Source organism: Ovis aries, chromosome 4 (assembly GCF_016772045.2).
Source record: "Ovis aries strain OAR_USU_Benz2616 breed Rambouillet chromosome 4, ARS-UI_Ramb_v3.0, whole genome shotgun sequence".
In the NCBI taxonomy this organism is placed as follows: domain Eukaryota; kingdom Metazoa; phylum Chordata; class Mammalia; order Artiodactyla; family Bovidae; genus Ovis; species Ovis aries.
This window is the reverse complement of record NC_056057.1, coordinates 52,905,770-53,037,541: the sequence shown is the minus strand read 5'-3', so window position 1 is coordinate 53,037,541 and position 131,772 is coordinate 52,905,770. Positions and strand designations below refer to the sequence as shown.

The 131,772-nt window shown below is 38.8% G+C and overlaps 2 protein-coding genes across 8 annotated transcripts in view; both read left to right on the top strand.

Annotated features, from left to right (window-relative positions):
- The first annotated feature begins 12,867 nt into the window (after positions 1-12,867).
- Positions 12,868-70,552, top strand: CAPZA2 (capping actin protein of muscle Z-line subunit alpha 2). Its single transcript, XM_004007870.5, has 10 exons — positions 12,868-12,915; positions 41,766-41,829; positions 46,924-46,975; positions 52,350-52,413; positions 56,639-56,845; positions 58,288-58,367; positions 63,129-63,207; positions 65,736-65,807; positions 68,507-68,569; positions 69,164-70,552. Exons 1-10 carry the CDS (start codon positions 12,877-12,879, stop codon positions 69,302-69,304), a joined length of 861 nt encoding a protein of 286 aa, XP_004007919.2. The 5' UTR covers positions 12,868-12,876; the 3' UTR covers positions 69,305-70,552.
- Positions 70,553-100,152: 29,600 nt separating this feature from the next.
- ST7 (suppression of tumorigenicity 7) overlaps positions 100,153-131,772 on the top strand; it is a 273,040-nt gene continuing 241,420 nt past the window's right edge. For 6 of the 7 annotated variants that reach the window (XM_027968340.3, XM_027968338.3, XM_060414354.1 and 3 more), the window contains exon 1: positions 100,153-100,343. In XM_027968340.3, the coding sequence (XP_027824141.1) occupies positions 100,193-100,343 (151 nt within the window). In that variant the 5' untranslated portion in view covers positions 100,153-100,192. 7 annotated transcript variants of the gene reach the window in all.

The following is a 131,772-nucleotide window of genomic DNA, read 5'->3' as shown; positions in this document are numbered from 1 at the left end:
AAATTATTGGATATAGAAAATAAGCAAGCTGACACACATGTCTAACAGATTCAACACACAGTATTAAAGGAGTTTCAGGAGAAGGAAAAAGGGAAACACCAAAAAGCACTTGAAAAAGAGGGGCATATGTCCAGATTGGAGCACAGTGCGCCTCAAGAAATGGGACATGTTGAGAGAGCCATCAAGGTAAAAATGCCTACTGTAACCTGAGGGTTGAGTGTGGAGGTGATCCTCTCTAGTTCTATCAAGTCAGGGACCATTTCTGTTTTGATCATCGTTCCATCTCCAGTAACTAGTAAGTGTTGATATATAATAGAAGTATAGTGAAAAAAGTTTTTAAGAATTTATGCATTATTAGACTTGAATACAATAAAGACAAGACCAGAATATTAATAACAGTTTACTCATGTCACAAGGTATAATATACTTTAATGATAATTCTTTATATTCATCCATCACTTTTTATCTTTCAAAGTACCTTTTACACATTATTTCACTGTTTCACAATAAATCTTTGAATTAGATGAAGATATTAAGAGATTCATACAAGATCACTGGAATTTTAACTGGAAAACAAAAAACCAAAACCAAAAAACAGGGCTGAAACATGGGTATTCTAAACCAAAACTCTTTCTTACAGTTCATAAGGCCTTTTTGTCCACAATAATTACAGGGTAGGACAATGTCAAAGCAAACTGAAGAAAATATCTTTTTTTTTTTTCCTTTTCTTTTCTTAAAGATGTTTTTTATGTAGGCCATTTTTAAAGTTTTTATTAATTTGTTACAATATTGCTTCTGTATTATGTTTTGGTTTTTTGGCCGTGAGGCATGTTGGATTTTAGCTCCCCAACCAGTGATCAAACCAGCAGCCCCTTCATTAGAAAGAAAAGTCTTAACCACTGGACTGCCAGGGAAGTCCAGAGAGAAATATCTTTTTAATATTTTGTTTAAAAGAAAAGCTAAACATCCATGGCAATATTTTAGATATTTATTATGCTTATCACAGTGACTATGAATGAATGCAATTCAATTTCCATCAGACTATGAATTACAAATAGCAATGATTTATATGTTTATGAAGTACACAATGGGCTTCCCAGGTGGCTCAGTGGTAAAGAATCTGCCTGGCAGTGCAGAAGACACAGGAGATGCGGGGTCAGCCCCTGGGTTGGGAAGATCCCCTGGAGGAGGAAATGGCAATCCACCCCAATATCCTTGTCTGAAAAATCCCATGGACAGAGGAGCCTGGTAGGCTATAGTCCTTGGAGTCACAAAGAGTCGGACACGACTGAGCAACTGAACATGCACAGAGTGTGCAGCACATACATATTTTTATCACAAAACACAATGAGGTAGGTATCACTTTTGTTTCCCTTTCAAAAGGTGATAAAATAAATAAATAAATAAAAGGTGATAAAATTGAGTCTTAGAATTATTTCACTAATTGGCAGAAATCACAGAAGTATTTGTCCTAAAAATTAAATACAGAAATATTAGACTGAAAATATGAAGCTTGCTCATAAAAAGAAATTACTCTCCCAAGATGTAGACATCCCTTTCTTCAATACTACTCAAAGCAGTATTGAGTAGTTTACTTATTCTAATATACTCTGCTATACATTAACCTCTTACTTTGGCTACTCTGTCAAATATTGTGAAATTAGGAAACTTTTCTAAGATAAGTCAACACATCTAAGAAGTGGTTAGTATAAACTCATAGAACCAATCACATGTATACATCTTTAGAGTATAGATTTTCTCTGGAAGCATTAAGATTTAGATTAAAAATAAATATTAATAGCTTAACATTGTAATATGCCTTATATTCACACTTTAGCCATGAGATAGGCAGTGTCGCAGATTAAGAAATACAAAGAGTAGAGTAGTATTCTCTATTTCCTCCTTTCATCCATTGCTTTAATATGTTTTACATCCAATCTTATAGGAAAACATTTCTCATTCATGCCAGTTATTTTGCACTCATCATATTGCATTGTAGGTCCATATTTTTATAAGTCTAGCTTTCAAAACCAGAATGTAAGTTACTTTAGGATACGGATTATGTTCTATAATATAAAATTCTCTCTTGACTCCAGCCCTTTGTTTTGCACAGTGTCTGACCCAAGTCAGGTGAGTTCCTGGCTTTGCTCTATTTCCCTCCATATTTAAAGTCACCTGCAAAATTAGCTCTACTCTATTGCCAAGGCCAATCTTACTGAGGCAAGAATCAATTAAAGTCTTTCCAAATCAATATTTTGGGGTTCATATTCAAGCATTTCCAACCTTGGTGAGGTACTCTAAGTTTGATAACTGGCCTCCCACCCCTCAGTCTTGAGCTCCAAAGTGCTCTTGTATGCAAAACCTACCTTCTATTCTATTGCTGTTCTCCAACAGTGGAAGCAGTGTCAGACTTTATTTTTCTGGGCTCCAAAATCACTGCAGATGGTGACTGCAGCCATGACATTAAAAGACGCTTACTCCTTGGAAGAAAAGTTATGACCAACCTAGACAGCATATTCAAAAGCAGAGACATTACTTTGCTGACTAAGGTCCGTCTAGTCAAAGCTATGGTTTTTCCAGTGGTCATGTATGGATGTGAGAATTGGACTACGAAGAAGGCTGAGCACTGAAGAATTGATGCTTTTGAACTGTGGTGTTGGAGAAGACTCTTGAGAGTCCCTTGGACTACAAGGAGATCCAACCAGTCCATTCTAAAGGAGATCAGCCCTGGGATTTCTTTGGGAGGAATGATGCTGAAGCTGAAGCTCCAGTACTTTGGCCACCTCATGTGAAGAGTTGACTCATTGGAAAAGACTCTGATGCTGGGAGGGATTGGGGACAGGAGGAGAAGGGGGCGACAGAGGATGAGATGGCTGGATGGCATCACGGACTTGATGGACGTGAGTCTGAGTGAACTCCGGGAGTTGGTGATGGACAGGGAGGCCTGGCGTGCTGCAATTCATGGGGTCGCGAAGAGTCGGACACGACTGAGCAACTGAACTGAACCGAACTGAACTATTCCTAATCAGAAAGCTTTCCATAATACCTCAGTCACTCCCAGGAAAGGCAGGAAAGGCAAGTTGAGATGGGTTTTCTCCCTCAGGAGGAATCTGGATTGTAAATTATACCTCAGAGAAGTTCTGACCTGAGGCTTGGGAGCTGGGTTTTCCTACGCCATCACCTGACAGCCATTGGTTGAGAACTGCTTCAAGGCAGCCATGGTAGCCTCCAGAGAAAGTTAGGTTCTGTGAAGTAGAGGTGAAAAAACACTGGAGCATAGAGATAGTCAAAGTGATCCGAGGGGTACTTCCAATGTCTGCCACAACTCTAGCCATCAGAAGTAGCTCACCAGAGGGAAGTGCAGAAAGCTGACTGCCCCACAGCCTGTGGCAGTGGCTGGGATCATCATAACACCCACCTGCAATGGATGCAGCTTAAGTCACAGGAGAGGAAAGCCAGGTGACATGAACACTGAGCCATCTGTCCCATGCGGGAACATCAGGAAAGATGCCCGAGCTGCAGCAACTGGAGAGTTCTGATGAGATAGAGAGCAGCAGAGATGATAACGGCCATTGTCAAACGACAGAGGAAGACCTCACTGTAAATATTTCTGAATAGGCATGAACCACTGTGGCACCTCCGAAGAACCAGGACTTTGTGCTAGTACTCCTGCAGTTCTTTGGAGGCTTCCCTGGTGGCTCAGTTCATAAACAACCTACTGCAATGCAGGAGACACGAGTTCGTCCCTGGGTTGGAAAGATCCCCTAGAGAAGGAAATGGAAAACTACTCCAGTAATCATGCCTGGGAAATCCCATGGACAGAGGAGCTTGCTGGGCTACAGTCCTTGGGGTCACAAGACTTGGACATGACTAAACCACCACTACCACAGAGTACAATATTATTGTAGGTTGGTGTGACTTGAGGAAACACAAATGACAAGCTTTTTTCTGTGCTATACTGTTATTCTGCTATTACTGAGTCCAAATAAGGGTTAAAAATATTACCAGACATTAAGGGAAAAAAAATCAAACATGTTGGACCCATGCTTTTACTTGCTAATAGCAAATCTATTCATTGTGTTGCTTCATTCTCCAGGTCAAGAGTCTGACTTAATTTTTTCTCATGCCCCGTAATTTAAACTTGCCAAATCGGAGAAATTTTTTAAGTGAGAAATTAGTCTAATATTCTTTATTCATGTTGTTTTCAAAATCATGCAAGAAATCAGACTTATTAATTTGATCCATAAATACTGTTTGAATTATCTACCATATTAAGTGGATTAAAAAGATAAAAAAGAAACAGTCCTGTGTTGGGAAAAAAAAAAAAAAAAAAGCATGGGAATGATGAACACTAGATTCAGGTTAGTGCTTACCCATGGGAAGAAGAAATAGAATGGGATCTAGAAGGGGTAAAATCTGTTTGTTTGTGGTTTTTTTTTTCATATATCTGACATCTTAATAATAATTAAGTAAATGTAAATAAATAAAAGCTTTAGTACTTTCTAAATACTAAAGTGGACTTCCCTGATGCTAGTACTTTCTAAATACTAAAGTGGACTTCCCTGATGCCTCAGACTGGAAAGAATCTGCCTGCAAAGCAGGAGACATGGGTTCAATACCTGGGTTGAGAAGATCCCTTGGAGTAGAAAATGCCAACCCACTCCAGTATTCTTGCCTGGAGAGTCCCATGGACAGAGGAGCCTGGGGGGCTTGAGTCCATGAGGTCACAAACAGTCAGACAACACTGACACTTCCCCTTTCAAATATTAAAGTAACCAACAGTTTAGACAACTAAACTACAAGTAACCAATAGTTTAGACAACTGTTTGACTTAGAAAGTAATTACTTTGAAAATATACATGATTTCTAACATTTTTCTACTGCCATAAAGGATATTATTTAAGACTAGTTGTGTTGATCATGAGAGACTAAGAACCAAATAACACTAACACTGGCAGGTTTTCTTAGAAGTGAGGTAAGCCGTATTTTTAAACTATGGATATTAGTTTTTCAGTGCAGAGATTAACTAAGAATACTGGTGAGTAGCCATTCCCTTTTCCAGGGGAAATTCCTGATCCAGGGATCTAACTCAGGTCTCTTGCATTGCTGGCAGATTCTTTACCATCTGAGCCACCAGGGAAGCCCCATTGTGGTGTTACATGAGTCTGTATCTGGTGCAAATATTTAGCAGTTCAAAATGAATACTTTCTTCCACGGCTTAACTGCATATCGATAACCTCAGATATGCAGATGACACCACCCTTATGGCAGAAAGTGAAGAGGAACTAAAAGCCTCTTGATGAAAGTGAAAGAGGAGACTGAAAAAGTTGGCTTAAAGCTCAACATTCAGAAAACGAAGATCATGGCATCTGGTCCCATCACTTCATGGGAAATAGATGGGGAAACAGTGGAAACAGTGTCAGACTTTGTTTGGGGGAGCTCCAAAATCACTGCAGATGGTGATTGCAGCCATGAAATTAAAAGATGCTTACTCCTTGAAAGGAAAGTTATGACCAACCTAGATAGCATATTCAAAAGCAGAGACATTACTTTGCCAACAAAGGTCCGTCTAGTCAAGGCTATGGGTTTTCCTGTGGTCATGTATGGATGTGAGAGCTGGACTGTGAAGAAAGCTGAGAGCCAAAGAATTGATGCTTTTGAACTGTGGTGTTGGAGAAGACTCTTGAGAGTCCCTTGGAGACTCTCAAGGAGAGTCCAACCAGTCCATTCTAAAGGAGATCAGTCCTGGTTGTTCTTTGGAAGGAATGATGCAAAAGCTGAAGCTCCAGTACTTTGGCCACCTGATGCAAAGAGTTGACTCATTGGAAAAGACTCTGATGTGGGAGAGATTGGGGGCAAGAAGAGAAGGGGATGACAGAGGATGAGATGGCTGGATGGCATCACCAACTCGATGGACATGAGTTTAAGTGAACTCTGGGAGTTGGTGATGGACAGGGAGGCCTGGTGTGCTGCGATTCATGGGGTCGCAAAGAGTCGGACACGACTGAACTGAACTGAACTGATAAATTTTATAATTACTTTTAATTGTATCAAGTGGGTGATAATAGGAGGTTTTGGAAAGGATTATCAGAAACTATACATAATTGCTGGTTGTGTCACTATAGGGAACTGCATTTAAAGTATCACTGAGGTTACAATTATCAACATGTGTGTGTGTGTGCTAAGTCACTTCAGTCATGTCTGACTCTTTGTGACCCTGTGGACTATAGCCCACCAGGCTCCTCTGTCCATAGGATTCTCCAGCCAAGAACACTGGAGTGGATTGCCATGCCCTCCTCCAGGGTGATTATAAACATAGTCTGACTCAAATTATTACAAAACAGTACCAGATTTGGGAGAGGTTTCCAGAAGAAAAGAGCAGCCAATTAGTCAAGCAACACACTTACTGAGTACCTGACAGATTATTGATATTAGGTGTTGCTGAATGAACAGAAACCAAAAAAAAAGGAAGAAGAATAAGACAGAAATACTGTTGATGAAGCAGCTTGTGGTGAATACCGGGGTGGTAGAGTAATCAACCTTCAGTAAGTTTTATTTGATGGAGAGTGCCTCAGCTTTAGAGAGGGAGAAGGACCTCAAGGTGGAAAGAACGTGGGAGACATACTATGATGTTAGAATCTAATCTCAATTTAGTCACTTAGGTGCAACCTTGGGCAAGTATTTTTTCTGTTTTTTTCTCCTGTAAAATGGAGTATAATGCTGATACATGCCTTCCTTCAGGGGGCTGCAGTGAGAAATCGTGAAGAAATTATTTGTAAATTGTAAGAAGTAAACATATTCTTTATTTACATCCAGTAAGTCCTTGATCAAACTGTGTGGTATATCCTTTACCATGTCTTCTCTTCACCATTTACCCTCAACAGGGCACCTGCTCTTCCCTGCATGTGTCAGCAAGGTTTCCCTTCCTGTTCTCTCCCCAAATGAACTATGAGCTTTTTAGTAGCATACCTTCTGTTTGCTTTCCATCCGCAAGAAACGATGATTGGCACACCATGACCATTCAGTAAATTGTGTGTGCATGCATGCTCAGTTGCTTCGGTCATGTCTGACTGTTTGCGACCCTATGGACTGTAGCCCACCAGGCTCCTCAGTCCATGGGATTCTCCAGGCAAGATTACTGGAGTGGGTTGTCACGCCCTCCTCCAGGGAATCTTCCCCACCCAGGGGTCGGACTGACATCTTCTATGACTCCTGCATTGCAGGCAGATTCTTTACCTGCTGAGCCACCAGGGAAGCCCCCAGTAAATTACTTAACGATTAAGTTTTACATAGGAAAAATTATTTTAGCTCTTTAAGGTATTCTCACGTGTCATTTACATGCAGCTGTCAAATTCATCTTGCTAGACGTATTTCTGATGATGTCACTTCAAAAGTTGCCAAGTGTCTCATTTTCTACTCAATAATGTCTTTTTTAAAATATGCTTTTAAAAATTGAAGTATAGTTGATTTTACTATGTTGCGTTAGTTTCTGGTGTATTGTGAAGTGATTCAGTTACACACACAGACACACACACACATATATGTGGAAAAGAATATATATATATATATATATACACATATATATATATACATATTCTTTTCCATTATGGTTTATTATAGGATATTGAATATAGTTCCTGTGCTATTTAGTAAGACCTTTTTGCTTATTTATTTTAGATCAAGTGGTTTGCATCTATCTACTAATCCCAAACTCCTAATTTATTCCTCCCCCACCACTTTCCCTTTGGTAACCATAAGTTTGTTGTTGTTGTTGTTGAAGCATAGTTGATTTACAATACTGCATTAGTTTCAGGTATACTACTACTACTACTACTAAGTCGCTTCAGTTGTGTCCGACTCTGTGCGACCCCATAGACGGCAGCCGCAGCAAGGTTAATCAATCATGTATATATCCACTCTGTTGTGTTTTTTTTAGATTCTTTTCTCATAGAGGCCATTACAGAGTACTGAGTAGAGTTCCCTGTGCTATACAGCAGCTATTATTAGTTATCTATTTTATATATGAAGTGAAGTGAAGTGAAGTCACTCAGTCGTGTCCGACTCTTTGCGACCCCGTGAGCTGTAGCCTGCCAGGCTCCTCTGTCCATGGGATTCTCCAGGCAAGAATACTGGAGTGCGTTGCCATTTCCTTCTCCAGTTTTATATATAGTAGTGTGTACATGTCAATCCCAATTGCCCAGTTTATCCCTTCCCCCCTCTTCCCCTGGTAACCATGTTTGTTCTCTGTCTATTTGTTTCTGTTTTGTTAGTAAGTTCATTTGTGTCATAGTTTAGATTCCACATATTGCTGTTGTTCAGTCATTCAGTCATGTGCAGCTTTTTGTGACCCCATGGATTGTGGCACACCACACTTCCAAGTCCTTCACTATCTACCAGAGTTTGCCGAAACTCATATCCATTAAGTCAATGATGCCATCCAACCATTAGATCCTCTAACACCCTCTTCTGCCCTCAGTCTTCCTCAGCACCAGAGTCTTTCCCATTGAGTCCAGCCTTCACATCAGGTGGCCAGAGTAATGGAGCTTCCACTTCAGTCAGTCCTTCCAAAGAATATTCGAGGATGATTTCCTTTAGGATTGACTGGTTTGATCTCCTTGCTGTCCAAGGGACTCTTAAGAGTCTTCTCCAGCACTACAGTTCGAAAGAATCAATTCCAGCCTTCTTTATGGTCCAACTCTTACATCCATACGTGACGAACAGAAAAACCATAGCTTTGACTCTACAGATCTTTGTTGACAAAGTGATGTCTCTGCTTTTTAATATGCTGTCTTAGGTTTGTCATAGCTTTTCTTTCATGGAGCAGGCGTCTTTTAACTTCATGACTGCAGTCACCATCCACAGCGATTTTGGAGCCCAAGAAAATAAAGGCTGTCACTGTTTCCATTTTTCTCCCCGTCTATTTGCCATGTAATGATGGGACCAGATGCCATGATCTTAGTTTTTTGAATGTTGAGTTTTAAGCCAGCTTTCCACTTTCCTCTCTCACTTTTATCAAGAGGCTCTTTAGTTCCTCTTCGCTTTTTGCCATTAGGGTGTATCATCAGCACATCTGAGATTATTGATATTTCTCCTAGAAATCTTGATTCCAGCTTATAAATCATCCAGCCCAGCATTTCTCATGATATACTCTGCACATTAGTTAAATAAGCAGGGTGACAGTATACAGCTTTGACATACTCCTTTCCCAATTTTGAACCAGTGTGTTGTTCCATGTCCAGTTCTAACTGCTGCTACTTGATCTGCATACAGGTTTCTCAGGAGGCAGGTCAGGTGGTCTGGTATTCCCATCTCTTTGAGAATTTTCCAGTTTGTTGTGATCCATACAGTCAAAGGCTTTAGCGTAGTAAACAAAGCAAAAGTAAATGGTTTTCTGGAATTCTTTTGCTTTTTCTGTGATCAAATGGATGTTGGCAATTTGATCTCTGTTCTTCTCCTTTTCTAAATCCAGCTTGTACATCTGGAATTTCTCTGTTCACATACTGTTGAAGCCTAGCTTGAAGGATTTTGAGCATTACCTTGCTAGCATATGAAATGAGCTCAATTGTGCAATAGTTTGATCATTCTTTGGCATTGCCTTTCTTTGGGATTGGAGTGAAAACTGACCTTTTCCAGTCCTGTGGCTACTGCTGAGTTTCCCAAATTTGCTGGCATGTTGAATGCAATACTTTAACAGCATCATCTTTTAGGATTTGAAATAGCACAGCTGGAATTCCATTAGCTCCACTACCTTTGTTCATAGTAATACTTCCTGAGGCCCACTTGACTTCACACTCCAGAACGTCTGGCTCTAGGTGAGTCACCACACCACTGGGTTTATCTGGGTTATTAAGACCTTTTTTGAACAGTTCTTCTGTGTATTCTTGCCATCTCTTGTTAACATCTTTTGCTTCTGTTAGGTCCATACCGTTTCTGTCCTTTATTGTGCCCATCTTTGCATGAAATGTTCCCTTGGCATCTCTAATTTCTTGAAGAGATCGCTAGTCTTTCCCATTCTATTTTTTCCCTCTATTTCTTTGCATTGTTCACTTAGGAAAGCTTTCTTATCTCTCCTTGCTATTACTGGGAATTCTGCATTCAGATGAATATATCTTTCCTTTCTCCTTTTTCTTTTTCTTCTCTTTTCTCAGCTATTTGTAAGGCCTCCTCAGACAACTATTTTGCCTTGTTCCATTTCTTTTCCTTGGGGATGGTTTTGGTCACCACCTCCTGTACAATGTTATGAACCTCCATCCAGAGTTCTTCAGACACTCTATCAGATCTGTACGATCATAAGGGATTTGATTTAGGTCATACCTGAATGGCCTACTGGTCTTCTGTACTTTCATCAATGTAAGTCTGAATTTTGCAATAAGGAGCTCATGATCTGAGCCACAGTTAGCTCCAGGTCTTGTTTTTTCTGACTGTATAGAGCTTCTCCATCCTCAGCTACAAAGAATATAATCCATCTGATTTCAGTACTGACTGTCTGGTGATGTCCATGTGTAGAGTTGTCTCTCGTGTTGTTGGAAATGGGTTTTTGCTATGACCAGTGAGTTCTTTTGGCAAAACTCCGTTAGTCTTTGCCCTGCTTCCTTTTGTACTCCAAGGCCAAACTTGCCTGTTACTCCAGGTATCTCTTGACTTCTTACTTTTTGCTTTCCAGATTCCACATATGATTGAAATTATATGGTATTTGTCTTTCTCTTTCTGACTTCCTTTACTTGGTATGATAATCTCTGCTGCTGCTGCTGCTGCTGCTAAGTCGCTTCAGTCGTGTCCGACTCTGTGTGACCCCATAGACGGCAGCCCACCAGGCTCCCCCGTCCCTGGGACTTTCCAGGCAAGAACACTGGAGTGGGTTGCCATTTCCTTCTCCAGTGCACGAAAGTGAAAAGTGAAAGTGAAGTCGTTCAGTGGTGTCCGACTCTTCGTGACCCCATGGACTGCAGCCCACCAGGCTCCTCCATCCATGGGAGTTTCCATGCAAGAGTGGGGTGCCATTGCTTTCTCCGATGATAATCTCTAGGTCCATCTATGTTGCCACAGATGGCACTATTTCATTCTCTTTTATGTTTGCATAATATTCCATTGTATGCATGTACCACATCTGGTTTATCCATTTATATGTCAATGGACATATAGTTTGCTTCCATATCTTGGCTATTGTAAATAATTATGCTATGAACATTGGAGTACATGCATCTTTTTGAATTAGAGGTTTCTCTGAATATATGCCCACAAGTGGTATTGCTGGGTCATATGGCAACTCTATTTTTAATTTTTTGAGGGACCTCCATACTGTTTTCCATAGTTGCTGCACCAATTTCCATTCCCTTTAACAGTGTAGGGAGTTCCCTGCTCCCCACATCCTGTCTAGCATTTGTTATTTGTAGACTTTCAAGTGATGGCCATTCTGACCAGTGTGAGTTATACCTCACTGTAGATTTGATTTGCATTTCTCTAATAATTAGTGATGTTGAGCATCTTTTTATGTACCTATTGGCCATGTGCATGTCTTCATTGCAGAAATGACATACATTTCATTTTTTGATTGGATTGTTTGGTTTCTTGTTATTGAGTTGTATGCCCTGTTTGTATATTTTGGAAATTAAGCCCTTGTCAGTTGCATAATTTGCAAATATTTTCTCCCAGTCTGTATCGAATATACTTTTTTATTGAGATATAATTGACTTGTAACATTGTGTTAGTTTTAGGTGTACAACAGAATGATTAAAGTATTAATTCCTATCTAAACTCTAAGGTATTGCTACTCAATCTGTGGTCTCCAGATGGGTAGCATTGACATTACCTGGGAGCTTGTTAGGAATACAGAGCCTGCAGCCCTATGCCAGACCTACTGAATCAGCAACTGCACTTTATAAAATTCCTAGCCAGTTTAAATACACAGCTTTGACTATATCTTCATCGCTTTCCAAACTTGAAGATTCAGAAGTAGATAATATATTGACAGACATCCAATAAAATTTGAAAACATAAGTAATTTTTTGATGTTGCTCAAATGTTTCATGGGAGAATACTTAAATTATATGTAATATTATAAATTATATTCATCGTTTATCCGAAATTCAATTTTTTACTGGGCTTTCCCATATTTAATCAGGCATTCCCTATTCAGAAGGGTAGGATCTATGTTTAACATAACTGTGTATTACGTTCGTTTAACGAAGAAGCAACAAATTTCTTCAGAACTGAGGTTTCTTTGGATTTTGCTAAACATTGTACATCTCCAGAGACCACAGTACCCGCCATCCACCCCGCACCCCCGCCCGAATGAGCGCGCGTGCGCTCACACACACACACACACACACACACACACACACACACACAATAAAGGACCAACAGTTATTTCTTTAATGAATATATCTGAACATCTTCCAATTATATACTGGGTTGTAAGTGCATATTTTAACTAACGTCGAATATTTTTCTCGTCACTAAAAAAAAAAATGTTTAAAAGCTATTTGTGCACTTGTTCACATTTTAGCTGGCAGAGTTCAGGACTTGATGGGAACATAATCAAGGGCTCAAAATGTACTCGTCGCAGACTGGGTCCATATGGTCCAACAGCGGGGAAAGAATTCTAAGCTCAGGATGCTGACAAGCCCGTAGCAGACGGCGGTAGGCAACGCCCCCCCATTCCCCGGCCGCGGAGACACCCGCGCACGCGCACAGCCGTCCTTCGGGCCCGTGGGCCGGGTGGAGGGAGGCGGGGCTCCCAGGGCGCGTGCGCGGGCGGCCTGGGCTGCGAGCCCCTCCCTTGGCGGGGGCGCGCAGCGAGGAGGACCGCACGGAAAGGGGGAAGTCAGGTGCCCGCTACCGCCGCCGCCGCTACCGCGGTTTGTCGCCAGAAGAAAAATGGCGGATCTGGAGGAGCAGTTGTCTGATGAAGAGAAGGTAAGAGCCTCGGAGGCGGCGGAGCTAGTCGTTCGGGGAGCCAGTAGAGCCCCGCTGTATCGGCCCGAAGTCTGGTCGCCGGAGAAGGGCATTGGCCGGTGCCCTCGGCTGCCCTTCCTTCCCTTCTCCTCGCGGCGCCCGAGTGCCTGCCCCTGTCAGTCACCCGAGGCCGCGCGGGGGCAGGTCTCCGCCGGGCCTGCTCGCTCCGCTCCTTGTAGGGTGTGTGCTCCGAAAATAGGAAGCGCGAGCTGGGCGGCGGCGCTTGGCGCGACGGGCGGGGGCGGGGGCGGGGGGCGCGGAGGGCGGAGGCCGCCGGGGACCCTCTCCTGGCGCCTCGGCCGCGGGGCCCTGTGTCCGGGTCGGGAACTGCAGAAGGGTCTGGGTCCCGGCCTGGAAGCGGCCCAAGGACAGTACGCAGCCCGAAGGCCTGGCCGGGGTGAGGACTAAGGGGGAAAAATCGCTTAGGAAGCAGACCTTGACTTCTCTCTTCTACTCCCTCCTCCTGCTAGCAAAATGCTTCCTTTTCTAGGTTCTCTGGTTCTTTTTTTTCTCCTTTACCCGTGGAAGTCTTTTTTTTTTTTCTTTCTTTTCTTTTTCGTCTTTAGGTGTAGGCTCTGCAGTTCCCATGTTCCCCTGGAGGCAATGAAGTTGCTCCCAGAAAGACACCCCCCTCCCCCAGTTGTTTGCTACCCCTGTTGGCAGCAGCCCTCCTGGGGGCCGATTTGGTGGCGCCCCATTGTACTGCTAGACTTCTTCGGAAAACGGGAGATTGTGCAACTCCTTTTACTGTATCTTAGATGCTGTGACAGCATTGGAACCAGATGAACTACTTTAAGTTCTCAGGCATTTGAGGAAATCTGATCATTGAACTGGTTCTCTCGCGGTTTCATTTGGCCCCTGTGAGGTCCCACTCCCCAGTCTGTGTTTTGAGGGACAGGAGTACCCTACTAATTTTGAGTATTTCCTGGGAAGATCCTTAATCTTTCCCAAACTCAGAAGTAACTGACATAACTTTGAATAAGATAGTTACAGTTTTCGAAGTGTCCACTCTTAATTTAGTAAGGCTCATTTTCTTAAGCTTCAAAGCAGTACTGTCATATATGAAACAGACACATACTGGTGTTTAAGAAATCTTGTTGTAAGCCTAAGGATATTTTCGGTTGGAACGTTCTGCTCCAAGTGTTTTTATATCCTGTGTTCTTGTACCGAAATGTCATGTTATGTCTTCCCGTTGCAAACGTGCAGCAGTCAGCCTCATCATTAGTTTCGGAAAAAAAGTTGTTTTTTTCAATAACCTCTGTGCTCTTTGGTGAAAGTGATAATAAAACTACAAAGTGGGGCAACAAGGTTCTCCATAATTCACAGGCCTGTTAGGCAGATCCTTATGTATATAAAAGTTGCTGCGCACTATTCACATGTATGATATTGGTAAATAACCATAAATTGGTAACTGAAAATGTAAAGCAGGTGTGCATACACATTTAATATTAAGTAGTGGTAAAAAGTTTTTTGCAAAGGGATTGTCATGTTTTTCGTTCTGCTGTTGGTAAGTGGTGATTAGTAGCTCAGTTGACTAGAAATCTAGCTGAGGAGAGGAGTACTCAGTGTGGGAGTTAATATAGACCTGCCATGTGTTGTAAACGCCTAAAATAGCGAAGTTTTTTTCAAAATGAGATGTCACGATTTCTTATCTGGCGCTAAACTCCATAAAGTTGCGGGAATGAGGTGGGGGGGGGGTCTTATTTATGCATGCCCAACACCATGTTTTAAGAGTAGATGAATGAAAACTCATTTGAAGGAATTTCATGGGTTTGTTTTTACTTAGAGTTTTGTAAGACTATTCTGAAAATATTTTACCTATAAATTTCTGATTACTTTTTTTCGTGATTTAAGAAAAATATTAATTGTGGGATTAAATTCAAGTAACTGGTTAAGTGAAATTCTAACAGTCTTGTTACTTTATTTGTTTAAATGTTCTTTTTAATCTGTTGGAGAAGGACCCATCACATAGAATCGGAAATAGATTTAAGGTGATTTTTTAAAACTAATATTTGAATCATTTTACTTTTTTGCCACCTTGTTTGTAATTTTCAAGAATAAGTTTTTAATACTTCAGTGCTCTTGGAATTTCCGTTACTGATTGCAGATATAAGGAGGGAAACTGTTAAGACATGCAGTACTATGCTTTGTATATGCCTAACTCAGAAAATACTTTTAAATTGTAGTAAGTTTGAACTAGGTTTTATTACTGCTGCTGCTGCTGCTGCTAAGTCACTTCAGTCGTGTCCGACTCTGTGCGACCCCATAGACGGCAGCCCACCAGGCTCCCGTCCCTGGGATTCTCCAGGCAAGAACACAGGAGTGGGTTGCCATTTCCTTCTCCAATGCATGAAAGTGAAAAGTGAAAGTGAAGTCTAGGTTTTATTACTACTATTTCACAAAATAATTAAAATAAGTTTTGAAAAGCTTTAAGTTATTCACAGAAGGACACTTAAGTAGGCAGTACAAATGTACTATTTAAACCTTAGTTTGTCTGAATCAAAAGTTGATACTCTTGTAACATTAGGCTTCCTTAACAATTGAGGGTGGATAAGTTTGTTTTTAGTTTGACAGCTTAATTTGAAAAAGGAGAAACAATAGTTCTGTTTGGTTTTAATAGAAATTGTAAATAACTAAATGTTAAATAGTGTTGGGTTTGAATTTTTTGATCATTTTAAAACAAAGTTTATTTTTCTTTGACACATTTAAAAGTTTCATGCTGCTGGTATAGTTTCATATATACCTTGTGGTAGGAAGCATTTTAGAAATTAGTCTAGAATAATATCTTTGCTTTTTCAATCATGTACAGTTGTTTCTTGAGGATGCTGTGAAATTAATAACTTTTTCTCCTTTGGCTACTAGGTTAATAGGGAAGAAAATTATTTGAAGAAGCACAGTGAAGTTCTTTAAAGTTAATTGCTGTGGTGTGTCCTATAGACCTTTTTACATAGTTACAGAAGCCCTAGGCCAGAACAGTTCCATGTTTCCATTCCTTAGTCAGCTACATTGTACGGAAAAGCATTCTGTGTGATTGAAATTATGTGAAATTGTGGTTGGTATAAGGGCTCAAATGAAAAGAACTACTTCCAAATTGCTCTCTCAATGAGAAATCCTGAAAGTCACTCCAGGCTTTGGAAAACGCCTTAGTTACTGACTCGGAAGGATCCACGGCCCCTAATTCACCCACCCCAGTGAGTAGAGTGATCCACTCTCATAACTTCAACTTTTGTAACTTTGTAGATGTGTCTCAAGTACATAGCTCAGCCCTGCTTCTCTCCTTAGCATTGGTCACACATTTTTATCTGCTGGTCCTACTCACAGTAGAGATGCTCACAGTTAAGGAGATGCTCAGATGGAACCTGTCTAAATAAACTCCCCTCTCTCTCCCCTTACCCAAAGCAGGGCAGATAAATACCCATCTCCTCCTGCTCATTTTTCTCTTTATGACGGTTCTCATTATTCAAGTCCCAGGTTTTTAATTTCAGGTTTATTTTAACTTTTTTCCTCCTTGTGCTCTCTGAACCTAACACTCGGTTTCCAAACCTTGTTTTTTCCATCAGAATATGTTTTATTCTAATTATTTTTTGCTTGAAAAATTAACTCACTTATATTAATATTTTATTTATAACCTCAGTTGACCAGACCATTAACAATTTATGAACTACTGTTGTTTAGTAACAAATTTTTATTGTATGAACAAAATGCAAATTGATTGTTCTGTGATTACACAGTTGAAGAAATAAATCTAAGGGAAGAAAAAGAGAAGAATGTCTCATGTCTGTTTTATTTGCCACTGCTGAACTTTTATTATAAACCGTCTAGACAGATCCCTCTATCTTCCTGCCATTTTTCTACTCCCCAGCTTTTAGTTGCTGGATTCCTCCATTGCTTTTATGAGGAGGCCCAACTCTTGAAAATGGTGTTCGTGCCCTTGTATTCCATTCTAACCTAAATAGTTCTGACATTTCCAATATATACTGTTATTTAATCATGCTGTGACTTCAAAGAGACCTGCATGCTAATCCGCATGTAGCACCTTGAGTTCATTGCTCAGTAGCCTCTGTTTACTCTAAAATGTGGGAATATATAATAGAAGGTTCATTCTCCATTAACTTCCTGTAAGTGTGACCGTTGCCTGGCATGTAGACACAATACATTTCAGTTCTTTTTCTCTGCTCCTGACTTACCTGCTTTGAGAATTGGTACTGCTCCCCAATTTCTCCCCTTTTTTGAAAAAATGAAAATATTACTCATCCTTCAAGATTTAGCTCAGCTCACTTGACTAGTTTTCTTTCTCCTGAAAGCTGTTTTCTCTTTCTTCTGAACCCTGTAACACGTCATTAGTGTTAAATAGAGTTTGGCATATTATTTGTTTACTTGGTTTTTTTCCCTTATATTCTATTGGAATTCCTTAGTGCAGAAATAATGCCATCTTTAGCATCTGTACAATATATGTGATGAGTACAGGAGTTCAATGAGTGAATGAAGAAAGGAGTCATGAATTCATAGAATTAAGGAAAAAAACATTATGAAAAGTAGCAGCATATAAAGTCAGGTTTCAGAGGGAAAATCTAGTATGCCCACATTTTTCACTTCTAAATAATGTTATAGATTTTGAAGAGTCAAATAGTTAAATGAAATTCCTGGTGCTCTTTGAGGTGCAGGTGGTGATATTGGCTACAGTTCAAATCACTTACACATGCTAAATATGAATATGCAGTTTATATACTTCTCCCTCATGCACAATCCTAATTGACCATAATTTGGCTTCAGAAGTGTTGTTTGTATGTAAAAACAAGGTAAGCTGCCAGTATATCTCATCATGCTGGGCTCAGTCTCTCAGTCGTCTCTGACGCTTTGTGACCCCATACACTGTAGCCCTCCAGGCTGCTCTGTCCGTGGGATTCTCCAGGCAAGAGTATTGGAGAGGGTTGCCATGCCTTCTCCAGGGGATCTTCCCACCCAGGGGTCCAACCTGCATCTCCTGTATTGCAAGTGAATTCTTTACTGCTGATCCACTGGGGAAGCCCCATATTTCGTCATAATTCATATAAAGTCAATATTGTTGTTATTAACTAAAACAGTAAATCAACCAATAAGCTATTAATGTAGAAATTATACATTCTTAATTCCATTCTGTAGGTGAATGAATCCTGTTTTTGCACCAATAAAATGTAAACATTCCTACAGCAAGCAGAAACTTGATAGTTGCTATAACATTCGTGGAGTTTTTCAGACTTTGCACACTAAAGCAAATTTGTAGTACTTTTCTGTACATTGAGGAATCATTCCTACATAAATGTTGAGGTAGGAGAGTCATATACATAGAGGGTAGTCATATAAGAGTAGTCATATACATAGAGCATTGCATTTTATAAGGATTTTTTAAAAAAATTTAATGTTACTTATTTACTTTTTGGCTGCACTGTGTGGCATACAGAATCTTAGATCCTCAACCGAGGATCGAATCCAAGCCCCTTGCAGTGGAAGCATGGGGTTTTAACAGCTGGACCACCGGGGAAGTCCTGCGCGTCGAGTTTTAGTGTCAGAACACAGTACATAAAAACACTCGGAGACTACGGAGTAGATTTTAAGGTTGAAAAGTATGATGGGGAAATTTGACTTGTGCTTCCGTGTTCTGACCTAAAAGCTTAATTGCCTGAAGCAGTAATTTATTGCAGGAGAGTCATATATATCAAAGAAAATAGGGGTTTCATAGAACCACTTGTAGTTGTCAAAAAAAGAATTTCATAAATTTTATTTTGAAGGATCTACTTTCTTTTAAGACACATGTTCTACTGTGAACCTATGGATGAGAACTTTTCTTGCTCGTTTTAGTTCACAGGTGTTGTACAATGTTCCTACTGAGAGTGAATGGAAATAATTTTTGTAAACTACCTGGAGGTAGTTTCATTCATTTATCAAATATAGTAATACCATTTTCATTGGTTTCACAACTCATCATTTTCCATATTTTAAAATCTCTGAAATCAAGCTGCATTGTACAATGCATGGCTTGTGAAACTGGTAGCATTTTTCCTTTTTCAGTGATCCATGAAATTATGCATCTTACATTGATTCTGAATCAGTGAAGCAAGGATATAATGCTATAAGAAACACACTGAAATCTAAACATGAAGGCGTTGGTCTCACTCATTCTTTGTATATCTAGTGTGGGTCAGCGGCAGAAGAGCCGTGATCAGTGAAGTCGTATAGTTTCAGGCTCTTGGAGAATTTCAGTCTAAATGTGGGTTTTCTGATATGATTCTTACACACAATGGAATATTATTTAGCCATGAGAAAGGAGGATAGCCTACCATCTGTGACAACAGGGATGGACCTTGAGCACCTTGTGCTAAGTGAAATAAGTGTAGATAAAGACAAGTACTGTACATTATCGCTTATATGTGGAATCTAAAAAAAGTCAAACCTGTTAAAACAGTAAAAGGTGGTTATCAGGGAATGTAGAGTAGGGGAGTAAGATAAGGGTACAAACTTACGAGTAGTAAATAAACCATAGTGAGTTGATCCTCAATATAATGAATATAGACAGTATTGTACTAAAATTATGTGACTGAATATTGCTTCAGTGGAAATCAAGGTACAGTATATAAATATATCCAAGTAACAGGCTGTACACCTTAAATCCACAAAACAGAGCATGTTAAATTTACCCTTCCCCTCAAAAAAAAGTCTTAGACTTTTTTTTTACCACTGTCCCCATAGCAGTGGGAAAGAAATGCAGTGAATACCATACTGGCTTTTAAAGGTCTCTTCCCTGACTCTTATCCCCCCTTCTCCTAAGAGACTCACTGCACTTCTGCTTAGATTTCCATTTTCTGAAGCAAGTTATATCTATAAACCTAATTTCAGAGGGAGCAGGGAAGAAGAGGAGAAATGCAGTATTTGTGAATAAATGAAACCATAGATTAAGTCTTATATTCATTGAAGACTGGTGATTTGGTTACCTGTTTGGTAGACACAATGTAAGACAATAGATAGATTCAGAGGTGAACTGGACATAGATAACATACATATTGCACAGAGTCAGAAAGCAGTACATTCTTGGAAATTCAGAAGATGGAAAGGTTATCTCTGCCTTGGAGGATGGTAGGCATCAGTTAGTGTACAAGCTCATGCTAGAGAGCACAACATAGGAAGAAAAATGGAAAAGTAGGAATGAGCAGGAAGTGTGACTTAAGTACATTTTTAAGTAAGAGATGAAAAGACAAACTGTGCTGTTAAACAGCACAGTTTCTCAGCCTCAGCACTATTCACTTTGGGGCCAGGTAACTCTTTGTTATGGGACTGTCCTGTGCATTTTAGGATGTTTGGGCATCCTTGGCCCATGTGGTCACAAATGTTTCCTTTAGTATGAAATCGCCCCTGGTTGAGAACCATGGGTCTAGAGAGATTGGAACTAGCTATTGAGACCAGTTGGGAAACTGACTTAAGTGTTAGGATGTGATTTAAAGTTGTTTTCACAAGTCACAGAGGGAAGAAAAGAAAATAATTGCTAACATTTCAGGGTTGGGATCAACAAGACATGGTGAGTGTAGAGAAAGGGAAAAATCAATGATAACTGTGAACATTAAAATCTGGTTGACTGAGAAGTGGAACCACCACTAACAGCTAAAGAAAACAGGAGAGAAGATGCACAGATTGGGGGAATAATAGTGAATTTTGTGTGGGTTCTGCTGAGTTTGAGGTGCTAGCAGAATGTCTCTGTAAACACCTAGCAGATATGGAAATATAGAAGGAGTTTGGACAGGAGATCAAGCCCAGAGATTTTATGTAGATTTGGAGATCCTCACTGTGGGTTCAAGAGAGGTGAGAGTAATCCTTTTAGGAGAACAAGTTCAGACATAGCAGAGGAGAGGACAGAAAGCATGTACTTTTGGATACTTTCATGTTAAGTCATAAAGAGGAGAGAAACTAGAAGGTGAGGAGTGACCTTTGAAGTAGCACAGGGTAGGTGCTCATCTCACAGAACCTGAGGGGAATTTCTAGGAGCAGTGCAGTATTGCAAAGGGATTAAAAAGGAATACAGGATTGAGAAGAGCCTTTGGCTTTAAGAGAAAGGGATGAGACACAAACAATATCTATTATGTCCCAGTATCTACTGTATTAATTACTCAATTAATTGTCAGAGCAACCTTATTATCCCTATCTTGCATATGCTAAAGCTGGTGCAGATGAGGTGGACTGTTTTAAGTGGTAGGTGTGAGATCATTAGTGACCTTTAAGAAAGCAGTTGAATAGCGTTATTGTCTACATTGTACTTCAATAATCTGACTCAAAGACATCCCTCCTCTTTGCATACCCTGGCCTATCTCTGTTCCCTTAGCACTTTGTACATACCTTTGTTGTAACATTTACCAATTTTAATAAGTGTCCTGATATTCTTATTTGCTGTGTTCTTCAGGTGCAGGCTTTGTGTCTTATGCTTCTTGGTAGTGGCAGTAAAGTGTATGGCATATAGTAGATCAGTGATGTCAACTCTGGCTGCACATTAGAATCATCTGGAGAATTTATAAACAAAGATGCATGCACAGACTTCACTCATAGGTGAGACCTGAGCATCTGTATTTTTTCAAAAAGAGCTTCCCAGATGATTTGAAGATGTCACCAGGATTGAATTTTACTGTATTAGGTACTCAGCAAATGTTGACTAAAGGATGAGAAGTGGAGACAGTAAGTATAAATTACTCTTTTTTCCTCCTGTGTTTGTCTTTTGATTAATTTTTAAGCTTTAAAAATTGACATATAATTTATAATATTTTATTAATTTGGGGTATACCATGTAGTGATACAGTATTTTTGTCACCATGATAAGTCTTGTCACCACAGACAGTTATTACAATATTATTCTCAATATTTCCTATGCTGCATATTCTATCCCTGTAGCTCACTTACTTTACAACTGGAAGTTTGTACATCTTTAATCTCCTTCTCCATTTAATTATATGTCATTTTTGAAAAAAATTCAGTAGAGAAACCCAAAAGAAAGAAGGAATGGATAGTACTTCATTTTTTCTATTTCATTTTAGGGATACTTTTTTTTTTTTTTAAGATAGAAAAGATTTAGGAGTGTTTGTGGGCTGGCAGGAATGATTCAGAAGAGAGAAAGAAATTGAAGGTTTAAGATAAATAATAGTTTGTATAACTTTCTCAGTTCATGATAATACCTACTTTGGATTCACAGGTTTCTTAATATTTTAAATAAGTGGTAAAAACATATTAAAAGAACTAGATGTTGAATTCAGTGGATGACCTAGTTGTAGATTAAGTGATATGGGCCCTCTTTTTAATTACCATTCAAAATGATTAATTATAAACGAAAAGGACTCGAAAATTTATCAAAACAAATTACCTCTTACGTATACTCAGTAAATGAGTCTATAACACAGACGTGCAATTGATGATCACTTGATCATAAACTATTTAAATAAATAACAATAGAGTTTTTTAAAAGCTACATTTTTTTACTTTTATTTTACTTTGAATTCTCAAAAAGGCATAGGAAGTTTTTAGAGAGTTATGGGATATAATGTCAAGTAACTCTTGTAGTTGAAGTAGGAAAATTCATAATAGCTTTTTAAAATTTTACTGCTGGTCTCTAAGGCGGTGACCCTTTTAGGGATCACATTCCTTGAGAATCAGGTGAAACCTATGATTCTTTTCTTCAGAAGACTGAATGCCTCAAATTTTGTATATATAGTCCCTTACAGGTCAGTAGGTACAATATCTGGCAGCCAGTCGTAGTCACTTGGGGAGATTTTCAGAAATAAGATTTGTAGGTCTCAGTCCTCTGGAAATTGATTCAGTAAGTCTGGAATGCAGTGTTAGAGCTCTCTCGCTCAGTTATGTCCAACTATTTGCCATCCCATGGACTTTGGCCCACCAGGCTCCTCTGTCTGTGGAATTTTCCAGGCAAGAATACTGGAGCTCGTTGCCATTTCCTTCTCCAGGGGATCTTCCCAACCCAGGGATTCAACCCTCGTCTCTTACCATCTCCTGCATTGGTAGGCGGATTCTTTACCACTGTGCTACCTGGGAATGGAACATGGAAATCTGTATTTTTTCAAAAACTGTGCCAGCAGCTCTACTAGGCATCTAGATTTGGGAAATCTCCACTCTAGCGTCTCTTGCCTTGATCAAGGAGGAGATGAGTATGTGGGGTAACGTCCGACATACAGAACTTAGAGGGGTTGTAGGTAGGGTTCTCAGACAGAATACAGGATGCCTAGTTAAGTTGACTTTAAGGTAATTTTTCATATAAGTGTTTCCTGTGCAGTTTACTTTGGAGCTCGTGTAGAGGGCAGGGCTGTCTGCCTCTAAATTTAACGGTTCTAGATAGCTATTTTTTGTGGTGTGCGTATGCTTTCATGCACGTGCACTGTCTGCTTTCTATACTTTTTATCTCCTTTTTCTCAATTGCTTAAATCTTTAAAACAATTTTTTTCAGCTTAATATATTTATATCTGCTTTGGAAACAGATTTAAATGGAAGAAGACTCCATTTCTTACTTAATAATTAATGTTTTCTTCAGGCAGTCAAAAGTCTCCTGGATTTTGCCTTAGTGTTTGTAAATATTTTGCCAATTCACAGTGCCCAGCAGAAGCATCAGAAAAATCTGGAGAACTCAGACACAGTCAGTTCAGTCGCTCAGTCGTGTCCGACTCTTTGCGACCCCATGAATCGTAGCACGCCAGACCTCCCTGTCCATCCCCAACTCCCGGAGTTCACTCAGACTCACGTCCATCGAGTCCGTGATGCCATCCAGCCATCTCATCCTCTGTCATCCCCTTCTCCTCCTGCCCCCAATCCCTCCCAGCATCAGAGTCTTTTCCAATGAGTCAACTTTTCACATGAGGTGGCCAAAGTACTGGAGCTTCAGCTTTAGCATCATTCCTTCCAAAGAAATCCCAGGGTTGATCTCCTTCAGAATGGACTGGTTGGATCTTCTTGCAGTCCCAGGGACCCTCAAGAGTCTTCTCCAACACCACAGTTCAAAACAATCAATTCTTTGGTGCTCAGCTTTCTTCACAGTCCGACTCTCACATCCATACATGACCACTGGAAAAACCATAGCCTTGACTAGATGGACCTTTGTTGGCAAAGTCATGTCTCTGCTTTTGAATATGCTCTCTAGGTTGGTCATAACTTTCCTTCCAAGGAGTAAGCGTCTTTTAATTTCATGGCTGCAGTCACCATCTGCAGTGATTTTGGAGCCCAAAATAATAAAGTCTGACACTGTTTCCAGTGTTTCCCCATCTATTTCCCATGAAGTGATGGGACCAGATGCCATGATCTTCGTTTTCTGACTGTTGAGCTTTAAGCCAGCTTTCATAGACACAAGTTACCATTAATTTTGCCAACAGCTTTTATAAATTGTACCAATAGTTGATTGACAACGCATGGTAAATTCCCCACTCTATTGTACTTTCCTGTTCTAGCTGGTAATCACAGAGTTGCAGTAGCACTGCCAGATGCTCACCTCTTCCAGTAACAGATGTATTTTCAAGAGGCAGTGTAGGCCTAGGGAATCAAATCACTTCTATCCATGGCTGCTGCTGCTGCTCAGTCGCTTCAGTTATGTCCGACTCTGTGCAACCCCATAGACAGCAGCCCACCAGGTTCCACTGTCCTTGGGATCTTCCAGGCAAGAACACTGGAGTGGGTTGCCATTTCCTTCTCCAATGCATGAAAGTGAAAAGTGAAAGTAAAGTCGCTCAGTCCTGTCAGTCGTGTCCGACTCTTCGAAACCCCATGGACTGCAGCCCACCGGGCTCCTCTGTCCATGGGGTTTTCCAGGCAAGAGTACTGGAATGGAGTGCCATTGCCTTCTCTTCTATCCATGGCATTTCACCACGAAGCTTGGCTTCACCCGAGTAGGGTGCTTTCTATACACTAATAGACTGACAGAGTCAAGGACTGCAAAGCAGAAAGCTACGTATGGAATTTATCAGCCCATTTACCCTTTCTTCTCCTTCCCTGAGAATTTCTTCAGGTTTATTCAGTAGTGTAGATAAGATGGTAGGTTTTAAGAGTATAGTCCTAAAACTGTAGTCCAGGTAACACTTAATGTGTTGTACTGTACTCATTGTACTCAATGTGTTCTTAGAGGTCACCCAAGACAGCAATTCAGTATTCTGTTGATATTTGTTTAGATCATTAATCTATGCCCTACTGTTGCCAAGGGTTTTGATCACAGCTTCCTATACCAAATGTGCTTATCTTCCATTTGTATCTGTTGCAGCATTGAAAGTACCAAGGAATTAGGAATTCCTTTAGAAAAGTGAGCCATCCTTGCTCCATGGGTTTAACCAGAAGTAGTCCTTTTTCTAGGTGTTGTGACTGATCTCTTTCCATCACTGTGGCAGTTTTGGCTTCTACACATACTGGTCCAACATAATGTGCAGGTGCCACATAATTCATCAGTATTATTTGTTTTGCTCATAACATAGTCTCTTAGTCAAATTGAAAAATGTTCAGAGAAACTGATTTCTGTCTAGGCTCAAGCTGTGGAAGGCACTGCACAATTTGAGGGGCTTCCGCTTCTCTCTCTTGCCTGCAGCGCGTGAGGAACGATTTGTGCAGGCAGCTTCCCAGCATTAACACAGCGCTTCTTTCACTGGGAGGCCCCTCTGGTCCGGGTGACTATCTACTGACGTTCACAAAGAGAAGGTGATGGGTGGTGGAGAGTAGCAGAGAATTTCCTGTAAGATTTATCAGAATGAATAGTATTTTTACTCAGTGGAAAAGATAGCATTCCCTCCTTTCTAGGAAAAGGCTTTGGTAAATTCTAAGAATAGTGGAATCAACTTAATTTGATATGATTTTGAAAGATGAATATCCTTACTTTTCCCTTGTCTGAACGATTTAATGCTTTACAACCAAACTCCGTCCATTTTCTTCAGATATTTGTGAGGATTATGGTCCGAAGAAGTTTGAGCAGATGGTACAGTGTTCTTTTTGAGGAAGTCCTTCTAATTTGCTCTGTGGAAGACAGCTTCTCACTGCTTGTCCGTCTTGGGCTGTGCTGGGTCTGCACTGCTGCGTGGGCTCTTCTCCGGTTGTGGCGAGTGGCGGCTGCTCTCCAGTTGCAGTGTGCAGGCTCCTCTTGCTGCGGAGCATGGACTCGCGGGTGCCCTGGCTTCAGGAGTTGTGGAGCACAGGCTTAGTTGCCCCATGGCACGTGTGATCTTCCCAGACCAGGGATAGAACCCATGTCACCTCCATTGGCAGGAGGATTCTTTACCACTGAGCCATCAGGGAAGCCCCATTTCTCATTATTTAATAAACTAACTTTATCTTCTTATTTCTGAACTAGCAAATAGTTTTCTGTAGGTCAAGGAATAGAGAAGACTGAACGAGGTTGCCTAAAATTGTGAAAGAGCCTGTAATTCATCTTGCACTCCACTGGCCACATACACAAGACTTTCTCCAGTTACTCAGTCACCCAGTAGGGTTACAGTAATTCTGGAGATTTTGAAATGTTTAATCTACATCATCCAGTAATGGAAAATTCTGATCTTTGTTTTTATCTGAGAAGCCATGCAGCCATGAAATTGAAAGATGCTTGCTCCTTGGGAGAAAAGCTATGACCAACCTAGACAGCATATTAAAAAGCAGAGCCATTACTTTGCCAACAAAGGTCCATCTAGTCAAAGATGCTTTTTCCAGTAATCATGTATGAATGTGAGAGTTGGACTGTAAAGAAAGCTGAGGGCCAAAGAATTGATGCTTTTGAACTGTGATGTTGTAGAAGACTTTTGAGAGTCCTTGGACTGCAAGGAGATCCAACCAGTCCATCCTAAAGGAAATCAGTCCTGAATGTTCATTGGAAGGACTGATGCTGAAGCTGAAACTCCAGTATTTTGGCCACCTGATGCAGAGAACTGACTCATTGGAAAAGACCCTGATGCTGGGAAAGAATGAAGGCGGAAGGTGAAGGAGACAACAGAGGATGATGGTTGGATGGCATTACCGACTCAATGGATATGAGTTTGAGCAAAGTCCGGGAGTTGGTGATGGCCAGGGAGGCCTGGCGTGCTGCAGTCCATGGGGTCGCAAGAGTTGGACACAACTGAGCAACTGAACTAAACTGAGAAGTTTATTGATGTAAGCTTGTAGTTATTCTTAAATAAAAATTCATGTCCTAGGAATTTCAGAGCTCTTTTTTCACGAGATTTGATTTGTATTTTTTTTTATTCCTATAAAAGAACTTTGTTTTCTGCAGCCGTTGTCAGCCTGTTTTTAATGTTGTAAGTATAACTGTCAAACTTACCCTTACTTCAGATCCGTGGAGCATGGAAAACATGCTTGTGAATTTATGTCTCAAATAAAAATAGAGAAGCTATATGAAGAATCTCATGCCCTTCTAATGTTGGAACTGTATGTCAGCTTATTTGCTTGTTTAAAATATTGTTTTGGCCAAAAAGTTCATTTGGGTTTTTCCTTATGCTGTTACAGAAAAACCTGAATAAACTTTTGGGCTAGTCAAATATATTTTAAATAACTGAATTCCTTGCTTCTCAATCCCCAATTAACATCTGACATTCAGGCTTCCTAGAGAAGCGAGATCCTGTTTATCAGCCTCATCTTCACTGTGTTGATGAGGGAGGGGTTCATGCTATAGGCCTATAGGGATGGCTGAACACACAACCCCTGACACTGAAGAGATGAGATGGATAGCAGTCTATTAATACATATACTCAACATCCCAGGAGATGGGGACATACTTGAGGGAACAGAGTGAATGAGCAGAGGCCATGGAGGCAAACTGCAGTATCAAGAGGCTAGAGTGATCCCTGGCTTCAGCAGGAGGGTGTGATTGACTAGTTTGAATAATTCCGCAGGCTGGCAGGGAACTGAAGCCCACTACTCAGGGATAAGCAGGAACTGTGTCTGTTCCCTATGGTAGAGGGTCTTCTGGCTAGAAACCTTATCTGCAGGAGCAGACTGAGCATGGGAACTTGGGGTCAGGCTATTCCGGGTCCTCCTGTTTTTCCCCTAATCACGGCGCACATAAAACGGGCTTTAATTTTAGCCTTTATACTGCAGTTCTCAGTAGTAGTACTAATGCTTTATCAAAAGCATATGCTAATGATTGCTGTACTAAATACGTCAGGGTGTTTTAAAAGCATAATCTGATCTTTGAGATTTTCTTTCTATGTGACCTTTTCTTCTGATAATATGCAAGGTTTAAGATATTCTGCTGCAGGCGAATGGATAAGAAACCTGTGGTACATATACTCAATGGATTATTACTCAGCCATTAAAAAGAATACATTTGAATCCATTCTAATGAGGTGGATAAAACTGGAGCCTATTATGCAGAGTGAAGTAAGCCAGAAAGAAAAACACCAATACAATATACTAACATATATATGTGGAATTTAGAAAGATGGTAATGATAACCCTGTATGCGAGACAGCAAAAGAGACATAGATGTATAGAATACACTTTTGGACTCTGTGGAAGAGGGAGATGGTAGGATGATTTGAGAGAATGGCATTGAAACATGTATAATATCATATAAGAAACGAATCGCCAGTCTAGGTTCAATGCAGGATACAGGATGCTTGGGGTTGGTGCACTGAGATGACCCAGAGGGATGGTATGGGGAGGGAGGAGGGCGGGGGATTCAGGCTGGGGAACACGTGTATACCTATGGCAGATTCATGTGGATGTATGGCAAAACCAATACAGTATTGTAAAAGTAAAATAAAGTAAAATTTTAATAATAATAATAATAAAGGCTTCTAGCTAAAAAAAAAAAAAAAAGATATTCTGCTGCTGTGTACAATTTAATCATAGTAGATAAAAGGTGACCAAAACATATATGCAGTGATGTGGAGGCATGAGAGATGAGAGTTCTCATCTGAAAGAGAGAATGGAGTAGTGAGACTTCAGTGCTGTGTATATGTGGGATGTTGTAGGAGCTAGGAAGTAGCATAAAAAGGTAATAGCTGTTAATTGAGTGCATACTCTGTGCCAAGTGCTTTTCTAAATGCATTATCTCACTGCAAGTGAGGAAACTGACTTTAATATGTTTTTGGTCGTGTAAGTAAGAGTCAGTGGAGCTGTAGTCTGCGTATATACAGTCTTATTTAGGGTTTATGCTGTTAACAGTACATTTTACAGCCTTCAGATTTAGAAAGCCTTATATGTCATGCTAAAGACTTTAGACTTTACCTTGTTGGCAATGGGCAACTATTAGATGATTTAAACAGAAAAAAAAACGATAGGAATTTTCATTGAAAAATACCTATCTGGTGGCAGAGTGGAAAATGACTTTTGGAGGTAAGACTGGAGGCAGGGCAGTTGTAACAATCCAGAAAGTGACTGAGTCTGAAAGAAATGGAATCAAAGAAAAGAAGATTAGATTTGAGAGAGAGAGACACTCAATCATGTGGCTGACTGTGGGAGAAAAGGAAAAGTGTGGCATGTATCTGGGTGGTGCCAATAATTTTTATGACAAACAGAGGGAGTAGCTTTGGGTGAGACAAGTCTGAGATATCTTTGAGGCACTTGGTGGAGATTTCCAATAACTGAGTTATATTTAGAAAAGTGGATCTTGATCTTGAAAGAGGTTGTAATAGGTATATAGGTTTTACAGCTGTTGTTATGTATGATAATCGAAGTAGTGGAAGTAGAAGAGATTGTCCAAATATTTGGGATGTTTCTTCCGAACCATCATAGGAAGATTATGCTGTTTTGGGAGGCAGCTCCTAAAAGCCTTAGACTTCCTCTGAAGAATTCATTCAGATCCCAGTTCTGAATCTCTCATTTTTTTTCTTTTTTTTCATGAATTAAAAGTAGTAGCAGTTTTCTCAGAAGGTAGTTGTAGATAATATTTAATTTTATCTTACAGACACAAGCGTTTTAAAAGGTTAAGAAATAATGATGTATGTTATCTCCCTTAATTTGCTTATGAGAAATGGAGATTTACAGAAGTTAAAACCTGGGTGCAGACAAAAATCATTTGTCTTAGCTTAAATGAAAACCCACAGGTTAACTGTACATTGCTGTCACAGAACTCAGTTCAGTTCACTCAGTCGTGTCTGACTCTTTGCAACCCCATGAATCGCAGCACGCCAGGCCTCCCTGTCCATCACCAACTCCCGGAGTTCACTCAGATTCACGTCCATTGAGTCAGTGATGCCATCCAGCCATCTCATCCTCTGTCGTCCCCTTCTCCTCCTGCCCCCAATCTCTCCCAGCATCAAAGTCTTTTCCAATGAGTCAACTCTTCACATGAGGTGGCCAGAGTACTGGAGTTTCAGCTTTAGCATCATCCCTTCCAAAGAAATCCCAGGGTTGATCTCCTTCAGAATGGACTGGTTGGATCTCCTTGCAGTCCAAGGGACTCTCAAGAGTCTTCTCCAACACCACAGTTCAAAAGCATCAATTCTTCGGCGCTCAGCCTTCTTCACAGTCCAACTCTCACATCCATACATGACCACTGGAAAAACCATAGCCTTGGCTAACTAGGAACTAGCTTTTTCTTCCTATTGCACTGCTTTTTGAGGTGAGCAGAGTAGAAAGGGGAGGGATGAATTCCAGGGGAAGAGAAAGAATGTTGGTGTGCAGAAGTGAATGTACTGCAGGAAACACAGAAATGCATGGGCATAAGCCACCGTTGTGCCACTTTGGGCACAGAGAAGCATTTCACATGTAACTATGCTAATGCAAATGTATTTACTCTCTGCACTGCTGAAACTAATATTATTATTTATTCACCCAAGTTTACGTAGCTAATGAGTAGCAGAAATGAAAATCCAACTCATTCAATCTGACTCCAAAGATCATATACTCTACCACTTCTTGTATTAGTGTAAGTTTTTATGGTTTTGCATGTATGTTATTTGAAAATTAACTGTCCACATTACAGAACTGCATTAGCAATAACTCATAGAATGCTCATTTGACTGAAATACTACATTCCGTGACCATCCTAACTAAACAAATGAGAGTTTATTCTTGATTATAAATTTATTCATCATGTAGTACCTACCAAGTTTAGAATATAGGGTTGCTTGCTGATATTTTTAAATATTGAGACATTCTCGAGGAAGTTACATTTTTGCAGTTACTACCTGAATGCTGACTACTAAATGTATTAGACACTTTCAGAAGGATCTTTGAAATTTATTAAAAATTATGATGTGTTTTTCATATCCCAGATTGGAGGGGGAAAAAAAAAAAGAAAGTAACTCACATTGAAAAAAATAGTACTGAAAAGAGTTACTTTTCTTCTTTCTTTTATTTATTTGGTCCAGTGGGGAAGAGAATCCATTAAAAAAAAATAGCAGTAGGACGGTTTACTTATCCTTACGACAGTGTAATAAAAAATGAATCTCTATTCCATATCATACACAAAAGTCAATCTCAGGTGAGTTAATGGCCTAAATGTAAAGAGCAAAACTTTGAAGCTACAAAAAATATTAGAGAAAATTCCTGCAATTTTAGAGAAGGAATTTTTCCCCCCACTCTCTAAATACCTCACTGTGTTTAGGGCTGTGCAATGATCAAAATCAAGAAATTTCATATTGATACAGTATTAAACTCTCTCAATGAAGACCCTGTTCAGATTTCACCAATCCGTGGTGCAGGATCTAATCCAGGATCATATTGAACTTCGTTGTAGTGGCTCCCTGGTCTTTAATCTGTAACAGTTTCTCAGCACTTTTTTGTCCTTCATGAACTTACCACTTCAGAAGAGTGCAGGATAGTTACTTTGTGGACTCTACCTCGATTTCAGTCTATTTGACGTTTCCTCATGATTAGATCTGCCATGAATTTTTGGCAGGAACATAACAGAAGTGATCATGTCCTCAGTACATCTTACTGGGGGTCACATAATGTCGGTCTTTACTCTTAGGATAACTTAGATCATTTGGTAAAGGTGATGTGTAGCAAGTTTCTTCAGTGCAGAGTTACTGTTTATCCCTTCTTAGTTAAGTATTGTGTAGAAAGATTCCCTCACATTTTATAAATTATCCTTTTAGACTGTTACCAACTAATTTTAGCATCTGTGGATGATAGTTGCCTGCAACAATTACTGTTGTTGCTCACCCTGGGTGATTTTCTAATTCAGTCATTACTTCTGCATTTGTTAATTTAAATTCTGCTATAACGAAGAGCTTCCCTCCATTTGTTTATCCATTTCTTAATGTCAGTATGGACACAAGAATTCTTATTTTATTCTGTGGGTTTCTGTCATTATTTAATTGGTTGCTTGAATTGTAGCCCATAAGAAAAGCAAAGTACAAAAAAGTTTCATAGTACTTTTGTGTTTAACAGTCGATGGGCAGAAATTATTTTTTTTCTCAAGTAATGTGTATTAACATTTTGGGTGCTGTTTTCAATGTACTACTCTGTCTTCTGCTTACCTGGTGGCTCACTGGTAAAAAATCTGCCTGCCAATGCACGAGACACTGTTTTGATCCCTCTGTCAGGAAGATTCCCTGGAGAAGGAAATGGCAGCTCACTCCAGTATTCTTGCCTGGGAAGTCTCATGGACAGAGGAGCCTGGGTGCTACAGTCCCTGGCGTCTCAGAGTCAGACATGACTTAGCAACTAATCAACGATAAGTAGCATTATAGTATCTGCTTTTTTTCCAAGAAGCACAAGAGTGGAATATACCATTTATGTTAGGTTTATCTTTTTGTATATTTTATACAAAATAATGTTTGGATCCTAGAGAAAGCAAAGAAAAATATAGTTCTTCTAGCTTTTAGCTCTGTATTAACTTTTTAAAACTGTTTTCGATGTGATTGTTATGAAGTATTCTGTCACCTACCAGTCACTAACATAGATAAGAGAGAGTCTCCCATCCAGCCAAACCTTCCCAACAAAACCAAGGCATTGTCCCTTCCCCAACCTAGAGTTACAGTTTAAAAATATAGTAAAAATACTAACTCTTTCCTGAATCCTACGCCAGTTTAGAAGAACTTGAAACAGAGATCAAATTGCCAACATCTGTTGGATCATCAAAAAAGCAAGAGAGTTCCAGAAAAACATCTACTTCTGCTTTATTGACTACACCAAAGCCTTTGACTGTGTGGATCACAACAAACTGTGGAAAATTCTGAAAGAGATGGGAATACCAGACCATCTGACGTGCCTCTTGAGAAATCTGTATGCAGGGCAAGAAGCAACAGTTAGAACTGGACATGGAACAGCAGTCTGGTTCCAAATCAGGAAAGAAGTATGTCGAGGCTGTATAATGTCACCCTGTTTATTTAACTTATATGCAGAGTACATCGTGCAAAATGCTGGGCTGGGTGAAGCACAAGCTGGAATCAAGTTTGCCAAGAGAAATGTCAATAACCTCAGATTTGCAGATGACACCACCCTTATGGCAGAAAGTGAAGAAGTACTAAACAGCCTCTTGATGAAAGTGAAAGAGGAGAGTGAAAAAGTTGGCTTAAACTCAGTTTTCAGAAAACTAAGATCATGGCATCCGGTCCCATCACTTTATGGCAAATAGATGGGGAACCATGGAAACAGTGTCAGACTTTATTTTTGGGGGCGCCCAAATCACTGCAGATGGTGACTGCAGCCATGAAATTAAAAGACGCTTGTTCCATGGAAGAAAAACTGTGGCCAACCTAGACAGCATATTAAAAAACAGAGGCATTACTTTGCCAACAAAAGTTTGTCTAGTCAAAGCTGTGGTTTTCCCAGTAGTCATGTATGTGAGAGTTGGATCATAAAGAATGCTAAGCGCTGAAGAATTGATGCTTTTGAACTGTGGTGTTGGAGGAGACTCTTAAGAGTCCTTTGGATTGCAAGGAGATCCAACCAGTCCATTCTAAAGGAAACCAGTCCTGAATGTTCATTGGAAGGACTGATGCTGAAGCTGAAGCTCCAATACTTTGGTCACCTGATGCAAAGTACTGACTCATTGGAAAAGACCCTGATCCTGGGAAAGATTGAGGGCAGGAAGAGAAGGGGACAACAGAGGATGAGATGGTTGGATGGCATATCACACTCGATGGACATGAATTTGAGCAAGGTCTGGGAGTTGATGATGGTCAGGGAAGCCTCGTGCTGCAGTCCATGGGGTCGCAAAGAGCTGGACACAACTGAATGACTGAACTGAACTGGCTTTGAATAATATCATGTGGAAGAAGATGATGGTTAATGTAGGAGATTTTGCTGTGGGCCTAGGAGTATACTAGGGCTTGTCCAGAAAAACTCTAATATTCGCATGTGTAGATTGAGTATAGCTCCATGTGTGTTAGAGTTTGAGGAAGTTTGTGTTTGATTATTTTCAGACTTTAATTCTGCTCTTGAGACCTCTTCTTGTTAACTTGTATGACTTTTTTTTCTTTCTTGGATTTGGAAGTGGGCTAGAATAAATAATTTTTTTTTAAAAAAGTTAGCTAGGAAGGATGGGTGTAGGGGAATGTTTAGTCTGTAGCAGTGTTTAAAAAATACCCTGATGATAGAACAGTTTCTCAGGAAGATAAGTAATCCTTTACTGTGGTGGACACACTTTATTTTCTTTAGCAGCTGAGAAATCCAAAAATCTTATCTTTTGAAATTCACAAAGACCAGATGAAGATACTTTAGTTATAGCTGGTAAAGTCCAAGTTGTGTTTTGGATTTTCAGTCAGCTCCCATCACTTCTAAATACTCAGTGGCACTTCTTTTGACCCACCGTTCACTTTGGTAATTGTGACCCATCTGTTAACTCTTTTGGGTTTACTGTATGCATTTTGTGCAATAACATGGGCAAATAAGTCTAAGATGAGAAAGTATAGAGCAGTTTTGCTTTCTCGGTAAAAAAAAAAAATAAAACTGAATAAAAGTCTAAATGATATGTATTTTTTATTAAAATAACTAAAAAAAACTCAACAATCATTTCACTAAATATGCTATGTGTATTATATATGTGTGTGTATATATATATGTATATAATATACTGCTTGCTATCAGTACTTTAATTTGTCAGCTTACTGGTAGTGTGTAAGTCTTCAGGGCTAGTAAAAACAATTTCTCCAAAATTCTAAAAGTTTCCCAAAGAAATATTTGATAAATTCATGAGCAGGATACCACAATTTTTATTTGTTGCCTGTGGTAGTGATTAAGGCTTTCTTACATTTACCCCAACAGAAGAAAGAGAGGAATAAGGGAGCAAAGGAAGTTAAGACATTTATATAGACATAGGAGATTCCAGAGTATGTTTAGCATATGCTGTCTTCCATTCTCTGCACCACCTTTGCCTATTAAAAATCACTTATTTTCTATATTTTGCCTTTTGGTTTTAATAATACTTTTAAACAGTTTAGAAGAAAATAATTTGAAAACACATGAAATATCTGTTTTTAATTAGCATATAGTAGAAGCGTGCCCTTCTCTTTTATGACTTTCAGCATGTGTATAGATGCATGTACCTGTTACCAAAATCAGGATAAAAAGTGACTCCATCCCCCCCAAAGCTGCCTCATTCTCTCCTCCTTCACTTCTCCCATTGTGTTGACACCCGCTTCTCCCAGCCCCTCGCAGCCGTTAATCTGTTCTCCCTTGCTGTGGAATATTGTTTATTTGAAAATATCATATGAATGGAAACGTGTCATTGCCCTGTAACCCTCTGAGACTGGTTTGTTTCATCTAGCACAAGGCTTTTGAGAGTCTTCCAAGTTGTTGCATGCATTGATAATTTGTTCCTCTTCATTCCTGGGTAGTATTCCGTTGCATAGATGCATTATCACTTACCCATTCACCCATGTGTGGACATTTTAGTTGTGGATTGTTCCTGGTTTTGAGCAATTTTGAATAGATTTTTGTGGAAACACAGAGTTAGGTACCTGGAAGTGGAATTGTTGTGTCATATGATGTGTGTTTATAAGAAATTGCTAACCCGTTTTCTCTGCCAGTTGCACCATTTTGCATTGCCAAAGCAATGTTTTGGAGCTCTAGTCGTTTTGTATCCTCACCAGTACTTGGTATTATCAGTCTTCTTTACTTTAGCCATTCTATTAGGTATATAATGGTGTTTCATGATTTTAATATTCATTTCTGTAATAATGATATCTTCTTTGCTGAAGTGTGTTCACGTCTTTTGTTTACTGTTTTCTTACTGTTGTATGTTGATAGTATATGTTCCAGATACAAATTGTTTATTGGATATGTGATTTGCTGATATTTTCTCCAGTTTATGGTGACTCAGATGGTAAAGAATCCATCTGCAATGAAGGAGACCAGGGTTTGATCCCTAGGAGAAGGGAATGGCAACCCACTCCAGTATTCTTGCATGGGGCATTCCATGAACAGAGGAGCCTGGGCAGGTACAGTCCGTGGGGTGGCAAAGAGTCAGATATGACTGAGCTACTAACACACACTCTCCAATTTGTAGCTTGTCTTTTCATTCTTTTGTTGTTGTTGTTATTGTTCAGTAGCTCAGTTGTGTCCAACTCTTTGCAACCCCATCTACTGCAGCACGCTAGGCTTCTCTGTTGTTCACCATCTCCCAGAGTTAGCTCAAACTCATGTCCCTTGAGTCGGTCATGCCATCCAGTCATCTTGTCCTCTCTTATCCCCTTCTCCTCCTGCCTTCAGTCTTTCCCACCATCAGGGTGTTTTCCAATGAGTCTGCTCTTTGCATCAGGCGGCCAAAGTATTGGAGCTTCAGCTTCAACATCAGTTGCCTCAGTGAATATTCAGGATTGTTTTCCTTTAGGATTGACTGCTTTGATCTCCTTGCAGTCCAAGGGACTCTCAAGAGTCTTCTCCAAAACCACAGTTTGAAAGCATCAATTCTTGTTTTGTTTTGTTTTGTTTTAAATTAATTTAAATTTTATTTTATTTTTTAAATTTATTTAGTTTTTTTATTTTTTTAATTTTAAAATCTTTAATTCTTACATGCGTTCCCAAACATGAACCCCCCTCCAACCTCCCTCCCCATAACATCTCTCTGGGTCATCCCCATACACCAGCCCCAAGCATGCTGCATCCTGCGTCAGACATAGACTGGCGATTCAATTCTTACATGATAGTACACATGTTAGAATGTCATTAGCCTCGATAACAGAGCATAAGTTTTTAATTTCAGTAAAGTCCAGCTTGTCAGCTTTTTTAATGGATCGTGGTTTTAGTGTCACGTCTAGAAACTTTTTTGCCAAAGCCCAGGTCATGAAGGTTTTTCTTCTGTTTCCTTTTAATTTTTGTTAATTTCTATATTTTTCATTTAGAGCTATGATCCATTTTGAGGTAATTTTTTTTAGTAAGGAGTGAGGTTTGCATAGTGTATTTTTTGCTCATGCATATCTAATTGTTTGGATATCATTTGTTGAAAAGATATTTTTCAACATTGAATTGCCTTTGTACCTTTGTCAAAAATCATTTGGCTATATACATGTGGGATATATTTTTTGGCTGTCAACTCTGTTCCATTCATTGTCTGTCCCTTTGCCAATACCATGCTATCTTAATGACTGTAACTAACACTTTTTATTATTGTATTTTTCTTTTCCATTGTGGTTTATTACAGGATATTGTACATAGTTCCTTGTGTTCTGCAGTAGGACCTTGCTGTTTGTGCATCTTATATATAGTAGTTTGCAACTCCTAATGTCAAACTCCCAATCCGTCCTTGCCTGGTGCCCCCAAAACCACAAGTCTGTTCTCTGTATTTGGAGTCTGTTTTTGTTCAAAGGTGTGCTCACTGGTGTCATATTTTAGATTCTCTATATAAGTGGTATTCTATGGTATTTGTCTTTCTGACTTCCTTTCCTTGGTATGGTAGTCTCTAGGTCTGTTTGTGTTGCTGCTGCTGCTAAGTCGCTTCCGTCGTGCCCGACTCTGTGCGACCCCATAGACAGCAGCCCACCAGGCTCCCGCGTCCCTGGGATCCTCCAGGCAAGAACACTGGAGTGGGTCGCTACAAATGACGTTATTTCATTCTTTTTTTATGGCTGAATAGTACTTGTGTGTGTGTCTGTGTGTGTACCACATCTTCTTTATCCATTCAGCTGTTGATGGACATTTAGGCTGCTTCCATGTATTGGCTATTGTGAGTAGTGCTGCTACGAACTCTGGGGTGTATGTATATTTTCAGTTATAGTTTTGTTCAGATACATACCCAGGAGTGGGATTGTGGTTCTTTGACAGCTCTGTTTTAAGTTTTTTTAAGGAACTTCTGTGCTGTTTTCCATAGTGGGTGCATCAATTTACAGTCCCACCGAGAGTGTAGGAGGGTTCCCTTTTCTGCACACCCTCTTCTCAGCATTTATTATTTGTAGATTTTTTAACAGTTGGCCATTCTGACCTGTGAGGTGGTACCTCATTGTAATTTTGATTTGCATTTCTCTAATAATTAGCGATGTTAAGAATCTTTTCATGTGTCTTTTGGTCATCTGTATGTCTTGGAGAAATGTCTGTTTAGGTTTTCTGCCCATTTTTTGATTCAGTTGTGGTGTTGAGTTGTATGAGATGTTTCTATTATGTTTTGGAAACGAAGCCCTTATTGGTCGCATCATTTGCAAATATTTTCTCCCAAATAGGATGTTTTTTCATTTTATTTATGGTTTCCTTTGCTGTGCCAAAAGCATAAAATTTTGATTGGGTCCCATTTTTTATTTTTGCTTTTATTTCTTTTGTCTTGGGAGACTGATCCAGAAAAACATTGGTAAGATTTAGGTTAGAGAATGTTTTGCCTTTGTTCTCTTCTAGGAGTTTTATGATATCATGCCATATATTTAAATCCTTAAGCCATTTTGAGTTTATATGTGTTTTAAGCCATTTTGAGTTTATATGTGTTTTAAGCCATTTTGTGTTTTGATGTGAGCCAGTGTTCTAACTTAATTGATTCACATGTGGCTTTCTTAACACCACTTGCTGAAGAGACTGTCTTTTCTCCATTGTATATTCTTGCCTCCTTTGTCAAAGATTAATTGACTGAGGCATATGGGTTTATTTTGGGGCTTTGTATTCTATTCCATTATGATCCGTATATGACTGTAGCTTAGGTGATGTGAACTCTTCAACTTTGTTCTTTTTCAAAATTGTTTTGGCTATTCTATTTCATTTGTCATTACTACTTTGCATTTACTACTGAAAGTGAAAGTTGCTCAGGGGTGTCCAACTCTTTGCAACCCCATGGACTATACAGTCCATGGAATTCTCCAGGCCAGAATACTGGAGTGGGTAGCCTTTCCCTTCTCCAGGGGATCTTCCCAACCCAGGGATGAAACCCAGGTCTCCCACATTGCAGGCAGATTCTTTACCAGCTGAGCCACAAGGGAATCCTGTTTACTACTGAGGATGTGAATAATATTTATTTCCTCTAATTTTCTAGCCAAAATCTTTTTTTTTTAATACTTTGGTGATGTTTATGGCTGTTCTGGGCATTAGAGTGATTTCTTGATCTTGCTTGCATTTAAGGGAGGGCGTATTAATACATACGCAAAATAATCTGCATTCATTGGATTCTTCAAACGTAGAAAAATAATAGTATAGGAAGCATTGGTGTTAGAATAAGCTTGTTACTACGTATCAAAGAAATTCTTCTTGGATCTTGATTGGACATTCATTGAATTTGTAGAATAGTTTGGGGAAAATTGTTATTTTACAATAGGGAGACTTACAGTCCATGAACCCAGCATATCTGTTTATTTAGAGCTTCTTTGATTTCTTTCATCAGCTTTGTGTAGTTCTCAGAATATTAGTCTTGCACATATTTTGTTAGATTTTTACCTAGGTTATAGGTTCTTGCTCGCTCCTCTTGCTTAGTCTTGTCCAACTCTTTGCAACCCCATGGACTGTACCCTGACAGGCTCCTCTGTCTGTGGAATTTTCCGGGCAAGAATACTGAAGTGGGTTGCCATTTCCTACTCCAATTTTAGGTTTTTGAGTAGTTTTCTTTATTTGTTTAAGACTCCTTGGGATTTTTCATTGGAAAGTATCATGTTTGCAAGTAGAAAGTTTTATTTATGAAATTGCCTTTCATTCCATTTTCTTACCTTATTGTGCTCTCAGTGTGATGTTAGATAGGAGGGATGAGAACAGACATTCTTGTCTTGTTCCTGATTTTAGGGGGGAGCTTTCTGTCTTTGACCACTAAGGATGATGTTAGCTATAGGTTTTTTTGAAATATCTTTTATCAGATTAAAGACGCTGTCTTTTTAGTTTGCTAAGAATTTTTATCATTATTGGTTGTTGAATGTTATTAAATAATTTTCTGCTTCTATTGAGGTAGTTGTGGCTTTTCATCTTAATCAGTTGATTAATCATGAATTACTATCATTTATTTTCAAATATTGAAACAGCCCTACATTTCCAGGATAAACTCCACTTGGTTGTGATGTGTTATCCTTTCTATATATAATTGGAGTAAATTTGCTCGTTTTATTGAGAGGATTTTTGCATCTACCTTCCGGAGGATTTTGGTCTTTGAGTTGTGTTTCTTATAGTATTTTAGTCTTTTGTATAAGACAGTGCTGTTCTTTTTAAAAAAGTTGGAAGTTGTTTTCACTTCTGTTTTTTGAAATAATTAGTATAGAATTGGTATTTCTTCCTTAAATACCTGTTAGAAGAAAGCTGGAAGTTTTTATTTGTTGAAATGCTTTTAACAATAAATTTGATTCCTTTCTAGATCTAGGACTGTTTCCTTTTTCATTATTTCTAGTTTCCACATCAGAGCAGTGACAAGTGGACAAGATGAAATAAGGCTTTTGTTTTTGCCAAGTGTGGTCCCTTAATTCAGTGACTGCTTGAGTGTGTATTTTAAAAGTCACCTGGAAAGCTTCTCTCAATCGTGTGTTCTGGGCCTCACTTCCAGAATCTAATTCAGTTGGTTGGGTAGGGCTCATGAGTGTACATATCTGACAAGATCACGATCAGCTTAGTTTTATTGTATAGTGATTGGGAAATTATTATAATTACTCATAATTTCTTCACTAAATGATAATACTGGGCTTGTCATCTAACCTTTCTATATATATATATATATATATATATATATATATATATATGTATGTATTCATTAGTGTTAATCTCTGTAATATAGCCCTTATTCTCTTGAAATATGTCTGTCAGTATACCTGTTGATGGTGCTTCCTTGGTGGCTGAGACGGCGAAGAATCTGCCTGCAATGCGGGAGACCCGGGTTCAGTCCCCTGGAGAGGGGAATGGCAACCCACTCCAGTATTCTTGCGTGGAGAATTCCATAGACAGAGGAGCCCGGCAGGCTATAGTCCATGGGGTCACAAAGAGTCCGACACAACTGAGTGACTAACAGTTTCAAATTTCAGTTTCATACCTGTTGATATTTGTCTCTCACTTATTTTTGAGCTAAAATTTCCTAAGATTCAGTCAGGTGTCATGTTCAGAGCATTTTGAATTTATGCTTTCTTCCTCGCTACATTTTTCTTTTTACTAATTGGTGACTTTATAGATAAGCACATCTGTGACTGTATAGACACATGCATATATTTTTGTTGTTGTACCTAAATGTTTCTTAATTCTTCATACATATAAATTTTCTTGATGGGTCATTTTTTTCCATTTTAGTTTAAAAGAAAAATTTGCTTATAAGAAAATCTTCCTATGTAGACAGCTTTGAATCCTTAAATGCATTAGTTATATGTATATTTTATCTGCATTCAGCTTATGCATTGTGATTATATTAAATAATTAAAAGAGTAAGGGTGTTTGAGTGAAAAAAAAGTCAGTCTTTAAAATCTTAAGCCATTTTCAATAGAATTTTGAAGCAGTATAATTCCTCATGGTTCTTTTGTTGCTTTAGCAGAGGCCTATGCTATGGAACATTTATATCTTCCTTTCTGTTTCAGGTGCGCATAGCAGCCAAGTTCATCATTCATGCTCCTCCTGGAGAATTTAATGAAGTGTTTAATGGTGAGTGTTTAATTCATAAACAGTAAGGCTTGAGGTATCCAGTACTCATTCTTTAAAGAATAAATTACATAATCAGTAACTAAGCTAAAGAGAATGGGTAGAAAAATCTGTATTTTCTGAATTGCAATGAAATTTTTGTCAGTCTGCATTATGTAAGGTCTACAATATATTTATGACATAGATTATTGTACCTGATAAATTTTAATCCTCTAAAAAGAATAACATTAAATCATTTTAAAAGACAAGAAAATTTTAACTATTCTTTGGAATTGTGATGTGCATTTTTTAAAAATTTCTTTTAAAGAAAAGATTAGTGGATTAATAAGAACAGCCAAGAAAGGGAGAAACACTGTTTCACCATGCCTGTTTCACCTGCTTAGAAAATGACATCACATGTAAAAAAATTTGTTGTTTAAATTATAGCTCATAAATCAGTTACCAGTATGCCTTTCTTTAAACCTCATACTATATGGTAAACAGTTTTATAATTGTTCACCCATAGATGAGAAATTTAAATATAACATAGTCTCCTGGTTGCTGTAAGAACTCTAAAATACTTCGTTTTAACAGTAAGAACAATGTGGTTGAAACATTGAAACAGTCATGCAGAAAATGGCTTGTAGTGATCTTTATACAAGACTTTTTTTAAACAGTTTTGAGAATAAGCTACCATCAGTTCAGTTCAGTTCAGTCGCTCAGTCGTGTCCGACTCTTTGCGACCCCATGAATTGCAGCTCTCCAGGCCTCCCTTTCCATCACCAACTCCCGGAGTTCACTCAGACTCACGTCCATCGAGTCCGTGATGCCATTCGGCCATCTCATCCTCTGTCGTCCCCTTCTCCTCCTGCCCTCAATCCCTCCCAGCATCAGAGTCTTTTCCAGTGAGTCAACTCTTCGCATGAGGTGGCCAAAGTACTGGAGCTTCAGCTTCAGCATCATTCCTTCCAAAGAACACCCAGGGCTGATCTCCTTCAGAATGGACTGGTTGGATCTCCTTGCAGTCCAAGGGACTCTCAAGAGTCTTCTCCAACACCACAGTTCAAAAGCATCAATTCTTCAGCACTCAGCCTTCTTCACAGTCCAACTCTCACATCCATACATCTACTTCAAATATTTGGCCTTTACTATGTCTTCAATGGGTATTCAGTTTCATTTTTTAAATATTCTACTCCAGAGTAAGCTATTTAAACCTGTTTTTAAGAGGTTTAATCATTCATTTTCATTCATAGTATAAGATATAATGTAATCTCACCTCAGAAAAGATTAGTTTTGAAAGTCAAAAAATGAGGCAGAAATGGTTGCTGTGTGCAGTCAATCAGTTGTGTTCGACTCTTTGCCGCCCCATGGACTACAGCACGCCAGGCTTCCATTTTCCTTCACCATCTCCCGGAGACTGCTCAAACTCGTGTCCTTTGAGTTGGTGATGCCATCCAATCATCTCATCCTGTGTCATCCCCTTCCCCTGCCTTCAATCTTTCCTAGCATCAGGGTCTTTTCCGGTGAGTCAGGTCTTCACATCCGTGGCCAAAGTATTGGAGCTTCAACTTCAGCATCAGTCCCTCCAATGAATATTCAGGATTGATTTCCTTTAGGATTGACTGCTTTGATCTTCTTGCAGTCCAAGGGACTCTCAAGAGTCTTCTCAAACACCACAATTCGGAAGCATCAACACCACCTTCTTTATGGTCTAACTCTCACATCCATACATGTCTGCTGGAAAAACCATAGTTTTGACTATATAGACCTTTGTCACCAAAATGATGTCTCTGCTTTTTAATATGCTGTCTTGGGTTTTTCATAGGTTTTCTTCCATGAAGCCAGGCGTCTTTTAATTTCATGGCTGCAGTCACCATCTGTGGTGATTTTGGAGCTCAAGAAAATAAAGTCTGTCACTGTTTCCACTGTTTGCCCATCTATTTGCCATGAGTAATGGGACCAGATACCATGATCTTCATTTTTTGAATGTTGAGTTTTAAGTCAGCTTTTTTCACTCTTCTCTTTCACCTTCATCAAGAGGCTCTTTAGTTCCTCTTTGCTTTGTGCCGTAAGGGTGGTGTTTTTGCATATCTGAGGTTATTGATGCTTCTTTTGGCAATCTTGATTCCAGCTTGTGCTTCATCCAGCCCGGCCTTTCACATGATGTTCTCTGCAAACAGGGTGACAGTATACAGCCATTATGTACTCCTTTCCCAATTTTGAATCAGTGCATTATTCATGTCCAATTCTAACTATTGCCTCTTGTGCTGCATAAGGCTTCTCAGGAGACAGGTATGATGATCTGGTACTCCCATGTCTTTAAGAATTTTTCACAGTTTGTTGTGATCCACACAGCCAAAGGCATTAGCTTAGTGAAACAAAAGTAGATGGATGTTTCTCTGGAATTGCCTTGCTTTTTCTGGGATCCAGCAGATGTTGAAAATTTGTTCTCTGGTTCCTCTGCTTTTTCTAAATCCAGCTCTTATATCTGAAAGTTCTCAGTTCACGTACTTGGAGAATTTTGAGCATAACCTTGCTGGCATGTGAAGTGAGTGCAGTTGTGTGGTAGTTAGAACATTTTTGGCATTGTCCTTCTTTGAGATTAGAATGTAAACTGACCTTTTCCAGTCTTGTGGCCACTGCCGAGTTTTCCAAATTTGCTGGCATATTGAATGCAGCCCTTGAACAACATCATCTTTTAGAATTTGAAATAGCTCAGCCATTTCAAATCCTAAAATACCCTAGAAAAATCCCCTAAATTATCTACAAACTGTATTAATGTATGATTTAGTACATAGAGTTACATATGGTAGTTGTTACACATTTAAAAATTTAACCACTGAGCTACACTCAGGAAGAATGGTAGTCTATATTGTGAAAAATCTGAAAGTTAAAATATTCTCCCTTTCAAGATAACTGTAAAATCTGGAGCCAAGAATAAATTATAATTCTGAGAGAAGTTTTTCACTTACTGTTTTGAGTTAAATGCCTTACAAATGTACTCATCAGAAAGACCCTTGAAGAATATATGAGTCCTAGAAATTGCTTTTGTAAGTCTCATTGGAAATTAATGTTGAGTTGATACATTCTGTGTTGAGGTCTGGTAGATTTGGGCATTCAGTAGGCCTGGGCTGGGGCTGTGGAATGGAAGTGGGAGATACAAGATATGTAGGTTTTAACTACATATAGGAGTATATTAGTGTTAAAAAGGAATGAAATATTTGAAGGGAAAAAAATCTCATATGTATTCGATTATTTTTATGCTATTTTTGTTGATAACATTAACATCAATAATTTCATGGACGCCACAAAGGTTAGAAATGCAGAGTCATGATCTTGTCAAACTAGTGCTTCCCAAATGCTGTTTCCCAGATTGACTGTTAGAATCGTTACAACATAGATTTTTGGTCTTAGTTTTCGGGGAACTGATGTGTTATCTGGGCAGGAGTTCTGACGTGTATACTGTTCTTTGTTTTTTTTAGACTCCCACTCATCACCCATTGTTCTAATGTGTGGTCTGACTTGAAACCACATCCCTTAAGAGTAGTTTTTATTTTATTCAAATTCTTCTCTTTCTTTCATAGTATTCTACATATGATAAAAGTTTGAACTTTTTTCCAGAGTGAAGATAACAGGATCAATAGATTCTGCTTTTAAATTATTTTCCCATTTAAATGCAAGAAGAGACACTACTGTGCAAAACCACTGTTAATGCTTGTGCTTTAAATACTGAAGATACAGGAATCATATGTGTCAAGTAGAATTGCCAGTTTACTTTGTGAGAAAGAAATACCTATAATTGTAAATATCTTTGTTTTAGTTTTTCAGGCAGAAGCTTCCATTGTTTAAAATCAGTTAATTTAGAAATTAAATTGGAATTGTATTAGTGGTTAGTCAAAGAGATTTTTTTTTTTTTATTGTGACCTACTGCTGAAAAGAGGTATGTGAATAGGCAATATTTTTTTCTTTGGAATAACTTTATATTTTTATTGATTCGTAGTCATTTTAAAATTTCTAAAGTGCAGAAGAGAATCTAGAATCACACAGAATTCTACCCTCTCTTCTCCACTGTTTGAATAAAATACTTAAAACATATCTCAATTTATACTCATGTATATAACATTACATAAGTTAGTACTTACTATGTATGATGAATTTCCTCCTTCCTGTTTATTGTATATTTATTTCCGTGTTGATAAATGCATATCTACATTATATCTACTAGAAGCCCAATTTTACACTATAAGAACTATTGTCTGTTGTATTTAACCAATTTCTTAAGTTATTTGTGTTATTTTCATTTAATGAAAAAATTAGGATACTTTGTTATATGTATATTTTATGATAGCAATTATGTACAATAGCCAAGTGTGTAGGGAAAATAATGAAAGAAAAAACACCAAGACTAGAGTAGAATTTTGTTTGGTTTCTGGTGAAATTTTGTAATTTTTTTTTCCCAACTAAAAATAGTAGTTCTGTTTTAATGATTAATAGATACATGTCTGCATAGTTGAGTCTAAAATTAGGACAAAGTTAAGAATCAACAAACAAAATGAGATTACTCAGTCAAGTAAAGTAGTTATCCATATCCAACTAAACACATTCGTCTGTCATTGAACATGAGATGTCTGAGAAACAAAATGCCTACATCTGTACTGCGTTCACAAGCCGTTTCTTGTTTTAATCACTTTTTCCATAAAGCAAATACATTTGAGACTCATGATAGTATTGTCACACTAAGAGGCATAGTCCTCAGTCTTTGGCAGATCTGTTCACATCATCTTTTTGGTGTAGGTTATCTTCACTTTATTCTTTGGAGACACAAAGAAGAAAGTTACAGGTACAGGTGGTTACAGTCTCAGTCTGCCTGCATTTGGAATAACATATTTTTATTTCATTCCATCTCCTATTTCCTTTCCAAAATCTTTTCTTTTCTTACTAATACCATGATGTGTTTCTGTGGTTATTTTGGTCATCAAGGTAATATTTTGATCTTCTGTACATATTTTGGAGGGTGGGTAGGAGGCTAATACATGACTGAAATAACCTAAATTCAGTCCATAGAAATTTCAAATATAGGAAAATAGTAATACTGAAAACATAATGTTTGTTTTGCAGATGTTCGGTTACTACTTAATAATGATAATCTTCTCAGGGAAGGAGCAGCCCAGTAAGTATTATGTATTATATTAACATAATTAAAGTGACATGGGAAAAACTTTTAAAGGGGTTTTTAGGTACTAATCCATGAAACAGATACATGTACTTCAAGTTCATATATATGTACTAGATTAGGAGAGAAATGTTTGGACCACAGAGGGATATAGAGATATAACTATAACATGAAACTCGGTATTCATTGTGTGTGGCTTAAATACTTAATACTACATTTTGACATTTGCACAGTTGGATAAAACTATTTTAGAAACTTTGATTTTTAAAATTGTGATACTTTCAATTTTATGCAAGCTTAACTTTCTATTAAATGCTTGATCCTAATAGATATTTGAGAAGGACCGACTACTATATAGCACAGGGATCTATAGTCAATATCTTGTCATAACCTGTAGTGGAAAAGAATCTGAAAAAGAATGTATATGTTTGTATTACTGAATCACTTTGCTGTACACCTGAAATATTACAGATCAGCTGTACTTCAATTTAGAAACTAGATTTTTGAGGGTTAGGAACTTATTTGTCTATGAATACCTAACATAGTATCTGACAGATGCTTACTTAATAAGTATTTACTAGATTTGTGAGTAAATCAAAGAATCACTAAGCAGTTCTAAATCTTAGTATATCATCTTTGGACCAATGACCACAATCATGACTTGCCACAACTATCTTAAGATTTCAGAGAAATAATTTGTTTTCTTTTCTTCTCTCACCTCCTTGAATAAGGCTTGTGGACCCATATTTAACTAATTTCTTTACTCATTTGAAAATGATGAAATTAAACTTTAAGGTGCCTTACAAAGAGTGTTCAGTATCCATACAGCCACTTACTTTCATCTTAGAATACTACCAGAATGTGAAATCTTGACTAATGGGGAAAATTTGCTCTAATCCTTTTTTTGTAATGTTTGAAGGCTTTATCAAATAAATTTGTTTTTTAGAGTTAATTCTAGTGAAGGTGGAGGTTCAGCAGACTTCTGGACATTTCTGATTTAAATTCCTGTTATCTTTTCCCCACTTTTTAAATTGAAATGGTTGATATACAATATTACATGTTATAGGTGTACAGCATAGTGATTCACAGCTTTTTAAAACTATATTCCATGAGTGATTACTACAAAATGCTGACTATATTCCTTGTACAATATATCCTTGTAGCTTATTTATTTTATACATAATAGTTTGTGCTTCTTAATCCCCTGCCCTTTTCTTGCCCTACCCCCTTTCCCTCTCCCCACTGATAACCACTAGTTTGTGCTCCATATCTGTAAGTCTGTTTCTTTTTTGTTATATTCACTAGTTTGTCCTATTTTTAGATTATACGTATAAGTGATATCATACAATAGTTGTCTTCCTCTGACTTATTTCACTTAGCATAAATGCTCTCCGTGTCCACCAGTGTTGTTGCAGGTGGCAAAAATTCAGTATTTTTTATGGCTGAGTAGTATCCCATAGTACATATTTACTGCTGCTTCTTTATCCATTCAGCTGTTGGTGGACACTTAGGTTGCTTCCATATCTTGGCAATTGTAAATAATTCTGCTATGAACATTGAGGTGCAGGTATCCTTTTGAAGTAGTTTTTTTGTTTTCTTCCAATAGAAGCCAAGGAGTGAAATTGCTGGGTCATAAAGCGGTTCTGTTTTTAGTTTTTTTGAGAGAGCTCCATATTGTTTTTCACATGGTTACACCAATTTACATTCCCACCATCAGTGTAGCGGGGTTCCCTTTTCTCCACATACTTTCCAGCATTTGTTATTTATGTTCTTTTGGATACTAGCCATTCTGACAGGTGTGAAGTGATATCTCACTGTGGTTTTGATTCACATTTCCCTAATGATTAGTAATGTTGAACATTTTTTCATATGCCTGTTGATCATCTGTATGTCCTCTTTGGAAGGTCTGTTCAATTCTTCTGCCTATTTTTTAATCAGGTGGTTTTTTTTTTTAAAACTGTGATTTGTATCAACTTTTTATATATTCTGGATATTAATTCCTTATCAGTTATATATCATTTGCAAATATTTTTTCCTGTTCATTATTTTGTCTTTTTGTTTTGTTGATGGTTTCCTGTACTGTGCAAAAGGTTTTAGGTTTAATTACGTTCCTTTTATTTATTTTGCTCTAGGAGATGGATCTAAAACTAGTTGCGATTTATATCAAAGAGTGTTGTCTATGTTTTCCTCTAGGCATTTTATGATTTCCAGTCTTATAGTTGGGGCTTTAGAGTTTATTTTCATACATGGTATTAGAGAATGTTCAGATTTTATTGTTTTCCATGTCACTGTCCAGTTTTCCCACACCGCTTACTGAAGAGACTGTCTTTTCTCCATTTAATGTCTTGCCTTCTTTGTCATAGATTAATTGAATATAAGTATGTGAATTTATTTCTGGGTTCTCTATTCTGTTCCATTGGTCTATATGTCTGTTTTTGTGTTAGCACCATACTGTTTTGATTACAATAGCTCTGAATTAGATTGGCCCAAAGGTTCATTTGTGTTTTTCCTTAACATCTTATGGAAAAAAACAAACAAACCTTTTGACCAACCCGGTAGTATAACTCTGAAATACGAAAGCATGATTCTTCCAGCTCTGTTCTTCATTCTCAAGATTGTACAAGCTGTTAGCGGTCTTTTATGCCCTGTTATCTTTTAATAGCAATGTTTATATATTATTTTTTATTGTGGGAAAAATATACCTAATATAAAGTTTAACTTTTTAATATTTTTTTAAGCACACAGTTCTTTGGCATTAAGTACATACACATTTTGTATAGCCATCACCACTATCCATTTCCCAGAACTTTTTTTTTTAATTTTCCCAAACTGAAACTCTACAATTTCCCATTCTCCCCTCCTCTTAGCCCCTGGGAATTATATTCTATTTTCTGTATGAATTTGACTTCCCCAGATACCTCTTATAACTGGAATCATACCGTATTTGTCCTTTTGTAACTGGTTTATTCTAGTTAACAGAATGTCTTCAAAGTTCTCCTGTGTTGAAGCATGTTAAAACTTCCTTCCTTTTTAACACTTGCTGTGTGTGTGTTTTGTGGATTAAAAAAATGGATAAACATTTTGTTTTTTCATTCACCTGTCAGTGGACATTTGGGTTGCTTCCACCCCTGTTAATGATTGACATGCTTAATAGAAATCAGTTTACTTGATATCTTTGACTTCAGTCATTAGTTTCTGAGTGAATAGCCTCTTATTCCTAAGTTCTTTAAACCTTTTAGATGATATATCCAAGTAAAATTTATTTTCTTTCTTATAGCATATAGCATGTTGACAGAAGTCTTAAAAAAGTAAAGGAAATGTACACTGTTCATGACCTTTTAACAACAGTACTTTTCAGAGTAATTGTTTCCTCTTGAGTTCTCTGTGGTAAATAAATGTGGGTTGTTTAATGTAGCTGCAAAAATCAGTGAATTTTTTTAAGTTAAGGAAATAAGAAACTTGATTTGTTGAAAGAAGTTTTTCCTGTGCAGAATAAAGTTTAATAAAGGTCACAAAAATATTCATAATTATATAAGTGGTATGAAATAGCCATACATTTGAATAAAGTATGAAAGCATTGAAATTTTATTTATCCAAAGGAATGTTTATCTGATGTTTGTTACTTTTAAATAAATTGAATTTCCTTGGAATGTGAGCTATATTTCTCTTCTGTTATAAACCAAATTTCAGGGACAGGACGTCCTGGTCCATGTTTTAAGAGGTATATACATTAAATGCCTGATATTCTAATTTTTTAAGATTAGTCTTTGAGGAAATCAGTACCTAGTGATAAAAACAAGATGTTTATAAGTATGACTTCAAAAAACATCAAAACCTTGAGTAGAAACATCAGTTTTTCTTGCATGTGGTTATAGTTGCAGTAAATGATTGCTAACTAGATGAATAAGGAGAGAAAGTATTGATTCTTTTTGTTGACTTCAGTTGTAATCTTTGTACAGAATTTCTCTTTATTCAAATTCATTTTGCAGATTTTTGAGGTTATCTGTAAAGTACAGAAATACATCTTAAATCATTGATTGACTTTAGAACTGTATTACTCTGATTTATACTGTCCTATGAAATAATTTTCAAACAAATATTGTGTTACCACGCCTCATTGTTCCCTTTATTCTAAATTACTTTTGAAGTATCTCCAAACCTGGTTTCATCCTCAAAAGTTAATGTATTACCTGTCCTTAAGACTGTCCAGAGCTATATAACATAAGTTTGGAAAGCATTATAAAAACATTTAGAATGTAGCCTAGCGGCAGTTTCATCAGAGTAAGTGCATAGCCATAGTCCTGTTGCTGCTTCAATTTCATTTTTTGATATTGAATTTCTTTACTATAAGCAGTCTCTTTCTCTGTACTTCTTTTCTACCTTCTGCCTTTTTCCTATTGCTTTAACTCTTTTAATTTTTTTATAACTTAGTTTTGAGAAATTTCTGTCTTTTTGTAAGGGGAAAAAAACGTGGGTTTTCTTAAAAAGTGGCTTTAATTGGACATCTTTGCTAAAAGGCATAAATTCAGTATATTTCATAGTAAAATTAGGCATACTGAAGACTTGGTACTCCTAAATCTAGAAAACTTTGAAATATCCAGAAATTGCCTTTTATCTAACAGATGTATGAATACCAGACTTTACTGTGATGATGAGACAAATAAACCTCTTAGGGATTTCCCAGTGGGGAGTCAGACATGTTCAGTTTCTAGCCAACTGAAGAAAGTATAGAGGCATATTGGAGCCCAATATCAAAGGCCTTTGGAGCCCAAAGGAAGAAATTTAAAATTTCTATTTAGAGATGATTTTTGAGCTGAGTTTAAATAATGAACAGAATTTGAATAATAGATAAAAGAAATTAGTGGAAATACATGGTGAAAAGTAAAAGATGTGAGTGACTCATAGTAAAGGGCATAAAAATATCTTAACTACAGGAACAGGTGACTTAGAAATGGGTGATTGGGCTGTAGGGGCAGAGAAATTATTGGTTTCAGTGTGTTTAACAGAGTGCTTAACACCTAAATATTTGCATGGATGGAGAGGTAGGTAAATGGATGATGAATGGGTAAGTGGAGTGTTTTCTGAACTAGAAGGAACTTTGGAAGTCATCTAGTTCAAACCCCTCTTTTTGTGGATGTGATAAGTGAGGCCTGTACTAGCTAAATATCGAAAGCTGGATGTCATTCATCAGTTTTTATAAAGCCATATCTATATAATATATACCTAATATAAGATCAGTAGTGGAGAATTACAGTTTTATTTAACTTGTCATGTGCAGTGCGGGAGACTTTTATTGACAAGTGAATTGTTTGTGATTTTTTTAAGAGCATTAAATACATAATTTTAAATAACCGACTTTTTTCTTTTTTAGTGCATTTGCACAATATAACTTGGACCAATTTACCCCAGTAAAAATTGAAGGTTATGAAGATCAGGTATGTACATTTCATATAAACACAAGATCTGCTATTCTTTATTGCACTTATAATGGTTAATGTATTCTGCAAAAATTGTGAAGTGGTATGTTTAAAAAAATTTTTTTAAGTGTTTATTTTAACCATAGCCAATTAGGGGCAAAATAATTGAAAATGTAGTTTCTTTTATTGAGACCAATAATGCTATTAGCAAAAAGTCCCTTTTAGAAATACTCAAATATAATTATTTTAAGCTTTTTTAAGATAATTGCTTTATTACCTTATTTTTTATAGGGAAAAAAATCAATCCTATGTTAATCCAAAATCTAGAATATATATTAGTAAGATTTATGTCATAATTTGGTTACTCTGGAATTCTACAGTTGTTCATGTGAATAACTTAGCATTTAGTAATTATTAAATCTTTTCTTTCCAAAGTGCAAGTTGGAATTGCTAAGCAAAGAAAAGCCACAAAAAGTCACTAGCATTCTTATTTTTCATTTTTTGGTTTAAAGTTACTAATAATTGAACAGTAGTTGTATTCATATTATGCTTACATGAGGCACAATTTATAGAAAAGATATGAAGAAGGAGCTTGTAGATAAAACACAACAGAAAGTAGTAAAAGTCTCAGTGGCTAATTAAAGCTTGCATTTGGCATTATGTAATATGTGGTCCCCTAGTTATGTAGTTACAGGGGAAACAGAGAGACTAAACAGAAGATGACTTACAACTGAAGGGAAAAGGTAAATCTGGATAGGTAGATAGGAAGACAGATTTATGCATGTATGTAAATACACACATGTATATATAGAGGCTTATAGTGGGTTTCATTTTGTAAAGCTGTTAGTTTTTCTTTCCCCTTGGGAGATTTTGGGTTTGCTTTTTTAACTGTTACAAATAGTACTGTGCTGAACCTCATTATACCTCTGAGCACACAGACCATTGTTATGTTGAGGTAAATCCCTAAAAGATTGGCTAGATCCAGGGAGTGCATATTTTTAAAATGTTGGGTAGCTCTCAAATTTGTTTTATGAACCTATCATAATTTTAATACTTAAACCTAACAAATATAAAACAAAAAAGCACACTACACTAATCTCTCATATGACATATGACTGTAGATTTCAGAACTTTTTAAATATTGACAAATAGAACCCAGAAGTATATCAGAAGAATGATATGCCGAGATGAAATGGAATTTATTATGGAAAGTAGGAGTGGTTCCAAGACAATATATGGCTCTATCAATTAGCCAACAAGTCTTATGATATATCAAAGGACAGTGAAAAGGTGTTTGAAAAATCCAGCAGCTAATCCTCATTACAAAAACCCTATGTAAAACAGAGGTAGAAGAGAACCTCTTAAATATAATAGACTGTTTAATAAAAAACAGTAGTATTGACTTCCCTGGTGGCTCAGACGGTAAAGCGTCTGTCTATAATGTGGGAGACCTGGGTTCGATCCCTGGGTCAGGAAGATCCTCTGGAGAAGGAAATGGCAATCCACTCCAGTACTATTGCCTGGAAAATCCCATGGACAGAGGAGCCTGGAAGGTTACAGTCCTTGGGGTCGCAAAGAGTCGGACACGACTGAGCGACTTCACTTAATGTGAAATAGAAAACTATCTAGATATGCCAGCTTGTCACCATCATTATGTATCATAAATGGGAGGGTCGCAAATAAGTCAAGAGAATGAGAACTCTTAAAGCTTTTGAAGCAGAGAGAACTCTTAGGTGACATGATTTTTATATTAAGAAGTAGTGAGAAACTCCCATAAATTAACCTCCCAATCAAAAGAACCTATTAGACTTAAAAGAATTTTGTGAGATGGCTGAATTTAAGGTAAGTATACAAAATGCATTAACTTTCCTCTATTGTGGCAAGTAGGGACTTTACACTAGAAATAATTGGAGGGGGAGAGGTTTCATTTTAAATAGTGTTAATACTGAACATGGGGCTTCACTGGTGGCTCAGCAGTAAAGAATCTGCCTACCAATTCAGGAGACATGGGTTTGTTCCCTGGGTTGGGAAGATCCCCTGGAGAAGGAAATAACCCACTCCAGTATTCTTAACTGGGGAGTCCCATGGATAGAGAGGCCTTGTGGGTTGCAAAGAGTCAGACATGGCTTAGTGACCAAACAACAAATACTAACATAAACCTTAACAGGAAGTGCATGGGATTGTGAAGAAAGTGATGGGTATCTTCTTGAAAAACATAAAATAGTTTCTGAGCAAATAGAAAAGCATAGCGAATTCCATTTTAAAGTAGAAAGTTAAATTATATGAAAACTAAAATATGAATTTAATGCAATTTGATTTGAATCCTGATAGTTTTTTTAATTGGTCAAAATTTTCATAAACTTTATATGAAAACCATGCTTGAAAAAATACTTAGAAAAATGTTTTTTAAAGTGGTGAGAGACAGTTGTATCGCTTGATAGCAGAAAATGCTTTACAGCCAGTGTAAAGTCATATCAGAGTGATATTGTGCAGACAAGCAGATCAGGAGAGCAGCGCATCAAGTTCAGAATTAAATGAATATTTTTATACATAACAAGGTTATAATTTGGACAGGTATAAAGGGTATTGGTACAACTGATTTCTATCAACTATGTATACAAATGAACATCAAGTGGATTAAAGATTTGTAAAATGACTAGAATTTTCGGAGGAAAGCATCTACATGTGTAGTTTAAGGGCAAGGGAAACCATCTTAAGACTGGAAACCTAGAAACTGTAAAAGAAAAGACGAGCATTTTGCTACTTATTAATTATTTTAACTGTAGAATAAAACAAATCACTGTAAATAAAGGAAACTTGCAAGTTAATAAGAAAAAACCACTCAGATGAAAAATATTAAAAGGTACTTAACTCACGGAAGAAAAATTGGTCCACAGACTAGGAGATATTTGGACTTAGCCAGAGAAATATAATTAAACTAATGAGATATATTTTATGCTCATCAGACTGAAGACAAGAACTCTGTGTTTGTTGATGGTGATAATATGAAGGGAAACATCTCATTTATTGTTCTTAGAAATATAGATTATCACAGCCATTTTCAGAAAGCAATCGAATTATGTGTTAAAAATTAAAAATATAGACTTTACCTACTGTTCTCACTGCTGAGAATCTAAGAGAAATAGAAGCATCCAGTGTAAATAGAAACATTAGCATGTTATATATACAATAATACTTAAACATTTTTAATGTGCTTGATCCTCCCCCCCCAAAAGAAAACAACCTGGAAATAAAGAGATGGTCCAACATAGTGGAATGGCCCAATAAATTACGTTGTATCTGTATCAAGGGATAGTATGCAACCATTTAAAAGAATGGTGAACAGTTTACCAGTTGACTTTGAAGGATTTCTGTAAGGCATTGATGTTGAAAAGAACCACGTGCAAAAAAGTATGTGTGCATTTTCATTCCTTTTTCATAGAACAGTGACCAAATAAAACCCCTCAATGTGTGTATGTGTGTGTGTTTATCTGTATCTGTAGAATAACATGACTGGAAAAATTTAAAACGTTTGTATAATTTATTTCAGAGGGCTGGGGGAGTCCTGATATAGGTATGGAGTCAAATATTGGGAGAGTTGCATGGGAAAGAAAGAGTGAAAGTTTTAAAAACAAAGCATAAAGTATCAAATTTATGCATATATGAAGGAATATATACATAAATGAAGAAATTACTTTTTTAAATTCAAAAGTCAATTGAAAACAGCTGTCAGTGATTAGCTTACTAAAAACAAGCAGCAGGCACTCAAGAGTAGGTGAAATTGTAGCCCCAGGAGTAATGTAGGACATACTGAAGAGGATTCTAACTGGATTAAAATCATTCCTTTGTAGCCTCATTAAAGGTTATTACCAGTTCCTTAGTTTTGAGGAACTGGAGACTGATCATAAAAATAGTAACCTGTTCATAGGTCTCCAAAACCAAACCAAACCTGACTCCAGCAGGATATTAGAAGATGAATTTTTTCCCCCAGCTGGGTAGCTGGATGTTATACTGGGAGAAAATGAGATCCACTGATGTAAACTGAATAAGACCACCCTCACTATCTTTATAGTCTAATAATTTGAAGTATTTTAGTTATGCCATATGGTTAGATCAATTGATTGGAGTCGAATTATTGTATAGTTTTAAAGAAAAAGCTTAAGGAATGTATATTCGTATGACAGTATTTAAGTAATATTTAAAAAGAATTTTTTTTTTTTCAAAATTCTTTGCATCATCGAAGGTACTGATAACAGAACATGGTGACTTGGGAAATGGAAAGTTTTTGGATCCAAAAAACAGAATCTCTTTCAAATTTGATCACTTAAGAAAGGAAGCAACTGATCCAAGACCATATGAAGCAGAAAATGCAATTGAATCATGGAGAACTTCAGTAGAAACTGCTCTACGAGCTTATGTAAAAGAACATTATCCGAATGGAGTCTGCACTGTGAGTCATCCAGTGTGCACTTTTATCTTTTGTCCTTTGTAAATATGACAAGTGTTTTTGTAATATCTTGAAATTTATAGTAACTTACAGAATAGACATTTAGTAACAATATTTTTTTAAGTAAATACTTCTGAGAATGTTTACTAGTTTTTTCAAGAAACTTTAAATAGTAAATCTGTTGTAATCATTAAAAATGGAAAAATGGTTGTACCTTGAATTAAATCCAAGTAGTAATTCTCATATATTGGTTAGAGGAACATGATATGATGAGATTCTTTAATCTCATGTTCATGACTCATCTCTATCAGTTTACAGCAAACTTCTTTTCATTAAATTACAAGATCTTAAACAAAATTATTGGAAGTTAAATCTTCTCCTCATGTGTTTTATAACCAAATTTCTTATATTTTTAATGTGTTTTTTTTCATAGATTTAACCTACTTTTTATTTTCAGGATAAAATATGATAGCAAGTAGGAGTACTTTTTTTTCTTTCATAAAATTGTACCTGGTATGCTTTTTAGTCCCCTACATTTGTGCTTCTGTGATCTTCTCCATAACCAGTGATCTTCTGAAATGCAAATCAAATTATGAAAATCTCCTCCTTAAAATTCTTCAAAGATTTTGCATTGCACTTCAGAAAGAGTCCAGACTTCTGGACATGGCTTTCAAGGCTCTGTGAACCTGGCCTCTGCCTACCAATCTAAGAAGACTGTACATCTTGGTTTATACCTTCTGTCCCAACTTTGTTATTATAACAATAGCCACCCCATTTCACTCTTAGAAGATGCCTGGTTAGGACAGAAATTCATATGGTTCCCTTAAGTATCTAACTCTCAGTAATTATTTGAAAAGTATAGCACCATGACCTGAAATACCATACAGGTTCTTTCAGTTATAAGCGTGTTGACTAGGATTCTTTTGGAAGAATAACTCAAGGATAAGGTGGTATGGTTGAGTTAGAGTCCTCACTTGTCCCCAGAGGATTGAAAGACACAAATTATTCATTACTTTTAAAACAGTTGGCAAGAGATGAAATATTAAAACATCAACCCATTACAGGCATTCTCTTAGTGAACTTTCTCAGTTATAAGTAAATTAACTTTCTCACTTCAGTCTCAGTACTTTTTTATTTTAAATGTCTAGAGAAATGACAACCCCTGAGATTGTGAAATATTTTTGAACATATGAGAGTACAGTTAGTTTTTTCCCAATAAGTTGTACTTCATCAATTATGAGCTATTTTATGATTCACTAAGAATCTGTGATTCAATGTATAAGTACTTGTTTTCCTAGCTGCTATATTGGAGTGATGACCTACTTTGTATTCTTTTATATGTTCTTGCCACAGTTCTATACAGTTTTCAATATTTTATAGATGTTTAAAGTTGGACATTCTGTGGCCCTAAATTCACTCTTGTGTTTATTTTCTTTACCAATAAGGTATATGGTAAGAAAATAGATGGACAGCAAACCATTATTGCATGCATAGAAAGCCATCAGTTTCAAGCAAAAAACTTTTGGTAAGTTAAATTTTGTTTTGGGGAATTATGACATTGCTTATAATCTTTGTAGTTCTTGCTTTATTGATTGGGTCTATACCTTGTTTGTGTATGACTGACCAAGAAGAGTACAGTATAAAACTTCAGCCTTTTGATATGAGAGAAATACCTGCTCTATAATCCACCCAGTCATTTAAAGGTAGCGGTAAAGCTGTTGACACTCAGTGAAAAAAAGGTGGGAGAGGGAGGAGTATTTTTTAGAGTAGCAAGCAGCATTCTAAGGGAACATGTGTGCCTAAGAGCAGACCAGTTGGCAGGCCCATATGTTCATTCTGAGAAGGGGTTGTTCCTGAACGAGACTTAACATGGGGGAGGAAGACAGAGATACTTAATAAAGTGAAGGATGATCATTTTTGTGTGTGAACTTTAATGACTCTGAAGTAGATTTTTCATATGGATTGCTTTATGTCTGGTTGGCCAATATGAGGAAATAATGACACGTTTTGTACAGTGAGGCAAATTACAATCATACCTTATAATTTTTGTACAAATCATTTGATTATGCCTTGTACAAGTCCAGCTATCCAAAATACTGGTTTTCCCTACTCATCTTGAAAGTGGAAATGAAGTTACTCAGTCATGTCCGATTGAGTGACTCCATGGGCTGCAGCCTACCAGGCACCTCCATCCATGGAATTTCCCAAGCAAGAATACTGGAGTGGGTTGCCATTTCCTTCTTCAGAAGATCTTCCTGACCCAGGGATCAAACCCTGATCTCCTGTATTATAGGCAGACACTTAACCGTCTGAGCCACCAGGACGTCCTATTCATATTAGACCTTTATTAATCAAGTTGTTGGGCCTTTTTATTCTTAGACAATCCTATTTCTTAGATCTCTCCTATTATAAAATTCTGTGGCCCTCCAAGACTTTGTAAGTTCGAAATTGAATGAAATCTTTACTTTTATCCCCATTTTTTGATACTACATGCTAAGCCCTCAGAGTAAGTATGCTTATAGTATTTACCTGAAGTATTTTAGTCTTTGACTTGTTAGCCAAGTTGGTTGGTGGTGTGTTTAAGGTCCAATAGCATGTATCAGTAACCCCTGTGGATCAGTTTTATCTATGGTCCAAGGTTGCTCTACTGCTTAACCATCACAGAAATAAATGTAAGGTTACAGGAACATTTGGAGGAAAGCAGATCCATTATCACTGAAGGAAAATCAATTCAATTTGTAGATATATGCCTTCTTGTTGTATTAACTTACTTGTATGGCCTTGATATAAATGTATTTTGTCCATTTTAGGCCTAAAAACTTGTCGCATTGATTTACTGGTATCTTAAGAAATAAATCTTCACAAAATCACTATTAATTTATGCTCTTTGTGCCAGGATACTTATAATGAAAGCAGTCTTGTTGAGATTTGGACTCATTACTCAGTTTTAGTTTAAAATATATTGAGAGTTACTAGTTTATAAATATAGTAAATTTGCTAGTTTTCAGAAATACAGTTTGTGTCAACATATATAAAATGAAAATGATGTTCTTGAATTGTCTAGTCTGTTTCACTTCACATATCTATCTAAATTTTTTTCTAAACCACTGTGAACATTATATTATTGAAGCTAAAATAAAATGACTTCCACTTTTTGGAAAAGATAATTTTATATTACATTCTAAAGTACTAGACATCACATATCGCAATATCCTCACTAAAATCTAAATATTTTGGTACAATGAAATTACTTCAGTTCACCTCAGATACAGATAGAATAAAAATCAGAAGATTCTAGTCATGGACATTTCTTAGATTTCACTAGAGATATTCTTTTCTTGGTCTCTACTGTTTTGCTAACATCCAGCAGTATTGGGGGCTTAATAAATGGTTGTTGAATAAATTCACATTTGTAATTAAAACATTAATAGAAGAGAAGGGAAGAATATAAGCAAAGGCTAAGAAATCTTGGCTGTTTACTCCATTGATGAAAGGGCACTGTCTACACAGTGCAATATACTGTTCAGTTCAGTTCAGTTCAGTCACCCAGTCGTGTCCGACTCTTTGCGACCCCATGAATCGTAGCACGCCAGGCCTCCCTGTCCATCACCATCTCCCAGAGTTCACTCATACTCCAGCCATCTCATCCTCTGTCGTCCCCTTCTTCTCCTGCCCCCAATCCCTCCCAGCGTCAGAGTCTTTTCCAGTGAGTCAACTCTTCACATGAGGTGGCCAAAGTACTGGAGTTTCAGCTTTAGCATCATTCCTTCCAAAGAACACCCAGAACTGATATCCTTTAGAATGGACTGGTGGATCTCCTTGCAGTCCAAGGGACTCTCAAGAGTCTTCTCCAATACCACAGTTCAAAAGCATCAATTCTTCAGTGCTCAGCTTTCTTCACAGTCCGATTCTCACATCCCTACATGACCACTGGAAAAACCATAGCCTTGACTAAACAGACCTTTGTTGGCAAAGAAATGTCTCTGCGTTTCAATATGCTATCTAGGTTGGTCATAACTTCTCTTCCAAGGAGTAAGCGTCTTTTAATTTCATGGCTGTAATCACCATCTGCAGTGATTTTGGAGCCCAAAAAGATAAAGTCTGACACTGTTTACACTGTTTCCCCATCTATTTCCCATGAAGTGATGGGACTGGATGCCATGCTCTTAGTTTTCTGAGTGTTGAACTTTAGGCCAGCTTTGTCACTCTCCTCTTTCACTTTCATCAAGAGGCTTTTAGTTCCTCTTCATTTTCTGCCATAAGGGTGGTGTCATCTGCATATCTGAGGTTATTGATATTTCTTCCGGCACTCTTGATTCCAGCTGTGTTTCCTCCAGTCCAGCATTTCTCATGATGTACTCTGCATATAAATTAAATAAGCAGGGTGACAATATACATCCTTAACGTACTCCTTTTCCTATTTGGAACCAGTCTGTTGTTCCATGTCCAGTTCTAACTGTTGCTTCCTGACCTGCATATAGGTTTCTCAAGAGACAGGTCAGATGGTCTGGTATTCCCATCTCTTTCAGAATTTCCCACAGTTTATTGTGATCCACACAGTCAAAGGCTTTGGCATAGTCAATAAGGCAGAAGTAAATGTTTTTCTGGAACTCTCTTGCTTTTTCCATGATCGAGCGGATGTTGGCAATTTGATCTCTGGTTCCTGTGCCTTTTCTAAAACCAGCGTGAACATCTGGAAGTTCACGGTTCACATACTGCTGAAGCCTGGTTTGGAGAATTTTGAGCATTACTTTACTAGCATGTGAGATGAGTGCAGTTGTGCGGTAGTTTGAGCATTCTTTGGCATTGCCTTTCTTTGGGATTGGAATGAAAACTGACCTTTTCCAGTCCTGTGGCCATTGCTGAGTTTCCCAAATGTGTTGGCATATTGAGTGCAGCACTTTCACAGCATCATCTTTCAGGATTTGAAATAACTCAACTGGAACTCCATCACCTCCACTAGCTTTGTTGGTAGTGATGCTTTCTAAGGCGCACTTGACTTCACATTCCAGGATGTCTGGCTCTAGGTGAGTGATCACACCATTGTGATTATCTTGGTCATGAAGATCTTAATGGCTTTGGAAGGATCTTTTGAAACAGCTCTCAAAGTGGTACCATTGCTTGATTTGGAATTTTTTTTTTTCCTTTTCATAATCAGTGGTGATTTGTGCATATTGCCATTATAAATCAGAATTGTGTATGCTTAGACCTCACTAGTTGTTGATACAAATACCTAGATAAAAGGAATAACCTCTTTTGGAATCATGAAATAAAAATGAATAGATCTAAATTCTTTTTCCAAAATGACTGAATTGAGTCACTCAAAATCAGAACATGTTATAAAGTTGTCTTTTATTTTTATTAGAACATATGCTTTGTTCTAATTATAGTACTTCTCAAATAAGTGTTGATCTTAGGTTTGAGAGTACTATCATACTGTAGGTTTTTGTGATTGGTCAGATTGCAAGACTACTGAAGGGAACCCAGAAATAATTCTGTAGCAAAGCCAGTATAGTGAACCATTAGCTCTGCGAGTATTTACATATTGTTTAAAAAAAGAACTGTTAAGTTTACATATGGATACGTCTTTAGTATGCAAAGAGAAAATAGAAGTTGAAAGCAAAGAAGTTGCTACAAAAAAGCTGTCAGGAAAAAATAACACCCGTTATCTGAGAGACAAAAATAAATAACATGCTTGTTGCTTGTTTGTAATGTCGCAGTTTCCTACCATTAATCTGTACCAATTTTTATACCAAAAATCATTTTGAAATCTAGGAGGAGGATGTTGTACCTGTTATTTGGAAACTAAATCTAAAATAGGAAAGAAAAAAAATCTGATGCTTATAACCCTTCTCTTTCCAAATATCAAAATCTCCCTAAGAATGTTGAACTGCCATCCATTCTTTTAAAACTATGGTACTTAGTATCATTCAGTGGATGGTAAACTTGTGAAAGCCCTTGATAATCTGAATATTTATTCAGTTTTTTCTTAATTAAGGCATAATTGAGAAAATTGATGTAGTTTTGAACTGTATTTTAAGCCTTAAATTTTGAAATTGCATCCATTATGTAGATCCTTATCAGTCAGGTGAAGATTAAATTAAATGTAGCTTATAACTAAACTTAACCTCTTGATTCTTTTGAATATTTCAGTGATTAAAAAAATCATCCATCCCCCACACTCTGTCATTATGTAGCGTAAATTTAAGTCTGGAATTTAAATAATTTAAAATTTATTCAAATTATTTTCCCTACCTTATTTACAGCTGCTGTTTTTATTTTTAAGGAATGGTCGTTGGAGGTCAGAGTGGAAGTTTACAATCACTCCTTCAACCACTCAAGTGGTTGGCATCTTGAAAATTCAGGTATGAAATAAATTAGTTTGCTGATGTCTAGATGATTCTGAGCAGAGAAGCAACTAATGCATATGTTTATATTTTCATAGTACTCAGTAGCTATTTCTTTCCCAGATCTTTGTTCAGAGGTAATGGGGGAAAAAAAGTAGTGCTGATTTTATCTTTTAAATAACCTTACAGTTCATTCCCTAGTCATCAGAACTCTACAGGGGTGGTGGGCAGACTCTGAAAACATAGCTAAAACTAGATGCTGCCATTTGGTCTGCTCTTCATACAATTTGGTCATCCAAGCATCTTCTGAGTTGAGTTGTTCTGTTCTTTAAAATTGGGGTGGAGTTGAATGAAGTATAATATTAATATATGTGTGTGTGTAGATGTATAAGTATGTATATTAATACATGTACCTGTGACCTATATCTTAAGTATCTTCTGTACTCATATTTCACTTATGTGAAACCCACTAGAACTGACTCAATGTAAGCTCAAATATTTATGTAGAAGAAATCTAATAACTAAGAGGATTTGAATATAAATATTATTAAATAAGTTACGGAGAAATACTGACTGGTCTCTTCTTGGTTCACTTATTTATACAGTAACATTTATTATATCATGAAACTATCATGAAAGATATTACGCTAAGAGCCATAAAGGAATAAAGTTGGATGAAACACACTGCTCTATCATTTGACTCCAGAATATATTATTTCTAGTCTTATGTCCTATTACGTTTATGTCTTGATGTAACTGTCCCTTAAGGGCTAAAGAATAGAAGTTATGAACATGGATTCTGAAACCAGATTGCCTGAGTTTGAATCCCCAGCTCTGTCAGTTGAGTAACATCAGGAAGTCATTTAAACTTTTATTTCCTCATCAGCTAAGAGAAAAAAAAAGGAAGAAAAATAGCAATAATGGAATAGCTCATACAGTTTGAAAATGAGTTAATATGGGCAAAGTGGTTAGAACAGAGCCAGACATAAAGTGTTAATGAATGTTACCTGTTATTGTTGACATTATTCTTTCCTTCAGTCAGACCTCAGTAGCTCTCACCTGCATAATTTCTGAGATGGTGCTCCTGTTGGGCTAAAGCTTGTTAAGAATAAGGATTGTCTGGTGCTATCTTCAGCACTTAACATGATGCCTAGCATATAATGTTTACATTGTTTTGTTGATTTGCTGGAGCCTTTGTCATCGCCTAATCCATTTTAGAGCTTCCCTGGTGGCTCAGATGGTAAAGAATCTGCCTGCAATGCAAGAGACCTGGGTTTAGTCCCTGGATTGGAAAGATTGCTTGGAGAGGGGAATGGCAACCCACTCCAATAGTCTTGCCTGGAGAATGCCGTGGACAGAGGAGCTTGGCAGGCTGCAGTCCATGGGGTCGCAGAGTCAGACACGACTGAGCAATTAATGCACACAGTCTGTTTTTTTACATTGCCATCAGAAAGGTGATTTTTTAAAAAATTAAATCTGGATATGTTACTTGTCACTTGAAACCATTTTATTGGTACATTCCCCTATTAGATATTCCAGACAATACTGCATAGCATACAAGGCCTGCTGTTGTCTTGTCCCCTAACTGTGTATTCTATCAGCCACTCCTCTTCCTCCTCAAACTCACGCATGCCGGTCCTAGGTACCTGTAGGCCTTTCTAAAGTATACTCTTCTCTAAGCTTAGTTGGTTCATCTCCCTAGTCCGTTATACTCATTTTACTAAACCCAAGAACAATGTCACCTCTTTTCCGAAGTCCTTTTAAGTTTCAGAGAGAGTCTGGAGTATTGCTAATGTATTTTGTACGTACCTGTTACTATGTTGTATTGAAATATGAGGTCAGGAATTGTCTTTTAAAAAGCTTTATGTTTCTGTAACCTCCTGTAGTAGCAGTCGTCTATATTAATGTTAATGAGTAAATTCATGTCTTTGGATTTGAGGAGTTAAATGCTGCTGCTGCTGCTAAGTCGCTTCAGTCGTGTCCGACTCTGTGCGACCCCATAGATGGCAGCCCACCAGGCTTCCCCGTCCTGGGATTCTCCAGGCAAGAACACTGGAGTGGGTTGCCATCGCCTTCTCCAGTGCATGAAAATGAAAGTGAAGTCGCTCAGTCATGTCTGACTCTTAGCAACCCCGTGGACTGCAGCCTACCAGGCTCCTCTGTCCATGGGATTTTCCAGGCAAGAGTACTGGAGTGGGATGCCATTGCCTTAGTGGAAATATACAGATGACTGGTGTTGGGAGAGAACATTGTGAGTTCAATTTTGGAAATCTTGTGTTTAGATACTGGTAGAGGACCTGTGAGGTAAAATGTCCCACAATCCAGTCAGTGGAGGGCTTGCGTGAGTAACTGCAGGAATTGCTGCCTAGTTCCTCACTAGCTTGAAGGCAGTAAGATGCTCACTGAAGTTTAAAAGGTCACGAGCTCAACAGAGAAGCCTGGGTTAGAGCCGAAATCGGTAGTCATCTGCATTGGTGGGATTGTTGAACCCGTGAGGATCTTGATAACTCCTGAAGTGTGGTCTCTGTAATTTCTTTTTCTAATAGGTTCATTATTATGAAGATGGTAATGTTCAACTAGTGAGTCATAAAGATATACAAGATTCCCTAACTGTGTCTGTAAGTAATTAATTCCCAAATAAAAGTTAAACAACCTAATACTACTATCAAACCATAACAGTTTTGGAATTAACATTTAAAGTAGTATTTCTGCTTCAGATTTAAGTGTTTTCAGATAGAGGAAAGATGGTAAGTACTTAGAAATTGGTACCTAACTTTTTTTTTAAGCAGCTTTGTTCAAAGAGATATATTTCATCATTTGGTTCACCCATTTAAAGTATAAAATTTATTTATTTGTAGTATATTAACAGGGTTATACAACAGTCACCACAATCTTTTTTACAACATTTTCATCCTCCAAAAACCCAGTGTACCTGTTAGCAGTCATTCCTATTCCCTACTACCAGCCCTTCCCCCAGGCCCCTCTCAACCCTAATCCACAATGAATCTACTTTCTAACTCTATGGATTTTCCTGTTCTGGACATTTTATATAAATGGAATCCTACAATATGTGTTTTTTTGTGATAGGCTTTTTTTTACCTAGCACGATATTTTCAAGGTTCACCCTGTGAGAGAGATGTCAGTGTTTCTGTCCTTTTTATTGCCAAATAATAACCCATATACCATTATGTATTTATAAGTTGATGGACATGTGTCTTCCTTTTCACTTTTTGTGCTGTGAACCTTCATGCACCATTTTTTGTGTAGAAATTGTTTTAATTTCTCTTCAGTATATACAGGGTGGTGGCTTTAGGTTGGTCAAGCCTTTTGAGAAACTGCCAGACTGCTTCCAAAGTGGCTGAACTATTTTACTTCCTATCAATTGTAGTTTTTCCACATCCTCACCAAAACTTGTCTACCTGTTTTGTTATAGCTATCCTAGTTAGTATTGATCGTACCTTATTGTGATTTTTACTTATATTTTCCTGATGGATAATGATATTGGGCCTATTTTTGTGTATTTATTGGTCATTTGAATAGCTTCTTTGGAAAAATGGCTTTTCAGATCTTTTGTCTATTTTTTGATTAGTTATTTGTATTTTTTTTTGTTGTAATTGTTGCTTATGTATCCTGATACAAGTCATGTGTCAAATACATGATTTACAAGATACAAATTCTGTCTGTCTTTTGACTTTCTTGGTAGTATCATTTGCAAAACAGAAGTAACTGGTTTTGATGTGGTTGAGTTTGTTTTTCTTTTATAACTTGTGATTTTGGAATATTAATAGAAACCATCACCTAACCCAGGATCATGAAGATTTACTCCAGTGTTTTCTTCTAAGAGTTTTATGATTTTAGCTCTCAAACTAAGGTCTGTGATCCTGTACTTTAACTTTTAAGCCCTGTTGTATTTTTTTCCCCTCTATTTGGATTATGATTTAATGAAGTTTTTTAAAGTTCAGCTTTCAAATTCTAGAAATTTTTAACTTTTTTTTTGTTGCAAAGTTCTTTCACACATTCTTTTCATTGCAGATACAACTGTGTCTTTGTGGAATTTTTTTCTCCCAAGGGTATTACTAGTACATTAATAATAACATTTCTCATAAACATTTGTGTTGTATACCTAAAACCATTAGTATATTATAAACATCAACTACTAATACTCAAAAATTTACAAATTTGTTTGTTTAATTCTAAGAAAGCATTTAATATTAAGAAACATGTGAGACTGTATTAGGCCAGATTCTACCGGAAAAGAAATGAAAACTGTGGCATTTGGGGGTTTTCTTTCTTTTTTCTTTGCTTTTGTTTTTGTTTCTTTCAGTTTTTCGTTAGCACTAAGGTGATTTCTGATTTCTTGCTCAATAGTATTCTTGCAAGATTTGCCAGGAAAAGTAATTACTGATGTCTGATTTTCTATAAGGCAGTCTCAATATAGTTCTGGGTCATGAGTATACATGTAAAGTTACTTTTGTAACAGGGTACTTGGTACTGTCTTGAGTAATTTGACATTGAGTAACAATTCTTCCTAAGAGAGATTTGCCTGCAAAATTATAGACTGGAGTTGTGCAAGATCTGGTTGTAGTAATTAAACTTGACTAGTATGCCAGTTTGTGCTGCTTATTTTAGGAATTACCTTTTCACTTCATCTCAGAGAATTTTTGTTTGTTGTTTTATTATTTTTGGATAGAAAAAAAATGTGCCCATTGTATAAATATAAATATATATAAAGAAGATATTAGATAATTTTGTTAACATTTATTTATTTAAAAAGTCTCACTTACCATTAGCATTTATTATTAGGAAAAATGCAAGGACACACTATATTGAAATGTTTACAAAATTTTCCAGAAAATATTTAAACACTAAAAATTCACCTTAAACTTTAAAATATGCTCTTTTCTAATTGGCAATATTTTTTAAATGTATCGTTATGGTGGTGAATATTGTTCAGTAAGTATTTGGCATATAGTCATTAATTAGAAATCTGTGACTAACTTATCTGTAATGATCATTGACATGTTTGTAAGTATTATAATTGAATTTTTCATCAGCACATATTACTAAGATTTCACTTTCTTTAACCAGGGAACGCTAAACACACTCATTCTATAGACTTAAAACATTTTTGCCTAGTTCCCCTGGAATTTAGAACAGTTGATCTTGCAGTATTTTCCCTTTGTCATAATTTCCACCTGTGTTATTTAAATTGTAACAAATCATTAACTGGACATCTATTGACATACCTATTTAAAAGTAATAGTGATGTAGTTTTAAGTTACTATTTTATTTTCTTTTGATTTTGTTTTTCATTCAGAATGAGGTGCAAACAGCAAAAGAATTTATAAAGATTGTAGAGGCTGCAGAAAATGAATACCAGGTATGAGTTTCAAAAATATTATATAATCTATGTTTGCTTATAAATATTGGCACTGAAATTTTAATTTCAGTCATAAGCTTGAACTTTTTCATCATTTCACCGTAATAAGATAGTCTTTTTTCACTATAATTCAAGGGCGGACTTGTTAAAATATAGTGAAAACTTAGTTTTAGCCAACTGTAATTTCTGAGTACTGGTCAAAGTAGACCAAAATTTTATATGGCTATTTTGTTTCTGACTAGAAATTCTAATATAGGAGGTGTTTCCCAGAACAGTTAGATTATATGTGATCTGCTTAGATCATAGTTCATTTTATACCTGCTTTTTATAATATCTTCTTTATCAGCTTCTAAACTGCATTCTTGGGTTTAAGCACTTATGTATTGGACATGTTTTCTACTCCTCACAAATAGTAATTTGTGAAATTGTTCTGAGAGAAATAATAAAATAGATCCAAAACAAGAACATACAGAAAATAAATCTATAATTTCATTTTATTAAATTTAGTTATTCAGAATGATTATAAGCTTTTTCTTTTAGCTGCTTTTAAATAGCTTTTAAAACCATTTTGGGATTTTTACTTGTTTTTTCTAGACTGCCATCAGTGAGAATTACCAGACGATGTCAGACACTACTTTCAAAGCCTTACGTCGGCAGTTGCCAGTTACACGCACTAAGATTGACTGGAACAAGATCCTTAGTTACAAGATTGGAAAAGAGATGCAGAATGCATAAGATGAACATTGCATGACCGGATCATTTTAGTGTCTTTGAGTTAAAAAAAAAAAAAATCATTGCAAAAGTATTCAAAACTGTCAAGCTACCCAGTCAGAGGGCTGTTGCCATTTAAAATCACTGTAATTTAATTAGTTTGGTTAGAGCACAAAGCTTAGCTAATCAACCATTTTTTTAAAAATTTCTTTTATTCAGAGAAGATTGAAAATCAGTTTAGTTTAAATGTCTTTTACTTTCTGTTGTGTCTTTCTTTCTTACAATGAAGACATGATTCCTCTAGTTTAATGTCAAAAGTTTTTGAACTGTTTCAAAAATGTTTTACTTACCATAACCCTAAAGTTGTTGTCTTTTGGTCTATGAAGTGGGTAACTGTTGGGGTCAATAATGGACATTCTAGTTTAAGGTGGTTGATGGATTTAGCCATATATGCTGCTAAAGAAATTGTCTACCTTCCCCCCCTCACCTCTTTCATTTATGTAAGATTGAGATTAGAGGGAAAGCATTTTCTATATCAATTATGTTTAAACCTTTCAAGAAGGTTATTTAGCTAGCTTAGTGTTTAACTGAACTTTTTTTAAACAAGGCCAAGGTCTAATGCTGTTTTGAGATTCTGAATTAAATGAAAATTCTTATTTCAGAAATGCATTTAAATGCTTTTTTTTTCTTGTGACAGTTATGCAAATTAGCTTGGATTCCATATGTCCCTGAGTTATTTTTATCATAAAGCCACAAATGTATTATAAGGCAAATTGTAATATATATAATCCTAAACTCATGACCACGTCTCAGTTTATTTTTTTCTTGGAGTGAAAAGTACTGAAATTCAATGTGACGTTAAAATGAAAATTTTCCTATTTATTTGAGTATAAAAGTCACTTACCAGTGAATCATATACTATTTTAAAATACTTTCTTTGGATGTTTGTGATTCTTTACTGGTTGTGAATTAGAGAAGCTGGGAACATATGGTGTACAGTGAAGTCTGAATTTTCCCATCCTCCTGTGCATCGTAAGCATGTTTGTAATATTTTAAAAAATACATTTACTGATGCTACAGGAATTTCAAGCCTGTGGTAAATGTTAGTATTTACTGTAGGGAGGGTGGATTTGTGGTTTCATTGAATTCAGTTATTGCTTATTATACTCCAGTGGAATCCTTTCCTCACATACTCCTGCGGATGTCTGGGCCTGGAAATGTTTTTTTAAAAACACTTTTATTATGTATAATAAAATATTTCATTAGCTTGAATTGTATAGATTTTAAAAATTCTCTCAATGAAAGCATGTTGTTTAATTTCTTTTAAAAACATCACAATTGGGCTTTGAAAGCATTGAGAATATAAACATACATAAAATTATGACACTTTTGGTTAGATCGTTTTTTCTAGCTTTAAAATACAGGTTTTCTCATATTGAGGTTCCAGAAGAAAGTGAATTAATAGTGTTAATTATCTATTCCCTTTTTAAAAACACATTTTCAAAAGTCTAATAATGATTCTGAACTAAGCATTAGGTAAATCTTTAATTGATTAGCTTGATTATGTCAACTGGTCTGTCATGGGTTTGTCATGCACTGAAGGTTAATTATTTTGACTCTATTTTATGGCCTAGAATGCTATGTTAAAAATATATATGTAATTGTTTCTGAGGTGATGTGCATGTTAAAGGTAATATTTATCAAAATAGAGCGCAGTCTGAAGTAATAGTTGTATAATAGACTTAGTCTTTCATAGTCTAAAATGTGCATTTTATTAAAATAGAAAAAGACTAGAAACACACAGTGTCCTAAAACTCAGGGTTGTCTTTTTAGTAGGAGTCATAACTGAGTGACTGAACTGAACTGAATGTCTGCTTTGTTGAATAGGCCCGAGTGTGGAGGTAAAGGCAAAACGAGAACAATTATGCAGTAGTTTGGTGAATAGAGAAAGCTGGCTTGGCCTAAGGTGGTAGCTGTAGGCTGTAGAGGTAGTGATTTCTGGATATATGTTAAAGATAAAAGCATTTGGATTTGCCAGGATTGGTTGTACAATGTGCGATAAAGGGAGATGGCAAGGACATTCGGGGTTTGAGAAACTACATAAGATTCAGGGCTGGGGAGGGCTGGGAGCTTAGTTTTCAAGGGGGAAGTACCTTGTAGCAGTTAGATACTGGAGATGGGAGGTAGGCAAATGCCCTAGACCAGAAGAATAGGAGAGCTGACAGACCTGGGAAACGTAGTTGATAGCTAGGCAAAATGGAAGACTACTCAAGGTTAGTGATAGTGAATTTATTCACTTTCACTTTTCACTTTCATGCATTGGAGAAGGAAATGGCAACCCACTCCAGTGTTCTTGCCTGGAGAATCCTAGGGATGGGGGAGCCTGATGGGCTGCCGTCTCTGGCGTTGCACAGAGTCGGACACGACTGAAGCTACTTAGCAGCACAAGTAAGGCAGTGTGTTATCTTCGGCCATGTAAAGCAGCATGAGTGCAGGCCTAGAGTAGGTGAATTGGATTTAACAGAGGTTGCCACAGGAGTCTTACTGACCCGATGAAGAAGGTAGGTGTTGCAGTGATAGCCTGGGAACTTCAGCTAGGTAAACAGGGAAGTACAGATGTGAGAGGAGGAGAAAGAAAGTGAAAATGTGGTGCCATCAATGGACTATAAGTCTGTCTAGAAAGGACAGTCTGGAAATGCAGGAAGTGGAAGTTAGCATGATGTGCTTAAAGTTGAGAATTTGAGGAGTTACACTTAATCTGTTATGACAGGTATTATCAAGTATGACAAGTATGATCAAGTATGATCAATCAGTCACTGACTGAGGTGAGACAAGAGAGGAATTCAGGAGCCATGAAGTCTGTGCTTGCTGTGGATATTACAGCCAAGAATTACAGTAGATTAGGTGTTCTGACGTGAGTGCTGTTTTTCTCAGACTATCTGAATGTACATTTATAATACATTTGATAGATAACTATGAGCTGTTTCCTCATTTGGGATTTTGGAAACTAAAATGGGGACACGAGCATTCAAAAGGTATCCTGGAAGTTTTGGTTCATTATAAATGTTATTGGAAAGTGAAATTTTTAGGATAATAATTGTGGACAATTATAGATATTTAGAGGCTTCCCAGGTGGCTCAGCGGGTAAAGAAACTGCCTGTAATGCAAGAGTCAACAGGAGAGGTAGTTTCAATCCCAGAGTGAGGAAGATCCCCTGGAGAAGGGCATGGCAACCCAATCCTGTATTCTTGCATGAAGAATCCCATGGACAGAGGAGCCTGGTGGGCTACAGTCCGTAGCATCGCAAAGAGCTGGACACAACTGAAGCGACTGGGCACTCATGCACATAGATAACTGTATAGCATTTGGGTGGCCCTTCCTGTGATTAAAATCATTTTTTACTTTTAATCACACCAGAAGGCTTGGGGATAATGCAAGATCCTTTGAAAAGAACTTCCATACTGATCATCAGTTTATATCTTTGCCAGGTATTGGTTATAAAATATAAAGACATACCTTGCCAAACACAGGAGTTTGGTAATGCATATGTGCTCCTAAATTTCCTAAGAAGGTGTATTTCTGTTCACTTCTCTACAGATTATTTAAAAGCAGAATCACAATGTCCATGCTGTTCGTCAATTGTGTTTTGGAACAGCTTAACAATTAAAAAAAAATTTTTTTTTAAGGCAGGGCTCTTTGTATAAGCATCTTTTTTTGACTTTCTGCATGTTTTGCAAAAGCTTTATTTTAGGATTGGCTAGTAGTGCTAGCTGTTAGAGAATATGCAAAATATTCACCAATTAAAATAACCAGTTAAACTTCTAAAAGGCCTTACTGGTGTTAGAAATTGATATCAGTTCACTCGTTACCCACTCCAGTATTCTTGGGCTTCCCTTGTGGCTCAGCTGGTAAAGAATCCACCTGCAGTGCAGGAGATCTGAGTTCAATCCCTGGGTAGGGAAGATGCCCTGGAGACGGGAACGGCTGCCCACTCCAGTATTCTGGCCTGGAGAATTCCATGGACTGTGTAGTCCATGGGGTCGCAGAGAGTTGGACATGACTGAGCGATTTTCACTTTCACTTTCAAGATTAATCACGCTGTGTTCAGAGAACTGTTCCAGGCAGTGCAGAGTCAGGAGAATACGGAACTATTCCTTAAAGGAGTCTACAAAGTAGTCATGGGACTATAGCCATGTTTTCTAATTTTTTCACATCATAACCTGAATGGAAAATGGTGGTATTTTTAAGGCATTCTGGGAGAAATGGATGAGACTGCTTGCCAACTGTCCTAAGGGTTGTGGGGATCAGAATCTTTGTACACCTTGAGCCTATTTGGGGATATGTGTAAAATACTTGATAGTTTACCAGATAAACTTCAAGCCTAACTTAACCAAAGGTAGCTTTTAAAGGAATGTCAGGCCAAGGAAGTTGTCCTGAGAAGGATGAGTTGATACTACTTCAGCACAGTATTTTGGTTAACTGTGCATGTGACTGGTAGGCAGGAAATCCTCTTGTATCTCATCGAAGTATCAAAATACAGATAACAGCATATCAGTCTCACTGGGTATAAATATCATGGGTCAAATAGAGTTACCCACTTGAAAATGAAATCTGACTTTTTATAGAAAATATATTTCACAATACAGAATGAAGACAGCACAAAGGGTAAAATTTTAAATGTGTTCTTACAAAATTGGAGTATGACTAGTAAGATACTAAAGCATTTTTATCTCTAGTTTTGGTATAAGAAAATTGTACTAGTTAGTTTAATGTTAATATTCAGCGTTAAAAACTTATCAGTTTTCTTTTTTTTCTTTTTGTAGTGTGACTCTATTGGAGAACTTTTTTTTTTTTTTTTTGGTCTCAAACTGACTAGAGAGCACACCAGCCATGTCAAACCAGCCATTCATTCTAATAACAGATATTCACTACATGAACTTAAAACTGTCTAATTAACAGAAGCCTGTTAAGGAAACAAAGTTGGTTGCTATGTTTCAGGAGATGATTTCTTGAGGAAATTTATAAAATGCTCAGCTCTTAAACCAAACAAACATTCAAGGAGTTCTCTTACTAGAAGATACCCTAGAAGCCTTACTGACTCAACAGTGAAAATCACTGCCTTCCTCAGTGGCTTCAAGTTTTATGCTGCTAACTTAGCCAAATCTGAACCCGGATGTAAGTCTCTTCCACATTTCTACCTGAAAATGAGTCCTTGCCCCTTGTTTTCCCAAAGAATGTTGAAGAGAAATACGAAGGAACTACAGATCTCTTAGAGATAGTTGACACTGGTACTTTAGTTCTTTTGGAATGTGCAAGAAAATAATAGATCAGTGTTCAGGACACAAAGTATCTCAAATGAGGAAAATGCAAAATTAAGGGGAAAAGAAAAAATCGGGCTTTTGTGCACCAATTTCCCCTTTGAGGGCCCTTTATGAAGGAGAAAGAAAAGATGAAATGACAGAGACTTGCTTTGGCAAAATCTTAGGCCAGTCTAAATATCCAGTAACAGAGAATGATTATAGATAGTGTGGATTGTTAACACCGAGATAGCAGACAGCTTTTAAAAACTTACTAGCCAGAAATTCATATGCAACAAAATTATAAATACTGAGAGAAAAAAACAAGTTCCAAAAGGTAAGTACAGATTTGAGTGTAAATTGAAAACCTCTAAAACATATGTCTGTATGTGTTATTTTATGTTTACAGTAAAAAGCTAAATCAGGATAGTATATGTGTGGAGAGGAACATAGGAGAATGGAGCTGGGAAACAGTATAGAGAGGTTGAGTTATCTGTAAGATTTGTTTCCCAAAATGGAGTGATAGGTATACAGGTCCTCATTACAACATTACTTGGGTTTGTTGTTGTTTTTTGTCTGATATATTTTCTAATTTAAAATACTATACAACTTACATTGACACATTTGAAACTTTAGGAAATGACTCAGTTTGAAGGTAATGAAATGGCAAAGGTCATAACCATAGAATCAACTGTATAGGAAGTTTACTAATATCTCTTTTAAAAGTCACTGAATCCATATTGTTTTATAGTGAATTTTTCAAGGTTTCCATATTCAGATTATTTCTGCATTTTAGAAGTAGATGGACCTCTATTTTATGAGCCTGGCATACCCTTAAATAAAAAAGCACCAAAAACATTGATGAAAATTCCTTGTTTCCCTGTAAAGTTAAAAGCAAAATTCTTTAACACAATAATAAAAGCATACTACATTATGACCAAGTAGGACTTACCACTGCAATGCAGTGTTTCTTGATAGCAAATTTAGTAATGTAGCTCACTACATTAGCATATTAAAGGAGATGACACACATAATTCTTTCAGTAAAACAAAAATCTTTAAACCCAGTCCTGATTTTAAAGACAGCATTTCAAATCATTGAGGTAAAGATGAATTGTATTGAACAATGGGATGGAAAGCTGGAAAAAAAAAAAAGTTGAATTAAATCCACACTCCAACAAGTTATACCAAGTTAAACTGGGTCAAAGATTTATTGGTATAAATTGTCATTAAAGTTCTTGAGTAAATCATGGTAACCAATTTCTAACTAAGAATAATAGAGTATTAGAAGACATAAAACCTTCAGAATCCACATAATAAAATCAATGTACTTGATTTTATTAAAAGATATTTTTCTGTAAACTTGAAATGTTCTAAGCAAAGTCAAAAGAAAAACTACCCAGAGGAGAAACAATATCTGCAATTTATTTGACAAATGGTTACTTTTCCTAATGTCTAATGAGTATCTGCAACACAATAATTAAAAGAGTCCAGTAGAATTGAAACCATTTACCTCACATTGGGACTCAACCCACATGGCTGGGACTTGAACCCAGCCAAAACCCAGTTTCAGACTTAGACCCATGTGGCTGGGATTCAAACCCAGCTAAAACCCTGCTTGGGTCTTGAACCCACGTGGTTCGGTTCGGTTGTCTCAGTCGTGTCCGACTCTTTGCGACCCCATGAATTGCAGCACGCCAGGCCTCCCTGTCCATCCCCATCTGTGGAGTTCACTCAGACACATCCATCGAGTCTGTGATGCCATCCAGCCATCTCATCCTCGGTCGTCCCCTTCTCCTCCTGCCCCCAATCCCTCCAAGCATCAGGGTTTTATTTCCAATGAGTCAACTCTTCGCATGAGGTGGCCAAAGTACTGAAGCTTCAGTTTTAGCATCATTCCTTCCAAAGAAATCCCAGGGCTGATCTCCTTCAGAATGGATCTCCTTGCAATCCAAGGGACTCTCAAGAGTCTTCTCCAACACCACAGTTCAAAAGCATCAATTCTTCAGCGCTCAGCCTTCTTCACAGCCCAACTCTCACATCCATACGTGACCACTGGAAAAACCATAGCCTTGACTAGACGGACCTTAGTTGGCAAAGTAATGTCTCTGCTTTTGAACATGCTCTCTAGGTTGGTCATAACTTTTCTTCCAAGGAGTAAGCGTCTTTTAATTTCATGGCTGCAGTCACCATCTGCAGTGATTTTGGAGCCCCCCAAAATAAAGTCTGACACTGTTTCTACTGTTTCCCCATCTATTTCCCATGAAGTGATGGGACCGGATGCCATGATCTTCATTTTCTGAATGTTGAGCTTTAAGCCAACTTTTTCACTCTCCTCTTTCACTTTCATCAAGAGGCTCTTTAGCTCCTCTTCACTTTCTGCCATAAGGGTGGTGTCATCTGCATATCTGAGGTTATTGATATTTCTTCTGGCAATCTTGATTCCAGCTTGTGTTTCCTCCAGTCCAGCATTTCTCATGATGTACTCTGCATATAAGTTAAATAAAGGTGACAATATACAGCCTTGACGTACTCCTTTTCCTATTTGGAACCAGTCTGTTGTTCCATGTCCAGTTCTAACTGTTGCTTCCTGACCTGACCTGCATACAGATTTCTCAAGAGGCAGGTTAGGTGGTCTGGTATTCCCATCTCTTTCAGAATTTTCCACAATTTATTGTGATCCACACAGTCAAAGGCTTTGGCATAGTCAATAAAGCAGAAATAGATGTTTTTCTGGAACTCTTGGTTTTTCCATGATCCGGATGTTGGCAAATTGATCTCTGGCTCCTCTGCCTTTTCTAAAACCAGCTTGAACATCAGGGAGTTCACGGTTCAAGTATTGCTGAAGCCTGGCTTGGAGAATTTTGAGCATTACTTTACTAGCATGTGAGATGAGTGCAATTGTGCGGTAGTTTGAGCATTCTTTGGCATTGCCTTTCTTTGGGATTGGAATGAAAACTGAACTTTTCCAGTCCTGTGGCCACTGCTGAGTTTTCCAAATGTGCTGGCATATTGAGTGTAGCACTTTCACAGCATCATCTTTCAGGATTTGAAACAGCTCAACTGGAATTCCATCACCTCCATTAGCTTTGTTCGTAGTGATGCTTCTAAGGCCCACTAGATTTCACATTCCAAGATGTCTGGCTCTAGATTAGTGATCACATCATCATGATTATCTGGGTCGTGAAGATCTTTTTTGTACAGTTCTTCCGTGTATTCTTGCCACCTCTTCTTAATATCTTCTGCTTCTGTTAGGTCCATACCATTTCTGTCCTTTACCGACCCCATCTTTGCATGAAATGTTCCCTTGGTATCTCTAATTTTCTTGAAGAGATCTCTAGTCTTTCCCATTCTGTTGTTTTCCTCTATTTCTTTGCATTGATCGCTGAAGAAGGCTTTCTTATCTCTTCTTGCTATTCTTTGGAACTCTGCATTCAGATGCTTATATCTTTCCTTTTCTCCTTTGCTTTTCGCCTCTCTTCTTTTCACAGCTATTTGTAAGGCCTCCCCAGACAGCCATTTTGCTTTTTTGCATTTCTTTTCCATGGGGATGGTCTTGATCCCTGTCTCCTGTACAATGTCACGAACCTCATTCCATAGTTCATCAGGCACTCTATCTATCAGATCTAGACCCTTAAATCTATTTCTCACTTCCACTGAACCCACGTGGCTAGGACTCAAACCCAGCCAAAACCCACAGTACCTGGTTTCAGGACCTAATGAAGCGCATGTTCTTGATGTCTCATCACAGAAAGAATTCAGTGAGAGACGAAGTGATAGGTAAAAAGTGGGTATATTCAGATACAGGGAGAAGCACTCCACAGAGCGTGGGCCCTTGCAGAGGGTGAATGTGGTGGTGGTGAAATGCGGCATAGTTTCATAGGCTGGGTAATTTCATATGCTCATGAGTTGGAGGACTTTTCCAGCTTTTTTGGGAACGGAGCGGAGATTTCCTGGTCTTAACAGTGCCTTGGAACTGTCATGGCCCCTCTGGGTGTGTCATTTCACTTGCTAATTCAGGATCAAAACCTGCCACCCTGGTCCCATTTGATTCTAATCGGTTTATGTTGTGTCCTTGGGCTATATCATTCTTTCAAAAGTTGTGCCTTGTCCCTTTCCCTCCTGTTGCAGAATGTTGAAAAGCAGATCCTCTGAAGTCTGAGTCCGTGACAGAGAGCCTTAGCAGTCTTGGTCAGCTTAATTGGAATTTACTGAGAAAGATAGTAGCTTCTTTAAGCCATTGCTGTTTGAGACATTTTTAAAAGCCACTTCTGCTCTGATTGTACACAGAATTTGTTACCAGAAGTGGGATCCTAAGGCATGGCATTGGTTAGAGGCAGCGTACATCAACAGGGTTCTACTGAAGTTTGAATACAGTGTGGTGTGCACACTGTACTCTGTCCTGCATTTATCACCTCTGCCTGCAGGCACCGAGTGCCAGTGACGTCATCTAATCCTAGACAAAAACGCTCCCTAGAAGAAGGAGTATTGTTCCACTGGCTAGGGGGATTCCATAGGGCACAGATACTGGAAACTAGAAAGCTGATGACCCTTGTTCAGTTCAGTTCAGTCACTCAGTCGTGTCCAACTCTTTGCGACCCCATGAATCGCAGCACGCCAGGCCTCCCTGTCCATCACCAACTCCCAGAGTTCACTCAGACTCATGTCCATCGAGTCCGTGATGCCATCCAGCCATCTCATCCTCTGTCATCCCCTTCTCTTCCTGCCCCCAATCCCTCCCAGCATCAGAGTCTTTTCCAATGAGTCAGCTCTTCGCAAGAGGTGGCCAAAGTACAGGAGCTTCAGCTTTAGCGTCATTCCTTCCAAAGAAATCCCAGGGTTGATCTTCAGAATGGACTGGTTGGATCTCCTTGCAGTCCAAGGGACTCAAGAGTCTTTTCCAACACCACAGTTCAAAAGCATCAATTCTTCAGTGCTCAGCCTTCTTCACAGTCCAACTCTCACATCCACACATGACTACTGGAAAAACCATAGCCTTGACTAGATGGACCTTAGTCGGCAAAGTAATGTCTCTGCTTTTGAATATGCTATCTAGATTGGTCATAACTTTCCTTCCAAGGAGTAAGTGTCTTTTAATTTCATGGCTGCAGTCACCATTGACAGTGATTTTGGAGCCCCCCCAAAAATAAAGTACTCAAGTTTCAGCTTTAGCTGGAACACTGCAAGTGGTGACTGCAGCCATGAAATTAAAAGACGCTTACTCCTTGGAAGAAAAGTTATGACCAACCTAGAGATGGCTGGATGTGATGACCCTTGTTAGACCATGGCAAAATATTGAAATTCTTGCCTGTGAATACCTTGGAATGTAGAATGACATGGCTTTTATAATAGGCAGGGTGACAAGATTGCGAATGGTGACCTGCCCTCAGGCTGAAGATAGCTCCTCTATAAGCTGGGTTGAAAGATAGAAGGAAGAGGTTAAGAACTGTACTTACTTAATCTCCTTCAACTTCTGAGATGCTTGTAGAGCCAAGCCCAGTTGAATTTCTTGCAACATCAAATCTTGTGAGAATTGCCATGTACTAATTACTGACCCAAAAATGTTGCCAAGTCCACTGAATCTGATTGTCAGGATTATTCATTCTCTCACTTGTAATTTACAGATTGCAGTCCAAAGTGATGACATCAACCAGATAAGGTTGAAGGCAGATAAAATATAAGGTTATCTGAGCTGGACTCTGAAGAAGGCTGAGCGCCAAAGAATTGATGCTTTTGAACTGTGGTGTTGGAGAAGACTCTTGAGAGCCCCTTGGACTGCAAGGAGATCCAACCAGTCCATTCTGAAGGAGATCAGCCCTGGGATTTCTTTGGAAGGAATGATGCTAAAGCTGAAGCTCCAGTACTTCGGCCACCTCGTGCGAAGAGTTGACTCATTGGAAAAGACTCTGATGCTTGGAGGGATTGGGGGCAGGAGGAGAAGGGGATGACAGAGGATGAGATGGCTGGACGTAAGTCTGAGTGAACTCCAGGAGTTGGTGATGGACAGGGAGGCCTGGCGTGCTGCGATTCATGGGGTCGCAAAGAGTTGGACACGACTGAGTGACTGAACTGAACTGATTGCCTTCTGCCCAAGCTTATTGTTTGAGAAGGTGTTTGGTTTTCTATTGCTGTATAACGGATTATCACAAAGTTAGCATCTAAAATAACAATACAAGTTCATTATCTCAGTTTCCATGGGTCAGGAGTCCAGGTACCTGTTAGCTGGCTCATCTCTTCAAGGGTTCCCCCTGGCTAAACTCAAGATGATGTCTGGGGCAGCACTCTCACCCAAAACTTAAGGTCCTCTTCCAAGCTCATGTGGTTGGCAGGATTCAGTTCCTTGTGAACTGAACTGAGGAATGAAAAAATTTATTATCCAAGCCAGAGTACTTTGAGCGGCTTTGAGGAGATAACACATGTCCAAGGGCAAAGGAGCAGCCCTAGAAAGACAGTAGGAGTGGCAAAATCGCATTTAGAATCAAACCCCAAACCCACTAGAGATGCTCAGAGGGCTCAAACAAACCTTGTGTGCACCAGGACCCAGAGACCCCACAGAGACTGAGACAACCGTGTTTGAGCATCTCCTGTGGCGGTGCAGGTCAGCAGTGGACTGCTCCAGGGGCAGGGGCTCTGGGGCAGCAGACCTGGGTATGGCATAAGCCCTCTTAGAGGAGGTCGCCATTAATCCCACCATAGAGCCGCCAGAACTTACACAGGACTGGGAAATAGACTCTTGAAGGTCACAACAAAACCTTGTGCACACCAGGACCCATGAGAAAGGAGCCGTGACCGCACAAGAGACTGAGCCAGGCTTGCCCGTGAGTGTCCAGAGTCTCCAGTGGAGGCGTGGGTTGGCGGTGGCCTGCTGCAGGGCTGGGGGCACTGAGTGTAGCAGTGCATGCATGGGACCTTTTGAAGAAGGTCACCATTAACTTCATTCCCTCACCATAGATTGGCCCCTGGGTAAATAATAGAACATCGACTTCTGCTTTATTGACTATACCAAAGCCTTTGTGTGGATCACAACAAACTGTGGAAAATTCTGAGAGAGATGGGAATACCAGACCACCTGACCTGCCTCCTGAGAAACCTATATGCAGGTCAGGAAGCAACAGGTAGAACTGGACATGGAACAAGAGACTGGTTCCAAATAGGAAAAGGAGTAAGTCCAGGCTGTATATTGTCACCCTGCTTATTTAACTTCTATGCAGAGTACATCATGAGAAACGCTGGGGTGGAAGAAGCACAAGCTGGAATCAAGATTGCCGGGAGAAATATCAATAACCTCAGATATGCAGATGATACCACCCTTATGGCAGACAGTGAAGAAAAACTAAAGAGCCTCTTGATGAAAATGAAAGAGGAGAGTGAAAAAGTTGGCTTAAAGCTCAACATTCAGAAAACGAAGATCTTGACACCTGGTCCCATCACTTCATGGCAAACAGATAGGGAGCAATGGAAACAGTGACAGACTTGAGTTTTTTGGGCTCCAAAATCACTGCAGATGGTGAGTGCTGCTGTGAAATTAAAAGACGCTTGCTCCTTGGAAGAAAAGCTATGACCAACCTAGACAGCATATTAAAAAGCAGGGACATTACTTTGCCAACAAATGTCAGTTTAGTGAAAGCTATGGTTTTTCCAGTAGTCATGTATGGATGTGAAAGTTGGACTATAAAAAAAGCTGAGCACTGAGGAATTGATGCTTTTGAACTGTGGTGTTGGAGAAGACTCTTGAGAGCCCCTTTGACTGCAAGGAGATCCAGCCAGTCCATCCTAAAGGAGATCAGTCCTGAATGTTCATTGGAAGGACTGATGCTAAAGCTGAAACTCCAATACTTTGGCCACCTGATGTTAGAACTGACTCATTGGAAAAGACCCTGACACTGGGAAAGATTGAAGGCAGAAGGAGCATGGGACAACAGAGGATGAGATTGTTGGATAGCATCGCCAACTCACTGGACATGAGTTTGAATGAAACTCTGGGAGTTGGTTAATGACAGGGAGGCCTGGCGTGCTGCAGTCCATGGGATCACAAAGAGTTGGACACAACTGAGCAGCTGAACTGAACAGAGTACTTTGAGAAAGGGAAGCTTCAATAATTATATTGATAACAGATGTAAACAGGTACTATTCTAGGCAAACTGCTATATTTGAGCTTTGAAAGCGATGCAGCCTTAAGTTGTAGCCAGGAAGGACAATGAAGAACATTCTTGGGAAGAATGGGCAAGGACATCTTCCCAAAGAGCAAAATCAGGGCCTTCCCACTGACTAACCTAGGAACAAATTCTACAGCCAGCATAGGGTTGAAATTCCCACAGAGTGGTATCTGATACACAGTGACAATAAGTGATTGCCATTTTGTTCCATATTTGAATTGTGATTATTCAGTTCTGGTACATCCATTTTTACAGTGGGAGTGTTTGGGCAGATAACATCTTTATGGTTTGCTGGACAGTGAGGAGATACATTTGTTTCTGATAAGGAGAACTGTAGACCCAGATGTCTTGGACTTTTACCTCACTGCAGTAATGGGATGGTTATTTGGGGAGTCTCCCTTGGGGAGTGATGAATATACTACTCTGTGGTAAAAAGTGTGTGTTTGCATAGGTGGAAGGGATAATCTGTGGCAGAAAAAGCTAGTTGTTCCCTAATCATTTTAGTGGCTCAGCTGCTCTTGCAAGAGAAAGACTACTTTTCTCAGCTTTTCTAGAGCTGTATGCCTAAATGCTGGCTACCTGGAAAAACAACTGTTAATTTTTGTAGGGTAACTTTGGGGAACTTCCCTAGTGGTCTGAACCTATGTGCTCCCTACTTGTTTCCCTCTTCCTGTTGCCTGAAACTTCACTGCTTCCATTTTGGGCCATCAGGTTCAAAATGGATCCAGGCATACATGGACCCGATTTGCTTGAAAGGGAAAACACTTTGGATTTTGTGAGCTTAACGTTTGAGTGGGATGTTAGGGAAATTTTCACCAGGAGTGGTTATGCTCATAGTTCCACAGGGAAACCGGTAGGTGTCACTGTTCTCATTTCAGGCAAAGGAAAGCTACTGACAGAGAAATTAGGCCACCATGTGCTTTGACCACGTGGAGCCAGGGACTTGTCATGAATTGGCTGTTACTCAGCGGAAGGACACTGCTTGTTCGAGGAAAGAAATATTTCAGTTAGCATCTGAGGCAAGGGCACTTATGATGTGGAAATGTTTAGCAATAAATTAGAGTTTTGCCCACTAATTCTTCAAGGCAGAGTGCAGCCTTTCCTACTGTTCTTAAAGTCAAGGAGTGCTCTGAAAATGAAGGAAACTCAGATACTTTTCTCAGAAACGTGCATGTGTGTCTGCACACGCATACTTCTCTCTCGGCTCACTTTCAGCGTGCGTTTACACTTCATACAATACGATTTGAGGGAGTTCATAGTCCTGGTAATCTAGTCCTGATCTGAGTACTATTCCAGCATATTTTACAGGAAAAATATTTTGTAAAACTCCACTGTTGGAGTGAAATTATTATTGGAGGGGATTCAATTATTTTTAATGTATTTAAATTAAAATTATTTATTTTATTTTATTTTTTTAAATTAAAATTATTTTAAATCATCACTCATTCATTTAACAAAATTTTCTTCAACTCCTCCTAGTGCCCAACACTGTTTAGGTTTTTGTCAGTGTGGCAGTCAGTTAAACAGCGAAGTCCTTGCTAGCGGAGAGATGGGCACTAAGCAAGGAAATAAGAAAATACCAGTTAGTGATAAGTATGTAAAGAAAACAAAACGTATCTTAGTAAGTTCACTTCTGCTCCCAGTATCATCACCCTCATACAAACCATCTGGACTGTGGAAGCCGTCTATGGGGTTTTGCTTCTCTTATTGATCTTCTTCACTATTGTGGCAAATACTTCTGGGTACTTACTCAGTTGCCTTTCTCTTTCCCCTTTTTCCTTCTCCTGTCCCTCTATACCCTCTTTTCTTTCTTCCTTCCTCTGTTCTTTCCTTATTTTTTCCCTCTCCCTCCCCCGCCCCCGGCCTCTTTTTTTTTTAATTAATAGACCTCAGAGTATGTTGAGGGTGGCAATATGCCTTGTTAACATATGTATTTGCCTAGCTTCCTTTGCAGTCAGGGATGGACAAGTGATGAGAGGTGAACAGAAGTAGCTGGATAGGGCTTCAAAAACGTTCTTTAAAGGAAATAGCTCTTCTGATTCCCTCTCTTTGGCCTTTTGCCCTCTGCCCTTCTCTGTTTCCTGGAGATGCTGCCGCTGTCTTGCAGTGATGGGAATAAAAGCTACGCTCTGTACTGGAAACACAGCAGACCTGCAGAAGGACCAGGACTTTGATGACTTCCTGGAGCAGCTTCACGAGCCCTAGACTCTGAACTTCGTGCTGTGTGAGAAAAAGAACCCCCCTGTTTGGCTAAACCACTTTGCTAGATTGTCTGTTCTATCAGCTGAACAGTCTTAATGGGAAAAGCCTAAATCCCCAGCTCCTAGAATGGGACCACTATAGAAGGTTCTCAGTAGTCATTTGTAGAATGAATGAGTCAAATGCACTTAGAGCACTAAAACCTCATGCAGTGGAGAGCTGTAAGGTAGGAATGGGATGATGCCAGTCTGCAGGCCCCTTCATATCCTTGTGTACAGCTTTCCTGAGGCCACCATCAGCACAGTGTGGACACTGCCCCAGGACACGCAGTAGGGGGCACTGTCCAGATCACCCCACATGAACATAAATCAGCTTTTCATGATTATCATATAAATGAACAGACTTCATTTAAAAGCTCTTGCAAAGTTCTTTAAAACCTCACAGATCTCCAAGAATATTCCAGTCTGAGAGCAAAAGTCCAGAAGGACACTGTGGCCCTGAGATTCAGTCACAAAGAAGAGGTCACATAACCCATGAAAGGTGGGTGCCCCTTATAGCATATTTTATTGGTAGCCATGATCAGTGATCAATGCAAAGAAATAGATGAAACAATAGAATGGAAAAGACTAGAGATCTCTTCAAGAAAAGTAGAGATACCAAGGGAACATTTCATGCAAAGATAGGCACAGTAAAGGACAGAAATGGTATGGACCTAACAGAAGCAGAAGATATTAAGAAGAGATGGCAAGAATACACAGAAGAACTATACAAAATATACAGATCTTCATGACCCAGATAATCACGAAGGTGTGATCACTCCCCTAGAGCCAGACATCCTGGAATGCGAAGTCAAGTGGGCCTTAGGAATCATCACTACGAACAAAGCTAGTGGAGGTGATGGAATTCCAGTTGAGCTAGTTCAAATCCTAAAAGATGATGCTGTGAAGGTGCTGCACTCAATATGCCAGCACATTTGGAAAACTCAGCAGTGGCCACAGGACTGGAAAAGGTCAGTTTTCATTCCAATCCCAAAGAAAGGCAATGCAAAAGAATGCTCAAACTACTGCACAATTGCACTCATCTCACACGCTAGCAAAGTAATGCTCAAAATTCTCCAAGGTAGGCTTCAACAGTACGTGAACTGTGAGCTTCCAGATGTTCAAGCTGGATTTAGAAAAGACAGAGGAACCAGAGATCAAATTGCCGACATCCACTGGATCATAGAAAAAGAAAGAGAGTTCCAGAAAAAACATTTGCTTTATTGACTATGCCAAAGCCTTTGACTGTGTGGATCACAACAAACTGTGGAAAATTCTGAAAGAGACGGGAATACCAGACCACCTGACCTGCTTCCTGAAAGACCTGTATGCAGGTCAAAAAGCAACAGTTAGAACTGGACATGGAACAGACAGTTTCCAAATTGGGAAAGGAGTGTGTCAAGGCTGTATATTGTCACCCTGCTTATCTAACTTATATGCAGAGTACATCATGAGAAATGCTGGGCTGGATGAAGCACAAGCTGGAATCAAGATTGCCGGGAGAAATATCAATAACCTTAGAAATGCAGATGACATCACCTTATAGCAGAAAGTGAAGAACTAAAGAGCCTCTTGATGAAAGTGAAAGAGGAGAGTGAAAAAGCTGGCTTAAAGCTCAACATTCAGACAAATAAGATCAATGCTTCTGTTCCCATCACTTCATGGCAGATAGATAGGGAACAATGAAAACAGTGACAGACTTGAGTTTTTTGGGCTCCAAAATCACTGCAGATGGTGAGTGCAGCCATGAAATTAAAAGATGCTTGCTCCTTGGAAGAGAAGCTATGACCAACCTAGATAGTATATTAAAAAGCATTACTTTCCTGACAAAGGTCAGTCTAGTCAAAGCTATGGTTTTTCCAGTAGTCATGTATGGATGTGAAAGTTGGACTATAAAGAAAGCTGAGCACCAAAGAATTGATGCTTTTGAACTGTGGTGTTGGAGAAGACTCTTGAGAGTCCCTTGGACTGCAAGGAGATCCAACCAGTCCATCCTAAAGGAAATCAGTCCTGAATATTCATTGGAAGGACTGATGCTGAAGCTGAACTCCAATACTTTGGCCACCTGATGCAGAGAACTGACTCATTGGAAAAGACCTTGATGCTGGGAAAGATTGAAGGCGGGAGGAAAAGGGGACAACAGAGGATGAGATGGTTGGATTAACCCACTCAATGGACATGAGTTTGAGCAAGTTCCAGGAGTTGGTGATGGACAGAGAAGGCTGGCATGCTGCTGTCCATGGGATCACAAAGAGTTGGACACGACTGAGCGACTGAACTGAACTGATTGGTAGCCATGAGCATGATTTGCTATCTTCTAGTTTTGTAATTTCAAGAGACAAAAGAAAGAAAAAAAGCATGCCCGTGTGTGCCTACGCTTACTGAATGTCTTCAGTTCAATTCAGTTCAGTCACTCAGTTGTGTCTGACTCTTTGCAACCCCGTGAACCGCAGCACACCAGGCCTCCCTGTCCATGACCAACTTCCGGAGTTCACCCAAACCATTGAGTCGATGATGTCATCCAACTGTTTCATCCTCTTATCCTCCTGCCCTCAATCTCTCCCAGCATCAGGGTCTTTTCAAATGAGTCACCTCTTGGCATCAGTGGCCAAAGTATTGGAGTTTCAGCTTCAGCATCAGTCCTTCCAATGAACACCCAGGACTGATCTCCTTTAGGATGCACTGGTTGGATCTCCTTGCAGTCCAAGGGACTCTCAAGAGTCTTCTCCAACACCACAGTTCAAAAGCATCAATTCTTCAGTGCTCAGCTTTCTTTATAGTCCAACTCTCACATCCATATTTGACCACTGGAAAAACCACAGTCTTGACTAGACAGACTTTTGTTGGCAAAGTAATATCTCTACTTTTTAATATACTATCTAGGTTGGTCATAACTTTCCTTCTAAGGAGTAAGCGTTTAAATGTCTTAGCAACTTGTAATTTCGAAGTCAGCACAGTTTAGTGCACAGGATAGAACTATATTCTTCTTTCAGTCATAGATACCTGACAATTAGCACAGTCTATTTATTCACTCATAAAGCCCTATTCATCTGTAGTAAAACATAAAGCTATTTTTGAATTCTAAATGTAGGCCTACAAGTGTACAATTTATTTTTATTTGATACTCTTTAAAAGCAATTCTTTCCACCCCCTCAGGGTACCTACGAATATTTGCAAGAAACAGTACTTAAGTCACTCAGCAAGGTAAATCATTACCTTATGGAATTAAGCAAAAGAAAATTATTAAGGTATATTGAAAGAGATTATTGTCTCTTTCCTCCCACTCCTACAGGATGTAAGTTCCAGGATGCAAGCTCCAGAAGGACAGAGATCTTTGTTTTGTTCACCAATGTAGCCCACGCACCTACAACATTGCCCAGCATTCAGTGATCCCTTCACGATGAATGAACGAGCAAACTGGACCGAAGGCAGCATAACTGCATACTGTGGAGACAATAGTCTATAGGGGACTGTTGTTTGAAATGCAATAGACTATTTCATCCACAGAACTGAATATATCCTATGATAACTTACAAAATATGCAGAATCATTCCTGGAAACATTTTCACAAAACTGCACTTATTGTATAGCTCAGTTTCACGCCATACTTATCCCTTTGCTGAATTGCACCTGTATTTCTACCTATATGCCCTTTCTACAAGTCCACCCAAACCTTCAGGCCTGATCCAAAGGCTATTCCCTCCTAAAAAGCCTGCAAACTAATCTCTCTCCTTTTTTGAATTCTTATAGCATTTGATTTGTACTTGTCTTAAATGATTCATCCTATTATAGTTATTTTGGGAAGATTTTAATGAACTATGACTCTATTTACCATCAGACCTGAAGCGACAACGACAAAGGGACTAAACTAGTGAAACAACAATTTTCAAGATCTAAGAACTCAAGGCAATAACGGACAGTGATCCCTCAATGGTTGAGAAACAAATGACCAGTCTGTGGCCTTCAGAAATTTCCGAGGTCTCAGTGCACGGAAAGGAGACCGGTACAGAGCCTAGCAGAACTCCTGAATTGAGGTGACACTGCTGAGAGTTTGGGGAGAGCAGGATAGCTAAATGTCACAGGGAAGAGTACTAGCTAGGAAAGAACTACACAAAAAGAAAACCCTGGAGATCTGCAGAGGGGTCCCTGCAAAATATTTCATCGAGTACTGTTCAATGCACGTGTGGGGAGCAGAGCACCCTAAACTAAGCATTAGAGAAACCAGTTCCCAGTGCTGACATGAGGCTAGGATACTGCCTATTCCCCTCAGCCAAACTGGAGGACCTCATAATTTACAGAACATTGGCTAGACTACTCTCCAGTGTCCTTCTTCAGTACTGGGAAATAACTAGCTCTCAACTAAGCACAGCCCTGGTCCCATTGAACAAATGTTAGAATCAAGACCCTAAAGGGTCAGGTTGTTTTTAAATAGCTTAACTGTATCCCAGAACAAACCTTAAGAACACAGAAAAAATAAGTCCACAATGTCTGGCATCCAGTGAAAACTTATGAAGCATGCAAAGAAGCAGGAAAGATGACCCATAATGAGGATTAAAATAAAAACATAAGATATTTAGAAATGTTTAGAAATTCTTGAATTTTATACATACACACTTTTTTTAGCAACTTAATAATATCACAAAGAGAGTTACCATATTCAAGAAAGGCAAAATATTTTTTGAAGGCAGAAGTTCTCTTAAAAGGAAAACTGAAAGGAAATATCAGGATTAATGGAATGAAAATGATTAAACAGTAAATAGTATTACATCATATTTCTCTGTTACTTTGAAATGCTTTATGATTACTAATGACTTGAGCTTTTTAAAGGACCAATGTGAAAAAAAATCTAAATTGGCAGTTTGTTCAGTTCAGTTCAGTTCACTTCATTTCAGTCACTCAGTCGTGTCCAACTCTTTGCGACCCTGTGAATCGCAGCACGCCAGGCCTCCCTGTTCATCACCATCTCCCGGAGTTCACTCAAACTCATGTCCATCGAGTCGGTGATGCCATCCAGCCATCTCATCCTCTGTCGGCCCCTTCTCCTCCTGCCCCCAATCCCTCCCAGCATCAAAGTCTTTTCCAATGAGTCAACTCTTCGCATGAGGTGGCCAAAGTACTGGAGTTTCAGCTTTAGCATCAGTCCTTCCAAAGAACACCCAGGACTGATCTCCTTCAGAATGGACTGGTTGGATCTCCTTGCAGTCCAAGGGACTCTCAAGAGTCTTCTCCAACACCACAGTTCAAAAGCATCAATTCTTCGGTGCTCAGCTGGTTAGAATAACCTAATTTCTTTTGTAGCCATAACATGAAACCAAGGATAATAGCTCTTTTTATTCATCTTTTTTTTAAACTGAAGTATAGTTGTTTTACAATGTTGTATTAATTTCTGCTATATAGCAGAGTGATCAGTTTTTTATACATATATATATATACACACACACATGTGTGTATAAACATTATTTTTAATATTCTTTTCTATTATGGTTTATTGTAGGATATTGAATATACTTTCCTGTGCTATACAGTAGCATCTTGTTGTTTAAATAGTTCTTTATTGTAAACAGATTTCACATCTCCAGACTGTTGTTCACCACTCAAAAAGGGAGAACAAGAGTCTGCAGGGTGAATGTAATGGAGGTTGGATGGTGGCTGCCCCCACCTCCCGCCAAAAGATATGTCCACATTAAATTCCTAGAACCTGTGGGCATTAATTTATTTGGAAAAATAGTCTTTGCAGATATAATTAAGATAAAGATCTCGAACTACGGAGATCACCTTGGGTTAACTGAGTAACACATAAGCTTATAGGACAAAGGCAAAGGGGATTTAGCACAGACAAAACAAGACGAGAAGAAGATAATGAAAAGATGGAGACAAGATGGAGTTATGCTGCCACAATCCAACGAGAGCTAACGGGAGCTGGAAAAGGCAAGAAAGGATTCTCCACTAGAGCCTTTGGAAAGAGCAGAGCCCTACTGATGCCTGATTTCAGGCTTCTGGCCACGAGAACTGTGAGAGGGCAATTCTGTGTTGGTTTAAACTCACAAAGTTTGTGGTCATTTGTTGCAGCAGCCTTAGAAAATTAATACATGTAGGGTGTAGTTTAACCAGTAAAACTTGTTTCTTTGGAAGGTTGCTTCTCAGAGGGAGTTTTAGTGACTCTTTCCTAGACAGTGAATAAATGCAAACTCTTGAGAGTAAAATGTGATTTCCAAGGGATGAGGTGTCATTTTGATGACACAGAGTTAAGAACTGCCTGCAGTGCACAGTGACTTAAGTTTGCAAATTTTGGAATTTATCTAATGGACTGATGGAAAGTGTTGTTCTCTGAGCATTAAATTATTTTCTATTACAGTTTATGAGAAATTTAGGATGCAAACATGTTCATCTTAACAAGTCCACAGTCATATTTCCCCAATTTTCCCTGACAATGTCTATTACATAACTTTGAGTAGATAAATGGAAATGAAAATCTAGTTACGATGAAATTTAGGGAACTATCTGACCGGTAATACTCCTTATGCCACAGATAAGACTTATTGGAATCACAGGGCAGAACTCATAATGTATGTTGTACAATCATTTTAAACCATGCTATAAAGTTAAAGCTATGGTCATTTAGGATTTCATACAGTCAGGATGAGTGGAGTTTTTATGAACTGCTTTTGAAGAGAAACTGGGCAGCACATATCAAGGAACATGTTCTTAACTTTGACAACTGAGTCCACCTCTGCATATCTATCCCAATAAAATAACCCTAAATTAAAAAATTAAAAGTTATAAATGCAGTGATATTCATTCTGGAATTACTCAAAATAGCAAAATATGAGTAAGTTTAGTCATGGAATGGTTTAAAGAATTTTTGTCATATGGAATATTATGCAATCATTAAAAATTTGCTTTTGAAGACTAATAACATGGAGAAATCTTTTAATAATAATATGTAAGAGTAGTCTGCAACAATAAACTTAGAAGCTCATTAGAATAATGTAAGCAGTATGCATGGAAAAACTAACTGGAGGAAGGATGCTAAAAAGTTTACTAACAGAAGGCGTATAGGGTCATGATTCTTCATTATTTTTGTCTAATTTTCTTAATTTCTGAATGTTACTGTGATTGTTCTGGCTCAAGTTGACCAAAGCCAGTTTGAGCATGTGCACTGGGTGTTTTTGTTGTTGATATCAATTGCTATGAATAGTCATATGTAAGCCATAGGTCTTCCCCCCTCATTTCCTTATAGCTTCAACATCCTAGCTACCAGGTAGTACCTTAAGATGAAAAGAGGAAGTTAATTTTTCTTTTTTTTAACTGTTGGCCCAGGTGTGAAACCATTTCTCTAAACCTGCATATTCATGTACTAACTTTCATGTTGCTTCTACTTTATCATGATTCAGATCCCACTATAGCTGCTGAATATCTGGATTTGGAGTTTCATTTAGGAATTCAGGTGTCTTGAGAACTAGACTAAAATGACAGTTTTAATTTGCAGAGGAGAGAAGAGACAGTTTCTCAAATTTAAGTGTCTTTCCAGTGTATTTTTATTAAACCTTTGCCTATTGCTGTTATTTGTTTTCCAGTCCTAGTAAATGATAAAGCAGATGAATAAAAAATTAACCAAGAGAAACAGTAAGATAAAGATGTTTTGGGGGTTGACTGCTTGTTTTTTTTTAAATATATACATGCTCTTAGCTATGACTTTTTTCATTGCAAATGTATAATATACACATATATTTATTTATTCTTACTTTGTATGCTGGAATTAAACTTATCAGCATATAATAAGGTTCCTTAAGGCACTAGACTCCCAAGATATGCTGATGCCTGTGAAGACATTGGGAAGCATCATTTTATTTTACAGCTTTGATGTCTGGTGTTTTTTAATAGCACTTGGAAGGAAGAGTAACTTTTTCAGTTGACATAAATTTTGTTTACATGTAAATGAATCAGTAGGAGAGCAGATTTTGAGAAAAGGAAAGAGAAGAGAATGAAGGTACTAGGCAGCTGAGGAAGAGAGAAGGGCTGCTAGGAGGTGTGGAAAATAAACATCCTTTTACCTCCCAGTTTGCCTGGGGTAGGCCCTGCATCTTAGAATCTTATGACTAGAAAGAAAACTCAGAGGTCATTTCGCCCAACTGTGACTGAGGGGGTTCCCAGGACATAGGACTTTCAGTTTTAAAACTGGGAAAGTCCCAGCAAACCTTGGGCAACCTCCCACCTTCTGCAAGGATCCCTTCCTACATGACAAACAAAAGCTATCATTGTTCTCACTTTACAGATGAGGCTGCTGTCAGCCAAACATGTGGTGATCTCAGTGATGGGAAGCCAGCTAACTGGTCTATTGGAGGCTTCCTCCTCAAACAGAAGTATTTTCCCAACATTTACATGTCTTGGTGTTTCCTTATAGGAAAATCACACAGCACTTACATTTTTAAAGTCTAGAAAACCAACTTGAGAAGTCAAAAATCAAATAACCCCTCACTCTTCAGCTCAATATATATAATCATTTCAATTCAATTTAGCATTCAAGGTCTGTGTTAGACTCTGGAGGGTATCTGATTAAAGAAGAAAGACTGATGAATAAGTCTATTAAGAATACTTGGTTAAATGTATGTAAACATGGTAGCCCAAGATAAGGGCCTCTGTTGGAATAAAAGTGTAATATGAGTATATGAGAAATCCAAATGCAGATAATTAAATCTAGGTCATATCAAGTTATTTCCTACAGTGTGTCCAATCAGTCACACTTGACAAGTTAATTCAGATTGGTTTAATTATTTGTACATCTTTACCTCAAAGGGTGAATGACAAACTTTGATCAAAGAGAAAAAAATTATACTATAAAAATAATATTATAAAGATAATTTTGAAGGGGAGGAAAAACTCAAGGGAAGCCACAGTTTCAATTATAACCCATATTCATTAACTGTCATTATTAATGAGGAGATAAATCCTGTTATAATTAAATGTGTATAAGGTGCTAAATTTAGCAACTGTGCAATAGCATTGCAACTCAGAATAAAAGGGAAGCCTGGAATAATTTTTCCAAGACAAAGAAGACAGCTTAGAATTAATATTAGAAATACAATAATTCCTCTGGAGCAGACAAGTATATTACTTAATACCAGCCTGAAATGTGCTTTTAGATAAAAATAGTCTGAATTTTCTTTTCCCTCTTTTTAGATTAGGTTTCTACACAGGCCAAATACACCAGATGATTGTGAAATTTTCACTTTAATTTGCATGCCTTAGTTTCACATTAGAAATGAGAACAAAATGCAATGTAACTGACTAAGTATAAGGGAATACCTCTTGGTTAAAGAATAAAATTAATTATCAAAAATTAAAGAAAAAATGCTCTGTGTCAGTAAAAATAAATTTAAGCTAATTCCATGACTATCACATTTTTCTTAATTCTACTAGTAATTCTATAACATTAGTTTAGCTCAATTTCTAGATTTTTCTGAATGCAACAGATTGTTTAACTGAAGAGTCAGTTGCTTTGGAGGTTTATGCATGAGCTTGAAATTTGAAGTCAAAATCACAAAATAACATGCCATGCACTTAGCCAGTAAATAGCATATTATTTTTGTACTTCTCTAGAAATTATTTTATATGATGACTGTCACTAGTTCTGGGTATTTTTGAAAACCTGTAACTTTTAGCAAAGAGATGTGTAGACGTGACTCTGGTTCCTTAACTTGGTTTCTTGGTTTCCTTTCCTCAGTTTCTTACTCAATTCAGGTAGTTTAACAAAACATATAAACCAATTTAAAGGAATTTAGTAATATGTTACAGCATAATTACCATAAATGGTCATTTAAATCCTATTATATAATCCACAGGTGGTTACACCTTCAGAAACAAACTTTCAAGGAAGCTCTCCATATGGTGGAAGACCAAATATTAACTCTCATCCCTGAAGTAAATCCAAGTATAGTATTCTTTGTAAGATTTGGAATTTCTTTTGATGTAATTCATTTTTTATTCCTTCATACAATATTCTCTAAATATGAATATTTATTGAGCAGGTACTGTATGCCAGATACAGCACTATTTGTACTAAGAGGTAAAGAGGTCTAAAATAAAACAACAAATTACCTAACTCTAAAGGCCTCAGCCATGAAATTAAAAGACGCTTACTCCTTGGAAGAAAAGTTATGACCAACATAGATAGTATATTCAAAAGCAGAGACATTACTTTGCCGACTAAGGTCCTAGTCTAGTCAAGGCTATGGTTTTTCCTGTGGTCAGGTATGGATGTGAGAGTTGGACTGTGAAGAAGGCTGAGCGCCGAAGAATTGATGCTTTTGAACTGTGGTGTTGGAGAAGACTCTTGAGAGTCCCTTGGACTGCAAGGAGATCCAACCAGTCCATTCTGAAGGAGATCAACCCTGGGATTTCTTTGGAAGGACTGATGCTGAAGCTGAAACTCCAGTACTTTGGCCACCTCATGCGAAGAGTTGACTCATTGGAAAAGACTCTGATGCTGGGAGGGATTGGGGGCAGGAGGAGAAGGGGACAACAGAGGATGAGATGGCTGGATGGCATCACGGACTTGATGGACGTGAGTCTGAGTGATCTCCGGGAGATGGTGATGGACGGGGAGGCCTGGTGTGCTGCGATTCATGGGGTCGCAAAGAGTCAGACACGACTGAGCAACTGAACTGAACTGAAAGGCCTCAGTTTGCAAACAGAGAGGAAAGACATCAACTAGTCTTTGTGCTAAGCATTTCTGGGGCACTAAGCATTTGTGCTCGGAGAAGGCAATGGCACCCCACTCCAACACTCTTGCCTGGAAAATCCCATGGACGGAGAAGCCTGGTGGGCAGCAGTCCATGGGGTCGCTAAGAGTCAGACATAACTGAGTGACTTCCCTTTCACTTTTCACTTCCATGCATTGGAGAAGGAAATGGCAACCCACTCCAGAGTTCTTGCCTGGAGAATCCCAGGGACGGGGGAGCCTGGTGGGCTGCCGTCTATGGGGTCACACAGAGTCAGACACGACTGAAGCAACTTAGCAGCAGCAGCAGCAAGCATTTATGCTAGGCATCTCATGGGGACATATGTAACAGGGGGCTTTGCAGGTGGCTCAGTGGTAAAGAATCCTCTTGCCAAGCAGGAGGTGTGGGTTCGATCCCTGTGTGAGGAAGATCCCTTGGAGAAGGAAATGGCAACCCATTCCAGTACTCTTGCCTGAGAAATCCCATGGACAGAGGAGAGGAACCTGGTAGGCTACAGTCCATGGGGTTGCAAAGAGTTGGACACAACTTAGCAACTACAGGACAACAAATGTAACAGATACAAGTATAACCCTTTGTGCAGGTGAACAAAGTGACTCAGGGAAAGTTACTAACTTGTAAAACACACCCTATTATTCGCAGGGCTAGGAGTAAAGCCTGTCATTGCAGGGCTTTACGCCTGTGATTTTAGAGCCCACCATAAGCTTTGTGGTACTGCAAACTCAGGGAAGAGAGAACTCTAGGGTGGGGAGGGAGCTGGTGTCACACAGGAGGTAATATTCTAAGTGCATCTCTAAATAAGTTGTGGCAAAGAGAGAAGGTTGAGGTGGGAAGGATAGCACAAGTAAGTATGCTCACAAATAAGTATGCTACAGGCAGGTCCTGTGGAGCAGCTCCAAAGAGAATAGCATGTTTTCCAAAATGCTGGTGGTAAGGTGTTTAGGGTGGGATATGAGGCTAAACAAGTTGATAAGAGTGCCCTAGAAAAGGCCTTGTGTACTATCTACAGTTTATCCTTTAGCACTGGAGTGGAAGGAGCCTCAGGTTTGTGCTTCAGAGGTAGCTCTGTTAAAGAAATGTGGAAGAAGGTGGATTCAGGGGGTGATGGGGGCAGGTGGTGGTGGTGGTTCTGGTGGTGGGGAAACTGGAGTCAAGGAGCCCAACCGACTTGTTCTCTCTGAGAGATGATCAGACTGGAGAAACTAAAAGCTATTGAAGGGGAAGAGAGAAAGCGACATATCTGACACACACCTTGAAGTACCGATGCCCCCAGCTGAATGTGAAGAGGAAAGGAGGTAAGGGAGGGGGAGGAGTCTAGATGATGGGACTCTCAGAGTCCCGAATTAGCGAGCTGGGAGGGTGACATCCATCCCCTCATGGAACTTTAGAGGAGTAAGTTGATGGTGAGGAAGTAATTAGTTCACTTTCGGATATGATGAGCTTGGGGTGACTGTGTGCCAGCCCACTGAGAGATGATCAACCAATTAAGGGACATATCTGGGGTGTCACTATTTCATGAACAATCCCACTCAATAGCCACCCTTCACTCTTTATTCCTTCCCTGCCTATCCTATCAGTAACCAAGTTATGTCAACTCTACCTCCTTGGTATGTAATTGCCACTTACATAAATCTTGGTCATTTGGATTAGTGTGTGCAATGCCAAATAACTGAACACCTTAGTATTTCTACAAGGCCCTTCACATTCATACACTCTCCAGCTTTATCCATTTTGACACTGCTCTGTGAAGAGCCTGCATTCCAGCCATACTGAAGCAGTTGCTGTTCCCAACAGGTCTTGTTCTCAGTCAGTTCTGCATCTAACCATAAAGACACGTCTCCAACTCCAATCCCCAGCTCTGGCTGCACACCAGGGAGAGGCAATGATGAGTAAGACAGACTGACCCTCCAGGAGCGCCTAGCAGTCAGAAAACTGGTTCACTTGAGTCATATTTATGTCCATTCCTTGAGGTTCACTGACAGAAGAAAGCCAGACTCCAGGATATTCACTTAAATTAAATAATCCTATTGCAGGGAATCTGGTGGGTTACTTAATCATCACAAAAAATAGATGTTTCATGCTCTCATGTTGTTTTATTCTACTGAGAATCCAGGCACCATTGTTAGATAAAAATTTGTTTTGTAAATGCGGCAATGCTGCTGCTGCTAAGTCGCTTTAGTCGTGTTCAACTCTGTGTGACCCCACAGACGGCAGCCCACCAGGCTCCCCCGTCCCTGGGATTCTCCAGGCAAGAACACTGGAGTGGGTTGCCATTTCCTTCTCCAAAGCATGAAAGTGAAAAGTGAAAGTGAAGTCACTCAGTCGTGTCTGACTCTTAGCGACCCCATGGACTGTAGCCCACCAGGCTCCTCCATCCATGGGATTTTCCAGGCAAGAGTACTGGAGTGGGGTGCCATTGCCTTCTCCAAAATGCTGCAATAAATATCTATAAAAAGGTACAGATGTATCATTTTCTCTTATCCTTGCCAGTATCTCACTGCTTTAGTAGATCAAATGTATCAGAAATACCAGTAGCTGGAATTGAGGCTTGGAATTAGTGAAAATGTAAAAGTAGTTCTATTATGTAAGCCATAATATGTAAAATACATGCAAAAAGTTAAAGGAGCTTGTTTTATTATGGAGGAAATGACAAGTAAGCAAAACAAAATTTATAATAAAATATTCTGCTGAATGCTCAGAATTCCAAAAATGTCTTGGCTGTGGATTACCTGCCACTGCATCATTACCATCCAATACATAGAAAGTGAAATTATTTATGGACAGAAAAAGAAGAAAATTTTATTTGGTGAAGACAGCATTGTACTCACTACAGATAAAAGAAAGTTTATAATTATTGTTTAAAGTAGCCAATTCACTGCTATCCAAAAGTCTACAAGCAATAAATGCTGGAGAGGGTATGGAGAAAAGGGAACCCTCTTACGCTGTTGGTGGGAATGCAAACTAGTACAGCCACTATGGAGAACAGTGTGGAGATTCCTTCAAAAACTGCAAATAGAACTGCCATATGACCCAGCAATCCCACTTCTGGGCATATACACTGAGGAAACCAGAATTGAAAGAGACATGTGTACCCCAATGTTCATCGCAGCACTGTTTATAATAGCCAGGACATGGAAGCAACCTAGATGTCCATCAGCAGATGAATGTATAAGAAAGCAGTGGCACGTATACACAATGACATATTACTCAGCCGTTAAAAGGAACACATTTGAAATCAGTTCTAATGAGGTGGATGAAACTGGAGCCTATTCTACAGAGTGAAGAAGGCCGGAAAGCAAAACACCAATACAGTATACTAACGCATATATATGGAATTTAGAAAAAAGGTAACGTTAAAGAGACAGCAAAAGAGACACAGATGTATTGAACAGTCTTTGGGACTCTGTGGGAGCGGGTGAGGGCAGGATGATTTGGGAGAATGGCATTGAAACATGTAAAATATCATATGTGAAACGAATGGCCAGTCCAGGTTTGATGCATGACACAGGGTGCTCGGGGCTGGTGCACTGGGATGACCCAGAGGGATGGGATGCGGAGGGAGGTGGGAGGGCGGTTCAGGATGGGGAACACATGTACATTCATGGCGGATTCAAGTCAATGTATGGCAAAACCAATACAATATTGTAAAGTAAAGTAAACAAATTCATTAATTTACAAAAAAGTAGCCAATTCAGAGTAAGCCAAAATTTCCCAGAGAACTGTTTATATTAAAAACAGGTTGAGAGTTTTTGAACTATCATTGCCCTCCAAACTGGAAGATAAACACTCTTCTTGTGAAGATTTCTTTCAAACCCCCCGGTATGGCTTTAGGGAAGGCAAAACAAAGGTAAATAGCGTGCAACCCAAATCTCGTTTAACAGAATGATTTATTCTCAGGCCTATTAATCGGTGACAGGACTACATCTGTTTTTTTCTGAGTGCTGCGGGTTTATTCATCCCTCTGAATCTAAATTCTGAGAGAAAGGAGCTAGCATTCATCATGCTGCAAATGAATTTTGGCTCCAGCTGAAGGAAATTGCTCAACCACTTTGTGCCTCAGTTTCCCTTATCCATATAATGGGGATTGTTGAAGGATTAGGTGAGATTGTACAAACATAATAGGAAGCCCTCAACATAAGTCAGTTACCATGAACATGTCATGGGTTTCCCTCAGTACGCCACTTGGCTTTTCTAAGTATCCGCATAATATAAATGGCATCAGAACGTGAGGGGCAGGAGCCACGTGATCCTTCCACGAAAGCCACTTGTAGGGGCCTTCAGAGAGTTAGTAATAAGGCTGGGAAAGAAAGGCCAGCGCGCCCGCGGCCCGCGCGCGATTTCCCGCCGCGCCCGAGTCCCGGGCGGCCTCCGGGGGCGCCCGGGCCTCGGCGGCGGCGGCGGCGGCGGCGCGAGCGGCGCCTCCGGGCCGGTGAATCATCCCGGCAGACACCGAGAGCCGCGGCAGCAGAGAGCAGCGCCGAAAAATGGCTGAAGCGGGCACGGGCTTTCTGGAGCAGCTCAAGTCCTGCATAGTTTGGTCTTGGACTTATCTCTGGACCGTATGGTTCTTCATCGTCCTCTTCCTGGTCTACATCCTGCGGGTGCCCTTGAAAATCAACGACAACTTGAGCACAGGTAAGGCCCGGGCGGCCGGGCCCGCGGCGCTCGCCCTTCCCCCGCCCGGGAAAGTTAGTGCAACTCGCGCGGGGCCGCGACTGGCGGGGGTGGCGGGGCGCGCGCTCGGGGACGCGCCGGCGCCCGCGCACCGGACGCCCGCGGCCAGCAGGCGAGGGCTCGGCGCCTCAGGCTGGGGGGCCGGGCGGCGGGGTCGACGGGACGTGCGAGGGCGGCCGGCGGCCTTCCCGGCCCCGCGGCCCAGTGACCCTGCGGAGGAGGCGCCGCGCCGCGCCGTGAGGCGGCCCGGGCCAGGAGGTTGCCGCTCCTCCGCCTGAGGTGCTTGTCGGCGGGCGACTGAGGGGACGGAGGTCGGGAGCGAGGGCGTGCCCGCGGACGCCCCCTCGGCTGTCTGCGCGTGAACGCCGAGCGCTCCTCAGAGGTGGACCGTGTCCGTCCTCACACGCTGTCTGCCGCCAGTGCCGAACACCCGAAGTGTAGTCGGACGAGGCGTCCCTCCCGACACCCGCGCGACTCCGCCGGTCGCGGGCGCCCCCGTGAGGGTGCTACCCATCGGCGAAGCCCCCCGGAGGCGCCGACCCCGCACCTGGGGCCAGGACTGCCGAGATTTGAGCCCCCCGCCCACCCCGAGTTGCGGGGATAGCGGCGTCACTGTCTTATAGACGGGAGAGAGATTCTCGAAGGTACCATCAGGGCTATAGATGACGTGTCAGGTTACCAGAGGGAATGTCACAGGGACAAAAGGAGAGACAGGAAATCTGGAATTTATGATGATTTTTAATGATCTCAGCCCTTCTCTCTCTCCTTGTCCCCGTTTGCATAAGGCTTTGGTAACTAGTCATGTTCAGGATCTTAGATAAAGCTCCACATGCTAAGAAGGGAGCCCCGCAGGTCTTGTATCCCCGGTCGTAAGTGCCAGATAGAACAGGATCTTAAACTTGCAACCAGCCAACTGAATCATTAAAAAACAACCACAAAGAAAACACACACCAGCAGTAACACCCCAGAGACAAAAATCAAGAACACAAAGTATATTTTGCAGGAAGGGCTATAGTTCTTGAAGTCTGGAAATAGTTGTGGGAATCGTCAGAAAACTTTTCTTTTTTTAAAGTTGACAGTAATTTGGGAAATCCTTTCAGTCTTAACTGAATATATATGCATTCTGCTTAGTATGTGATTTACATAATCAGAGAGTCAGAGTCTGGAAATGCATTTTCCTGTGTGTTGTTAACTACACTAAAATAATTTTTAGAACACGATGTAATGTACACATTTTGTTAGGTACTTGTGCTTTTAAATGGAAATCTTGATTACTTGAACTCATGTTCATATTTATGTTTGTTTTGTAGTATCCCTTGGGATGTTATTCCTGGGATGCACCATAGAATCTGCCCCGTAGAATTCTACACCGTAGAATCATCTTGCCAAATTTATAGGAGCTGTTCAGCCCTTGGATTCAGTTTTCCTAGTGATAATGGCTTTCTGGCTTTTCATCTATTATGAGTGGCTGCTTATCACAATACTGTCTCCTTGCTTGTGGCAAATATATCTCTAAGATAAGTTCTAGTCCCAAAGTTTTGTTATTTTAAGAAGTTGCTTGAATATATATGGCAATGGAATCTTATATTTGTTGGTAAGTGGTTTGATTTTTTTCCTCCCAAATAATTCATTTTGAGGCTTAAAAAATGTGAACCTCATTTAATGCACAGGTAAATTTTTTATTTCAGAACACACATTTGTTCAGTTCAGTTACTCAGTCTGTCCAGCTCTTTGCGACCCCGTGGACTGCAGCACGCCAGGCTTCCCTGTACATCTCCAACTCCTGGAGCCTGATTAAACTCATGTCTATCAAGTCGGTGATGCCATCCAACCATCTCATCCTCTGTCCTCCCCTTCTCCTCCTGCCTTCAGTCTTTCCAAGCATCAGGAATACTTTGTAATACACATGTGTAATACTACATTTTCTTTGTTGTTTTTCAGTCACTGAGTTGAGACCCCATAGACTTTAGCACACCAGGCTCCTTTGTCCTCCACTGTCTCCCAGAGTTTGCTCAAATTCATGTCCATCGAGTTGGTGATGCTATCTAATCATCTCATCTTCTACTGCCCCTTCTTCCTTTGCCTTTTTCTTAAAGTAGTTTAAATAATCGTCTGTGAGCGTATTTGTGTGCATGTGCACGTAAGTGCCACAAACCAATGTTTTATACACAACAGGCAAGGAGCAAAATTGGGAAAATGCAAAAATATTAAGGAATAAAATTGTTAGGTCCTCTCCCAACAACTTTAAATCTTTTTCTCAAACTCCTTTGTTAATTTGTATTAGCATCGTTAACTCACTTAGGCTTATAAGAGATAGAGAAAATATGAAGATGAAAAGGCCATCTGCACTGAATCTCATTAGACACATGATGGAACCTGAGACCATTTAGCCCAGTGATGATGGACTTCTGTTTTCATTTGTAGTTTTATGTAGTTTTAGTTATAAAGGAAGGTAAAAGAGAAGCACACAGAGACTCATCTCTCTCTGCTGCTTCTGTGAGAAGGTGAAGGGAGAAGTCCCCTCCTATGTGGAATTTGTCCTCCAGCGAGATTTAAATGGGTTCTAAAGGGACTCATTTTGCTGTTCCTAGGCCCTGTGGTGTTTGTTTTTCTTGTGATGATGAAGGTACAAGTCCCTGAAGAGGCAGCAGAAGCTAGAGCTGCTTTTAGGAAGCTGTGGGTGGCCCAGGCCTCTTTCCTTAGGCAAGCTGACACCATTGGTTGATTTGTAGATATTGAAAAATCTTTGTATCTGTGGGATAAATTCCACTTGATCATGGTGTGTGATCCTTTTAATGTATTGTTGGATTCAGTTTGTTAGTATTTTGTTGAGGATTTTTGTGTCTATATTCATCTGTGATATTGGCCTGTAATTTCCTTTTTATGTGATATTTTTGTATGGTTTTGGTGTCAGGGTGATGTTGGCCTCATAGAATGAGTTTGGAAGGGTTCCTTACTCTGCAGTTATTTTGGAAGAGTTTGAGGAGAACAGGTGTTAACTCTTCTCTAAAAGTTTGATTGAATTCACCTGTGAAGTCATGTGGTCCTGACGTTTGTTTGCTTGGAGTTTTAAAATTTAAACCATATAATGAAAAATGAATTGTAGGAAAGACAAAGGAGAAAACAAACATATCAGGAACACAGTGGTTAGCTTTGAAATTCATTTGTGACGTTCTACCTTGAGCTGGATAGAAGAATGTTAAAGTAGTTCTATGATTTATTGAAAGTATAATGAACTTTTAATAAGATTTTTGAAAACCCCAAGTTATATTGTTACTTGTCAGTTTTCAAGTGAATTAATTATCCTAAAGCAATGCTTTTCCAAAAGGGCAGAACATTAATTGTAGTTAGGAGCAATCATGCAGTCTGGTATTTGAGAAAAAGCAGTAGCATAGATTAATGTTTAAAAAATAGCACTGTAACTTGCTATATATTGTGGTGTTGACAGCACATTCTCATCTTCCCTGAGTTCTGAGATTTTTAGATGCTGAATTTGAAACACTTTGGACCTTTGTTAAATGTATATCTTTTGACATTTTTGTACCAAGAAGCTTAAGTGATTTTCCAGTTCTTTTTCTGTTTCCTGGAAAACAAGTTTTCCAAGATCTTTTAAATCCTATTATATTCCTTTTGGAAAGCAAATATAATAGTCTAACCTAAGTTTGATTGTTTTTGTTATATAATTCTTTTTTGGTGTTAAGATGATAAATACAGATGCAAAACTCTTACATTACTGAATGGAAATATACATAACTTTAGGCACAGTTCAGATTTACATATTTTCATATTGGAAATAATTGCTCTAAACTTAATTAACACTCTGGATTTCTTATCATGAGGGCCTTGTTGTAGTTAACTTAGGTATTTTTTGCCCTAGATGTACCTATTGTCTAAAATGTTTTTTCCCACCTGTAAAGCCCATCCATGTTTCAAGGACTAGCTTGAATGCTGCCTTCTGATTCTCTCAACTGGATGTGATATTTCCTCCAGTTTTCAGTGTACATTATCTGAGAGGCATGTTGAAAGATTTTACCTTGCATTAGTTATGGTTGTGTATGTTTCATATATTTTGTTGGCCAAATATTTCTTTCAGCTTTTTCCATAAGGTATTAAAATAATACCCAAACAAACTTTTTGGCCAATCCAGTATGTTTCAGTGTTTGTATATATGTGTCTCTCTTTCTGTATACATACTAGACTACTAGACTCTGGTTCTTCATTTTCCACTATACTTCGTTGCACATAGTGGTTCCTTACCATTCATCGCGTGAATCAGTCTCCAACTTGCGGTGTACTCAGTGAGTTGGAACAATGAAATTGATCAAACACATTACTGGCTGTGTGCCTTATTTAAATTTTCAGCTTTAGATAGAAGTCAGAAACTGTCACAAAAATTTAAGAAATTCCATGGTGAGTCATAAGTATCTAATCCATGGTGGTTCAATTTATGAACACATAAAAGGACAATTTTATGGTTGTCAGCTTTGAGTTGAGGATAGATCCCAGACATCTTAGTTGCCTTTACTTTACTTTTGGAGACATTTCTCTCAGCCGTAATGAAGCAATCTGAATGATGCTTTTCTTTTCTTTCTTTTTTTTTTTTAAGACCCTTAGTTTCTGTACATGTTTAATGATAGCTTTAAATTCCTTAAGATCCTTTCTAGCTCCAGAATTCTGCTTCAGTGCCTTGGGATAAATTTCATTGAGTACAGAGTCTATAACCAAGCAAATACATGGACTTGAAAGAAAGAGTTAGTCACTCAGTCATGTCCAACTCTTTTTGATCCATGGACTGTAGCCTGCCAGGCCCTTCTGTCCATGGGATTCTCCAGGCAAGAATACTGGAGTGCATAGCCATTCCCTTCTGCAGGGGATCTTCCCGACCCAGGGATTGAATCTGGGTCTCCCGTATTGCTGGAGAAGGCAATGGCAACCCACTCCAGTACTCTTGCCCGGAAAATCCCTTGGGTGGAGGAGCCTGGTGGGCTGAAGTCCATGGGATTTCTAAGAGTCGGACATGACTAAGCGACTTCACTTTCTCTTTTCACTTTGAGGCATTGGAGAAGGAAATGGCAACCCACTCCAGTGTCCTTGCCTGGAGAATCCCAGGGACGGGGGAGCCTGGTGGGCTGCCGTCTATGTGGTCGCACAGGATCGGACACGACGAAGCAGCTTAGCAGCAGCAGCAGCTCCTGTATTGCAGGCAGATTCTTTACCATTTGAGCCAGCTGGGAATTCTAATTCTTAGTAGACACAAGTCCAGATTTTGTGTGGCTTCCTTCAGTGGCTTTCCATTTCACTTAAAATAAAATAAAAATATGTTATCCTGGCTTACAAAATCTGATGACATGACCCCTTCCTACCTCTCCTGTCTGAACTTTGCCACTTTCCTGAGGTCACTGTCTTCCAGGTGGTTGTGATATTTTCTCATTCTTAAACTTGCTTTTCTTGTCCTTGCCTTGTGGCCTTTGCACTAGCTGTGTCCTCAACCTGTAATGTTTTCCTACTTGATTTTTATGCGGTCATGTTTATACTATTCACAACTCTGCTTAAATTCACTTCTTTTGAGAGGTTTTCCCTGATGATCCAATCCACAATGACCAGTCACTATAAATGTCACCGTATTTGGATTCTCTGTGTATCACTTAGCCCTGTTTGAAATAGTTCTTATTTGTTTATTGCATTCTCATAGTTTTCCTCCATGTGATTGTAAACTCCATGAGAATAGGGACCTCATTTGTTGTTGTGATTTGTCTGCCTTTTAGTGGGTCCTCAGGATCTTGAACAGTGAGTGTTTGGACCTAACATATGCTTAGTATGTATTTGCTGAATGGATGAAAATCAATGTCAGTTGGTTGTGGTGACTCAGAAGTAACACTGTCCTTTAGGAAATGATTTTGGAATATATGTGGTAATTTCTTATAAGATTTAGAATTGTGTTTACTGACTCTAAGTTATAGAGATTACCTTGAAATATTTACTGAAGTTCCAAAATTTTAATTCATTTTGATCCATTTTCTTAGGGGCAGAGTTTAAAGAAGGTTATTAAGAGATGGGACTACCAGACCACCTGACCTGCCTCTTGAGAAACCTATATGCAGGTCAGGAAGCAACAGTTAGAACTGAACATGGAACAACAGACTGGTTCCAAATAGGAAAAGGAGTATGTCAAGGCTGTGTATTGTCACCCTGCTTATTTAACTTATATGCAGAGTACATCATGAGAAACACTGGGCTGGAAGAAGCACAAGCTGAAATCAAGATTGCCAGGAGAAATATCAATAACCTCAGATATGCAGATGACACCACCTTTATGGCAGAAAGTGAAGAGGAGCTAAAAAGCCTCTTGATGAAAGTGAAAGAGGAGAGTGAAAAAGTTGGCTTAAAGCTCAACATTCAGAAAACGAAGATCATGGCATCTGGTCCCATCACTTCATGGGAAATAGATGGGGAAACAGTGGAAACAGTGTCAGATTTTATTTTTTTGTGCTCCAGAATCACTGCAGATGGTGACTGCAGCCATGAAATTAAAAGACACTCCTTGGAAGGAAAGTTATGACCAACCTAGATCGCATATTAAAAAGCAGAGACATTACTTTGCCAACAAAGGTCTGTCTAGTCAAGGCTATGGGTTTTCCAATGGTCATGTATGGATGTGAGTGTTGGACCGTGAAGAAAGCTGAGTGCCGAAGAATTGATGCTTTTGAACTGTGGTGTTGGAGAAGACTCTTGAGAATCCCTTGGACTGCAAGAAGATCCAACCAGTCCATTCTGAAGGAGATCAGTCCTGGGTATTCTTTGGAAGGAATGATGCTGAAGCTGAAACTCCAGTACTTTGGCCACCTCATGTGAAGAGTTGACTCATTGGAAAAGACCCTGATGCTGGGAGGGATTGGGGGCAGGAGGAGAAGGGGACGACCGAGGATGAGATGGCTGGATGGCATCACCAACTCTATGGATGTGAGTTTGAGTGAACTCCGGGAGTTGGTGATGGACAGGGAGGCCTGGCATGCTGCAATTCATGCAGCAAAGAGGGGTCACAAAGAGTCAGATGTGACTGAGTGACTGAACTGAACTGAACTGATTCTGGTCCATATTGTAAAGTATGGCTGTGATGCGCAGCATACAGAACTTCCTTAACCACGCATCAAACCTGTGCCCACTGCAATGGGAGCACAGAGTCTTACCCGCTGGACCACCAGTGAAGTCGTATTGTAAAGTAAATTTATACAAAGAATGTTAGGAGTCCAAAAATTGACTGCTTTGGAAGCCAATTTATGTAACATAACTTGAAACTTCAAACAAAGGAATTTGTTGAACTAAGTGCCTCATATTATCTATAAGGATGGAACTTGGGTTCTACCTACATGGAAAAAATACTTGTCTGTATGAAAGGATAGAGTAATAGAAGAAATAGTTGATTGAGACACTCTTAAGAACAATATTGTCAGGCATTATGAAACTTCATAGAAACATAAGTTGAAGTGATTCAAAATAATTAAGCATAATTAATTTAGTTCATATATTTGCATATTTCCCTTCTCTAACCATAGAAACCATTTCTAAGTTTATATGAGAAGCCAGAGTGAACATAGTGTTAGCATTACAGAAGTTTGCCTTATTGCCAATTTTACTGAAATACTTTTTTCTCCATGAAGTATTGTATATCTGAAAGAGAGATAGCAGCTCTGATAAGATGAAAGGAACTTTGGATTTAGAAGATTTGAGTTCAAATTCCAGGTTGCCAATTGTTGGGAAACTTGCATAAATTACTTTGTAAGATTCTTTCCTCATTTGTAATATGAGAACAGAATAGAGAATAATCTGTATTTCATAGTTGTATTTTGAACTCTAAATGAGATCTTTAGCATTGAGCCTTGAGCATAGCACATAAGAATATTAGCAGCCATATATCATGTACCTAGTCCCAGTCCATTTCATTGACTCTGAACTGTGTTCATTCATTGGTTAATTCATTCATCCACTGGTTTGTTTATTCATTCACTTTGAGCAGCAGATGCCTGTAAAATTGAAGTTATGTTATTCTTGTTATTATTTGGACACACAGTCTCATGTCAGTTATACTTCTCCTAGTTCTGCAATTATTTTGTGTGCTGAACAATGAAAATCATTTAATATACTGCCTAATTCACTTGTGCTTCTAGATACATTTTGTTCCCTATGATTAAGAATGCTGCATGGTAGAAGTCACATCTTAAAAATAAGGCTGAAAATCTACTGGGTGAAACTAGGAAGGGGTGAGGAACCAACCTTTATTGAGTCCTTACATGAGCCAGGCTCTGTGCTGCTTGCTTTGTTATGGCTTGTTATGCTCCCTGGGCTTGACAACAAGTCTGACTATATCCCATATAAATAGCTATATAGTTGATATTCTCTGTACCTGTGAAATGGAAAATGTTCAAACAGAACAAGTATTGCTATAATACTAGCTGTCCCGTTAAAGGAAGCAACACAGATGAACCCATTAAAAAATGTAATGGGAAAGCAGCTTTATTAATGAGGATGAGAACTTGGTGGAAACTTTTGAAAGGGACTGTTTCTGGAGTATACTCAGAAGAGCTTGAGAAAAGGGATTATGAATTTTTCATCTTTATACTTCCATCATATGATCATTGCTCATGGTGATACATGGAAAGATGAATGTGTAAATGACTCTGGGTGTTTTTAAGGCTTTCCAAGATTGATGGCACTAGTGGTCCTTTTCTTAGTTCATTTTACCACCTAAAGTTTTCTTTATCTTGGTTCATGGCCATATTGCTAATACTCAGCACTCAAGACTGAATTTGTTTTTTGGCTCACAGATGAAGGCAATGGCACCTCACTCCAGTACTCTTGCCTGGAAAATCCCATGGGCAGAGGATCCTGGTAGGCTTCAGTCCATGGGATCACTAAGAGTTGGACCCGACTGAGCGACTTCACTTTCACTTTTCACTTTCATGCATTGGAGAAGGAAATGGCAACCCACTCCAGTGTTCTTGCCTGGAGAATCCCAGGGATGGGGGAGCCTGGTGGGCTGCCGTCTATGGGGTCGCACAGAGTCAGACACGACTGAAGAGACTTAGCAGCAGCAGCAGCAAGACTGAATTTGTTATTTGGCTCACAGATGAAACTCAGAAATAGAAGGATTCTTATGAGGTAACTGGTACAAGGGTTTGAAGACAAGGGAGGGAAAAGAGTGTTCTTGTGTATTCAGAAGAGGTGAATGCCTGAAGTGGAAGTAATGGAAAAATTCAGAGCAGGAGTACACTAAAGGGAAGAAGGGTTAGTGTGGTATAAGTTTGGTTAGGATAGCTTGGTGGTTGTCTAGATGTGGGGCTGGAATGGGATTGACAAAAAGTGTGTACCTGGCCAAATGTCACAAGTTAAATTGTGTTTATTCTTTTTAAATACACTGTAATTGGCACAACCCTGGGCATTCTATGAATGTTTGTGTGGCTTAGATAGCTGCATTTGGGTTTCCAGCTTGGTGCAGAATGGGAAGGCAACTTCATATGAGATGGTAAAATGAATGAGAAAGTGCTTTGTAGACTGTAAACTACTATAGTCCAAGGCATTAATAGTAGGTTCTTTCTTTAGAAGTTTCTGTTCTCTAGGCTTTGTCTCTCACAGTGAAATAACAAGTTAAGATATATAGTGGGATCTCTTTTATCCTGGATATTCTTTCTAGAGAATAATAAATTAGACATTTTTCCAAGAGGAAATGCAGATGACTAACAGGCACATGAAAAGATGCTCAGCATCACTAATCATCAGGAAAATGCAAGTGAAAGCCATAATAAGGTATCATCTCACACCTGTCAGAATGGCTATCATCAAAAAGAACATAAATAAAAAATGTTGGTGAGAACACGAAGAAAAGGGAACCCTCCTGCATTGTTGGTGGGAATGTAAGTTGGTGCAGCCCTTGTGGAAAACAGTATGGAGGTTTCTCAAAAAATTAAAAGTAAAACCACCATATGACCCAGCAGTTCCACTTCTGGGTCTGTCCATGTGCACCCGTGGCTGATTCATGTCAGTGTATGGCAAAAACTACCACAATATTGTAAAGTAATTAGCCTCCAATTAAAATAAATAAATAAAAAAATTTAAAAGATAATGTACCCCAATATTCATAGCAGCATTATTTACAATTGCTAAGATATGGAAGCAGCCTAAGTGTCCATCAACAGATGAATGGATAAAGAGAAGTGGTATATATATACAGTATAATACTACTCAGGCATACAACGAATGAAATTTTGCCATTTGCAACAGCATGGGTGGACTTGGAAGGTAATATGCTAAGTGAAATAAGTCAGAAAAGAAATATACTGTATTATATCACTTATATGTGGAATGTAAAAAAATACAGCAAACTAGTGATTATAATAAAAAAGAAGCAGGCTCATACAGAGAACAAACTAGTAGTTACCAGAGGGAAGGGGGAAGGGGCAATATAAGGGTGGGAGAGTGGGAGGCACAAGTTTTTTGGGTAAATAAATTGTTTAAAATATAAATTGAAAGAATGCCAAAGAATTGTACTAAGAAGAATAATGAATTATTATTGGATTGTTTATAGCCACACTATTGAATATCTGTTTGTTGATAACAGGAAACAATATCTACCAACCTCCTTATTATATTTGAGATGTCATTGTAAAGTTATCTATAAAGGGTTTTGAGTTTCCTAGTAGAGAGGGACTATATAATAAAATTCATTTTTTGTTACAGTGGAGCAGGGCAGTTGCTCATGTGTTATTGTTAGTAGTCATTCAACTATGGCAAGCTTTCCTGAACTGTCTGCTGTGCTAAAATAAGAAGCTGACAGGGTCATTTAGCTCTAGCAGTATGTCATATTAGCTATGGCTGGGCCCAGAGAGTCATTGTTTAATTGTAGTTACTACATCTCTCAGCAAAATAAGGCACAATTTATCTGTGGGAATATTTGTTTTCCCTCTAAATTTTGAGAAATTGAAGGTGTTCTAGTAACAAATATACTTCATGTAGAACCCTAAGTTGGTTCCATAAGTTGACTTCCAAATATAATAAAGGTTCTTGGTTAAGTGTTAGTCTTTCTGAAATTTTGAGGAAGCCTATAGATAACTTTAAAGGAATCTTTAGGTCAGTGAGTAAGGACTTTTTTTCTTTTCAATAAGAAAGCTTAATTTAAAATAGCAAAAACAATTGACAAACTCTGAGGCAGAAAAGTCTTTAAAAAAAGAAGTGGCTTTTTAAAAAAATAAGCAATTTGAATCTGAATCTACATATGATCTAGAATTAGGCTTCTGTTTTGTTTTGAAGTCCGCTGTGATACCATTCTAAAATGCTATTCTATTTTGCTGTTTAGTTGCTAAGTCGTGTACCTCTCTTTTGGGATCTCATGAACTGTAGCACACCAAACTTCTGTCTGTGGCATTTCCCAGGCAAGAATACTGCAGTGGGTTGCCATTTCCTTCTCCAGCTATTTTATTAGCAGTAGGTAATAGTAGAATGCTTACAGTTCTTCCCTCAGTTAAGCTTTTCCAATTTCTAGTCTCCTTCTCTTGGAAACAAGAGAATAAAATTTACTTCCTTACCAAATCGATCTTTTCATTTATTCAATAGGTGCTGTTTAATGGGCATTATTAGTAGAACTTAAAAAATAGTGCTCTTGGGGTGTTTTGCAATTTATTACACCACTTGACTCAATTGGTGACATACATTTAAATTTCCTGTAGTGTCACATAGTAAGAACTGGTGCGATCTAGTTTGTACTTTTCCCCTGGACATTGCTATAAGGGAAAGAGAAATACTGTCTTCTACCACTGACTTATTTTATTTAAAATAAAACAAATTATACTTTTCTCAGTTCAGACTCAGAGTACTTGACATTATGATTTAGAGAAAAACCATAGCTCTTTAGCAAAACCGTAGCTGTTTGGCTCTTTTAGCAAAGAGAATGTTTTTTTATTGCATCTTACATTTGAGAGATGAAGTATGGGAGGTTAAACTACAGTTTTTAAATATTAGAAACTTGCTTCTCAATTGTTTTTTCTCCAAACTGAAAGTTGCATATGTATTATCATTCAGTAAAAGCCTGAAATGTAAAGAAAAAAGAATCATATAGCAAATCTAATCAATTGAAGAAAGTTATTATCTTAAGAATAATTCATTTTCTTTCTTTTACGCAATTTGAACAGTTTTTTCAAGGGAAAGTGCATTAATGAGGACAATATAACATCAATTAAGTCTGAGCAAATATGTGCAGATATAAATTAGTTTTAGCTATAAAAGTATTCCTAAAAGTGGTTTTTACACCAATAGTTAAATTTTTTTTTTTGCTTGCTTACTGAAAATGCAGCAATTTATGGTAGATTTTAAAAGCAATTAAAGGAACTATAATTCTTTAAAGTAATTATTTTTAGTTTTAACCATGAGAATATATGTGATGGAGAAGAGTAATTCAAATATTTTAAAAATATAAGGTAAGGAACATGTTATTCTTCAGGCTGGTGAGGATCGAAATTCAAAGCTTGTGTGAAAACTGACCAACTGCTAAGAAAAAATAAAGATTTGTTTAGTCCAAAGAGAAAATTTACATGATATTAATAATGTTAGTAAGTACAGTGATTGCAGGCTGGGACTAGCTGGGGAATGGAGCTGTAGTAGTGGTCACAAGCAAGGGCTTTTCTCTGCCATGGCTTGAGCATTATGACCATCTATTGTCTCATGTCTCGCTCACTTCCTAGTGAACAAACATGAGCTAGAAGTGAAATATAAAATGCTTTTTAATATATATAATTCTGTTTGTAACACCTACAAAAACCAAAGATGGTATAAAAATATTTAGACATTAAGACAGTATTTTACTAATACATTACCTGCTTTTGTTATAATCTTTTATTATTTGGATAAAATGTTATATTTCATTAAAAATATGCTATTGATATGTGAATGCTCTTGATACTTGGCTTACAGAAATCTCTTTTTAACACTGACTAGTGGCAGCTAGACTGTGTTAGTCATTTCAAGTTGCTTTTGTTTTAAATAATTTAGTTATAGTTCACCTGCACTCCTAGGCAGGAAGTCCATTTGTCTTTGTGAAATAACATTATTTCCACTTTGGATTTTAGATGGAAACTGCTCTCTCCCCATCTTGACACATTGCTTTCACCTCTTTTCTTAGAGGCACCAGAGAAGTTAACGATTGTTTGCAACACAACGTTGTGTGCCCACATTTAACCTGTCCTAGGTTTCTTATCTCAGGATGCAGCAGATTATCCAAAATGGGATGGTAAAATTCTCAATTAATGAGAAATTAATGTAGCATATATTACTATTAGAAATAAGATGAGTGTTGGTAAATCAAACCACCTATGCTGTGATACAGTGTTGCAAAATATCAAGGGATTCACTTTGCTACTTATAGGTTAGCTTACTCCTGATTACAAAGTAACTCAAGTCTAAATGTTTCAGGTTATATTTGCCTACAAATGTCAGGCTGAGGATATGTTAGAATGAATAATTAGTAACAATTCTGAGCCCACAGGGTCCACCAAGGCCCCTGTGCCCCCTCATGACTGCTGTTAATGCCCACTGCTGCCCATGAGTGCTCCGGGGGGGGGGGTGCTATTGTGACCTGGTGTTCAGGACTACCGTCTCTTCTTCCCTTGTCACTGGTACCCATTGTTGAGGACATTAAAGAGTGGCCTTGATCAGGCAGCCTGTGTGTGTATATATATACAGTAGTTTGCATTTGCTAATCCTCAACTTCCAATTCACCCCTTCCCCACTCCCCACTTCCTGATGGTTTTTGTTCTCTATGTCTGGGAGTCTATTTCTTTTTCATAGAAAAGTTCATTTGTGACATATCATTTTTAACCGAAGTCTATACTTCACATACTTAAATTTCCTTAGTTTTTACCAAATGTTCCTTTACCGTGTTCCAGGATCCCATCCAGTATTGTAACGTCTCCTTAGAATCTTTGGCTGTGACACTGTTTCATGCTTTTGTTTTGATAATCCTGATAGTTTTGAGAGGCGTTGGTTAGGAATTTTGTAGGCTGTCCCCCAACTGGGATATGTCAGGTATGTGTCTCATGATTTTTCTGGGATCATGGATCTGTGGAGGGACAACCGCAGAAGTAAAGTGCCACTTTCTTCACATATCAAGGACACATGCTGTTAAATTATCACTGTGGATGTTAACCTTTCTCACCTGGCTGAGGTGGTTCAGTGTTTCTTGAGTTCTGCACTGTGAAGTGACTCCCTTCTCTCCTTCAAATACCATAATCTTAAAACGGAAGTCAGTTTGCCCAGCCCATACTTCTGCAGTGAAGAGTTTTGCTTTCCCTTGTGAAAATACACAGAGACCACCTAAAAGAGAACAAGTAAAGGCTATTCAGGGCTTTCCAGTTGGTACTCATGGTGAAGAACCTGCCTGCCAATAGAGGAGACATAAGAGACACAGGTTTGATCCCTGGGTCAGTACTATTGCCTGGAAAATCCCATGGACAGAAGAGCCTGGTAGGCTACAGTCTATGGGGTCACAAAGAGTCAGACACGATTGAGTGACTTCACTTTCACTTTCAGGAAGATCCTCTAGAGGAGTGCATGGCAACCCACTCCAGGATTCTTGCCTGGAGAATCCACAGACAGAGGAGCCTGATGGGCGACAGTCCTTGGGGTGGCAAAGAGTTGGAAGTGGCTGAAGCAACTTAGCATATAGGCTATGTATTGCAAATTACTTCTTTGAAAATATGGCTGGTATTACAGAATATGCTGATGTTGTGAGTTTCAGTCAGTGGATTTCTGGGGCATTTCTCTGGGAAGATGGCTTATTGTCACTGTTCCATCTGAGACAGTGCTTACAGGTGGGCTCCATTCAGGTGAGATGGGTGGGGAGGAAGAAAGGTACCTGCAGAATTTCTGCCTGGTACCTCTAATCCCATTTATGCCAGATCAGACAGACTAGTTCCAGAATGGTGGTGTTTTTAGAGAACACCACCGACAATAACAAAAATGAGTGGAAAAGAATTTCATTCTATACTGTCATTCTTAATGGAGATACAGTTCATAATCCCAGAGCATTTCTGGTGTCCTCTTTGGCTGCTGTTCCTCATATTTTACCTGCTCCTTTGTTCTCTCTCCTGTTCCTAGTCAGTCAGGCCTGTTACCCTCCTTACTCTCTTCAGGCTCAGTATTTTATTGGAGAGATTGACTCTTCAGTAAGCCTTTTCTCTCCTCCTCCCCTCTCAGGCCCCATCTTGTCTCTTAGATCCAGTGCTTCTGTGCCCCTTTCTCCTCTGCATCACAGAAAGCCTGGGGACTGCAGACTAGGAGAGGCTTTTGGATCGTGAGGCTGGTGGAGTGAGCAGTTGAGTCGAGTATCTTACTGGGTTCTCCTTGGCAGGCTGTGGACTGGGGGAGGACACATATGCACAGGCCACCGTTACTGCCTTTGTACTGTCACGCAGGAAGGGAAGGCTGGTTTGAGGCTCTGGGGTGTCCAGTTCTTCCTGTTGCCCTAGCAACCCCTAGCTAGGAGCTAGGAGTTTTAGAAAGAACATGGAACGGAGGCAAGGCCTTCAAAGAAACAGCTATTGAGGCACTCCTGGTTTCTCTGGGACTGAAAAGTCTTGGTATTGCCAAACTAGGTCTCCCCTATCCCCTATCCCCTATCCCCTATCCCCTATCCCCTATCCCTTCCCCTTCCCCTTCTCCTTCTCCTTCTCCTTCTCCTTCTGACTGCACCATGCAGCACTGGAATCTTAATTCCCTGACCAGGAATTGAACTTGTGCTCCCTGTGGTAGAAGCACTGGGCCGCTAGGGAAATCCCCACATAGCACATTCTTATGTGACCTGATACTCAAATGTTCAGGTCTTTTCTGTGCGATTCTTTCACTTTTCAGTGTGATTTTTAGAAATCCCATGGCTTTGTTTTGGTGCATCCCTAACCCAGCCCCCCTTCCCCCACCCATATCCCACTCTTTAAATACCTTTGGACAGTTGTCATCACTGCAGCAAAATCAGGGCCAATGTGCCTGCCTAGCTTGGTCCTAGAGGGCTGATTTTAATCTGGGGTGTAGCTGACTGGGGCACTAAATCCTGAATGGTAATGAGATCTTAATCTCTAGGCCACAATATCAGCCCACAATGGGCTGGCAGTGCCAGAATTCTCTTTGACAAGCTAGTGGTTGGTGACTTGCTACATTCTTCAGCATCACTTATGTTAGGTAAGCAGGGAAAGGTCAATTTTTGTGCCAAGGGCTTAGCTGAGTCATTCCTTGGCCCCTTCTGGCCATCCTCACATCCTTCGGTAAGATAGGTATGCTTACCGGCCACTGGCCATCTTCAAAGAGAGGAGCAGTAGGTCAGGAAGGCTGGGCCACTGTACGTGGAACAACACATTTTTTTTTGCCAGGGAGGGGAAAGGCTGCTCCCTGATCTGTAGGTGTGAGCTTTTCTGATGTCTTCAGATCTGCTTTTTCTTGGAGGCTCAGCTTCCTCAGGGGCTAGTGAGGATGAATCCCAGTTCTGATGTCTTAGAATCCAACATCTTCAAAGGCATCAGAGGAGACCAGAGATAGAATGGACCAATTAGCTAGACTGGATCCTAGACTAGAATGTTGTGTAGGATTTTGAGTGGGGGAAGTTAAATACTTTGATATATATTATGTGTATAATTATTGCTGGCAAAGATAAGGGCATTGTCTTTCTATGTATTTATTCGTGTTTGTGCTGGGTCTTTGTCGCTGTGTGGGCTTTTCTCCAGCTGCAGTGAGTGGGGGCTGCTCTGTGGTTGCAGTGCACAGCCTTCTCACTGTGGTAGCTTCTCTTGTTGTGGAGCATGGACTCAAGGGCATTTGGACTTCAGTAGTTGTGGTTCCTGGGCTCTAGAACAGAGGCTCCGTTGTTCTGGTGCACAGGCTTAGTTTCTCCAAGGCATGTGGGATCTTCCTGAACCAGGGATCAAACTGGTGTCTCCTGCATTGACAGGCGGATTCATTGCCACTGAGCCCCAAGGGAAGCCCCAAGGGCACTATCTTAATGAAGGTCTCAGCAGGAAACATATCATATACTCAAACTGTTAATTGAGAAGAATTTATTAAATTTTTGATCAGGAAAATAATAAAGGAAACTTTATCAATAATGAGAGATAGTGCACTGCTTTGGAGCTGGCAATAGTGGGGAGCCATTGCCATCTGCAGGTCTACAGGAAGTAGCAGATATTGGAACCTGGAGAGATGGCTGTACAGAAGGCTGAGGTCTTTCTAGAGAGCAGGGGTCACTCTCACTCTGAGGTGAAGCTGTATATTGGGAGCCAGGAAAGAATGTCCTCCCCCTGTTCCCTGCCCACCCTCTTCATCCCTTGTTGGGGTCTCCCATTAGATGAATCAACTAGAAGGCAGAAGGTAGGGTAGAGAAGGTGCAGAGTAGAAGATGGGCAGATGGAAAATGTCTGACATAAGGTACTTTGCTCTACCTCCTTGGACCATTTTTTAAAAAGGGTTTCTTTTTCCTAACGAGGCATTTCTCAAGATTCTGTTTTTAGTCATCTTCTCTTCTTATGCTGTACCCTTCAGTAATCTCATGTACATGAAACCCAAATGTCTTATTCTTTTCGGACCCTGTCTCAGATTCTAGGTTTGCGTTTTGAGTGGCCTGTTGGATATTTTCATTGACATGCAGATCACTAGCTTTGTTCTCTTCCTCGCAGCAGAGCTCAGTTTCTCTTTCTCACTTTCAAGACTCATAATTATCTTTATCTATTAATATTCTTTCCTTTACATGTGTTTAGTTGACAAATGCTGTCAAATTTTAGTGCCTCATGAATGCTCTTCAATTCCTACTTCTTTCTTTATTTCAGCCTTTATAATCTTATTACGATAATCTCCCAACTGATCTTCCTGCATCTAATCTCTCCTAATCTATCCTGCATACTGGGATTTTGCTTTCAAATCCTTTAATGTCTTTCTGTTGTCTAGTAAATAAAATGGAGACATTGCCAAATTCGGACTTAAAATTGAAGAAAGTAGGGAAAACTGCTAGACCATTCAGGTATGACCTAAATCAAATCCCTTATGATTATACAGTGGAAGTGAGAAATAGATTTAAGGGACTAGATCTGATAGATAGGAGTGCCTGATGAACTATGGAATGAGGTTTGTGACATTGTACAGGAGACAGGGATCAAGACCATCCCCATGGAAAAGAAATGCAAAAAAGCAAAATGGCTGTCTGGGGAGGCCTTACAAAGAGCTGTGAAAAGAGGAGAGGCAAAAAGCAAAGGAGAAAAGGAAAGATACAAGCATCTGAATGCAGAGTTCCAAAGAATAGCAAGAAGAGATAAGAAAGCCTTTTTCAGCGATCAATGCAAAGAAATAGAGGAAAAGAACAGAATGGGAAAGACTAGAGATCTCTTCAAGAAAATTAGAGATACCAAGGGAACATTTCATGCAAGGCTGGGCTTGATAAAGGACAGAAATGGTCTGGACCTAACAGAAGCAGAAGATATTAAGAAGAGGTGGCAAGAATACACGGAAGAACTGTACAAAAAAGATCTTCACGACCAAGATAATCACGATGTTGTGATCACTAATCTAGAGGCAGACATCTTGGAACGTGAAGTCAAGTGGGCCTTAGAAAGCATCATTACGAACAAAGCTAATGGAGGTGATGGAATTCCAGTTGAGCTGTTTCAAATCCTGAAAGATGATGCTGTGAAAGTGCTACACTCAATATGCCAGCACATTTGGAAAACTCAGCAGTGGCCACAGGACTGGAAAAGTTCAGTTTTCATTCCAATTCCAAAGAAAGGCAATGCCAAAGAATGCTCAAACTACTGCACAATTGCACTCATCTCACATGCTAGTAAAGTAATGCTCAAAATTCTCCAAGCCAGGCTTCAGCAATACTTGAACCGTGAACTCCCTGATGTTCAAGCTGGTTTTAGAAAAGGCAGAGGAACCAGAGATCAAATTGCCAACATCCGCTGGATGATGGAAAAAGCAAGAGAGTTCCAGAAAAACATCTATTTCTGCTTTCTTGACTATGCCAAAGCCTTTGACTGTGTGGATCACAATAAACTGTGGAAAGTTCTGAGAGAGATGGGAATACCAGACCACCTGACCTGCCTCTTGAGAAACTTATATGCCGGTCAGGAAGCAACAGTTAGAACTGGACATGGAACAACAGACTGGTTCCAACCAGGAAAAGGAGTGTGTCAAGGCTGTATATTGTCACCCTGCTTATTTAACTTATATGCAGCGTACATCATGAGAAACGCTGGATTGGAAGAAACACAAGCTGGAATCAAGATTGCCGGGAGAAATATCAATAACCTCAGATATGCAGATGACACGACCCTTTTGGCAGAAAGTGAAGAGGAACTAAAAGCCTCTTGATGAAAGTGAAAGAGCAGAGCGAAAAAGTTGGCTTAAAGCTCAACATTCAGAAAACGAAGATCATGGCATCTGGTCCCATCACTTCATGGGAAATAGATGGGGAAACAGTAGAAACAGTGTCAGAATTTATTTTGGGGGGCTCCAAAATCACTGCAGATGGTGACTGCAGCCATGAAATTAAAAGACGCTTACTCCTTGGAAGAAAAGTTATGACCAACCTAGATAGTATATTCAAAAGCAGAGACATTACTTTGCCAACAAAGGTCCGTCTAGTCAAGGCTATGGTTTTTCCTGTGGTCATGTATGGATGTGAGAGTTGGACTGTGAAGAAGGCTGAGTGCCGAAGAATTGCTGCTTTTGAACTGTGGTGTTAGGGAAGACTCTTGAGAGTCCCTTGGACTGCAAGGAGATCCAACCTGTCCATTCTGAAGGAGATCAACCTGGGATGTCTTTGGAAGGAATGATGCTAAAGCTGAAGCTCCAGTACTTTGGCCACCTCATGTGAAGAGTTGACTCATTGGAAAAGACTCTGATGCTGGGAGGGATTGGGGGCAGGAGGAGAAGGGGACAACCCAGGATGAGATGGCTGGATGGCATCATGGACTCGATGGACATGAGTCTGAGTGAGCTCTGGGAGTTGGTGATGGACAGGGAGGCCTGGCGTGCTGTGATTCATGGCGTCGCAAAGAGTTGGACACGACTGAGCGACTGAACTGAACTGAACTGTCCTTCATATTACATGCTCCACTCAAAATATACTTCACATATCATCATCATTTTCATTATGCTCATTTATTAATTGCATAAAAAATTCCTCACTTTTTTTCATCATGAAGACCAGATGACAGATGTAAGTTTACCTGATTAAATAGTTACCCAAATCACCAATTCTTAATGCCCATAAAACCTATATATCCCATTGGCTGTTTAACCTCCTTGCCCTGTGTTTCCTGAGAAACACAGAGTCTCAATCCTACTCATGGTACATCCAGGCCTGTTGGCCCCTAAACTCTGGGGCCTTCAGTCCTCTCCCCCACAGTGCATATTCCTTTAGAAGCTGAGCCCTTCTATTTGATGTTGTTCACAAGGCACAACTGACAGTCAGTATGCTTCACTAGCACTCATTCTGCTAACTAATCAGTTTAATCAGAAATTGGCACAGTACGGCTATCTAGTTCTCAGGCCCTATTCGAGTCTCACCAGTGGTTCCAATAATGTGCTGTATAGCAAAACGATCATTTGCAATTGCGTAAATTGCTGTGTCTCTTTAGGCTTCTTTAGTCTTGAACAGTTCCTCAGTTTTTTCTTGACTGTCGGGACCTGGATCTTTTCGATGAATACATGCTGGTTATATGGTAGAAGGTGCTTCAATCTTGGTTTGCCCAAATTGATTAAGTAAAGTCAGGTTATGTGTGTACCTTGACCAGAATTTCACAGTAGCAACACTGTGGTTTTTTTTTTTTTCACTTTGTTCTGTCTCGTACGGAGAAGGCGGTAAGCACCCCGCTCCAGTACTCTTGCCCTGAAAATCCCATGGATGGAGGAGCCTGGTGGGCTGCAGTCCATGGGGTCGCGAAGAGTCGGACACGAATGAGCGACTTCCCTTTCACTTTTCACTTTGATGCATTGGAGAAGGAAATGGCAACCCACTCCAGTGTTCTTGCCTGGAGAATCCCAGGGACAGGGGAGCCTGGTGGGCTCCCGTCTATGGGGTCACACAGAGTCGGACACGAGGCCGACTTAGCAGCAGCAGCAGCAGCTGTCTGGTAGCTCATGATTTTTATTTGCCCTCTTACCGATGATGCTCATTTTGGTAATTTGAATCCTTGTGTCTGCAAGTATTTGTTACTGTAAGGTTTTTCTTACTTCTTTTGTAGTTAGTATTTTGTAGAGAAGAGCTTAATTAAAAAAAAAAGTACATAAATTCTTCCTCAGACTTTCAGTGTATTCATTTAGTTCCTTATGACAGTATAGACTCCTGGTTTCCTGTGTTATTCAGTGGGTTATAATTTGTAATTATCACCCTTAGTATTTTGATACTCAAACTGTGAGCCCCTTCAAGCTGTTCTGTTATCCTTTTGACATGTCCCTGTCATTCCTTGAGAACTTGATTATTTTCTAAAATGTTCCAGTCTCCACTTGTACTTTACCTACTCTAGCCTTGGAATCAGCAGTTTCTCTAAGAATCCCCTTTTCCTTTTAGTGGAGAAAAATGTTTACAAGCCAAGATCTGGGCCCAAGGTGTGGTTATTGCTGCTGGGGTTTTACTGCTCCCAGCCCTCTCAGATGATAGAGCAGGGGAATATATGTATATATGCATATTTAGAGGTAGGCACATTTACGTGTGTATTTCTTTATATCTGTTTATTCCATATCTCTCTCATGAGTTCACATTGATACCTCTTTCTCATCCCTACAGGGTTCATTCCAGTTTTCTTTCTTTCTGTATTTGTTTCTTCACTGACAATGAGGAACCGGAGTCCCAATATCCTCAATATACTTACTGTTTGCTCAGTATATCTGTATGTACTTGCATCTCTTAACATTCCTTCTCACCTTCCTCTGGGTCTAACATACTTAGTTCTGAAACTACATGCTGAACAGTCCTCCGAGGCCCAGCTCATCTTGTTTGGATTTTAACCTCAGTCCCTCTACATTCCTCCCCACCCTGCCCAGGACAGTGTGTTCCTCTCACTATTCAGCTCTGACCCCATATTTGGGGCCACTCCCTGTTCCTATGCCCCCTCTTACTCTGCCTGGGCTCTAACACCCTGAGCAGAGGTGCTCCCATGTATGGATGCTCTCCTCACCCTGCTCTGGGCCACCCATCATCGTGTGTTGCCACCCCGGCAGAGAGGCCTCCTTGCTTTGCACCCTCTATGAGTTTTGATGTTTTTCAGTGGCTCAGCTGTGTTGAACTCTTTGCAACTCCATGGACTGCAGGACACCAGGCTTCCCTGTCGACTATCTCCCAGAGTTTGTTCAAACTCATGTCCATTGAGTCGATGATGCATCCGGCCGTCTCATCCTCTGTCACTCCTTTCTCCTTCTGCCTTCAGTCTTTCTCAGCATCAGGTTCTTTTCCCATGAGTCGGCTCTTCCCATCAGGTAGCTGAAGTACTGCAGCTTCAGTTTCAGCATCAGTCCTTCCAGTGGATATTCAGGGTTGATTTCCTTTAGGATTTGATTGACTGGTTTGATCTCTTTGCTGTCCAAGGGACTCTCAAGAGTCTTATTCACCACCAAAGTTCAAAAGCATCAGTTATTCTGTGCTCAGCCTTCTTTATGGTCCAACTCTCACATCCATACATAACTACTGGAAAAACCAGAGCTTTGAGTATATGGATCTTTGTTGGCAAAAGTGATGTCTCTGCTTTTTAATATGATGTCTAGGTTTGTCATAGCTTTTCTTCTCAGGAGCAAATGTCTTTTAATTTTGTGGCTACAGTCACCATCTGCAGTGATTTTGCAGTGGCAGAAAATATAATCTGCCACTGTTTCTTGTGAGTTTAGTATGAAATTATTTAGGAAGAGAAAGAGAAGAGGTACAATTACCTTTAAGATTATCCCCCCCTTCTTCTTTCATTTTAATTTTGCAAACAATTCAAATAATCTGTTAATCAATTATGGCAGACCTGGCATTTCAGTAGACCTGGTTCCAAAGTTTTATCCTCTTCTGTCAAGCACCATCATCTATTTTTTATATCTTTTCAGTTTTTAAAATGGAATTGATCTAAATCTGTGAATATGTAAGGCCCTGGAGAACTGAACTTTTTTGCAAACGGTATGTCTGCTGGAAATCAGAAGTTTGAATTCAAACCCCAGTTTGTACATATTTGTGTGTGTGAAAGAGAAAGGGGAGAGGAGAGAGGAGAGAAGAGAGAAGAGAGAGAGAACATTTTGAAAGTTGTGATGAATAACATATGAAAGCCTCTCTTGTGAAGGATCCAGTTTTTATGCAAGAAAAACAAAATTCTGAGAAACTCCTGCTTTTTGCCCTAAACTAGGTTATGGATTAAGTAGCCTCTCCAACTATGCCAAAAGGACACACTGGTCTGTCACTTTCTCTTCTAGACTATGAATTTCTCAAGGTCAGGACTGTAGGCTCTTTGAGAGCAGGTCATATCTGCCTAGAAACTTTTGTGTCCCCAGCACTGTGCTCTGCTGCGTGGGAGGCATTCTGTTAATATTAGTTTGTAACACTGGTTTTAGTTAGGCCTGACACCAAAGTCCATGAACTTTCCACTACACTTAGTCCTGTGTTCAGGACTAAGATGGGCTTTGTCCTCTTTGAGATAGCAGTCTGATTAATCTCAAAGACTGAGGGATTATCTGTCATCCCATATCATGTCTCTCTTTTCTGTGTTGGAGTCAGTTACATGTGGCCTAAACTAGTGCTCAGTGAGTTTGTATAAAGTGAAGTGAAGTCGCACAGTCATGCCCGACTCTTTGTGACCCCATGGATAGTAGCCTGCAACAAGCTCCTCCATCCTTGGGATTTTCAAGGCAAGAGTACTGGAGTGGGTTGCCATTTCCTTCTTCAGGGAATCTTCCCAACCCAGGTCTCTCACATTGTAAACAGATGCTTTACCGTCTGCACCACTGGGGAAGTGCGAGAGTTTGTATACACTTCATCTATTGTATTACTTTAATTTTCCTCCCAAGGATCCAGTTACAGTTAGAGGAGCAGTGGATGGGAAGGTGACTTCATCACTTCTGTCTGTAGGACTTAAGAAGTCCTTTAATATATGAGGTTCAGCTTCCTCATTTGCACAGGGGAGACTTTAATAACTTCCTTACTGGGCTGTTGTGGGGATTAAATGAGATGTAACATATGTAAATATGCCCAACACATTGCAGAGTGGGGGCTCAATGCAGGTGTTAGTTCACTTCCTTCCACTTCAGATTGAAGAAGGTCATTCAAGAGTGTTAAAACAGCTGAACCTGGACTGTCTGAATGACCATTTAGTTTTAATCTTTGTTCTTAAAACTGTTCTTAAAACTCTTGATTTAAGAGCCACATGGTTATTAAACATTTTAACAAAACTGGGTCCTAAGCAGCAAATGTCTAAGATTTAGATTTTGGGTAGTAATTTCATTTAGATCTGTGCATGCATGGTCAGTTGTGTCCATCTTTTTGTGACCTTTTGGACTATAGCCTGCTAGGCTTCTCTGTCCATGGAATTTTCCAAGCAAGAATACTGGGTCGGTTATCATTTCATCCTCCAGGGAATTTTCTCTACCCAGGGATTGAAGCTGCATCTCCTGCATTGGCAGGCAGATTCTTAACCACTGTGCCACCTGGGAAGCTACTCTTTAGATCTACTGTCAATGATCTCTTTATCTGGAGTAATTCTTTTTGCCACTAGATGGTGCTTGTCCATACATTTGTGAGGCTTTCCTATATAAAGTTATTTTATTTGGGGGAAAAGACATCTTGTTACTTTTGAGACTTGTGTGTGTGATATTGATACTCATATTCAACCCGTTGATTAAATATTTTAAAGTTAAACTAGAGGTTGGGGCAAAAATTACTAAGAACTTAAAAGTTCCTTTAGAGCATTCTATTTGTTTATATAATTCCTGAATTTAAACATATGACAATTAAACAAAGAGATGAGAGGAATTAGGTGAGTAAATATGTTATTATTTTTGAGATATACATAAACTTTGACCTAGGCTAATTCATGAATTAGTTATAAATATCAAAGTAATAAGCACTTTGTAGGCCTATGTATAATTCTCTTGATTTTTCAGTCTGACTAGAAAGACTGAGGAAACAGTTCATCCTCAGATGTATTAGTAGCAGATAATTAGCATCATATTTAGCTCAGAATACTTTTCATTTGAAGGATGGTGATTGTTTTACAAATGTGAAGCATTTTCTATATTGCTTTGTGATTAAATTCAACATTTATCAAGCCTGCCTCTCATGGGGATATAGAAATGAGGAGATCCGTGGCGCTTTCCTCTTGTGAAGTCATGAATAATTAATTATGTTTGGCTGCTTTAATAGAGATTATGTGGGATCAGAGGCAGGGATTATCATAATTTGTGGTATAGGACTTTTTTAGATGAACTGCAGGGGGAATCCTGTTAGAGATTTCCTATTCATTGTGTTTTCCATGGATAACTGGACATAACCAGTTTGGGAATAAATATTTACATCAGTGAAAGATAATTTTAACTTTTAGAATTTCTCGGTTAACATAGAGAACAGTTCTGGGCATGTATGATTAGAGTCTGTTATAATTGAAAGTGGGATAACTTTGCTTTTTCATCGTACCTGTACATAGAGTGGAGGAGAGAGGACAGAGTTTGGTGACAGATTGGGAGTTGGTGGTGGTAAAGCCAAGTCAGTGAACTGAGAGCTGGTGATTTTGCCCAGTAAGGGGTTTTAGTTGCAGGCAGCACAAGCAGCCTGACCAATTTAAGGGAAAGTGAAAATGTTCATAATCTAATGAAAAGCTGAAGAATTAGATTTCAGAAAGGACAAAATATTGCACATCTCCAGGGATCTAAGTATCAGGAACTAATGGATAGTTACTTTATATGCCACTGTTCAATGAATGAACATCAGCTACTTCAGTTTTTTGTTTTTGTTTTTAAAAAATACTGCAAAATATCAGATTTCTTGGAGAGATTATCCATGTAACCTTCCCACTTGGCACCAAATGAAATGGGGAATGCTAGTTTGAGTGGAAGGAGGAGCAGGTTTGGGGGGAAGACTCATTTGGAATATGTTAACTTGGAAATATTCAGATATTCAAATGGGAGGTATAAGGTAGGGAGTTGGATATTTGAGTCTGAAGATAGAGATTTCAGACACAGTTTATAGGTAGTATTTAAAGCCATGACGTTAGATTAGATTGTTGAAAGAGTGAATACAGAGAAGAGAAAAAGCTCTAGACTGATTCCTGGAGCTTTTCAGTTCTCCGAGACTGGAAAGAAAATGAGGAACCAGCAAAGGTGATTAAGAAGAATGTTTAAGGCCTTCTCTTGCAGCTGGGCCTTTTACTGAGAATTCACGTGCATGTTTTCATCCACCAAGCCCTTTTAAATAGTCCACATTCCCTCACCTCTAACCTCCTAGCCACCAATGTTTAGTATTACTCAAGTCCTTGATCATCCAGCAGGGCATTAGCCAGTGTCCAAAAATTTATGTAGATTCTGAGCTTCAGCCTTTTCTTCTTACAGATGTGTTATTTGAAGTTCTGCCTGCCCAAAGCATCTCTCTTTTTCCTTATCCTCAAAGTCACTCCAAAGAAGGACTGTAAATTGTGAATGAGTGCTAGTGGGTTATGCAGAGCCGTCTAAATGGGCTTAGTGGTTTTTGTCTGTATGAATCTTAGTGGTTCTGGGGAAGTCCCCCTGAAGCCAGGACGTGATTGAGGGAAGGAAACCTTGGGCAGAAGTGCCTCACTGGGACCATGCATTCTCCTGAGACCTTTGGGCTTGCTTGTAGCATCACTGGCCTGGCTGCTCAAGACTGTAGCAAGAAAACTGCTCCAACTTGGATTTTCTGTGCCTCGTCTCATATTCTTGTTCCTGAAAACTGGCCCCTGCTTTGGTTCTTGACTCTACACCACCCCCTTGAATTTTGTATGTATTATTTCCCATAAGATTGCTCTTGGCACTCTATTCTGCAGATTCATTACTGACCTTACTCCTTACTCAGACAGACCTCACAGGAAGCCTATCACCCAGGGCTTCTCTTGTTCCCACATCTGGAGTCACTTTCTATCTAGTATTGGGACTCACCCATCATGACCACACTCCTCTTTTCTTATTTTCCAAGATTCCAGAGCTGGCTCGTCCTGTTACTAAACATTATCCCTTTGCTGCTTTAGGAGTATTGGCTAAAATTTAGCCTTGTTCTGACCTTAAAAATTCAAAGTGCTTGAGGCATTTTTACAATTCTTTAAAAGGATTCATAAGTACTTTCCTGAATCAGCTCATTTCTTAACTTCATTGGTTGCTTTGATAAATCTAATAGAGTGTTTATTTGGCTATATTTGGGGTGATGTTGGTGGGAAGATTAGATTGCAAGTTTACCCACTTGAATAAAATTGAGTATTTATTGATATTTAAAAAAATAATACTGAATAATATTTTCTCTTCTACTTTCATTAAATTGGTTTGTTTGAGGCCCATATTTTAGCTATTCACAGCAATTAATGTTTTACTATGTTTTTTCTCAGTCTTTCTGCATATTTCCATGTACAGATTTCATGGTTAAATTTATTTTAATTTTTTTGTAAAGCAACTTGATCCCTCTGGACAAATGTATTTATTCTAATACTATTATCAGTGCTAGAGGGCAGACTTTAAAAAATGAGAATTTTCAATTTTTATCTTTTGTTGGTCATTTTAAAGTATTTTTGGTATACTTTATAGATCACAATTTTTTCCTCTCATACACTGTTAGAATCCGATGATCATTTTACTCACTAGTCTCAATTATTTGAATAGCTGTGATCACAGAGATTTTCAAAATCAAGAAATGAGGAAATTTGTTTTTATTGTCTCTGTTTCTTCCATTTGTCTTTTAAAAAGAAGTGATTTTGTTGTTTTTGTCACTGTTTTTTTTCTGTTAGAAATTTTCTCTTCACATATCTGGTAATATGTGGCTGATAGAAAGGTGTGTGTGTGTGTGTGTGTGTGGTAATATGTGGCTGATAGAAAACTGTGTGTGTGTGTGTGTGTGTGTGTGTGTGTGATGTTTTCAGGAGTGGGGAAATTGGTGATTGTTTAACGTTGACTTCACTGTAAAAGTCAGTCAGTAAGTGAAATGAGTAATTTCTCCTTTTACTTTCTTTTATCTCCAGTTTGGACAACTTTCTCTCTGGTCTGGGTTTTTAACTTTGACTTTTGTTTAGCATGCTTTCCGCTTAAGAATCCCTTTTTTTCTAAGGAGTCAGACTTGTTTTGTCCTGTTGTGTTCACATATGAGGAAATAGCCTTTAAAAAAATTACAGTTATCTAGGTTGTTATAATTGCACTAAAATAAGGAAGGAAGGTGGAAAATAGGTGGATAGTTTTCTCTATGTCATATAAATTGCAGTTTATAAGCACAGGTTGAGCTATGTGTTCTAGGTACAGTCCCTTAGATAGCTGCATGGTTCATATCCTCACTTTTTCAGGTTTCTATTCAAATATCACCTTTTCAGCTCAGTTTTCCTTGACCTTTGAAAATAGTAAATCCCTTACTTTACCTGTCTACATACCCATTCTACTTTCTGCCTCTATGAATTTGACTACTTGAAGAACCTAATATTAAGGGAATCATACAATATTTGTCCCTTTGTGACTAGTTTATTTCACTTAGCATAATATCTTCAAGGTTCTAAATTTTCTTTTGAAGCAAACAGATAGGAAGATGTTCAGCAATCCCACTCCTGGGCATATATCCAGAAAAGATGAAAACTCTAGCTTGAAAAAATACATGTACCCCAATGTTTATAACAGCACTATTTGCAATAGCCAAGATATAGAAGCAGCTCAAGTGTCCATCAACAGTTGAATAGATAAAGAAGATGTGGTGTGTGTATATGTATATACACACACACACAAGGGACTATTACTCAGCCATAAAAAAGAATGAAATATTGTCATTTGCAACAACACAGGTAGAACTCAAGAATATTATGTTAAGTGAGATAAGTCCCATAGGGAAAGACAAATACTATATGATATCACTTATACGTGCAATCTAAAAAGCTAATACAGATGAACTTATTTACAAAACAGAAACAGACTCACAGCCATAGAAAACAAGTTTATGGTTACCAAAGGGGAAAGGAAGGGAGGGATAAATTAGGAGTGTGCGATTAACAGATACATCCTACTGTATATAAAATAGATAAAGAACAAGGATTTACTATATAGCACAGGAAACTGTATTCAGTCTGTAATAAACTATAAGGGAAAAGAATGTGTAAAAGAATATATATAACTGAATCATTTTGCTATACACCTGAAACTAATAATGTACTTAGTTGAAATTAATACTTCAATTGAAAAAGGAGGATGTTTTGCACTTGATTAATAAATATACTTAACTTTGTAGAAGTTAATATTTCTTTCCAAAAGTATGAAAGAAGCTTAAAGATATAATTATTTGCCAAAAAATATGTCTAATTGACCAGTGATTTTTGTACATAATAAATAATAGAATCATTGACTAAAGGAAGTAACTATAATAAAGATATTCTGATTTTTATAGTAGAATTTCCTAAACGAGAAGATATATTTACTTTCAAACAAGGAGAAACTGGTGGGCACAGTGTTTTTAGATTAAGAGAAAATCCTTGGCGATATTTTTATACCAAAGACTATTAGACACAAATTCATTAAGGCACTAGAAGGAGTACTTTGACATGAAGGAGATCTGACTTAGTGACCACCATAAAAAAAAGAAATAAATATATAGTTCTTGAGCATGAAGTGCTAACAATAGTTCTATAAAGAAATTGATGCTGGAAATATATGTGATATCTTTTCTCCTTTTAGATAAATAATTGGAGATAATTTAGATAAATAATTGGAGATAATTTAGATAAATAATGTACTGGTCATCTTCTGTTTTCTCCTTCACATTCACTTTTTTACCCTTATCTTCTGTCCTAGGAGGTGACTAATATAGACTTTTCTAGTCAGATGTCTGGTTTCTGGTTGAGATTAGTCAATGGGAAAAAGCCTGGTAGGGAACTGGATGACCTAGGGAGAGTGAGTTATCTGGCTGTGCCCCTCTGTGAAAGCCGCATTACCTCTATATGAATTTCACTGTCTATATGGTTTTCGTTTTCCTGGTTTTGGTAATTTCTTCTTGGCTCTTTCCATCTTGGGGGATAGTAATGGTTCTAGGGAATGGCACTATTCCTTATCATAATTCAGTGCCCTTTCCACGTCATTGTAAATAGTTCTTTATTAATCTCTGCCTAAAGTATTCTGATCTTGGTGTGATATCTTCTTCCTGCCAGGGCCCTGCCTAATATACATAATGGAATTTAGTGGTAGTTGGAAGAGAGGAAAGAACCACCAGCCCAGGAGATCTGGATATTAGCCCTGGTCCTGCTTTGACTTGTGAGAAACTATAATTTCTTTTGGGCTTGCCTGGTGGCTAAGAAGGTAAAGAATCCACCTGCAATCTGGGATACCCGTGCTCAATGCCTGGGTCAGGAAGATCCCCTGGAGAAGGGAATGGCAACCCACTCCAATATTCTTCCCTGGAGAATCCCACCGACAGAGGAGCCCAGCAAGCTACAGTCCATGGGGTCACAGAGTGGGGCACGACTGAGCGACTTCACTACTACTGCTATAATCTCTTTTACCTTTTGACAGGTTAGGAGTAGTAATGTGCTGTGTAGGTTTGTCATGACTTTCCTTCCAAGGAGCAAGCATCTTTTAATTTCATGTGATTTTGGAGCCCAAGAAAATAAAATCTATCAGTGCTTCCACTTTTCCCCCTTCTATTTGCCGTGAAGTGATGGGACCAGATGCCGTGCTCTTAGTTTTTTGAGTGTTGAGTTTCAAGCCAGCTTTTTCATTCTCTTCTCTCACCTTCAGCAAGAGGCTCTTTTTCCTCTTCACTTTTACCTCAGTTTGCCAAGCAATCTGCTGCATAAAGTCTCTGAGCTTGTCAGTTCGTAGAGGATCAGGGACGGAAATCAGGCATGCCGTTGCTGCACTGCCTTCCAAATTACTTTGAAATGTCCCCTCTTCCGCCTTTTAATGGTGGACGTATTAATAAACTTCAGTACACCAGAAGTTTTGGAAAATTTGTTTATACAGAATTACAACAGAATTACTGCCCTAATCTTAGAGTTTCCAATAGTGGAGAGGTAGAAAAATACATTTACAGTCTTACCACCTGCTCTTTCAGGAATTTGCATACTAAACATTCTATATAGTTGTAGTGTAGCCTCCCAGGCTCCTCCTTGGACATAATTCCAAGTGTGGTAAGTGAGCGAACTACAAACCCTGTGAGCAAGAGCACTCAGGG

Coding starts and splice junctions, on each gene's coding strand:
- CAPZA2 (XM_004007870.5), top strand. CDS start 12,877: ATGGCGGATCTGGAGGAGCAGTTGTCTGATGAAGAGAAG. Junction 56,846..58,287: donor ATCCGAATGGAGTCTGCACT/GTGAGTCATCCA, acceptor TTTACCAATAAG/GTATATGGTAAGAAAATAGA. Junction 65,808..68,506: donor AAGATTCCCTAACTGTGTCT/GTAAGTAATTAA, acceptor TTTTTCATTCAG/AATGAGGTGCAAACAGCAAA.